General features: G+C 28.7%; 2 protein-coding genes across 3 annotated transcripts; one reads left to right on the forward strand and one right to left on the reverse strand.

Annotated features, from left to right (window-relative positions):
* Positions 1-8,091: 8,091 nt before the first annotated feature.
* LOC129988357 (chondroitin proteoglycan-2-like) lies at positions 8,092-82,597 on the forward strand. The gene is made up of 6 exons (XM_056096562.1): positions 8,092-8,406; positions 50,760-50,978; positions 56,407-56,709; positions 71,054-71,089; positions 74,187-74,352; positions 79,645-82,597. Exons 1-6 carry the CDS (start codon positions 8,343-8,345, stop codon positions 79,667-79,669), a joined length of 813 nt encoding a protein of 270 aa, XP_055952537.1. The 5' UTR covers positions 8,092-8,342; the 3' UTR covers positions 79,670-82,597.
* On the reverse strand, positions 70,846-93,500 carry LOC129988358 (uncharacterized). 2 transcript variants are annotated; one of them, XR_008785646.1, is made up of 3 exons: positions 93,298-93,500; positions 73,091-73,154; positions 70,846-71,475 (listed from the first exon to the last, which is right to left on the reverse strand). XR_008785646.1 is itself a non-coding variant. In XM_056096563.1 (2 exons), the coding sequence occupies exons 1-2, from the start codon at positions 93,416-93,418 to the stop codon at positions 71,016-71,018; spliced, it is 366 nt and encodes a 121-aa protein (XP_055952538.1). In that variant the 5' UTR covers positions 93,419-93,500; the 3' UTR covers positions 70,846-71,015. The 2 variants fall into 2 exon arrangements, 1 of the variants encoding a protein (XP_055952538.1); XM_056096563.1 differs by lacking the exon at positions 73,091-73,154 and having other exon boundaries at positions 70,846-71,260.
* Between the last annotated feature and the right edge of the window lie 29,461 nt (positions 93,501-122,961).

The raw sequence follows: 122,961 nt of genomic DNA on the forward strand, positions 1-122,961 counted from the left end.
AAAAGCAGTGAAATGATCGTATCTGTTGTTATTAATTTTAAAAGTGAAATATGTTTACTAAAACAAAATCTTCAGCAATTAATTTTTTTTACTATCATTTTGAATATAAATTTTTGTCTCGATAAAAATAAACATAGTTCATGCCAATGACGCCGAGGTGCCTTAGTCATTCAAATTTATCTGAATACTTTGGAGAGAGAGGTGGAGTAACCTTTTGTGGTCCTTGTAAAATCTCTTTTTTTAATTGAAATAATTTTGCGATAAAATGCCTAAAATTTACAAACTGATTCTTAAAATAGGCAATTGAGGTAACTCCTGTTTTCTTCTCAATATTAATAGTTTCCAAAATTAACAATATTTTGAAATAAAAATTCAAGAGAATCGCAAGTTTTTATTATATGCAGACTTGAATTTCTAATCTCCTTTTAGAAGATATGTGATACTGTAATAATGAATTGGTGTAAAGGCCGCATGCCACATTTCATCCGTCTAGCTCAAAGCATTTTTTAAGTTGTCTCTGTCACGGACGGAGAGACAGACAGACAGATATAATAAAACAGACAGGTAGACTAACAAAAATCTTTTTTCCAACTCAGGAAGGTCTAAAATATGGAAATTCATCAAAATTTCGAGTTTTCATTTTTTTTTATGATGATGATTGTAGTACTTTCTCTGTACTTCGTATACGAGAAAGTAAAAAAATGGCGCGCCATCAGATGGACCTAGTCAAGAATAAGAAATGTTTCTTTCCTAATGGAGACAATTCTCGTTGACTAGCTATACGCCAAATACAGTGCATCATCTTGGTTTAGTTTAATTTAGTTTAGTTATATTAACGTCCCATTGTAAAGCAACACTAAGGCTATTTTGGGACGGACCTCGCAATTTTGAACCGCGGTCAAATGACGAGCACGACATCTGAGCTGGCACCTTCTCCACACCACTCCACACCAGCGGGTGGACGTTTGGCATGACGGATTTAACGTGCAACAAACCCCTTTACACGACGGTTCTTCGGTGGAAACGGGTCTCGAACCTGAAACACTACGGCTTACAAGCCGAGACCTTACCACCAGGCTACCGCGGCCTAGTGCATCATCTTGATAGTCATTGTAAGACGGATTACATGTGCAGTTACGATTATTTTTAGATTGCGTCATGATACGAATTGCTACCATTTTTTTCTTAATTTTGCATGTTATTATTTCTAATTTTTTTTTTTTTTAATATTTCAAATATTATTCGTACCAAAGCATAACATAAATGAGTCTTTATGAGTAAGTTATTTTTGGTATATACTGAACATGCTGTTTAAAATGATGATAAATTAAATTTAATATGGCAGATATCATTTCATTGTTTGTCTTCTTTCATTAATTGTTTTTTCCTTAAGAATTTTTGCATTGTTATGTGAACATCGCCTCTACTTTATACTTTACTGTAATGACAAATGTAAAGAGACAATACAATAATCGCCAAAAGATTTCATTTCGAAATTTTGACGTATTTCTATATTTCAGAAATATCCGAGTCAGAAAAAAAAGCCTTTTTGGAATTGTATCAGTCTGTTAAAATGTTACTAGAAAACTCAAAAGCATTTTGAGATAGATTGGTGAAATTTGGTATGTGGTCTTCACAAAAATTTGCAAATTCCTTTCTAATTTTGAACGAAATCTCTTTTTAACTTATTTGTTTATATGTTTGCCCATGTTAAAGTAAATTTCGAAATGTAAAGATCTATAAAAATTCAGATAAAGATCTATAATTCATATAGATTTATAAAAATTCATTCATAGTTTTAATATTTGAAGTCTAAATCTGTATCAAATTTTGGATCAAATCTCTGTTAAGAGTTTGACTGTCTGTCGGTTCGTGTATAAATAGATACTATAACTCAAAAATATAACGATTTAGATAAATGAAATTTGGTATACGAACCTTTTACGAAGATAGTAGTGCTGTTTCAAATTTTGGTACATAGATCCAAAATGAATATATTTAGTTTCCCTCTTTATAGTAAGAAGCATAAAACCCTCATGCTTGGGATTCTCAAAATAAAAATCTGAACACTCGCTATCTCGACGGCCTTTACCAAGATTCTTAATTCTTATGCTGAAGGAGCGGGGGGGGGGACACACAACTCCCCCCCCTCGAAATTATGTGAAAAAAATTTTAATTCTGGAATGGGGAATGATAATGTATTTATTTTGAAGTAAGCAAGAAAGTTTTTATGCTGAAGTGGAGGGTGGAGGGAGTGGTGTGAAGGGTGATAACATATTTATTATGAAATATGCGAGACATTTTCGGGAAGAATACACTAGCAGGTTTTATTATCTTTTCAACTGTTTCTTCCTATTAATCAACAAATGTTAGATGGAATTCAAAGTAAACAATGCAGAAACTGAAAAGAATTTCGAAATATATTTCCTAAGTCATTTCGCTCTTCTATAAATGTTTACTACATAAAAAAAAACTTAACTAAAAAGATAAAAACAAACAGATAATAGAACAAAATACATATACACACTTATAAATCGGGAGATGTCATAAGTGTTAACGAAACCGAGAGCTCTTTAAGCAATATCAGATATTTTATTTTAGCCAACAATACATTGAATTTACGTCTAAAAGTCAACACAACAGTCTTATATATCTCATACACAATGTCTTACGTTACACTCGAGATTCCAACAATTCTTCTCAATGCACCGTTTCTAATTGAGATATCAGCTGCTTCTTTCATGGATCTACCCGCCCTCCAATTAGCGAAAAAAAATCATTAAATGTCATCTTCCTAAAATTTATTATGTAATCATCTCTGACCTTGAACACTATGTACCAACATAAAAATTCATGTATGTAAATACAGACCTCCATAAAAATGTTTGCTTCTTGGACCACAGAACTGCCCAAATGACCCGTGACGAATCTTAACGGCTGCCCTCCGCTCATTTCGGGGAGCGCGCGGTCATGAAACGGAGGGTCAGGTAAAGGTACTCAGGGTGAGGAGGGTCGGGGAGGACACTTTCTCCCTCCTTTGTTTTGGTAGTCTTGGGTGTTGATACGTCTTATAAAATAAAGCCAAGAAAACGATATATTATATTATTTTGATGAGAAAATTGTGGTGACAGGATGAAAATAAAAATTCGAATTAACCGGTTAACTGTTTTGGACGAATATACTCGTATTCGAATTAACCAGTTAACTGCTTTGGACGAATATACTCGTCATGGAAAATGTACATTTTGCATTATGATGAGTTTATTCAATGATAATTATTATATTTAGATAATAATTGTTTAATTATTATATTTATAATTACTTATTTATTATATTTATATAGCATTTATATGTTTTTGACAATTTAGATATGAATTTTCCGAAGAGGTCGAATCAGTTCACTGGTTAAGGTAAACCGACTCAGAAAATGATAATGTGAAACAAAAATGGGAGCAAAGACTTGCTTACAAATGTAAGAATTGAAAGGAACGAGTAAATTTAATTAGTAAATAATTTTTATTATTAAAGTGATAGTAACTATTATAATAGGAATTGAAAAAAAAATTCAATAAATAAAAAATTTTCATAAACACATCCTTTTTAAAATATATGACTTAAGTTCGGGATCACATTTTTTTTTTAAAAGTTCCAAAACAGTTATATTTTAAATTTTTTTCATTACAAAAGACTGAAAAACCAAGTCTGAAACTAAATTATACCAATTAACCCTATGCACTCGGAAAAGTAATTCGATTTAAAATTATTCACTTAATACAAGGGTTCGGTTTATTGTTCCGAAAATTAAACATATGTGATTGTTTCGAATTAAATTTTCTCGAAAAGTTAATATACATTTTTTTAACCATTTTGTAGGTACTTTTGACAATTAAAGTTGAAAATTTAAATAACTAAAACGTCAAAATAATGCGCAATCTTGAACGGTGAGTCAGAGACACCTATCGAATGCAAAGAATTAAATGATTTTATTTTTGTACGGAAAAGGGACATTCTTAGATAAAAAAAAAGATGTAAAGCAAAAAACTTTTAGTTTAGAAATTTATCAAATGATTTGCTTAAAATTGTGCAGATAGTTTCAGGAATATATTACCTAATTTTTGAACTAAAAAATAAGCTGTATTTCTTTTCCTTCTTTAAACATTGGAGTTCGACTATTGAATTTTTCTATTTTTTTCGCATTGTGAAGTAGTAAAACAACTGTAAATAAATCCTTAGTTTAGGAAATGCAGAGTGTATTGAGAAATTATTATACCAAATTTAAATAATAAATTTGCATTAGATTTTAATTTCTGAGGTTTTTTTGTAGTTCTACCAAAGTTTTGTAGGAAGTTCTACCAAAGATAAGAATTTGAGAAAACAGCTTTTAAAATTGTAAAATGGTATTAAAACTTACTTAAATGCAAATATAAAAACCACAGTAATTTCTCAAAAAAAATGGACAGAAACAGAATTCAAATGGTTTTTATAAAAGAAACTCTTCAAACATTAAGAATACTAAATACAAAGAAAATTCCTATTTTCGCAAGAACAACCGACTTTTCAACATAGTCACCTACTTTACATATGAAATCTTCTTAATATTGAAATACAGTTGTGGTGCTAATACAAGTAAATTACAAAATAAACATTTCATTTCATATTTAATATGTTTAAAGTTTCATTTAAAAAAAAAGAAGTTTTTCTTTGCTTTTATCAGTAAGATCCTGGTGTAATTTAAAGAGCCAAACAATTATTCTCTAAAAGTACAAGATACTGATTTAATAAATTACTGAAACTATTTAGAAATAACAAAAATGATATGCAGTTTTATAGATCTGGCTTCGAAATATTCAAAATAAATTTGAATAATAGAAAATATTTTAATGTTATATTTATAGGAAATTCAAGGGTCCAAGAAAAAATTCGAATTATTGACGAAATCAAATTAGAACGTCTGAATTAGTTAAGTACAATAAATTAATATAGAAAGTATTCTTATTTCTTTTATTATCGTGAAAAATCTTTATGTAAATATATTTTGATTGGGAGGAGGGAGTGATTCACTTCTAAAAGGCATTCTTTAATAACAATTAATAGAAAAAAAAAACTTTTATTATGTTGAAACACTCATAATTGCCAATACATCGTAATTAAAACATATGCATATAAAATTTACTGTAATATGCGAAACATAAAAAGTCTATAATTAAAAAAGTACTAATTTAAAATGCAGAGAATTATTTCTCGCTAATAATTTTTTTTACAGATGATTTCTTTTCATCTAAATAAATTCAAAGTTAAAATGCATTAAATTTTAACCGAGTGATAAATATTATAAAACAATAATCTAATATTATTAATAATTTAAAAATAAATATTGCCCATCTGAATGAATTAAACGTAATTTATGATAGGAAAAAAAAATGACAAACTATATGAATTAATAAAATATTTCAGAAACATTTTTTGATGACTTATTTATTTCTGAGGAAAACCTGATAGAATTAGCTGTAAAAAAACAAATCTTTATTTAATGAATTGTATTCGGATTGTTTCATGGAATACAGTATTTTCCTGCTGTTCAGTGTAGGTAGAGAATCAATAAGAATCAAAAATATAATTTTTGAAGTAAATGCAAGCATAATTAATATATAAATTAACAACAACAACAAAAAAAACCCGATTAAAATTTGGCTTATTTGTAAGGTTCCGATAATTTAAAAAAATTTAGAAAGCGAATAATGACGACAAAATTTAGCGTGAATGATTTACTCATTTCAACCAATACTAAATCCGGCAAAATTTCAGAAATATTTCAATAATGCTCTGAAGAAAAACAGCGGGAGTGATCACCCCTCTCCCCCAAATTTTCTCACATACCTTCTAATAAAGATATTATTCTTTTTCACCATCCCATCCACATGAAACTGAGAATCTTGAAGCCTTGAATGCCACAAGTACTCAGATTTTTATTTTCAAAGTCCCATACATGAAAGTGATCGATTTCGTATTATAGTAAAGAAAACAGTACTTATGTATTAGATGCATAGCATTAGAGTATAGTAGCTACGAAATATCGATTTTTGGCAAGAATCTTCTGTATTTAGCATGTGCTTTAGTGATTAATCGCTTGCATGCAATTAATAAACAAGGACCAGAAACGTGTATTTTGGATTCCATTTTTCCAACCGATTGAAATAGAAATTTGACACAGAACAACAATTGGAATCACAAGATCACATACAGAACTTAATTTATAATGTTTTTGAGTTATCAGATTCATATTCAAACGATAGATGATCAACTTTTTGACGGATTTGGTTCCTAATTTGATACGGAATTATATTTCAGATATTTAACATCCGTACCAAATTTTATATATCTGGTCATATACGTTTTAGAGTCAACATTTTCACTTTCATTTGAACAGTTTGTAAAGACAGACTTTTTATATACAGATTTCGTTCAAAATTTGAGAAAAATTTACAAATCTGATACGAAATCGACATACCAAATTTCGACCTTCTAGCTGAAAGCATTTTTGAGTTAATATGTTAGTAGACGGATCTAATTCCAAAAATATGTTTTTTGGACTCAGTCAGGTATGAAACTTGGAGATTCATTAAATTCTCGTGTTCGAATTTTTTGACGATTATAATATTTTTCTCTTTGTATACTTCTATAGAAAATAATAAGAATAATAAATTTCGAATTTTTAAAAATATGTTATCACTAAAACTACTAAATAATATTTGATTTTTGAATATACTATAGATATATATTTTGTTTATATTATTGTATATTTTATAAACACTTTGAACTTTAAATTTACGTTATTTCGAAGAACATTGTTTTTTTATTCCATCTTTTTTCATTAAAATTTAGAAAAAAGAGTATAGAATAAATAAATATTCGCATATCAATAAATACATTGTTCGATATTATTCTACAAAATAACTTATTTCAAAAGTAACTATATTATAATACGAAGTTTAGTTTCATCTTTCAAAGCAGGCAGTTACTTTGTGCAGGAATATAGCCTGAAAAAATATCATTCTATAAGTTAGACACAATTACGTAACCGAGAATTAGTCAACTATTGAAGAATTTCGAATTCACCAAAGAAAATCATAAGTAAGTTCATGCAATTTATTGCAAGGAAACGAAACCAATTTCAGTTCAACAAACAAAATGTTATTTAAATATATTTATCAATTTGTGTTCAATTTTCAGTATTTATTTTCCAAGGAAAAAATATAGTTACTACCGGGAAAATTAGCGCGAATCTTTTCTTAATACAAATTAATATATTTTACATATTTTTTAATGGATTTAATTAAACAATTACATAATTGCTGATTATAATACTTCCTTTATAATCAGAAATCATTCAGTTTCTTGATCTGACACCAATATTGACCGAAGCTCTGTATGTACTAAAATTTTAACCAATCATATAAATCCTGCATTTAGAAATAGGGCTTAGCATAAAGAACTATGATTTTCACTCCGAATGACTTTAAATACTTTCTTTTTAGATCATAATATTATAAGAATTTTGACTGTTGATTTTCCTTTTTGATTTTAAGTTTACAGTAGAAATAATATATTAAACAGCAAAAACCCTTAATTCCAATTACAGTATCGCTGCATAAACTTCGCTGTGAATAAAATAGAATAAAATTAAAATTATTAAGAAATTTAAATGCATTACAGCAAACGCAACACATAAATAAATGCGAATTAATATTTCCTGTCATTAAATCTGAATTATCACCTTCCAAACATATTCAGAGATGAAAAATCTCCAGTCGTTAAAAAATTTTATGAGCACACAATTTAACTTATGGGAAAAAACCGCGCCTTAAAAGTTAGCTGGCCAACTAACTTCCTAACCTATCAGCTGAATAACCGGGTTTATTACGAACACATTAAAAACAGCGCCAACCTTTCGCCAAACAGCGCTGCTGCAGCCAACCCTTCGTGCCTCACTTTCCCTTTCAGCCCCACAGACCTTCACAAGGTCTACCACCGACCGGCGCAAGGCTGAAGCTTGGAAGCCCCGCCTCTTGGGAGAAAGTGTTAGGATCACGTGACTAGGAGCATCAATGGACATCAGTTGACCTCCAGTGACTGAATCCCCCTCGTCTCCCCCCCCAACAAATACAAACTTTTTCTTTTTGATCGCTTTTTTCTTTGGGCAGCATTCATCTGAGCATCCCTGAGTATGTGTTGGTCACTTTGGTGAAAGGCCTATAAGAGCGAGGAGCTATAAAACCGTGCTCTGTAGAGAGTGATACCCAGTTGAAGTGATACATTACATTTCGGTGGCTTGACAAGTTAAGATGTACAGTTCGGGTCTAGTCATATTCGGTGTGGTGCTGGGGGTGTTGCTAGTTGAACATGCAGGTGAGTTGGCAATATGATTAAGTTCTGTTTCTCCCATTTAACATTCTCAATTATTATCATTCCTTGAATTCAGTAGTTTTTATTTGGTTATTCTGAATTTTAAGAAAATATTTAGAATAAATTATGCATTGCATTTCATTTTTTAAAAAATATTTTTCAGCGACACATTCGTTTATAAATTTAATTTTATGAAACTGTTCTAAATTTTTGCATACCAATTTTTGAAAATTATAAATTGGAGTTGCTTTTACCTTCTTTCAACTATTTATTTTTAATATTTTTCAGTGGCACATTCGTTTATAAAGCAAATTTTATGAAACTGTTTTAAATTTTTACATATCAATTTTTATAATTATAAATTGGAGTTGCTTCGACCTTTTTTCAGCTATTTATTTTCAATATTTTTCAGTGGCACATTCGTTTATAAAGCAAATTTTATGAAACTGTTCTAAATTTTTACATACCAATTTTTATAATTATAAATTGGAGTTGCTTCGACCTTTTTTCAGCTATTTATTTTCAATATTTTTCAGTGGCACATTCGTTTATAAAGCAAATTTTATGAAACTGTTCTAAATTTTTACATACCAATTATTTATAATTATAAATTGGAGTTGCTTCGACTTTTTTCAGCTATTTATTTTCAATATTTTTCAGTGACACATTCGTTTATAAAGCAAATTTTATGAAACTGTTCTAAATTTTTACATACCAATTATTTATAATTATAAATTGGAGTTGCTTCGACTTTTTTCAGCTATTTATTTTCAATATTTTTCAGTGGCACATTCGTTTATAAAGCAAATTTTATGAAACTGTTCTAAATTTTTACATACCAATTATTTATAATTATAAATTGGAGTTGCTTCGACTTTTTTCAGCTATTTATTTTCAATATTTTTCAGTGGCACATTCGTTTATAAAGCAAATTTTATGAAACTGTTCTAAATTTTTACATACCAATTATTTATAATTATAAATTGGAGTTGCTTCGACTTTTTTCAGCTATTTATTTTCAATATTTTTCAGTGGCACATTCGTTTATAAAGCAAATTTTATGAAACTGTTCTAAATTTTTACATACCAATTATTTATAATTATAAATTGGAGTTGCTTCGACTTTTTTCAGCTATTTATTTTCAATATTTTTCAGTGACACATTCGTTTATAAAGCAAATTTTATGAAACTGTTCTAAATTTTTACATACCAATTATTTATAATTATAAATTGGAGTTGCTTCGACTTTTTTCAGCTATTTATTTTCAATATTTTTCAGTGGCACATTCGTTTATAAAGCAAATTTTATGAAACTGTTCTAAATTTTTACATACCAATTATTTATAATTATAAATTGGAGTTGCTTCGACTTTTTTCAGCTATTTATTTTCAATATTTTTCAGTGACACATTCGTTTATAAAGCAAATTTTATGAAACTGTTCTAAATTTTTACATACCAATTATTTATAATTATAAATTGGAGTTGCTTCGACTTTTTTCAGCTATTTATTTTCAATATTTTTCAGTGGCACATTCGTTTATAAAGCAAATTTTATGAAACTGTTCTAAATTTTTACATACCAATTATTTATAATTATAAATTGGAGTTGCTTCGACTTTTTTCAGCTATTTATTTTCAATATTTTTCAGTGGCACATTCGTTTATAAAGCAAATTTTATGAAACTGTTCTAAATTTTTACATACCAATTATTTATAATTATAAATTGGAGTTGCTTCGACTTTTTTCAGCTATTTATTTTCAATATTTTTCAGTGGCACATTCGTTTATAAAGCAAATTTTATGAAACTGTTCTAAATTTTTACATACCAATTATTTATAATTATAAATTGGAGTTGCTTCGACTTTTTTCAGCTATTTATTTTCAATATTTTTCAGTGGCACATTCGTTTATAAAGCAAATTTTATGAAACTGTTCTAAATTTTTACATACCAATTATTTATAATTATAAATTGGAGTTGCTTCGACTTTTTTCAGCTATTTATTTTCAATATTTTTCAGTGGCACATTCGTTTATAAAGCAAATTTTATGAAACTGTTCTAAATTTTTACATACCAATTATTTATAATTATAAATTGGAGTTGCTTCGACTTTTTTCAGCTATTTATTTTCAATATTTTTCAGTGGCACATTCGTTTATAAAGCAAATTTTATGAAACTGTTCTAAATTTTTACATACCAATTATTTATAATTATAAATTGGAGTTGCTTCGACTTTTTTCAGCTATTTATTTTCAATATTTTTCAGTGACACATTCGTTTATAAAGCAAATTTTATGAAACTGTTCTAAATTTTTACATACCAATTATTTATAATTATAAATTGGAGTTGCTTCGACTTTTTTCAGCTATTTATTTTCAATATTTTTCAGTGGCACATTCGTTTATAAAGCAAATTTTATGAAACTGTTCTAAATTTTTACATACCAATTATTTATAATTATAAATTGGAGTTGCTTCGACTTTTTTCAGCTATTTATTTTCAATATTTTTCAGTGGCACATTCGTTTATAAAGCAAATTTTATGAAACTGTTCTAAATTTTTACATACCAATTATTTATAATTATAAATTGGAGTTGCTTCGACTTTTTTCAGCTATTTATTTTCAATATTTTTCAGTGACACATTCGTTTATAAAGCAAATTTTATGAAACTGTTCTAAATTTTTACATACCAATTATTTATAATTATAAATTGGAGTTGCTTCGACTTTTTTCAGCTATTTATTTTCAATATTTTTCAGTGGCACATTCGTTTATAAAGCAAATTTTATGAAACTGTTCTAAATTTTTACATACCAATTATTTATAATTATAAATTGGAGTTGCTTCGACTTTTTTCAGCTATTTATTTTCAATATTTTTCAGTGACACATTCGTTTATAAAGCAAATTTTATGAAACTGTTCTAAATTTTTACATACCAATTATTTATAATTATAAATTGGAGTTGCTTCGACTTTTTTCAGCTATTTATTTTCAATATTTTTCAGTGGCACATTCGTTTATAAAGCAAATTTTATGAAACTGTTCTAAATTTTTACATACCAATTATTTATAATTATAAATTGGAGTTGCTTCGACTTTTTTCAGCTATTTATTTTCAATATTTTTCAGTGGCACATTCGTTTATAAAGCAAATTTTATGAAACTGTTCTAAATTTTTACATACCAATTATTTATAATTATAAATTGGAGTTGCTTCGACTTTTTTCAGCTATTTATTTTCAATATTTTTCAGTGACACATTCGTTTATAAAGCAAATCCTATAAAAGTATTCTAAATTTTTCTTCACTCAATTTTCTTATAATTATGTTCTGGAGTTGCTTCTACCCTTTTTCATCTATTTATTTTCTGGATAGATAGACAAGAAAATAACTAAAAAAATTATTAGAATTCTTTGTGGTATTTTTAATATGTGGAACAGAATACAAGAAAAAGAAAATTTAACAATTTAATCATTTTATTAAATAACTATATTCTCTTCACTCAGTTATTTTCTTTCCTCAAAATTGAAGAGAACAAAAAAAAAAAACAAATTTCTAAAAGAAATTCGCGCTATTGTATAATTTTCAGCGACTCATTCGTTTATAACCCAAATTTTATAAAGCAGTTCTATATTTTTATGCACTAATTTTTTTATAATTATATATTGGTGTTGCTTCTACTGTTTTTCAGCTGTTTATTTTCTTGAAAGATATACAATAAAATATATATGAAATTATTAAAATTCTTTATGGTATTTTTAATATATGAAACAGAATTTTTAAAAAAGTAAATTTAACAATTTATTCATTTTATTAAATAACTATATTCTCTTCTCTCAGGTTTTTTTCCTCAAAATAAAAATGACCATTATATTTTATAAATGAAATTTGTGTTATCGTATAAGTATCCACAAACAAATAGGAAACACGTTATTAAAAATATTTATTTAATATCTATGTAGTGGGGATTTTCTATGCAAAAATGATTATTTTAATCACATATAATAGATTGCAGTTGCGGCTGTAAGATACTAGACTGATATTTTCATTTAAAAAGAAAATCGTTTAATCAAAAAAAGATGTCAGATATTTAAATACAGTATCAAATATTCTGAATGAAACTGATTTAGGATCTTTAGGAGATTTCTATTTAAATTCTAAATGAAAATAACAAAGAATGACATAAAATTAAATCTTAAGAATATAAACTAAAATATTAAGAAAATAAAAGTTATATCAAATAACATATGAATAGAAATAAATTGGAGAATTTCATAGAATTCAGAATTTGCTTCCAGCCTTTTTTCAATGAGTAATTTAAAATAAATTCATATATAGAGAAAAATAAAATTTTCCCTTTACACACACAATTTTTTTTTTTTGTGTGTGTGTGTGTGTGTGTGAAAATTCTAAATTTAAAGGATCACAATCATAAAAGCATTAAACCTAGACTCTAAATTCGTCTAATTCGCTTTCATAACATTCTTTTGCTTATTAAAAAAATTCCTTAATTTCAAGAAAGAGGGTTGTTTGGATTCCAGATTGTATTTAAATACTTATTTGATTTTAAGATTTTTTTTTTCTTTACTCATCATTAAGCACCATATAATTTTTAGATTCTGAATTTATTTGAATAAGTTTTTTGCATTTATTTTTCATTTTCAAAATATTTCAATTCACAGGAAAATTTAAGATGAAATTCTTTGTATTTAAAATTGTAATTATGTTATATATTTACAGTGATCATTAAAAGTTCAAATAATATAATATTATTCCCAGAATTTATTTAAAAAATAATTCCATGTTGCTTTAACTACTGAGAAAAAAAAGCAAAAAATTGTCATAAAGATTTGATTCTTATTCGGCATTAAAAATTTCTGAAAAAAAGATTTTTTTTTATAAAAAAATTACCTTTTATTGATATTTATTTGTAGAAAAATATTTTCTTTCTGTCTTTATAGTGCTATTTTGATTGAATTCAATTTAAATATGTCTCTACTAATAAAACTAGAACGATAAATTACTTCAGTATAAATATGCAAAGAATCGAAGCCGAAAATTAAGCATATGTTTTAAAAAAGTAACAAATTTTATTATTATTTCAAACACACTTTTTTTACAAAAATAGCTAAAAGAAATTTATATTGAAATATATTTGAATCAAAGTGAAATTTTGAAAGTAGTTCAAGCAAATATAATATTAAAAAGTGACAAAAATATTATCATTGCAGAATTATTTCTGTTAACAAATGAATTGAGAAGTTAAATTTTCAAAAAATCGCTCTTCTTTAGAGTTTCTAATTGTTCGTTTCATCAAATAAATGAATCATTTAAAATTTTCTTTTTGATATCGTTTGCTATTTTTATATTCTATTTCTTAAAATATTACTTAAATAATCAGTTGTTGAAATTCTTAGTTTTAAAATAACAATATTGTTTACTATTAAAATAGGATTTGAACTAAATAAATTAAAGCTGAGAATTGATTCATTTGATTTAATAATAGAAAATGAATGAATAGAAACTTTGTTAAATATAAGCATGTTACTTTAAAACTTATCAAAGAGCAATTTTAATTTTAATTTTTATAGATTATCAACGATTGCATAGTCAATATGAACATATATCAGAATACTTAGATTAAAGCAGTTTAAATTTCTAATTAGAAATTAATTGTAATTATTGTTCTTTTAGTTATCTGTTTGCTTTTCTTGTTATATTAAACATACATAAATGTTTTTTTTATTTCATAATCTAATAAGTTTTCAATCATGCTCTCAATATATCGGTGAGGTTTTTTTGTTTTACCCCAGTTTACTACATTAGAATATACATATAATAAAACTGTTCAAGTTGCTATCTAAAAAATTGTAATCTTATTTGGAAAAGTAACATTAATTTTATATTTCCGAAATGAATTTCCTTTCTTTTAATTGCAAAATACAAGTGAAATGGTTCAAAATAAATTTCAATAGTTAAACAATTAATTCTTTATTATATAATGAATTTGTTTCAGGCTGATATCAGAATAACATGAAAACCATGAAGGAGTATTTTATATAACATGAAACTGCATATTATCATCCGTACTCGGATATCACATACTCTTATTCTTTCAAAATTTGCATCAATATAAAGAAGGTTTCGTGTGGATTTGATTTAAATTAATTAAATAGTAAATGTTTTTTTTTATTTTTTAAAAACTATGTTTCCATATACACATAAAACTGTTTTATCTTCATTTCTATTAAATAAAAATCTGAATGATATTTTTTTTTTATCCCACAGTTGCCACTAGCAAAGTTTAATTAAATTTTATTTCATTCTCTAAAATTTTTTAATAATTTAGCTTTTAGCAGTTTCTAAAAAATCGTTTGGCACTTTCTTTTATATTCCTAGGAATTGTGCATTTTAAAAATCGTTTTGTTTGAATGATATTTTTATTTTGATTAAAAATAATGCTTTGAACAAGAAGAAGATTTTGTTTATTATATAACTAGCCAATATACCAAGAATTCTTCGAAATAAAATTAGTTATATATTTTTTATTAATGAAATATTAACTATTTAATTAATTGCCCTAAAACTTTCATTAAAACCTTTCTTTTTCTTCAATATTTGTTAGTAAAATTTCAAATATTTATGGCAGATATTTATGACAAATATTAAAGCAATCACGTATCAAATCAGATGTTGAAAGCTATGTTAGTGTATAATCCCACGATAGAAAGTAAAAAAATTTTTTACGATTAACCTCGAGGTAATCTTTATGCTTCTGTAAACAAAAGCATTTGACATAATACAAAAAATGTTTTTAATATGAAAGATTCCTTTAAATAAAACATTATAATGCGCAAAAACTGTTTATTGTTTGCAGCTTTTTTAAAAAAAATTAAAATGAGACTATCTGTTTGTCAAAAAATTTTAATAACTTACAATTTTTAGAAAAATTATAGACTGTCCGATTTTTAAAAAACTATATCAGGTTGATTTTTTTCTATAAGTTAATTTATAAATTTCGAAGAATGATATAAAATTTAAATAAGTATTATTAGTGGTAACTTAAACCTGTGTTTACAATTCACAATACGAAGACAACCATTTTAAACAATTTATTTAAAATTCTATCGATCGTTGAAAGCAAATACTCAAATTTTAAACTTATTTAGTACTAAAAAGAATCTCAGAGAAATTTTTCAAGTTAAAAAGGCATTTTTATGTTACAATAAGGTAAATAAATCTAATTTAAATCTCCATCTTTTTCGATTTTTGGTTAAATTCAGTTTTATAAGCAAATCTTTGGTTCCTCCATGTTATTTACTTGGGTAAATCTAAGCCAGCTCAATGGAAACTTAGATTTTAATGGACAAATTTTAACTATTCAATTAACTGTCAATAAATTTTCATTAAAAGCTTCCATACGCTTCATGGTATTTGTGACTAAAATTTGGAGAAAATAGTTTCGGTAATTTAGATTTCTAGAAATCCTACTAAAGAATTTGCAGAATTCTACTAAAAATGACAGTTCAGTTCTATTTATACAGATTTTAAATAAAAGTATTGTTTGCATTAAAGTATTTAGTATTCTTTAAACGAAACAATTTATGAGCGTGCTTTCCAAAAGTGCTAAAATTAAATGCATTCTAGTTTTTTTTCACTTATGACTTTTTTACTGCATAGACGAGTTGTTATGTTAACCGAGTAGTTGATTTTTTACATGATAATTGTAACCTTTATTATGTTATGTTTTTATTTATTACGTTATAGGCATCTCCAATTTTGCTAAAAATTGCTGAAACATAAGAAAGATCTAATTAAATGGATGCAATTAAATAACAAGTCAGCTTTTAATATGGTAACTAACAAATAACTGATTAATTTTTAACATGACTAAAGTAAAGACAAATGGACTAAGAAAATTTTCTTATTATTTTTTTCTAACTTGATAAATGTTTAGACAAGCATTGCAAATTGTGTGATTCAAAAATCGTGCAAAATGATCTACAGGCAGATCGTTGAATCTAGAGCTCCGAATTTGACAGGTAGTTACTTTTCGGTTCAATAAGAAAAAAATTTTCAGAATTTTAATTAGATTTTTGATTGAAAATTAATTTTTAACATTTTTTCTCAGCAATTGTAGAGCATATTAAGGTACGAAACTAGTGTCTATTTAATTAATATTCACTTTAAAATTTTAAAAAATTAGCTTTATAATGATAACCATTTCATTTCTGTACAAATTTTTTTTCGAATTTGAACAAATTTTAATTATAATGTGCAATAATTCTTTTTATTATTTTAGTAACTGCGTTTGTACAAATGATAGTTGCAACGATATTAAATACATCGTTTTGCATACACGATTCCATATCAATAGTAAGGAGTGAATTTTAAAAATAATAAAAAGATAAATGAATCAATCCTAAAGAATTATGCTGTAATGTTCCCAATTAGAGGAATTATCTTTAATTTTTAATGATGATGATGATGTCGTGTCCGCGTTACCACGGAAAGTGGGTGCAGCAGCTTCTGAGGGTAAAGACCCCTGAGCACCCGAGGGCAGAAGTCTGACTTCTAGCTCATATGAAGAGGAAACTCACACATTGGCTTGCACAACCCCTTCTTACAGGGGGGCGCATTCACACACCGCACAGATAGAACACAGAAGAACAACCATGCCCGAACCGGGATTCGAACTCGGGAAGCCCAGATCACGGGGAAGACGCGCTACCCCTAGGCCAGGACGCTGGCTTTAATTTTTAATAAAAGGCATTAAATTATTTTCAACCCAAGCAAGTCAATACTTCATTCGTTAATACTATGACTAATACGTCATTTTCTTCCACTGTTTAATGAAAAGGAAGAAAAATTCCGCTTAATATTTGTGTAGTTTAAATGAGGAATCAGAAAGAGAAGTTATAGAATCACGAATGCACGAATGTAAATGCATTAAAAATAATACGGCTGCAAGAGAGATTATATTTGATGTCGAAAATTCTTTTTTGAAAGAAATATGAACGTCAAAGCTAGGTAAAACAGGCTTGTTATAAAAACCAATATTCTCGGCGAATTAACGGGTCTCCAAAAGCGACTCGTTTTACTTAAATGTAAATATATCATATTCCTGTTCTTCATTAGCTTCAATTTTTTATACAGCACAAAAAACATTAAAATCCCTTTAAATTTGCATATTATTCTCAAAATTTCATTATAACTGTACTGAAAAGATGAATTATGACTAAATAGCATGTCAGAATCTTTTTTACCCCAATGGAGCAGGGAATCTGATATCTTAATCTAATACATAACATTAAGTTCCATACTATTCATCTTCAAAAAAATGAATACGTACAACCTGAAATTTCCGACAAATCTATCAAACTGAACATAGACACAGATTATTACTCCAACATAGCAAATGCAGCAGCTTCTTTTTCTAACCCGTCATTACCGACTTGATTTTACAAGTGACAAAAATATTTAGTACTTGGTTTGATATCTATCGGTGTCAACCTATTCATCTGATGATCTATCAAAAATATCAGTGTCTTAAAAAAACGTATGCATTTTTCATATTTATGTGTACATATTAATAGCTGTCTTTAGTGAATGGTTCTGTCAGAATGAGTTCATTGACTTTGTTTACTTTCCATTAAATCTCTTATGCATATGGAGATAATTTCCACAAGAAAGCAATTTTAGATATCAAATTATGGCAGACATCTAAAACGTGTGGATTTAATAGCCTGACATCGTTTCTGATTATTGTGTGCATGAATCTTCCTAATGGACTCAAGTTCCAAAATACTATAGTATTAATGAAAACGTAACTGTTGGTTCTATTATCCTTTAATATTTATTTGTTAAATTGTTAATGACTAAGAAAAATTTGTTGAGTTAAATTGTTTTTAAATTTTAAAAACCATTTTTTAAAAATTTTAAAATGGTGTCAAAATCAATTTTGACAATTTTTGAGAGTTATGAAAACTAAATCCTAGCTCAATTTTTAATTTACGAAAGAAATCACAGTGAGGTGCTTATTCCCACCCTCCAAACTATAAGCCAAATTTGGTTATCTGTAGCTAAAATGAGCTGTTATGTATAATACACACACACACACACACACACACACACACACACACACACACACACACACACACACACACACACACACACACACACACACACACACATTTTATATGTGTATATATTTATATCTAGTGAATGCACTTAATTGAAATCAAATCATTTTATTTTGAGGAAATACCTGTTTTATTTATTTTTTAAAATAGAATATAATTGTTTTTATAAAGAAATTTTTTTTTAGTTTGAGATGGCACGAATTTAACTTTGATTTAAATGCATTTTTGCATTTAAATTCAAGAGAAATTCTGCTTATATACGGTGAATGCGAACGAGTCGATAAAGTCGATAAATACACCAAATTATTTTCTTGTTAGATTGACTGTCGACTTTCTTTTTGTAAATGCATTAAAGGGAGCAAAAACTGTTTTATTAATTTTGATGTTTTTATGCTCCTTTCCCCACACCGAAAAAAAAGATAATGGATATTAAAATCGTGTTGGATTTGATTTCTTTGATATCTTGAAATTGCAAAGAACGAAATAAAAAAAAAAGGCTAATTTCTGGGATTGAATTGGAATATCTAAAATAACATACTAATATAATAGTTAAATATTCTTTACCTTAAAATTTAAAAAAAAAATGCATTAGTAATGTATGCATTTTTATTAAAAAACTGCGTAAATATTTTTTACTTCTCATTTGGAATTCAATAAACTTTTTTTAAATTGGCAGCAACCAGAAACGTTTAACTGCTCTTAATTAACATTAATTTAATGTAGCAAAAAATTAATATTTATTAGAGGTAACTCAATTACCGTCACCTGCATAACTGATAAAATTAAAGTGAAAAACACAATTAAGAATAAAATTTTTTAAAAAAATGAGGAATTCGTGTGTTACTAATAAATTGATCTCTAACCCCACTGTAAGAAAGAAATAAGACAAATGAATTCAAATTTAAAAAGTGAAAATAAAAAGAAGTAATTAAGAAACAATTTGTGGGCTCATTTTAAATTTAGAGTCATAACCATCTCAAAGCTTAGCGCTTGGATCTTTTAAAAGAATTTAGCATACATTAGCATATTTTGAGGTGCAGCACCTGACCTTTGGTCATGAAATAAAACAAAGTCTGGATACGACAGGAGTCAAAAGTTTGCGGGGAATATTAATGATATAACTTGTTTTTAACGACCTTTAGCTTAAAAGATGAAATCTTCAGAGACATGTGGTGCAGACTTAATACTAAAGAGTCTACACCCCCTTCCAAAAAAAAGTTTGAAATTGACAAAAGAATTTGTGTGCCTCAAGCATTTTTCTTAAAAAAAATTTATATATACTTTGTACAGTAGCACATCCAAATACACAATTGTTTTTGTAAAACTTGTTACTTTTATCAGGAAATGCTATCGAAATTTTAATGTAATAGTTATATTCTCTAAAACCATTAATATTAGTTTAATAATTCATTTTAACAGGATAGAAAGGTTAGTAGAAGGTTTTATAAAGACTTTGATTTTTAATTTCGTCCATTTCAGCATTAATTAAAGAAGACTAGAAAAAGTATATCCATGAGATTAAAAATTATATATTTTCAATAAATCATTTAAATTTTTTAAAAATCTTAGTTGAAAAAAGAGAAAATAAAAAACCGAGAGAAGGGGAAGACTTGTTAACTCTACAGTGCTCGTTTAGTCATTTGGCTAAGGGTTTTATTTCCATTTATAAGTTTCATATGACTGTTTCAAAAGGTAACAGTGAGTGTTTGGAAATCTTTTTTTAAATATTTTTTGATAAACATTTGCAGAAAAGACCCGTATATGGGAATAGCGGTACTAGAATTAGATCTAAATTGGAAACTTGGAAAAATACAAAGATGAATGAATACCAATTTGATGAATACAAAATTGTATGAATAATTCTACCATAAAAAACATTACCAAAATATTTTTTATTGAATTTTAAAAAATATATCTGAAGAAGAGACTTTTATTTTTAATACAGAATTGCTATAATATGATTTGTGTCACTGGGATATTGTTTAATTCACGATACAACCATTTGAAACATACAATTTTTTTTTTAAAAAGACGAAAAAAAGTTTAAAAAAAATATTTTTCTAAATAATAGGCAGCTATTAATATATATATATATATATATATATATATATATATATATATAGTAAAAAAAGTAAAGTCATATAATTCTAGGGTTAATAATACTCTAAATTTTTATTACTTAAAAAAGCAAACCTAAATTTTGCAAAAAAAAAAAAAAGATTTGTTTGTATATGAATACAAATAAATTGTATAATATAAATAACTTTTTAACTTTAAAGCATTAAAAAATTATTTATCACTTTAATTTAAAATATGACTTCCAAAAAAATGAAAAAAAAAAAGCCAGGAAAGAATGTATAGCAAATGATTTTTTATGTTCATTATTTTATTAATGTATAGCAAATGATTTTTATTGTTAATGTACAGAAAACGATTTTTAATGTTAATTATTTTGTTGATGTATAGCAAACGATTTTTAATGTTAAGTATTTTGTTACTAAAAGTTACTATATTAATTTACTCATATGAAATTAAAACGATGATATCGTATTTAATGATTAGACTAAAACTCGAAACAGTTGAACAAGCAGCATTTATGCAATACTATAAATCGATATTTACTAAAATTTGAAAAAAGACCTCTAGTCAAAATTAGCATCAGCATTTATATCGCAAATTTTTGAATAATTAATATTGCTCTTTTTTTTCTCTTTTTGTTAAGGCATGAAATTATTTTTTTCTTCTCAAATACATTTTCTTTACTGCGAGGGAGGATATAAAATACTAAGCAATATAGTTTTCAGGATTTCGCATATAATATTATTAATCTTAATATTTTATTAAAGTATTTTTATTTCATTGCTTTGTGTTGAAACCTAAAATTGTTGAAGAAAATGACTTCTTGTCGTTTAGTTTTATACAATATTCCACAGTTATATAAAATGCCATATTTAACTTTCTTTTTTAGTGATAGAATTTTCATTTTTTCCCTTTTTTAAATCTTTTTTATTTAATTTTTTCAAATAAATATCCTTTTTGAAAAAATTTAATTTTCTTGTATTGACTTTATCTAAAAACATATCCGTGCTTATATTAGAAATAAAATACTAACTTAAAATGATTTTTTTCATATAATTCAAACAAATACAAATGCATATTCATTAAAATTCATGTTAGAAAATGGAAGATCACATATTTCTCGCACATCATAATAATTCTTTTTTAAACCCCTTTGCACTTGGAAAAGTAAATCAATACATAATTATTCACCTAATGCAAGGACTTGCTTATTACTCCGAAAAATAAAAATACATAATTGCCTTGATTTAAATTTGCAAGAAAAATTAATCTACATCTTCTTACTTCTCTGTGGGTATTTTTAACAATCAAAATTAAAAATAAATAAATAAACAAAATGTCAAAATGATGTATCGTCTTAAATGGTGCCATCCAAGTTAAAGGATTAATAGTATAACTGAGTGGTTTTTCATTGTCACCTATTACATCTTCAATTTTCATTTATCTTAAAATATAAATAAAGTTAAATATTAACAAAGAGAGATAAATATTAATTTGCTCTGTTTGTTATAACAGAGAAAATTCAGAAATTGCCGTATTTTTTTAATTACAAAATCTTGCTAGATAATATCGGAGGTAGTTATTATCCGTTAAAAATCTTTTATCTGCCTTGTTAACGCCCCTCGTGGTCGACCCTGTCATGGAAGATCGCGTTTGACAAGATGAATTGAAATTTGCGCCACCCATTTGAGCTCAGGATTTTTGAATTTCTTTCTTTTCCCCTCTACTTTTGACAGTCGTGATGAGTAAAAAAGATCATTTTATTATTCTTCTGTCAAGAAATTTCTTTTAGTCTCTAAAGGCAATGAGCTTTAAAAAAATTATTTCTTTAGGTGAATGAAGATACTTATTCTTATTTTATAATAGATGACTTTTGCGATTTCGTTTTTTAGCATTTATTAATGCAAGCGAGAAACTTTATTGACTTATAATTTAACTCACAAGTATCAGGAAAACCAAGCATAAACGGCAGGGGTTTTTTTTGTTGTTGTTGTTGTAAAAGCGTGTTTTTTTTTCCCGGAGAATATATTTAGACAAAAAATTTATTTCCTTAGCTGAATGAAGATACTTATTCTTATTTTATAATAGATGACTTTTGCGATTTCGTTTTTTAACATTTATTAATGCAAGCGAGAAATTTTATTGACTTATAATTTAACTCACAAGTATCAGGAAAACCAAGCATAAGCGGCAGGTTTGTTGTTGTTGTTGTAAAAGCGTGTTTTTTTTGTTTTTTTTTCCGGAGAAAATATTTAGATACGAATCACATACTGATTACATATGAATATTTTTCAATCTTACCTACATATGAGCTGGTCATTTAAACAAAAAATCATTAGTTTAACATATTATTCGAAATAAATCGCTATATTACAGCATTCATTTTACAGTTTATCTATTATTACTAATATTTTTGAACTTACACTCAATTTTATCATGGTGAAATCAGATCTGAGATGGGGGTCTATATGACATTGTCAGCATGAGAACAGATAGAAAAAAGTCTCTAAAGTTAATTATACATTTTTTTGTGAGTAAATACGCATTTTTTTCACAGGAAAGGCACCTATGTAGATAAATTTAAAAAGCAAAAATATTAAATATAAACACATAAGTAAAAAAAAAAAAAAAGCAAAAAGCGCGACTCGAGCCAAAGACCCGCAACATACACGTCAGCCATGGTGTTCTGACTCCTATACCGCACTGCTTGCACTCCGAAGCTGAAGTTACATAAACTTGTTCAAATAGTTATTTATAATTTTTTTTTTGTATGTAAAATCGTGTTTTCTCAGGAAAGACATCTACTTAACTTAAAAAGCAAAACCTTATCTAAATATAAAATTTGATCCAAATCATTAGAGCCGTTTCCGAGATACACGAAATAAATTTACATACAAAAATTGCTCATTTAAAGATATAAGATTAAACTTATTTGAGAAAATAGGTTTAATCTTATATTTAAAATTTTAAACATCTAGAAAGAAATTCTTTCAAATTATTAAGCATATATATTTTAAAATGAATTTTTGTTGAGAGAAATATTATTATACAAATGTCTTATTTTTTAAACACCGTTCTAGATGCTTCAATAATAATAAATTCAAATGATATGCAAAAATTTTCCAAAAAAATTAAGTTTAATAATTTTAAAATTTTATAGAGAAAATGATGCAACAACTTGTTTTATCATTAGAATGAATTCCATTTATAAAGTGAAAAAATTATAAAAGCTGTATCTATTAAAAAATTTAATTAAAGAATCAATATCAGGAGATTTCCCTGGATTCGTATATTAATGATATATCAGAAAAAAATCAATATCTAGAGTTTTAGTAAGATGGACGGATTAGAGTTCTTAAATTCAAAGAATAAACTTATGCGTTTAGGAAATGACAGGAATTCATATTATACGGATTTTTTTTTTTAAATTTCGAATAGAATTGGAATAGTTTTCATTCATTGGAAATCCCCAAACGATGTAGTTTTTCAGAAAAATTTAAGAGGACAGTTTCATTTATTTTTTAAATACATGGATTTTTTTTTGCCAAATACTCAATATAAAATTTAAATAGATATTTAATGCCGATTTAGTTTGAGTTCTTTTTTTATAAACAATTTAAAAATAAAATAAAAAAAAATTAGCACAAATTGTAGAAATTCAGTATTTGCGTTTTCAACCTTAGATGTTTAATGAGCTTACTTGATTCCATGTAACAATAGTATAAAATGCCTTAAATTTCTGAAAATTAACGAAGAATTAAATTCTTTTACAGGTGTGTGTGTCAAATCTAATATTCAAAAAAGATGAAATTCTTCTAATTAAATTTTCTCTAAATTAACTCACAGTAAATGTTTTACTTGACTATTCACTTATTCATTATTTGTTATTGATTATTTTAAAGATGCATAAAAAATAAATTTTCAATGCAATTGTCTTATATTAAACAATGAATATTTGATAAAAAACCAATTAATTATTAAATTTTGATATCTTTTGCACAGTTTTCTAATGCTTAATACACTTTTTCATCCATTAAACGTTTTAAAATAGAAGGAAGATTGCTTAAAACTTAAATTCTAGATTATGTAAATTTTTCCCAAGGAAATTGATTAAATAAATGCGATTTTTAATCCTGAGTTCGATATTTGAATATCGAATGAATATAATAATGAAACAACCGAAATGCGGATAAAAGATTATATTTGATTAATCTAAATTCTTATTTCTGTAAAACTTCCTGGCCGATTTTATACATCCTTACGAACACTTAAAAAGTTTTTTCCAAAACAAACCAGTGGGAGTGCTGTCCCGAAATATTTTTGCATGTTTTCTAATAAACTTGTCTTACCAGAAAATGCTTTACATGGCATTAGCCTACGGTAATTACGAAATATTAGCCTTTGGCGAGAAATTAACGTTTTTACCGAATCTATCGTATCATCCTTAGCCAGTTATCTGGCTATACATGTGGCTACTTGCATTCGAAAATGGAATTTGTATTTTAAACGCGTTTCCTCTAACTGATTGAGACAAATATTTGACATAGAACTACAATTGTAGTCACAAAATAGTATACCTAATTTGATATATTCAAGTTATTGTGGTTTTGAGTTATCGCGTTTATATGTTTCTGAATGTACAGACCGACAGACAGTCAAATCCTTCTTGGGTTTGGCTCAAATTTTGATTGGTATCTACCCTAGAGAAGTTAAGTCTGTGTACCGAATTTTATCTATCTAGCTTTCTTTGTTTTGTAGTTATTGTGTTAAATTATATTTGTACAGCTAGATAGACAGACTTCCTCTGAGCAGATTTTGCTCAGAATTTGATATAAAGCTATCCATTTGGTATGAAGACCGTGTACCAAATTTCACCGGTCTAGACAAAATTGTTTTGAATTATCTTTGTCGCAGACAGAAGGACGGACATTTTCCAAAAATGTGTTTTTCAAACTCGTGGGTCCAAATTGTGGAGATTCGACAAAAATTCGAGTTCGAATTTTTTGACGATTTTTATACTTTCTCTATACTACGTATACGAGAAAGTAAAAATGTGGGAAACTAAGAAGGAAGATGCTAAAATAGATTATATTTAAATGGATATATCCCTTCAACTTTCAGAATTCCAAATTTGAATATGATATTTTGTTTCTAATCTCAAATGTATGCATGCTTTTCCTCGACGATCTATTTTTTATTCCAAAATAAAACATCGATAATCACCGTGATCAACATTTGCAACAAACTTCTGAAAAAACGAAAAGCATATACTTTGGAACGTTTACCTTTCCCCACTCCTCTCAGATATCTCCATAAAATCTAAAATGCTTATAAATTACAGCCCTCTTTCTCTAAAATCTAGGCTTAATACTCCCAGAATAAATTCCGATATCAAAAACTGATAAATGCCCCATTTGCGCATTAAAAACCTAATGACACATACTTCACGCACGATTACATCTCAGATGTTACCACATCTTTTTGATAAATAACGGATCAGAGCTGGGAAACGATGTTTTTTTACAAGATTATACTTTAAGGATAAAGAGTAACAAATTCATAACAAAAATCATATGGGATTATCATAATACTTTCATGATGGTCCTCGACGAAGTTTCTCGCCTCGTCTCGTCTCTACCTAGTTGGTATCTGTGTTGAAAGGCTCGGCGTAAAGATACCTGTAGATTGTGAGAAAATTGCATAGTCAAATAACCTGATCACGTTCTGTTCGCGATCGTTGACAGCTGTTGCTCGTGCGTTGCACTGTCACCTGCACGAGTATCTTTTTGACTCCCTGGGGTAGTTCTTCCTTTCTATTTTTTTCTCCAGCACCTCGTGTTTGTTGGGGAATATATCATATCAGTCTAGTTGTTGGGGTCTAGTCTGGTATGCATGTTTTGATAAAAGCAGGTTTTTCTGCTAAATGTGGCACCTGAAGTAATTTATCAAAAAGGGAATATGCCAAGCGCTGCTTAATCGGATTCTCTTGCGAGTTTTAAATGTCGGGTCTTCCGTAATAAGATTTTAAGTATATCTAATGAGTTTGATAAAACATCTAATAGTCTAATCTCTACATAATAAAGACGAATATGTATCCGCTTGTACTGTCGCTTTACAAGACTGACTGTTCAATCTAAAGCTATCAAATTTTGCATACTGGGTATACAAAATATACTGGATATAGGTTAAGTTGTTCGGCTAAGTTTGTAAAAGTGGTAAATTACATGTTTAACTGTTCGTTAAACTGCCGTATGGTTGCACAGAAAAAAATCAAAATGATATATAGTAACACTTGTGTTTAATCTTGATATATCTTTATTTTTTCTATATTAAAATAATAATATTAAATATTTTTTTCATATGTCATAAATATAGATTTTTAATTTTAAAAATGCATATTATTTAAATTTGATTCAAATATAAAAAAATTAAAAAATCATAATATAATTATATGATTACATATAGATACATTTATAAAAATATACATATTTTCATAAATATATATAAAAAGACTTTTCAAAAACATCCTCTTTTTCTTTTTAAAATTTATTTATATTATACAAAATATTGATAAATAAAGAAAAATAATAATTTTGAAAGAATTAATTACATAACGCAATATGTCTTACATGCAATTTTCGGTTTTCAATAAAATTTCAATTTTTTCTTTGCATTGGAAATTTCAGAGAAAAAATAAGAAGAAACGCCAGGAATTGATTTTAGCAATAGTACAAATTCTTTTCGACATTCATTGTACCTATTTTTTCGAATCTATTCAATATGAGTTCGATTTAACTTCGAAGTTTGATGTACGGAAGCATCATTTATTTGTTTTCGAATAAGTTTCGAAGGTTTTTTTTAGTCAACTCATCACAAACTTTCCGCTTTAGGGATTTTGATATTCTTTGTCTGTCCACATTTGCATTATGATTTTGAAATATATATGGATTTGAGAGACATGCAACTTACCCATGTCCGATTTCAATCTCCTCTTTCAACTTTCCAGTTTCGAAAATGGTGTGGATTAGGGGGTGCATTAACTCACGGAATGGAAGGAGGTTGAATATTGCAGAGGGGCGAGGGAAAATATTATTTATAGGGTGAGGGAAAATATACACTAATCATTATTTTCCAGTTTCAAGTGGTAAATGAAAGATCCTTGAATTCACAACTTTCCTAAGATTCCTCTGGACTCTCTTCACCCACTACGGCAAATAAAAATAATTTTGTAGCGGCATAGTAACCGTATTACAGCAGTTTGAAATGTTCTGTCATGTCATGAAAAACCGAATTTTTTCGTGGTGCATGCAGAGCATGAAACTAAGGAATCAGGACATTAACCAAAATTTTTCATGATCCATGTAAAGCATGAAAATAAGGAATCAGGAATTTTACCTTGTAAGAAATATGCAATTTCTAACTCTTGGATTAATAAACTATCATATTGATGTTCCCTAATAATCTCAAAATTCCAGATTTTTTAAAAAAAATTTCAGTTTTTCAAAACAAGAAGCACCAATTCAATAGCTGATTCAATAAAAAATCTTCTTAATTGCTTTTTATTTATCAACTTATTTTACTTTATTATTACTTTCATTTCGATTTTATCAATTTTCAGATGGTGATTTAGCTTTACTTTAAAATCCTTTGCATTCAGCATCGCCATTTTACCATTTGTAGTCACATTTAAATTTTTTGCTCATTAAAAGTTTTTAGGTTTCAGTCATTTTCTTTTTACCTACAGGCAGACAAACATCAAGACAATTTTCCCATTTTTTCCGCAAAGCAATTGGAACAGGCTGCCATAAAAGTGATTGCTTCTTTTTATACATTCAGTCATTTCATTTTCAAAATAATACAGGCTCGTTATTATTTTTCGATTAAATAAGACGATTTAAAAGAGTTTATTTTAGTAATTTTATTTTTATGATTACCATTCTTAATTTACTTATAAGATATACTTGTTTTTAACGTTCGTTTCAGTATTCTGAGGCGACCACTTTTCGACGGTTCTATCTCACTAAGGGATGATAAACGGAAGGATGTGAGCCATTTCCAGAATTTACTTTATTGTTAAATGTGAACATCTCCTCTCACCCTATTTTGCTGAATTAAACCCATTCTAACGCATGTGCAAAAACGCGAAGGGTTTTAGAATCAGTTGGCAAACACTATTTACTATATTCTATAGCTTAAAATAAATGTTAAGGCAATGAGCATATCAGCTGTCATCTGTTCAATGTATGCAGTGACACACAAAAAAACTTTACAAAAATAAATTAACTTGAAAATTGGAAGAATTTATTGATAATAATTTTTAAAAAAAACACGCATTCTAAATGTATACAGAAGCAAAAAAAAAAAACAAAAAAAAAAACATAAATAAAAACATTGGCGAGATGTATTCTTGTCTTATTTTCCCGATTGTGAATGCATCATAAAGATCATTACCAACTGCCTTTATTTGCATGTCGGAGCACATTTCCTTTTGTTACAAGCAGCACGAACCGAAGAAAATGAACTTATATTAAGTAATTTTAAGCCATGTATATAATTTGAGAGAGTGAAATGCACGCAAAGGGAGCATTTTAAGAGCAGTGCAACTGGAGTTAAGTAAGGTTATAAAGGATACATACAAAACAATTTACTGCTGAATTTTTTTAAATGATTATTTTCGAACATCACAGAAATTCCCAAGCGGTATGCGAACAGACTAAAGTTCAAGGTCGCCTCTCATCTAAAAACTCTCAAACGGACCAGAGGAGAGTAAAAAATCATTGACTCGTATACTTGAGTCCGTTTTTCCACCGTCTATTACACGATGCAGTAAAACGTAATTTCCACCTTTCCTTATTCATTTATGGTCGCACGAAGTCGACATGCATTGGCCATAATCATCATTTCTGCAGTCGAACAGTTGATATCGTGTTGTCTAGATGCTTCTCCTTCTTTTTTTATTTTATTTTATCTGAATCTTTTTGATTGTTAATGATTTGAAAGACGACGAACTTTGATCCCGAAAATCAAATAAGGCTGAGGATCCCTGACACATATTTCATCTTTCGAGACCTTTAAATTGTTCTGTAATTGGATGGGATTGGAAGATTGGTTTTGAAATGTCTAAGGAGCAAAATAATTTAATATAAATATGTTCTGTTATTGCTAAGTAAATGTGGCCTTTCATTCTGAGGTCATGAAATCTGTATCTGTCGCACAGTAATAGCTTTCTAAATTTAGAGTCGTTTATTAGGCAACTTATGCCATAAAATTATTATCTTTATTTATAATTATATAAAATATTAAAGGTAATTATTTTATAAAAAAAATGCCCAGGACATATTACTTCTAAAAATTTAAAAACATATTTTGAAAATAGAATGTTGTGCCTTTTACAATAAGGCTGCATCGTTCACATATTTTGTCCACTTTATTTTTAAAAAACGCAATATTTAGCTAAAAAAAATGTAACTGCAAATTGTAATTAAATAGTGATTCGCAATTAAGAAAAGCAGATAATGACAAATTAATGTTTGAAGATGCCTGAACTGATAATGAAGCTTTAGCTAAATCGAATTTCATTGGAAATGATCTTCTAATATTCCATATAAATTTGATCTGAAATATAAAATTCTGTAAAACGGAACAAAAAAATTGTAACAATTTATATAAGAAGACGAACATTCAAAACTAATTTATAATAATATTTGATTATTTTTAGAAATAATTTTTATTTAACTTTCAAGTTGGAGATTTTTTTTCAGTGCACTTCATTCCAAAAGGATTTTTTGTTTTAAGGAAATTATAAGAATTTTATGAAAAAAAAAATTAAAAAATAAAAACTAAAACGAAGTTACAATTAAGCTTTTTTCTGAAATGAAGAAAATTTGGCAAAAAGTTTTCTTTAGACATAGCCAAATTATGCTTAATATTTTCCAAATACGCATATAACCAAAATATGTTATAACTGATGAACAAATAAATTTTTGTTTTAAAATAAGGTTTATTTTTAATAACAGAGTTAATTTTCTATACCCTTTAATAAGGCAAAAAATTCAATTTTGTCCTTTTCTCCTGTCATTTTGTAATGGATTAATTGTACTGTGATTATTAATATGTTTTATCGAAGTAATTTTTGAAGTATGTTTACAGTCCAAAACAAAATAAAATATTGGTATTAGCACCATTTAAATCCTTTTGAAAGTAAAACCTAAAACTGAATTTTATGATGAATATGAGAAATTTTTGTAGAATAAGATACAACATAAATTATGAAAATTATTCTGTAGTGCGCATAATATTTAAATACTAAACGATTCTGTTTTCAGTATTCATATTTTAAAAAAAAACGTGGTTTCAGCAAAAAAAGTTTTTTTTATATTAATTGTAATTTAATCATTTCCACTTTAATTTAAAGTTGAAATTCTACGGGAACTGACAGAAAATTGGATAGATACATAGTACATTATGGCTTAAAGTCATTTTAATAATGTGAATGAATAATATGACTATAAAAATTGGAAGCTTAAAAATATTTGGACGGAGAAGCTATTAAAGAGAAGTTACTAAATTATTTAACTAAAAATTTTATTGGCCAAGCTGGCCGAAGGAAGAAAGGAATGGCCAACCAGCTGGTCGCCAAAGAAGACTAGTTTAAAATATACTCTGAAACAGTAAATAATTTAATTGTCTGTTGCACAGCAACATTGTGTAAAATAAGATAAACACATATATAAGCCTTTCAACTTCAATTTTTCAACACGCAGCTATCGATTACATCTGAAAGAAAAATCGATAATTAATTGGACAAAAACATGTGTAAGTTGCCTTAATTACTATTTTATATCAAGCTTTACAACTCTTTCCTCGAGAATGATCCATTTCTGAGGAATGCTTCTCGCCTAAAGCAAGAGCACTACATTTTCTGTAGGTATACTTTCCATCTGTTATTGGAACCTGTTGAATTTCGGCGTGATTATCTTTCGAATTTCAAACATTCGCCGACCAGAGCGGGAGGGCATTATCCCTATTTATTTCTCATAGCCCATTTTGCAGGGACCCATTAGCCCATAGCCTCATCTCGGATGATAATTATATCCCGGCGTGCTTATCAACCAATTATGATCGTTACTTATGATCAGGAGCGTTTAATTGAGATATTTTGAAGTAGCCGTGAGAAGGATGGGTTGAAAATATATAAAAAAAATATAGGTTATGAATCACCTTTTGACCTCTGATTGACTTTGACCATCCCACTTGGTTGTTGTTTCATATCAGCCGAGGCCATCTTAATATGGTGGAGATAACGCATGAAGCATTGATGGATGCGGTTAAAGTGTGAAATTTGATTTAAAAGAGTACCATTTTTTACTTTCTCTTATACGTAGTAAAGAGAAAGTATATTAATCGTCAAAAAATTCGAACTCGAGGTTTCGACGAATCTCCACGTTTCAAACCTCTCTCAGTTCAAAAAACACATTTCTGGAAAATGTTTTTTCTGTCTGTGACAAAAAATTGTCTGTTTGTGACAGAGATAACCCAAAAACGCTTTGATCTAGACAGTTAAAATTTGGTATATAATCTTTACGCAAAAATTGCAGATTTCTATTAAATTTTGTGTAAAATCTGTTCAGGAGGTCCATATGTCCAGCTGTCTGAATATAAGTTAACACGATAATTACAAAACAAAGAGAGCTAGATAGATAAAATTTGGTGCACAGATTTAACATCTGTAATGTAGATTCTTGTCAAATTTTGAGCCAAATCGAACCAAGGGTTGATAGTCTGTCGGTCTGTACTTTCAGAAATAAGTAAACGTGATAATTTAAATATGCAAAAACTTAAATCTATCAAATTAGGTATGGGCATTTGTGACTATAAGTGTAGTTATGCGCCAAATTTTTGTTTCAATCGATTGAGAAAAACGTTTGTAAAGCACAGATTAGAATTTTGAATAGTAATAACGCAAGTAGGGATTAATCGCCAAATAACTCGCCAAAGGATGACATGATAGATTCAGCAAAAATGCTAAGTGACGCCAAAGATTAATATTTCGTAGCTATTGAACGCCAATGCCATGTAAGGCGTTCACTGGCATGATGAGTTATTAGAGAGTATGCTGGAAAGTTTTAGGAAGACTACTTCCGCTGGTATTTATCTTGGAAACAAAATCTTTAATGCATTTTATGCTTATCTTTAATGCTTATAATGCATTTTAATTTTATATCGTGATTACTAATATAAATGATAGGGAAACACTTGTAAAAATTTCCGGCCACTTATCATTTGAGCAGTGAAAAATAATTTTTTCAAGTATATTTCTTTATGAAATGCCATGCATTAAAAAGTAAAAATTATAAAATACAGTGCTATCCAAAATGAATTTTTGAGCAAAATCGTTTTGGATTCCAAAAAAATTCCACCTGCACAGCATATTTCAATGCCCAAAAACATTTCTCTAGAAAAATATAACAATTTAATGTTTATAAAAAAATACATGATCCTAATATTTTAATTGAGTTCATTCTTAAAAATTATTAAATAATTTAAATTAAGTATCTTCTTATAGATTATAACCGTGTAACGATAGTTTGTAAAAATGTAATAATAACAATATTTATAAAAAGTACATTATCTTAATATTTTAATTGAATTCAAGCTAAAAATAATGAAATAATTTAAATTATCTGTCTTGTTATAGATTTAACCATGCTAAAAAAAAGAATATTCCTCAAAATTCTTCCGATTAAAAAAGAATCTATATTTGTATATCAAATTTTAAGAAAATTATTTCCTTTCCCATCAAATTAAATGGTTTTGACACTATGATAAACAATCTGATTCCCTGAAACTAAACACTACACCCGGAATATCTAAGTTTGGATCAAAAACGAATTGAATTTAAGCGAAGTCAACTCATCTGTATTCATCATTGTCTGACAACATTAAGCGTTCGAGCGTGTCTTTGAATGGAGAGAGAAGCCCGCGTAATTTATGCAAGCGATAATGTATCGTCTCGTGCACGTGTCACAGCTGTTTGCCGAATATCATCATTCTTTTTATGTCACTGCGATTGGCAACTCTCTTTTGATGGTCTATTGTTAAGTGTTTAATCTTTTATTTCGTGTGAGGTAATCTCTTTACAACTATGGCAATTATATTTCTTTATGGATTTTTCTAAATGGGATTTCGATGCGATTATCAAAATAATAATTTATATAAATTAATTGTGAGATATCATTCTTAATATATATAGAGTACTATATGTAATTATTTCTCATAGTGTTTAAAAAAATTTCGATTTTTAAATGTTTCAATTTTATTACTAGATTTAATTCATAATTAAATAAAAATGAGTTTTTTTTGTAAATATTAACGATTCGAAAATTTTCATTGTACATATGCGAACACTATAAAAAAAGCTTCATATAATCTTAGGTTTTTAAAGATCAACTAAGGATATTCACTATGAGGAATAATTATATATAATTCTCTACATTCTCAATATTTTTGAGGTATAAATTTTACTTTCTGGTGGAAATATTCTAACTAGAAAATATAAATATCTATAAAATAAAAATTCAGAAAAATTAAATAACTGCAATTTTTATTGGTTCACTGAAATATTGCCGATAGTTTGAAATAAATAAAACGATAAAGCAGAACATTAATAAATTCATTTTAAAGTGGTAAAGATCAAAATTCACGATACATTTATATGATATATACTAATTATTAATTTAAATAATTAGTTAATTAATCGTTATTAATTAACTAACGATTTCACGTTCTCAATTTTTTAAACAAAACTAGATTATGAAAGTGGTATAAATTCCATTTATTGGTGGAAATATTCTAACTAGAAAATATTAAAACCTGTAAAATAAAAATTCAGAAAAATTAAACTTCACTTTTTACTGGCCCACTGAAATATTGCTGATGTTTGAAATAAATAAAGCGTATTAAAGCAAAAAACATTAACGAATTATTTTTAAAGAGGTAATGATCAAAATGCAAGATACTTTTATACGATATTAATTTATTAATTTAGTTTTATTAATTAATTAGTTTATTAATTTAATTTTTAGGTTATTATAATCACAGTAATAATAAATATGCATTATTTTGTGTATATTTTGTTTAAAAAAACAAAATATATCATATTGTTTGATCCACTTGCTATGCTATGAAACATTATTTTAAATTATCAGCTAATTCAGAATAAAATATCATTCATTTAATTTAATAATTTAAAGAATAAAATTACTAATTTAGATAATAAGAAAAATAATTTAAATAACTAACTTGAATTAAGATTCGGAAATACGAATAGAAAGGAAATCGTTTTACAAATAAAAGTTTCAAAATAAATGAACAAGAACAATTTTCTTCTGCAAGAATAAAAATAAAATAGAAAGTGAAAGAAGTGCAAGAAAACATCTTTGAAATACTTAATCATCGGTGCATAACAAAAGTACCAGCATAAAAGATAATAAATGGAATTACACAGCATCTACACAACGTATGTTCTGTTGCATTCTAGAAGATTTCAAATTCGATGCGGTATCGAATTCCACGATATTTAGGAACAAATAAATTGTTTGGTTGCGCATGAGACCATCAATCTATTCTATTAATATTCCAAGCGCGGTATTTAAGACGGAAGTTTATGGTTGTGTTATGTTCTTATCGTATGGAATCATTCTGATGTGAAGTCGTTTGTCATATTTATCCACGTGTTAAAGTAGCTTGTTGTCACTTGCCAAAATTTCTACCCATGACACTTAGACAGTAATCTTGTCCAGTAGAATATTTCAGATTTCGAACTTTCTTCTTGAGGTTAATGCCTTGTCTTCTGTTCTTCTTCACATGGGAAACCGAGCTTTGATTTTGATGCTTTAATTTACTAATCCTCAAAATTCGATAACTTAAGTGTAGTAAAGCGGAAATGTTTTTTGAAGTTTGACGGATTTATTACGAAAGATTCGCTTAACGCTTCACATACTAAATTCCTCTTCATTACAAGGGATTTAAAGCTTAGAATTCCGACTTACAAGATATTTAGCGTGAAATATCTTTCTGTAACTATGAGATCTTTACCAGAATCTAGTTATTGATATCCGAAGGAAATTGTTCAATTTCTTTGATATATTCCGAACAACATTCTTTTTCGATAGTTATTCCCTAAAAGATAGAAGTTAGTAGATAGGTTACATTTTGCATTTCTTGTAATATGATATTCTCAATAATATTACAGTATCCATCATTTAATTTTACTAAAAATTTAAATAAATTATTAAAGTTTCCTATTTGAAGCTGCACAATAAATCTATTGATTGAATATATTCAATCGGATCTTGCAGAATACATTTTCTTTTAATATTTTTTTTCAAACAGCACTAATTAATGTAAAAAATAATCGAACTAAAGAGAGACAAAATATTAATATTTGTCTAAGATACAAAATTATTTATATTTTAAACCAGTCCTTTAATAATATAAACATAAGTTGTTAATAAATAAATAAATATTTTAAAAGAAAGCCGTTGCTTTTTTAATTTGAAAATTTTTAAGAAATAACCTTGTTTTGCCGTAAATCAAAAAATATTTTAATAACAAAATCTGCACCTTCTGGAATAAGGAAGATAGCTTAAATATTAATGCTTTGTGATGGTTTGTGATTTTTTTGTTACCTTTTGCACTTGAATGTATTGAAATAGAGGCATTTCATTCTAATCTTACTTGCACATTTTTTAATATGGTATAAGAATATGCATTTTCTAGTATCATATTACAAAATACATTATTTTGTAATGTGCATACCTATATAACTAATAATTAAGGAATATCTATGTTGTACTTTTTAAAATTTAAATTTGAATATTGTCTGTAGGAACTGATTTATGTTTTTTAAATTTTTGTCATTGATAAAAATAATTGAAGGAGAGCAACTGGTAAACATTCAAATTAAATATGATTTAACACCTAAACTTTAATTCCTTTTAATCATAATAAAATACTTCAGGTCAGAAAATATATTTACGATGAGAGAATTTTATACAATGAGTGAGTTTTCTAATAATTCTTTATTCGCCATGTTTATTAATAAATAATGCAAATTTATATCAAATCTCTTTATACAGCGGCGTTTAGAAATTATTTAAATTTATAAGGCAAGAAAACATAATGTGTGTAAGACCTCGACTATTTCCACTAAGCGTTTCTAAAGCAAAAACTGCATCGTGAATTTTCAAGAGCACTTATCACAGAAAATCTATTCTTTTTTTTCTGTGTCATGATTTTTCAGCATATAATTTTTTTTTTGTGAAACTTGCATTACGGGCTATGATTGTTCTATTTTATTAAATCGTACTTCTTCTCTATTTAAAGAAAAATAAATTTACGGTACTAAATTTCCACCTGTTCTTTTTTTTTCTCTCAACTTCACACTTTACAAATATAATTTACACGCTTGGTATCGGCAGGTGGTAACAATTCATTTTTGAATACAATCGAACATTAGAAGAAACATTTTTTTCCCGCCCCATTCTACATATCTGAAGCCACTTAAAGTCATTATTGAATATTATTCAACCCGAATTCTGTTTTATTCTTATCTTAAAAATCGAACAAATGACTTCGCATTCGTATCCGAATGATGATTCACTGTTCGGTATTCGCGACTATCGCTTTTAACTGTAACCATTAGTGCTTTTTTTTTCTTTCTTCTCCATTATGAAGAAGCACAGTAATTTTGCAGAAGCAGTTATGGATGGCAAACCTGTTCCTCTTGTATTCCGCGCTTTTAAATTGGATGTAATATTGATAGCAGGAAATCGTCTTTTTGCAGTTATGCTACAGCGATCAAGTATAATTCTCGGATAGTGTGGCTTGTAAGTGTGGTAGATTATATGCTATAAATTTATACTACTGTTATGTTTAGGAAAACTGTTGCCGGTATTCATAATTTCAGGGTTAGAGTAACAGTGGGGAAAAAAAAGTGTTTTCTTATCTTGTTTATCTGCTGTTTACAACAATAGAATGATTATGATCATGCCTCGTCGAAATAAAGGATACAAATTATTTTCTGCTTAAGCCATTGCCATTTTTTTAATGGAAAGTAATGTATTCTATATATATAAAAAGAAATTCCTCAAAATATTTCATGAAGGATTATCTAAAGTTTAGAAAGTTATATTAAGAAAAAGAATGCTTTTTGTTCTTTTTACTGAAACTGTTTAAAGTAGAAGTATCAAATAACATACAGCGTATTAAAAAACAATCACATTAGAATGACTTAATTCTATATTTGTAATGTAACTTTAAATTTATAGAACGCACATAAAAAAAAAGAAAATTAATCAACAAAACAAAAGTTAAAAACATATGAAGGAAGAAATTCGTAATAATCATTTAAATCATCATAATAAAATATAATATTAACACAACATATTCAAACATAATATAAAATAAACTTTATAATCATATTTAAACAAGTGAATGCTGACATTTATGACCTATTGACATTCGAAAAGAAATATTCACAAGCAAAACATATTTTAAGATTTTGTTTCTTGAAGATGGTAACTGAAAAGAAATGCCAGAAATATATATTTGTAATTAATTTCATTAAAAATAGATTTATTGAGAATTTAAAGCATAAATATTTAAGAATTTTAAATTCTTGGACTTCCTAATTTTTTAATATATTTGTGAGGATAATTTTTAACTGAAATGGCTTTTAATATAGGAATTGAAATTTTATGGCATGAGGGTGAGAAATGGTAGTATTACGAATATTTTATGTTAGATGTTTTTCAACGTTGAATTGAAAAAAAAAAATTCCCATATGATTCGATACAATTTTGAGCCTATTTCAGTAATTTCATCGCTGTTTACATTTCTGTTCTTTTTCATTTACAAAAATTTCCTATAAGTATTTCTTTTAAATATTTTCAATGGCAAATCTGACTATTGAAACGGAAAAAAAATGAGTATCGATTTGATTTTTGTTATGAGCAATTTTTCTCTGCAATATAATAGGCCTCATTTCTAATTTTAAAAAGGGCTAGAATTCTTTTTCCCCTTACTAATAAACTTGTTTATCATTAAAAAAGGCGTCGAAAGAAGGAAAGCTTTAGAAGACATTTACAAATTAAGAAAACTTTAAAATATGTGTACCTTCGGTTTTTTTTTTTTTTTTTTCTTTTAAACATAATTTTAGTTAGACCTTGTGTTTCAAAAAAGATAGCAATATAGCATTAATATTTGAAGGATGTGTAAAAACATTGTATTACATATCTAGATGAAAAGGACTCGAAAAATGATACATGTGAATTCAATAGCTGAAGCCAACCATAACCTGATAGACAGCCCAACAAAGCTGCAGTTACATTGAAATCGGCATTTCACCTCTACTGACAGCACATCCCATCTTCATACGCGCCTTTTTGTATCCATTGCCTTACACAAGGATGCACAGTTTCATCGGAAGTATCCCTTTCAAAACTGACCTCTCACTTTTGTTACCTTTTTACATAATAAGATCTCGATTTCGAATCGGAAGCAACCAACCTTGAGAGAGTGATAACTTCCGTAAGAAAACCATTATCGCACATTTCCGAAAAGCATCCATTTAAAGAAGAAAGCAACAACGCGTGAGTCGTCTGACCTTTTGACGTATTTATCGTTCTTGCTGCATGCGGTCACAGTGAAAAGAAAACATGATTACAATTTTTTTTTGTTGTTGTTGCTGCTGCTGTTACTCTATGTTTGTGTGTGTATTCGTTTATTGTTAGGTGGTAAATGTGCCAAAGTCAAATTAAAGGTCATTTCTCCACGGATGCTGTAGCATTTCATTTCTTTTCTTACATCGGATAATTCAGTTACAGTCGAAGGTGGTCGCTTAAAAATGATGGATTTCCTTCATTGTCAGTCAAAGGAGTAATTAATTTGTTGTAGAGTGTGCAAGATTTAGTGCTTTCAGAAATTCAATTTATTTTTTGATAATTGTATTATTCTTGTGTTTCTACGTTTGATAGATAAGCTATGTGGATAACGGCATGATTAAAGAAAGTCAAGAAGCCAAAAGAATATAAGTTTATTAGGGCTAACAAAAGAATAAAAAATATATGTCTTTATCTCTTATTTCTAAATAACAGTAGCAATGATAAGTATAATTGAAAAGTAGATCGGAGTTGCTTTAATCACAAATTCCAGAAATATTATAAAATTAAGATTTTAGCATTTTTAAAACTATAATGATATTTATTAAAATTGACATTCTGCACATATTTTATTGAAACATTTTTTTTTCACTTTCTAAAATTATTTCTAAATTTCATAATACCTTCTTTGAGACTAAAAATACTTATCTACCAAATTTTGAAATGTGCTAATATATAAATATTTTAAAATGATAATCTTGAAAGTAAACGCTTTATTTTTTTATAGAATAAGCTATTTTTAATTTAAAATTTTAAAATATTATAAGATTAAGATTGGAAGTAGTGAAATTAAGAGGATGGCTGGAAACGAAATAATGCTATGCAAGAATTTTGATAGAACTTCATTTTTCGAATCAGCGTATATTAGGATGAGAAACGTTTTTTGTTTTATGTTGTTATTGGAACAATCCACCTCATTTTGTTTTTTGTAACAAAATTTTTGTAAATACAGTATAATAGAAAGTGGTTTAAGCTCTGAAGCTTCAATTTATCAGATAATTTAAGTAAATGTTTTATACTTTTTCTGATAATTATGTTATTTAGTCAATTTTATGTAAAAGATTTCCTTAATTATAATAAGCATAAAATCTTCTGTTTGGGGACAAATCTTAGACTGAAATCTTTGTAAAAAAGAAAGAATATAGAAGAAAAAATACCGTATCTTGAATAAATATATATAATATGACTGGCTTTGAGTATATTTGCTGTTTCAGATAACATTGTCGATGTGTAAGTTAACTTTTATAGTTACTTTGTTTTTTTTTAAGGATTTACTTCCAATTGAATTTTTTTCTTTTATATCGATACTGATCTTCTCTAATATCAATTTTTTTTATCGAAATGTTTTTGTGTAGTGTGACAGGATGTTTTAACCATTTAATGTTCCAGAATTTGAGCTATAAATGTGATTCTGAATGTCATTAACGAATAAGAACACGAATATTTTTAAAATTTCAGAATTCTCAATTTGTCTGTAATTTCTTTCATTGAATCCAAAATATTCTTTAAAAATTAGTTTTGTATTTTATTGTTGTCGAAATCCAATTTCATTTCAGCTTTGATCGCATTACCTTCCTAATGATTTCTTTAGATTTTAATCTCAGATGAAAAATCTGAATTTTGAACAATTGATATTCAAATTCTTTTTGCTTTAATGGTATTTATCTACTTATTTTCTGGGGTAATATTTAATATCTATAGGGAACAATTCTTATTTCCTTTGAAAACATCAGTTATTTCAAATATTATTTCGAGTCTTTGATTTTGCTCTATTTTTTTCCCTATCCATCTTTAAGGAGTGGCCCCATAGATGGATAACTATTCCCTTAAAGCAATCATGATGTTGCTTTAAATAACATGATTGATTCATGAATTGCTCAGAATATATTGGAGTTTTTACGATCAAAATTCATTCGAAGTTTTCAATATTTTTATATATAGTTCAACATAATTAAGTATCAATATTTTTTTCATATATTTCAATACAATTTAATTCAAAAACACCGAAATAAACAGGGCTTCGAACCAGAAACGATTTTTAAACAAATACTTTAAGAAATAAAACAAGTGAAACAATATATTAACATTAATTTAACTTTTCACATTTCTGGTAAAAAATTCAAGCAAATTACTCGTCTTAAGGTTGAAATTAATCTAATTAAAATAGAAGCGAATGTCTCATGAAAGTTACAAAATCTTTTTTCACATTTTGACGGCGATTTTTTTTTCTACGTATAAAGCTTCCGCCGTAATACTTTGATGACTTCTTAAGAGGATATTCGTGTAAAACCGTCATTTGATACGATACGCATAGTGAATAATTCATATTCTTGAAGACCCATTATTTGAAAGGTAGAATATAGCTTTATGGATACAAGTTCAGTTATAAAGCCATTATGCTTATTTCTCATATCAACAAAAGAAGCTTCTTTGTACATCTAATGCTAAGAAAAACACTCATTTCCAATGCTAATACCTCGCTTAAATGGCGCAAATGAGTATCGTTGTTTTCGAATCATATCTGTCAATTAAGTTTAGATAATATCATCAGGCACTTGCAAATCCAGTAGGAAACGAAGACTTAAATAATCACTGGAAAAACCTCTCCACATGTGTTGAAACATTTATTACGTAGCATTTACCCATTGCATTTATTACTTTGGAAAGCTTCCAGAATTACCGTCAATAACTCATAATATTTTTATTACTTTAAATATGAAAAATGTTATTTGGAAGGAAATCCTTTAAATAACACTAAATCTGATTAAGAATGAATAAAAATAGGTATCTAATTTCATACGCACTAACATACACTTAATATTTTTTTGCTTGTGTAAGTTTTAAGGAAGCCAAAGTAACCTTTCAAGAATTTTTTTTTTGTTAGAATTTTTGAAGAAAAATATCTTTTTAAAATGAAATCGTTTTGAATTAAGTTTAGAAAGAATAATCTCTATTAATAATAGAATGAATGTGCGTGTGTTTAATAATAGATGCTTTTCAGAATTTTTTAAAAAAATTTAATTAGAATTTTATTTAATTAAAATGAATTTTAAAGTTTTCTCGTGAAAATTTTCGAAAATATCAACCCACTAAAATGATTTTGTACATTTTTTTGAATTACGATACTAAATAATTTTGGAGAAATAAAAATAATTTTATAATCATGCTATTAATTAATTGTCAAATCATGATCTTTTAAAAAACAGCGGAAAATCATAAAAGAAAGACACTAAGGAAAGATTTTCTCCAGTCCGATATTAAAAGAAGAAAATTTTTGTACATATATAATTGTGGATATAAAATTGTACATATATAAATTCGCAAATTTATCAGTTAAAAACTGGCACTGCATGCTTAAATGTTAAAGGATTACTGATATCTGAAAGCAGAAAAAGTTTCCTAAAATTCTTCCTTAAGCTTGAAAATTCTTAAATTAAATATTTACATTTCGTTTAAAAAAATATGTGAAATTATTTTGATTCTGCGGTTATATTTCTCATTTACTTATATGAATTAATGGAATTTTTCTCTTAAATTTTTCTTTATTAGTATTTAAAATGAATAGTATATTTTAATAGACTACTGTATAAATAAAGGGCAAATAGAAAACTCACCTGTATGTTTCATTTGTTATTTATCCTACCTTCGTCCATAATAGATAATCATAGAATTATTAAATTAGAATAATTCCGGATTCTCCTAAATGTAAGACCGGCTATCATAATTGAAAGTTTTATTCTAATGTTAAAATAACTTAAAATTCAATTAAAATTGTTCGATTTAAATTAAAATTTTACATTTATTCATTTTATTTGTATTTAGTAAACGCAGCCAAATTACTAGCACATCATAATGCTCCTGTTTGTTTGTTTTTATTTTTTTTGGCGAGATTAGATAGGACTTCAACATATTTGTCTAAAAATCCAGTAAATAAATGTTTCCAAAACAGAAATAAAACTCCTTATAGCTTCTACTTTCTTCTTAATCGCACTTCAATTCAATATATTTTCTGTTTTTTTGCAACCGATTTCATAACACTGGTTTTACCCTTAATGCACTTGATAATTCATCGGAAATGACGTAATTGGTTTTTTGCCTCCATTATAAGGGTTTATTTTTCATCTATAATCAGATAAAACACCAATTCAATCAATCTTTAATTCAATGCAAGCTACCGCGATTTGGGCAGCAATTTTCATTGTTCCTTTCCATAAGCGGAATGACATACGAGTTTACTATCAATACTGTGAAACCCAGACAATTCAGTTTTTTTTTTTTTTTTTTTTTTTTTTTTTTTTTGCAAAAACATTGGAAAATACAGATCTTATAATTGGCTCCTTATCATACTTAAATGAGCCAACGGAAACTCGTGAATAAAGCAAAATAAATATTTATCATCGGAAAATTTCATTTCGAAAGTTTTTTGTGGAAATTTTCAAATTCACGATATCATACACAAATTTGTATTATATGATCTTTAATAGACTCTCTTTCTCTCTTTTCACCAAATTATTCAAACACTAGAAATTACATAAATCAGTGCGTATTTCCGATTAGGCAGATTAGTCAGCTGCCTATGGCCACTAGTCTGAAAGAGGGCAGTAAGCAATCGGCTGGGCGATGATGGAAATTCATCATCGCGATATATAGTCCAAAACATATCGATATTTTTCGATATATCGTGATATCATTATTTATTTATAGCTATTTTAAGTTATAAATAGCATCTCTTAATATATTTACTGATCAGAACGATTTCAAATAAAAAGAAGTTTTAATTTATATTGAAAATATTCGTTTTCTTTTGAATAAAAATGGTTAGAAAATAATTTTCTTAAAACGCCTTTAATATAGTGTGTCAATGCCAAAGCAATATCTGCATGTTACAATTTATAACATTGTATTTAAAACAAGTATTTTTATATATGACAGTATTTATAGAAATATTAACAAAAATTCTGTACGAAGGTCAATAAGATTGAAGAGCAGCAGAAATAAACACTAACCGATAACCAAAACGAAATCGAAAACGCAAACTAATTGTGAATATGGACATATTGTATCGCGATTTATCGTGAGCTGTTATTCATGATTATGATTACGATAAAAAAATTTTAAACTGACATCGAAAAATCGATTTTTTTCGATAAATCGATAATCGTTACAGCTCTAGTAAGCAAGCCAAATAAAACTCTTTATTTTTGTATTTGTCAAACAAATAAGTTCGTAAAAAAATACAAATTCTATGATTGATAAAAATTAAGTATAATTGCTAGGCATAATGTATATGACTCATTTATAAAATTGAGCATTTACTGCAATAATATTGTATGCAGACGTGGATACCAAGCAATTTGGAATTATAATAGATGTATAAAAACAAATAAATATTCACAAAGTTTATAAATATAAATATATTAACCTAAAATAAATCAGTAACAATTTAAAAATTTGCTAAAATGTAAAATTACATAATCTGACTTTTTAAAAGAGAAGCCTCATAATGTGTACACCAAAATGTCTCAGTTCACTACTGATAAAAAAAAACATTAAATTCTCATTGATTAATTTTGATATTCCGATAGATTAATTTTGATTCAGTATATTAATGTGATAGATTCATTTTGTTATTCCGATACTTCTGGAACTGATTATCAATGCTTTCGGTTAATATTTTATTACAAAAAATAAAAATAATTCTGAAATCGAATTCAAGAAGTGTTTTATGTTTTTTAGAAAAGATCACATGTAATTATTAAATCTAGTAAGAAACACATACACAAAAGGGGATTATTTCAAAGTTTTACAAAAGATATTGGAGTGAGTATTCAAAATTTAAATAACTGACATATTCTTAATTTTTTTAAACTTGCTTATATTAAATTAACTGAAAATATTAAGTAAAATATTGACCGAAATAACCAATGCAAAGATTTCAGTTTGTTGATTTGATTAAAAACTGAGTAATAAAAAAAAACTCATTAATAATCACAATAATAATTCTTTGGGCTGCATTAGCTTCCAAGTATCAATACTTTATTTTTTAATTTTTTTTTCATTCAGCATATTTGCATTTCTAAATGATATAGAGAAAGAAAAAAAATTATGCATTTGATTTAAAAAAAACAAACTACATACAAATTAAGATATTGCCAATACTGCTTATTAAATAACTAACCTTGTGGTAATTTAATCATGAGATGTATACAGTAAACTTAATTAATGGTTACGCTACTAATGAGAAATGGATGGAATATTAATCATAATGATTTAAAATCAATTACTTCTATTTACGATTCGCTTGTTGCCATTTTATGACGAAATTAACGTGTTTCTTTTAAAAAAATTCTTCCCGTAATTAATTTACAATGCTAATATACGGAACATTTCTTAAAGTTGACTATCACAATGCAAAGCGAGCATGATTCATGGAACTTTTAAATAATTCATGCATATTTTCAAGCAAAGTAATTTAATAAATATGATTAAGGGCTGAAATTAAAATATCAAAGTTATTTTTCTTAGAAACTGCAGCTGTAAAATCCGTCGCATATTTTCTTAAAATACATTTTTTTTTTCATTTGAAGAACCTTAAACTGGTTTAAAAATAATGAGTAGTGGTTCTAGATATTTTAATTAATATAAACAAGATATATAAGAACATTTAAGTGCTGTTTTCTTGAAAAATTCTGAAACTTATTTTTCTACAGCTAACGAACAAATATTATATAGATATTACTATTTTATAAGAAAATATAAGCGCATATATACTGAAGGACACAAAATTTTATGAAATTCCATTGTTTCTGTTTTTATCTCCCGCAAAAGTATTATTTGACCCTTTCTAAGGCTATGGGAAGTATTCTGCCAAATTCATTAATATTTGTATGAAATCATAAAAATTAGCATAAATTCTGTCAAATTTATCAAAAAGATAGAAACTTGGAGGTTTCAATTCCTTATCTCACACAAAATGCTGTTTCTTCATTTGTTACTTATTGATTAAATAAATAATATAATTAATCAAATTAAATTTACATAATTAATAACTTTTCTTAAGCTGTTCCCTATTCTAAAAATATTTTAATACAGCATCACTACAAAAGAAGCCTTTTAAAGGGTTAAGCAAACTGTCCTTTAAGTTAATTGTGACTGATAGAATGTTAATATCTCTAAAAATTTTCATAAGTAAATTGGAAGTAAATTTAGCCTTTTTCTAATTTTTTTAACATTTAAAAAGTTTTAAAAAATTAAAATTTTAATATTATAATTATTTTTTAATACTCTAGACTTATTTTGTTTAAGTAAAGTAAGCAATTTTTAGCAACCTTTAAAAATATCACTTCCAGAAGTGTTCTTATTTTTTAATTAGGATTTACAATAAAAAATACAAGTCAAAAGATATACAAACATATTTTTATCTTTAAACAGTTTTTTTTCAAATAAAGACTAATCTTTTAACAATTAAGCTCTGAACTTTCTAAAACTTATTTATTACAAGAAAATTAACGAATGCTTCATGAAGAAGCTTTAATTATCCTTAAGAAGCTCATCTTTTCTTTCTTTTACCTTTTTGCCGAATTCTTTTATAAACTTATAAATTTTAACAGATATGTTCTTTAAGATTTTGAGCGATGAAGATTAATAGCGAGCAATTTCTCTTAAACTAAATAATTCCATTATTCATTCATCCATCCACAATGTTATCAAGAATAAGATCACAAAAAAACTGGATAAAGATTCCATTTTGAGCGTTTTCTTTTTGCACATAATTGCTCATCCTTTCTGTCTTCTGATTAGAAAGAAACAGTTTCTTCCTTCTTGTGAATAGTTTATTAATTCGGTAGGTAAAAGAACTAAATACAAAAAAAAAAAAAAAAAAAGCTGGATGATAAGAAATACCTTTGTAATTACACTGCGGGATTATTAATTTCGCTTTTCACTTCATCTTAGGCAAAAATGACAGCCTCGCCTGCATTCATTTGTCATCACTTTGACGTGAAAATTGCGAAAGTCTTTAACTTTTGCTTCACTGTAACTGCTTGGTAATGTTATACTCGCGACGCCTACATTTGACCACTTACCATACGAACTTTACACCGAGGTCTATAAATATGTCCCTTTCTCTATATATTTCAGTCTTTTACATAATATATATTGGGGTTATAATAATATAGATCGGTTATCTTGTCATTTTGATCGGTACCTCCCACTCCATTCCTAGCATGATGCATGACCGTGTCGCTTATCACAGGGTTGAAGCATTAAGTTGTTAAACAATTTCGTTTTAGGTTTGATTTATTTTAAAATAACAATTGCTAACGTTTTTGTTTCTGCTGAGTAATTATAGTGTAAACATATTTTGAGACCTAGTAACTAAATATATAAATTAAAAAAAACACAATAATAATAAATAGAATAGTTTAAATGTAGTTGTTGCTTATCCCCTTTGGATTGAACTCCAGTTCAAGAGATCGGAGAAAGTGGGGCGCAGTAGCTTCTGAGGGTAAAGACCCCTGAGCACCCGAAGGCAGAAGTCTGACTTCTAGCTCATATGAGGATGACACTCACACACTCGCTTGCACAGCCCCTTTCTACAGGCATATTCACACTCCTCACAGATAGAATACAGGGTAGAGAACAACCAGGACTCGAACCCGGGACACCTAGATCACGGTGAAGACGTGCTACCCCTAGGCCAGGAAGCCGGCAGTTAAAATGTTCTCACTGATTGTAAAGAATATTATAATTTGGCATATGGTTATTTCAATATATTGTAAAGACATTTATAAAGTATTTAATAAAGCCACTTATGTCAGTAAATTTCAATGTCAGCACCTTTGGTAGCTGAAAAAATGTCAAGGTGGTATGCTAATTCTCGCCAAGTATTGACCAACGTTTTGGTTGTTACTCTAGATACAGTATCTGTGATCTTAACTTTGAGCGTATCAATGTCTTCCGCCGATGTTGCAAATATTCTTTTCTTTTATGTAGTTTCAAAACTGACGTTAAACAGACTTGGTCAATCTGAATTCATGGAACCGAATAATGCACTGAACTTTTTCCTTTCTCGTTTATTTCGGTAATAATCGAATATAAGATCACTATTTCTGCATTTGCTGCGCTATCTGTTGGACTAAAAAAAATTAAGAACACGCCTATTCTATACTAAAAATTTTGCTATATTATATTCAATGGCATTTTCGTAATAATTTTTCATAATCACGGAAAGATTTTATATCATCTTGTAGTTTATATGTCCTGACAAATGTGATGAATCCAGTTTTTAAATATAGTTACCCGTGATTATGAATAATGAATATTCACTGGTAATTTTATTTAACTACCAGTTTATTACATTTACCGAAACATATATACATGATATAATCTATATGTCAGTAATTAGGGCAGTTTACTATATAAAGATTAAAAGAAAAGTGTTATAAAGCAAAAGGCTTTATTATTATTTAGCCTCTACAATGTAAGAAAATTCAAAAACGCTCTTTCAAGATTCAAAATTAAAGAAAAAAAAAAGAATCAAACAAATTTTTGGTATTGTTTTCCTTCCCAAGAGATTCAGTATTTGGCTTAAAACTTGACAGTTTCAGCCTCAAGTCACTTTCTACATTCGTTTTGTTTTTGTATTAAAAGTTCTTTAAAAAAAACTGAAAAATTCTGCTTATAGAGATAAGTATACGAAAGTCCATCAAATGTCTAGACGCAAGTTTGGCAATTTCTTGGTAAATCTTTAACCAAAACGAAACTAATGATGCTTATCTAAAAATCAATTTTAGAATCTAGTCATATTATTATTCAATGACGTGCCTTCTTACATTTGATGGTGTTTTTATTTTCTTTGAGAAATCTTTTTCAAAAAGATTTCTGATAAAAATGGTTATTGACTTCTATTTTCGGAAAGCGGTACCTAATTGTAAATATGAAAAGTCTGTTCTGTAGCCCATCACACAATAAATCGATACTCAGATGAGATTCTTCTAGAACAAATTCCAAGTTTAAGAACATTCCCTTGTATTGGGCAAATAAACATTGCTTTGTGTGCCGGCAAATTTATTCTCTTGAATTTTATTTATTCTTGTCAAAACCGTCATCGCGTCAAGAGTTTAATTAGCTTTTAAATATATTATTTCAAGGTAGATATGATATTTTTTTTAATTCTCTTCGTGGTTTAACTTTTCTGTTATATTTGTAAAATAGCAATAATTAATTTAAATTTTGATATCATTCTTGAATGAATGATTGAAAATATAATCGAATGTACTCATTATTTAAGGGTATATTTTATAATATATTTGTAATGGAATATTATAAATATAATTATATTATAATGGAATATTATATCAAATATAATATTCCAATATTATCCAATATATCATTATAAATATAATATCCATTATATTTATAATGGAATACCATTATATTTATAATGGAATATTATAAATATAATATTCCATTATATTTATGATGGAATATTATAAATATAATATTAAATTAAAAATAAAATAGAAAGATAAATTCAAAGTTGGTGCATATATATCTGCTCTGAATAAAATGCTTCGAATAAATCAATATGCCATGAGAGAACTTGAATTCTTTTAATATTTGATTCAAAACAACTATTTTTTGGGGTTTAATTTTATAAAAACAATTAATGTGGGAAAATGTTATTAAAAACATTTCTTTTGTTAAATAGGTTAGAATGATCATATTTTGAAAAATTGGATTGTGTTATACGCAATATAGCGACATTTTTACAGACCACTTTTTCATTTTTGAAATACACAAAAGGTTGCAATTTTCTCCTTATTTAAATTTATTTAAATACATTTTAAAATAACCTTCAGTTTATAAAATATACAAGCTATGAGAAAAGTAAATTTATGAATTATATATTTGATAAAAATGCTAACACAAGTCAAAGTTTTTGGAGAATAATATATCGTTTTCTGAAAACATGAAAATATTTCTGAAATTTCTTTTTATTATTATATTCCAGATCAATTGTAAGTCAACCAATCAATAATATTAAATATTATATATCAGTTTTAAAGCTAGCTTCTTGAGCATAATTATAGCCATAGACATTTTTGTCATCAAATTTTTAAGCGAAATGTTAAATGTTCATTTACGTAGAAAAATCCAATTTCATTTGGAAAAAAACAACTTACATTAATGTCTATTATGAATGACATTAATTAATCGATATAAATGAAATGTATTTCTTCTATTGGACAAAATCAAATAAAAACTGTAGTACTTAATCTCTAAATGTATAATTGTCGCGCATAAAATAAATGTTTCATCTTATGAAAACATGACTAAATTCTTTAAAAAAAATTAGGGATTAAGAATTTAGTCTAATAATTTATTCTTTTATATTTCAGATGCCCAATCTGGATCAGTACCAGAACCCCTATTCGTCAAAGGGTGCCGAGCACAGAGGGGTCAGTTCCCCCACGAGACTTACTGCCAACAGTATTACAATTGCTGGGACGGTCGAGCCACCATAGAAGAATGCCCGGGCAAACTGCTCTTCAATCCGGTCATCTCAGCATGTGATTTCCCAGAGGCAGTCAATTGCTTGGCGAGACTAAGAAATCCAGGTAAAATAAATAAATAAACAAAATAAAATAAAGAGAATAAAAAAATAATAAAACGTTCCGCCAATTAATTTTGGTAACCAAGTTTATGAACAGTTGAAATTTAGATTTTTTTTATTACTGTTGTTTTTTAGAGGAAAGAGATTATTTATTTTATTATGAGGTAGATGAAAATTTAAACCAGTTTCAGGAACAGTTATTTAACTATTTTCTAAGTTCCCCATTTCACAAGACAAGATTAACACGAAAAAACACGACTCCCACTTAGAATACAATCTAATAATACCCCCCCCCCCCAGAAGTATCGTAGAAAATATACCTTGATAATAAGGAAATGCCCTCTGTTGTATCAAAAGAGAAGGTAGTATTATGTAACCGTTACAGTTTATCAATTGTAATTCGGTATAAATATATGCTACGTAGGGAAAATGATCTTAGAAAAGAATTGCTGAAATATAATTAAAAATAATGAAATAAAAATAATTTGATAAACATTATTTTAAAAGCAATTTCTTTATATATTTACATCATTTATCCGTTTAATACATGCGTATGTTTTATTATTATACAAATTTCGACTGATATAAATATCAAAATCACATTCATAAATTTACATTTTATTGGAACTTTTTTTTTTTTTGAAAAGCGTATTCTGTCTGTTTTCTTTTTCCATAAAATTTCAAAATTCCCCTAATATTGAAAACAAAATATGAGGTAATACGTTATTAAAATACAGCATCTGTTAAATTCAAACACTTAATTTCTTTAAAAAATCGTTGAATACGAACACTTATGAAAAAGTACGCTAGTTGCTGGGATAATGCACTTTCTTAAGAATCAAAATTAAATTCTGAATTACAGAACAAAACAAAAATATGAGTGATGCATATATGACTAACTTCGCAGTGCACGAGAGGACGGACGAAATTCAATAAGGCGTTTACGTTTACACAGCATTAATTTCACAAATTGAAAATAAATTGCCCTTAATTAGATATCGTAAATTATACATATAATTTACGAGATGCTTTAACTTTTTTTCGGTTTAAAAAAATAAAAGGCAGCAAATTATATGTATGATAGGAAGGCCATCACGTTCGAAATATCGAAATCTGAATGATCACAGCTCTTTTGTCAACTATTATACCTAGAATTTAAAAATATCTTTGAATAATAAGCATGTTTTTAATATATTTTTTTAAAAATTTGATTCTTGGAGTTGTTTGAAATAAGTGATCATCGTGATATGCATGAACAATCATTATTATTACGATGTGTGAGGCCAATCTTGCAATTATTTCGTGTCTTTTGGATATCTATTCATTGCAATTTGCATAAACAAGTTTCATGCTAAAAAGATAGCGTGCTTTTCAAAAAATTTTAAATGTCATTGCCTCAGGCTAAATAATTTTGATTGTTTTTTTAAAAGTTAAAATGAAAAAAATTCTTTCAAAATTCATTATTTGAAGTTTTATGTAATCTGTTTTCTTTCACTCGTAAAAAGTCTTTTTTTTATTAGATGAAATACTGCTAAATAGAACTTTATTAAAATTAATTTATTGAATTCTTTATTCGATTAATTCATTCAAATGAAATCTTTTTATCAAAATGTTCTTTCTGGAATGAAAAAAAATCCGTAATTCTTAGAAACTTTGAATTTTATTCTTCAATTTGTTAAGTTTTTCTCTTCTTCTTAACTAAAACTTTTCGACTAATTTCTAAACTTCGACTTCTTAACTAAAATTTTTAACAGAAGAAAATTTTTAGAAGCAATTCATTTTATTTTCAAACCCGAGCTGTCTTCTAGTTTCAACTGTTAGCTAAATTACGTCGATATTGTAAGTCAAAAACGCTAACATACAATCCATCATCAGCTTCGTATTTAATTACAAGTATTGAAATATGGTATTCTATGTCTGGAAAAACAATTAAAGTACTACTACGTATTTTTTCTATAGATTTTATTTTGGAATTTCAACAGACAAGTAGAAGTAATGATCGTTTCTTAGTATCTGCCTTCTCTACTGAAGGTCATTTTTTTATTTTTATCAACTGCAAAAAAAAGTTTTTGCAAATTGTCCATTCAAAATTCTCTGACAGTGACTGCAATAATAATGTAATGGAATCTTCAAAAATTGATACAGAAACAAAAACCACGAACCTGAACAAGAGAAGCTTAGTTTTCTTTTGTTTATCTTGATGTTATCGGGCTAGGTTTTTCTCGTTTTAGTTTTCTATCATCTCTTATGTAGTTTAGAATTTTCATTAGTATGCATAAGTATTCCTTTAGGCTATAAATTAGATAATATTATGTCTCCGGTTTACCAATCCTAGCGCAAAGGACAAAATAAAGATGACTATATTATCAAATTCCGAGATTCATTCTCAGGTTCGGAGAATATCTAATTGCAAAGGCCATTTTATTTATTTTCATTTTATTGTAATAGTCTAGAAAATTAAAACTACTCTCGCAAAATGTTATCATTTTTTTTCTTAAATCTTTCTTTTATCTTATCTTTTCTTATTTTTGAAAATAGCCTAAAAAATTAAAACTACTCTCGCAAATTTTTTTCTTTCTTAAAAATCTTTCTTTGATCTTTTCTAATTTTAGAAAATAGTCTTTTATTATCATTTGGCGATTCCATTTCTTTTTCTATTCAAATAAATTTCTATTTTTTAATAGATTTTTCTCTTATTTGGCAAGTCTAATGCAGTTTAGAATTTTCATTAGAATGCAATAGCCATTCTTCAAGCTATAAATTAGATAATATTAGATCTTTTGTTTATCAATTCTTGCACAAAAGATAAAATAAAGACGAGGACTGAAGTATCAAATTCCGAGTTTCGTCCGAGATTTAAGGAATATCTAATTGCAAAAGGTCTTTCATTAATTTTCATTTTATTCTAGTAGTCTAGAAAATTCAAGATTCTTTCGTAAAATTTTTACATAGAATATCCAATTCCAAAGGACCTTTCATTAATTTTCGTTTTATTGTAATAGTCTAGAAAATTAAAGTTTCTTTCGTAAAATTTTAATATTTTTTCTTAAACTTATGTGGGTTTATATTTGAAAACAGTATTTTACTAACTTTTGGTGCTGTCACTTTTTTTCTAATCAAATCAGTTTCATCGTTTTAATGACTTTTTCTTTTATTTGCCAAATTTAATCTGTAGTTTGAAGCATTTAAAATTTTATTTAAAATCAACTGAAGTTAAGAGGCACTTCAATTTGAAAGACGTTTTCAGTTTCATCAAAATTTCTATCTACATTATGTTTTCTTACATAAGGAGGCCATTCTGAGAAATATATTTGCGAAATATAATGTTTTACATAATATTTCTTTACATATTTTATGCAAGTATAAATATCGGATGAAACGAACCTCTCCAATGCCATTCCACGAAATGCTTTTATATTAGTCATCTCTTCAGTATAAGAAGAATTGAAAAATTCTGAAAAATAAAACAGCCAATACTTAAACAGAGGCCAAAAAGCGATCTAAACATCGCCAAACTTCTCAATAAGTTAAATTTTACATATTATCTGAATTATCCTTTAATAATACCTACATATATTACAATGCATAGATTTACATATAATAACTATACATAGATGTACATAAACATTATAATTTCAAATACAGATGCTTTAAATCCGAACTGAAGAACTTCCCAACTTTTCAAACTAATCCTATCTTCAAAAATATGGTGGCGGAGTATTGCCTTTTATATTTTCTCAAACAGTCGAAGTTCATTTCATTTTCATAAATCAGGTATCGTGCAGAACAGTTTATCTTTTTTTCATCACAGCAGTTCTAAAAAAAATAATAAATTGACCTCATCAGTTAATACATACTATCATTTCATCTGATTTTCTTGCCTTGTGAAGACTAAACGTCTCTCATCATATCTAAGCTACTTACTAAACTGACCTCTAGGTTCATTTGAAAGGTCCTTCATTAGTAAGCTGCTTATATATGCAAAAAACGTTCCTAGAAATCAGCTTTGCCTTTCAAAAAATTTCGCTACGGTCGGAGAATGGAATTTTATCTTTCATAGAATATCTTTTAGTGTTAAGAATAAAAGCTTTCAAATGACTTTTGGCTATTAGAATATTATGAACAGTTGGATATGTTATCATTGCTAAAATCGCCACCTGTATTGTATTACATTTGAAGAGCCGAGCTTTAATTTTTAATATTAGAGTATTAAAGAATGACATACTATGATTTCAATGGTTTCATATATTCTGTTTGTGATTTTTGTTAGAGAAATATTATATATACATGAAATGTTATTTTTTAGAAGAGAGAACATACGTGATTAACTGAAAATCACATTTTTATTCTTTTCTGCATTCTTATGAAAAGACAAGGCATTTTCTTTATTGTTTTGAATACAGTTAAGCCATTTTCTTTATTATCATGGAAAAATTTAAGCCATTTTGTTCATTAACATGGAAAAATTTAAGCCATTTTGTTCATTATCATAGAAAAATGTAAGCCATTTTGTTCATTACCATGTCAAAACCCATTTGTTCATTATCGTGGAAAAATGTAAGCCATTTGGTTCATTATCGTGGAAAAACTTAAGGCATTTTCTTCATTATCGTGGAAAAGGCATTTTCTTCATTATCGTGGAAAATTTTAAGGTAATTCTTAATGATAATGAAAAAACTTAAGATAATTTTTAAAATTGAGTTTCAAAAGTTCTTTGTTAAAAATACGATCAAACACTGGCGTAGTCCTAATACGAAGGCAGAAAACAGAAAGAGAGTGTTAGAAAGTATTTTGAACATTCATAGTTTCGTAAGTCAATTTAGCTGAAACAGTATTTAGTGTTTGGCACGTAGTAGACTCAACGTGGGAAAATAAAGGCCTACGCAACTGTTTAGCTAAAATGAAAGTTTTGTTCGAGTAATTAGAATAAAATATTTTTTTAGATTTACTTTTTCTAACATACCGACTGCTTACAGTGACGAACTTGATGCTCTAACTTACGAACTGTTGGCAGTGGAGAAATTGATGATCTAATTTACCGACTTCTGGCAGTGGAGAATTGCTGATCTAACATAACTACTGTTGGTAGTGGTGTATTCGATGATCTAACATATCAATTTTGACAGTGACAAATTCAATTATTTAACATACCGACTACTGGCAGTGGCAATCAGTATTTTAAATATTATACCCGGAACGATGTTAACTAACGACCAGGATATAATATTTTTTCAACACAATAGTAATCAGAAGTTTAGAAGTGTAAATGACACCCAGGGTGAATAATTCTCTTTCCCTCATGATATTCTCTTTGAAAAGTGACATAAGAGTATTAATATTTCATGTCGATGTCCCCCAGGGCGGATGCCTGGGACATCCATACCCTCACCACACACAGTCACTAGCTTTTAACTCATTTTTGTCCATTTCAGAACCCGCCATAACTTCGGATGGTCGCTGCCTGAAACAGTTCGGCATCTTTCCAGATCCAACAGATTGCACGGCCTTCTATGAATGCTCCCACGGCAGGTCTTTCCGACAGGTGTGCCCATACTACACGGCATTCGATGAGAGGTACCTGGTATGCGTTCATGCTTACGACGTAGAATGCGGTGGTAGGGGTGGCATCTACGGCACTCTGGCACCGCCTATATTCAGCATTCCTGATCGAGGCATCTCGGCACAGATCGGCCTACCTCCCCCTCCTCCTCTTGGATCCAGCGGATCGGCGTCAGGTAAGGCAGAATATAGATTTATTTGCACTTTAGGGAACTAGGGTGATGGTAATCGTTTGCCGATGAGTGATTTGCATAGGATTTTCCAAAAGGTCATTTCAAAATTTTAAGATAATGTAAGGTAAAGTAAATGTACATTTGTATGAAATAATTTTTACAATGAATCGCAAAACGAAGGAACAAAACTATAAGTGATATTACTTCAGTAAATTCAATTAAAAAATAGATTAAGTACAATACAAGTTTATTGGAATACTCTTAAAATAGCAAAACACAATTATATGAATAAAAACATTATAAGCCTTAGATAGCATGATAGATACAATAGCCAGTAGGATATCGTAACCATAGGCAAAACTTTGGAGTAAAGTAAATATTCAAAGGATTTACTGTTTGAAACAATATGCGGAACTCCTGTTATGTGTGCAACTTTATCGTTCTACGCCAATGTAAACTTTATATAAAAAAAGCAATCTTCATACATAAATATAGAAAATATATTTATATTTTAAGTATCAAAAATTTTATACAAGATATAAAAAAATTATTTTTAAAAGTTATTATATATCTTTTTACTTTTCTATCGTTAGTTATTTTTTAAAGGATCATTAACAATTAATCATTTAGCGATTAACAGCAATAACGCAGCATTAGAATATTACGAGTTTTTATTATAAAAAAATCTGACAAAAAGTAAAAACTTGCACCGTACAATTCAAAAGCATAGAACTTACATCTTTGTTATAATAGATTAATGATTTTTTAAAAAATAAATTACCATACCACAAGGTTAAAAACGAAATAAATTTTCTCCCTTCATTAAACTCCAGAAACAACATTTTTGAATTTATCATAAATAATATTCAGTATTCCAAACCCTTTGCCACAAACTGATTTTTAACGTCAATTTAACTCACCTATTTACCACCACTGTTTACTAAACGCCTATTCATTAGGCAATGGCCTGGCCTTTCACCCGTCCTGTGGTTTTAAAAGTAATGAGGAGAACTTTTAGATATTACGTGTTTGTTTTAACGCTTCTTATCGCGCCATCGAAGAATTCTAAGCTTCCATCTGGTACACGAAAAGCAATTCCGAAAATTCCGTATAAGATTAATAACAGCAACTCAGTGATATTGCTTTGCCAGTGATGGCAACAAGAATCGCACTTTCCAATTACATTATCTTAATTAGGTCTATGGAGTCGGCTTCCAACAGTCAGCGATCATTAATTTCCCGCCATAATCTTGCTGATTCGTGAAATATCCTCCAGGCGTCGCTCGCCTGAAGCTGGAACCTGGCCACAAAGATGTGCGACCTTGACCGCCCCTGACGGAGAGTGGTTATTGAAAATTTCTGACTGAGCAGTAGTGAGGGCAAGACGTGAGTTTACTTGGAATGTGTGACAGCGATGAGGATTTTGATCAGGTGCGGTCATTGGGAAGGTGGTTGCCAATGCCAGGCGTTGCTGGATTTACCCCTTGGTGGCACAAATGACATAGAACTTCTCTATGGATGACCAGATAATCTGTCATCTGTCTTTCTATCATCCAATGTGTCATTTATTTAGAAGACATTCTTTGAGGCTCGTAATCGATAGATATTAATTACAGTTATCAGTTATGAAATAAAGGTAAAAGATGGATGATTATTTTTTGGGAGGATCTGAAATGTTTTTGTTGTTGTTGTTTTCTTTTTTCTAATGTTTCCGTTGATTAGAGTTTGCTTGGGAAGCTAAAATTTCGTAGCTTCAAACCTCTGCTATATGATATTTAACATTTTCGAGGAAGTGTTTTAATGTTTTACTAATAGTTAGCCATTATTTAACTGTGTCCGATATTAAAACTTACTTGTTTACAAAAACACATACTTTTATTTCCATATTTAAATACGTATACAAAAACTTAAAAAAAAAAGCTAGATCAAAAATAGAAACAAAGAACTACTTCAGAATACGTTAGCAGAATTCTGTAAGAACATACACAAATTTTTTTTTAAAAAAAAGGCTTAAAAGACATTTGATTTTTTTTAATACTTTACTTTACTTACAGAATACTTTAGCAGAATTCTGTAAGAACACACACACTCACAAACATAAAACAAAGCTTAAGCGACATTTACATTTTTTTAAATCGTTTAAAAATTAAATTAGAATTATTTTTTAAGAAATGCTAGTTATTTCCTGTTTTACAAGATAAAATTTTATATTGTCATTCCTAACTTTATTTTTAGAGCCTCAAAATAAATGACTTCGATGCAAATTAAATTGAATTGAATTTCGGTGTCATTTGAATTAGATCTTGTTAAAAACATGCGTTTTATGTAATTCAGTAATTAGTTATTTCTTTAGTTCTTTGCATTAAATGTATTTTCTAAAATGATTTGATTGAAAATAGAATCTAAACTTGTGCAAAATCTTCGATTTTAAGATATACATATATGCTTGTTAAAGCAGTTGGATATTATAGAAAATGAAACCATCTAAATTGTAAAACCCAAACACAAGCTTTATGGATTTTAAAAAATTAAAAGGATTGACATGAGGGATTTTGCCAAGTAAAGTTGACAAAGAAATTGTAGACATTTTTAAAAAACGCAAGCTCTGAACACTGAAACATGAGCATTCAGACCAATATGGTAGGACCAGTATGAAACATTCAGACCATTTCAATATGGTAAATAGACATTTGGCAGTTGCATTGTGAACACATTGGTGGTTGCTCTCCAAGTAAAAGATGAAGATGAGTGAATCTAGTATGACCAATGCGTAAGCGAGTTGAAAGGGTATCTGCGTTTCTATTTTTTAATGAAAACCAACACTGTAAAAGTGGTTTGACAGCGCGGAGTTTGTTCTCTATCTCAAGATCCCACTCGGTTTGCCATTTCGAATAAAAAAACCATTTTAACATTTTTTTTTTTTAATCGGCCGATTTGGCGGCCTCGTCCGCTTTCTCATTGCCTAAAATTACCACATGCGATGGTACCCAACAGATAAAACAGTATTATTACAGTCAATATTAAAAAATAAATAAAAAATATTAGAAAACAGGCATTTTATAGTCTTATATTGACTATTAAATGTGTAATGAATAAATAATTGTTTCATCAAGTTAATAAAGTCATAAAATGTGTTTTAACTAAAAAAATTATTTCACTGTGCTCTATTTTTTTTATTTATTATACATTTTTTTTATTTATATTGTATTTTTATTTTTAGACAATTGATTTTAACATCAATAGTAATTTATGATAAAGTTATGCAATAAGTTTGATATTTATATTTAAATATTACAGAAAAACAGTTTAAATATTTTTTTTTTAAAAACCTAATAAGTTTCTTTTAAAAAAATGTTTGAAAAAGTAATTATTTGGAACTTTGTGAACGTGATACAACAGCAACTATTGATTTTTTTTTTGTTTATAATTTGATACATGTAACTGATAACAATATTTTGGAAAAATTACTTAATTACCCTCAATTACTAACAATATCTTAACTATAAATGAGAATAAGAGAGATAATCCCTTAAAAGTCTCATTAAAATTTTCCCTCAAATTTTTTTCATCATTATTTGCAACCTTTCATTATGGAAATTGCTCCACTTTACAGTATTTCAGGTCAATAAATTACAAACCGGCAATCAGTTCATTAAATCAAGAGTACCACAGAAGACCTGCATTTATCGCACGTCGGAACTGTGCGATAAATGCAGGCTGTTTAATTGGCTGTTAGTTGAACAGGTCCTGGCGACTACTTTTTCGCTCTTTGACATTGTCATGCTCAGATAAGAAGCCCAAAGCGATGAAAATCGTCACGCGTCTCGTTTTATGCATGGCAATTCCTTTTCAATTCCATAGACAAGATTTAAATAAGCTACATACATCGAATAAGAAGTCCTTTTTAGGGAATTACGAACTAACCTATTCGAAATCCTTTGCTTGCCTAACCAACAACCATTGGCTAGACCAGTAATCAGTCCTTTGACAACCATTGGTTATTAATTGATCTTGTCTGACCAGTAATAAGTGGTTGACAAAACTGTCCTTGATTTTATCAAGATGGTAATTTTCTGCAAGAATAAAGCAAAGTGACACGATTCAGTAATGTCTGATTAATAGCGTTAGTGTGTAAAGTTGAAGGAAATAGAACTGCTATGCTTTTAATGGATCCATTCAGCTTCATTTTTGAATTTTTTGAAAAAAAGTAAACATTAAAGGAACAAGAAGACACACACACACTCATTGAAATGATCTTCCCGCTGTTGTTACTTTCTAGTATAAAAAATATGAAGAAAATTGTTGTAATCATCTAAAAATTCGAACTTGATTAATTTGTAACTTTTAAGTTCCCATTTTGATATAGCCTACAATTTTGACGACAAGGCTACATATGAGAATTTGTTTATCAAGTTTATCGACTTTTTGAGTTAGTACATTCACATATGCACGAAAAAACAGTTTGGCAGATAGACAACCATTCAGATTTAATTTATCAAGTTTCATTCATCTAGCTTGTTACAGTTTTTGAGTTATTTTACTTTCATGCAAAATAACGGACAAAATTTGGCCAAAATTTAAATACATATATATATGTAATACTATTTTGGTTGAAGCAGAAGGCAGGTTTGACAAGCAGTGAAGAGACTTTGTATTTTTAATTCTCTGTAATATCCATCTCGGGAAAGCAATTTATTTACAAGCAGACGCAGCGCGTCAGAAAAGCAGAAGTAAGAAAGAAGGGAAGAAGGGACGAAACAAATGATCACTAGTCTTATATAAAATGGGATTTCCAGCCACGTGCCAATTCAATACACGTAGTGACCTTTTCAATGGCACCGAATGTATCACTTTCCCTTGATACGTAGTACTGATGGCGCATTATTTTTTACAAATTAAACTGAAAGTGGAATTAGATCAAGAAATAAGAGAATGAAATTACTATGGGCAAAATTCAAATAAAGTTTTGGAAATTAATTTGGATTAAATTGAGAGTTTGTGGTTTAGAGTTATCAAATTAACAGAAAGACAACACTCCCCAAATGACCTTTGCGGTCTTCGAAATTCTAAACATGTAGAGATTTATTATAATACTCCTTCTGTATGTATTCGAGTACAATTTGATTCAACGGTAACCTTCATAACTATGTTTTGTTCTGAAATCCATAATTAATCCAATTTTTTTTAGATAAAAAGTAGCAAATAAAAAATATACTTGTAAGATTACTTGACATTATTAGAAATGAATAAACTAATGAAAAAAAAATTAAAAATATAATCGCTTCCTTCCCTCTCCCCATAGTTTATGGTTTAACATGGCCATAACCTTTTGGCATCGAGACATAATAACCATCATTTAGAAAAACCGTTCGACAGATATCCAACCAACATCTCTTTCCCTTTCTTCACGTTTTTTTTAATATCACGAAAAAAAGATGTTCCCACTAAGTGCATTTTGAAAGGATGAAATTTACGAAATATTTCTGCTAAATGAATGGTTCATGGTTCACTCAACACCGGCTCAGATTGCTCCCAAAGCAAAGATAGTGAATCACCGATTCCAGTCACATCGCACTTTTCTCGTAAAACTAATTAAGAGCCAAAATGGAGGTCCCCAACGCACATTTGGGATGCTGGAACCCGACGAACAAGATTCCTCTGCCGAGAATTCACGACTAAGTGTTGGGAGATCACTCGACACACACACATTTATTGAGAAGAACATGTTCGGCTATTTGTTTTAGTCCTTGACGCTTGAAAAAATTCTAAACGAATATCTGCAAAACCACGTTTTTCGTTGTCTTTATGAATTTTTTTAAAAAAATTATTAAAAATTAAAACCTGATGCCATCCATCGGCGATCCATTATCCAAGCTATATATTTCAAATAACTGGCAAAATCGGTCGATGAAATCAGCTATTATTAATGACAAGATATAATTCATAAAAAAACGAAAATAAAATAAAAGTATTATTTTAAATCATATTTCTACAATGATTATAGAGTGTTTTGGTTGGTTGACTGTATTTCAGAGTCTGTAATTGTCAAGCTGGTGGCGAAAATCAATGAAAGCGGTTCAGTTGTAAAGATTGCGGGATTTATCCAAGTTTTATTTTGCAATATCTCTCGAAATAGAGAAAGAAGTAGACATACCTTTGATGAAGTATTATAACAAATACCATAAGCATTCATATAAAACAAAAAATTTCGAGATCTGTACAATGGTTGTGATTGGAGAACTTTGTCATTGGTTTTCTTTATAGAGAAGGTACAGTGAAATAGTGTTTCTTTTTACTTCTCTCAAAAATGGAAGGCGAGAGAATTTTGATAATATATCTAGAGAAAGAATGAGACTGATTGGTGGGACGGGACGATTGGATCATTTGTTTTCCTAATTATTTTAAATATTTAAATACTCATTTGCTGTTCATTTGGTGTTCATTAGAGCTTTTGTTTAAAACTTTTTCACACCATTTCACCGTCAAGTTCAATATAAATACTTACTACGACGTAATAATAATTTTCATGCAATATTTTGAACAATTCTGACAAAACGAACCTCAAATGTCATGGCTCAGGTGACACGCTATCTATCAATCTCAAAAAGAATAAAAATCAATGTTTACATAACGTTTTTTTATATAATAGATAGATATATACAGGGTGTGTTCCTGAATTCAGTGCCCAAGCTTTAAGCGTAGGTAAAATACATATTAAGTTTTTTTTTTTTTTTGTATTGCAATATGATGTGAGAAGTGTAGGCGAAAAAAAAAAGCAAGAAATATTAAGGGTCAAGTGGCATTAAGCTGCCTACATTCTCAGAGTGTTTAAATCGCTTCATCACACAAAAATATTCTTAAATAGCAAAGAATCGATGAAAAGCTCGCGTAATGCTTTTCAAACTCAAAATTATTTTGCAGACGTTTTGCTGATGCAAAATAAATAAACCTCCATAACAATTCAATATTTTCTTCCCAAAAAAAACTCACCTTTATTTAAAATGCGCCACTAAATTTGTATATCGTCTGTTGTAAAACTATTATATAAATAAAGAGCTTTGTTTTTCATTTCGCCCCCCCCCCACATTCGTACGCAAGAAATACTTCTTTATTTGTATTTTACATATCCTTAAAAGTAGGCCCATGAGTTCAGAGATACTCTGTATAAATAAAAAAGTACATATTTCATCTTTGTTGAAATATGAAACTAAACTGACAAATTAAAAACAGGGATTTAATTATATACACTGCCGAGATCGAAAAATATCTAGATCGACCATCGCCAGTCGGAAATTATCAGTGTTAAAAACTTAAATAACACTGGAAGGAACTGTACACCGGTTATTTTCCGAGTACACCACAACATTTTTTCATGATAATATCATAGAATCTACATCATTTAGTAGGCAATCAGCGCACTGCAAGTATTCATCATTTCATTAAACAAAAATAGAACCCACAAAGTAAGCAAGTGAATAATTAATTTCATTTTTTCACATCCTGTAAACCAATGGCAGTGGACGTGCCTCAGATCTTTAGACCACCCATGCCCGGATTCCAGGATGGGCCAACCCTCGGAGTTTGTAATTAGTCCTCCCCAAACAATGGGTAATAGAGACGTGATGGTTAACATTAAATAAATTGCTGGCTCTACTCTTACACAGAGTCGCGGTAATAACGGGTCTTTAACGCAATTTAATTGCACGTTTTCAGTAACTCTAAGCTCGCTGGTAACAGAATTGTGTGCTGATTTTCTGTAGATGCAGAAATCTGATGATCTTGCTTGTGTGTGAGCTAATAACAAAATTATCATACTTAGCGATTCTATTGGTTTAAATGAAACAATAAGTACATATTTTTTCTTACTTCGCATTGGTTTTTATGACGCTTCGTTTTCTTTACTTTCTCGTATGCATAACATAAAGAAATTATAGTAATTGTCAAAAAATTCGAACTCGAGATTTTGAGGAAAGTCCATGTTTTAGACCTCCAAAAAACACATTTTTGGAAAATGTCCGTCCGTCTGTCTGTGACAAAAAGAACGGAAAACTTGTAGATTTATATTAATACTAAGCAAAATCTATTCAGAGAAAGTTTGCTTATCCGGCTGTTTGAATATAACGAAAAATGAAATAAAAAAACAAAACGAGAAAAACGAAGAGCTAGATAGATAAGATTCGGTGCACCGATTTAAGATCTATAGACAAATTTGTGAGAAATCCAACAAAGGGTTGATTGTCTGTCTCTCTGTATTTTTAGAAACATGTAAACGCGATAATCCAAAAACGAAATGGCTTGAATATATTAAATTTGGTATTGGATTTTTGGACTACAAAGTGGAGTTTTGTGTCAAATTTTTTATTTCAGTCAGTTTGAAAAAACGCGTCTAAACACACATTTGATTTCTGGGATCTATTAAAAGCCAAAAAAATCGCCAAGGAGGAGGACATGATAGATTTAATAAAAATGCTAAATTCACGTCAAAAGTTCATAATTTGTAACTATTATAAGGTAATGCTATGCATATTAATTATATATATGTAAAAAAGTATATCATTCTTTGTTTTTTTATTAAAAATAGTTATTACTATTTGTAAGTCTTTGTGATGAAAGCTTATAAGCCAGTTAACAGCTACGCTACACGAACAATTTCTTTTGTATTGTGGTCATGTTACTTGGCTGCGAACCACAAGGTTCCAGGTTCTATCCTCGCTCATACCAATCCGCAACAGCTTCTATTAAAAAATTAATGAATAAAATTATTATACTTTTGGTGTGATACAGTTGTTGAAAACAATTGAAGATATAAACTATAACTGAATTTGTTCCTGGAAAATTAAATTCAAACTTTCGTTAAATAAACATGTATAATTCTGTTGAAATTTTAGATTTTTAAAAACCATATATTTCTATGTTAAATATCATAATGTAACATTGTTCAAACTAACATTTGTTTCAAATAAATGTCATAATAATAATAACTATTATCCTAATATTAAAATATATTATCTTAATGTACTGAAGTTAGACTTCCAATGAAGGTCTTTTTATCTCATCCTTTTTTATTTTTGCGAACTTTATTAATATCACGGAGAAAGAAGTCTCTAAACAACACTGTAACAAAATTAAAAGAACTGCTTGTTCAAATTGTTTGTTCTTTTTGAATGAAAATGATAGCCTCTAATTTGTTCTTGAAACCCCAATTACCTCCGAAATTACACTTCATGAACATAAGAATATATTAATATTGTTTGCAAAAAATATACATCGGCTTGACTTTCCTTCTAGCAGAACATGAAACCCACACCTGTTCTCCTCCCCTTCAATAAATTCCTTGTATTTAATTGCAATCCAAAGAGACACTAAAAGACAGCCTTCAGGTGGCCATTATAATCCTGTGCAAACACCAGTTATTCGCCCATTTTTTTCCCGTGCGACTCGCATAATCGCGTGATTATAAGTACTTATTACAGAGGACATCACTTTTTTCAAAGTACCGTCTCCAGTCCCAGATTAAAAAATGCATTTCTGATAATAACACCATCTTAAATTCCTGCGCAAACCTTACCAGTACCATCCGTACGGTTCAACGAATAAAGATGTTTTCTCAAACAACTCTTCAAGTTGTAATTGATTTCTTTTTTAAGACCAGATCCTTGTTAGAGCCTTTTGAAATACCCCATCATTAGGAGGATCAGCTTTCGCCATTAAGGCCTAAATCTGAAGAGCTGATCTTTTAAACAATAAATCTTATCTCCCCAAATGTGTTTTTATTGACCATTATAACATTTCCACCCTTCCATCGGTCAAATTGTTTGGGCGAAGATACTAAGAACAATTTGCTGTCCACTGGCCGTTTTTCCCCACTTCTTCAGCTTCATAACTTTAATCTGATCTTTGGTCTTCCTCCTTTACTGCGTCGTAAATTTTGGTCCAACTCAACACGTACTCAAGAGTTAAGCACTCAATGAAAACTCGTAAATTGTTGTTTGATAGCTTCTGTTATTTTTTACTGGCAAGCGTCACGCCTTTGAAAAGTGATCGGTATAGCGATATCTTAACGATAGAACAACGAATTTTTTTTATTTTTTTTTATTTTTTTTTATTTTACAGTTTAATGGATTTTTGAAGAGAATTATTTTACGCTTTTCTTTTTCACTATTTTTAAACCAACAATCTTTTTGAATAAATATTTTTAAACTATAATTATGTACTTTAACTGCCAAATAGTTCTTTCAATTTGTATAGTAAGATAAGAATAATGTTCTTTCGGTTTTTCAGTAAGCTTTCATTTACTTTAGATAAAATTTACTATAAGAATTTTTTTATAAAAAAAAGCTATATATACAAAAGCTCTTCAATCCAGAACGAATTACTTGAAAATTTCTAGAAGAATATATATTAGCAGTAAAGCCAAACTTGCCTAGAATCGATACAGAACATTTCTGAGCTAAACAAATAAGCATGAAAATAAATAAGTAAATGATGCGATTTATTTTATTCTGTTAAAAGATAAATATTTAAATAATACAAAAAATTAACACCCAAATTAATGCAAAAACAAGACTAATCCTTTTTAGTCCAGCGATATTTTAAAATTGATCTTACTTTCTGAAATATTTAATTTTTTCATACACATAATTATAAAATATTATAATTATATGATCTCACAGATAATCATATATTGCAACATCAAAATTGGGCGCAAGTTATTTTAAAATTATAATGACAAATAAAATTCGATTCGTTTTACATCCAAAGAAGATTCATCATTCGGCGTCAGTTGATAATCAGTTACATAATCAGTATGGTAGAATTTTAAGCTTAATCATGTTTTTAATCGTGACTGTTTCTACGATTTAATGTTAGAATATTCCGATATACGCTTTTAGAATTCAAAAAAGGTATTAATTAAGAGACAAATTCATATAATAGAACACTTTCTTTTTAATTAAGTGATTTCTATAAGTTAAATATCTGCGTTTCTTCAAATGTGACTCACTTCTTTCTACTCTTAGTCAATATGAAATGCCATGATTTAAAAAGACCGCAATGTATTGTTATTTTTCTTCAAAATTTCGGACAATTGCTTTTTATGACAGAGAATTGAATTGCAATTGAATTAATTCAATTTGATTCATAATAAGAATAATTCAGAATAATTGATTCATAACAATTGAATCCATCGAAATGGAATTCGCTTTACAACCGTTTGATTTTTCTATTGTGATATCAAGAAGAAAAAATATTTTTTTTAGTTCGTATTTTTTAAAACAACCAAAACTTTGTTTAGCAGTTATTATATGGAAGGGGGAAAAAGTATGATGATTATTTTTTAATGCAACTCTTAAATTTTAACTCATTCAAATTATTCAAATTTTTCTCATGATTTTGGAAAAAAAATAGTATTCTAAGTTTTGAATATATTTGTAATGCACTTGTCACTGGTTTTATGCACTTGGCACTCACCTCTGCACCTGAATATACCACTACACCAAATGCACCTGAATGTACCACTGCACCAAATGCACCTGAATATACCACTGCACCAAATACACTTGGAGGAAGTACCATCGCACCAGCACCCTCACACAATTGAGACTTATGTATGCGCTACTAAGAACTTATTCCATCCTAGGCTGGGACAGAAGAGGATCAGCTTCATCAGGCTTCGGATCCCAGTCACCACCACCCATCAAAGGTACCAGCCATGGTACAGGCATACGCAGAAGCGGTGCTTCAACCAGTCCCAGTGCCGGAAGCACCATCCCCATTGGAGGTCGACCTGACACTAGTATTGCCACTGAAAGCCATGGCGCCATTGGAAGTACAAGAGGAGAAATTCATGGTTCTCGAAGCGATGGCTTTGGTGGCGATTTTCAAGGTTCAAGTGTATCAGGGGGTGATGGAAGACGAGCACCAAGTGGTACCGATAATAGAATTTCAAATGATGGCGCAATCGGATCAGGAATACGAGCTGGAGCAGGAAGCTCTAATATTCCGGGGTCCAATCAACAAGCTGGTGCAGCAAGTTCTGGTGCTAGTGGATCGGGTACACGAGGTGGTGCAGCAAGTTCCGGTTCTGGTGGGTCAGGCGTACGAGGCGGAGCAGGAGGTTCCGGTATTGGTGCTCCAGGTTCGCAAAGTGGTGCAGGAGGTTCTGGAGGATCCGGCACTCGCAGTGGTGCAGGAAGTTCTGGAGGATCCGGCACTCGCAGTGGTGCAGGAAGTTCTGGAGGATCCGGCACTCGCGGTGGTGCAGGAGGTTCAGGTGTTGGTGGATCAGGCTCTAGAGGTGGTTCTGGAGGCTCCAATGCTGGTGGATCGGGTACAAGAGGAGGTGCTGGTGGATCTGGTGTTGGTGGTCGTCCAGGTGGAGCAGGCAGAGGTGTTGGTGGAAATCGTGGGGCTGCTGGAACTGGAGGCGGTAGTCGTAGTGGAGCTAGTGGAAGTGATGGAGTTGGGTCGGGAAATCGAGGTTCTGGTGGATCTGCTGGTACCGGTACGGGAAGTCGAGGTCCTGGTACAAGCGGATCTGGAAGTAGAGGATCAGTTGGTTCTGGAGCTGGAAGTCGAGGCTCTGGAGGAAGTGGAGCTGGAACTGGAAGCAGGGCTCCTAGTGGTGGAAGAGGCGGTAATAGAGGAGGTTCGGGAGGTAGTAGTGGAATAAGTGGAAGCACAAGTAGTTCTGTCGGTGGTGGAAATCGTCCGAGCAGCAGTGGGACTGCTGGAGATGGATCATCATCCAGAATAGAGTCAATTGGCTCAGTTGGCTCTTCTGGAGGAAGTCATGCTGGTATAACCGGAATTGTAGATAAAGAAATTTCGCCAACTGGTATGTTGTGTTTGGAACTACTTTAATATTCAATTAATAATTTATTTGGCGAAATTAATTATTTTGAAAATTACAAACAATATTATAATAATTAGTTCAATAAGTCGTGCTTTTATGAAATTCATTGAATTTTTTTTATCTTACAAGCTTGATCAAAGAATGAAAGAAACTTGGTCTACACAATGAAACAATTTCAGTTATTTCATACAAAAGAGCAATATCCTTACAATTAATGAAATTTTCAACTGTCTTTTGTTAAATAATTCAAAAATTCATTAATATTCTGACATTTGTTGAATCTTTGCAAGGCTAGCTGAATTTTTTAAAACCTCATAATGAAGTACAATCAATCAAGATTTATTATCATTTTTTAATTCATTAATAAAGAAGAAATTTAAACTTAATTCATGGAGCAAACATCTGATATTATTTGGATGATTTACTTCTTTTATTTTTACTAAATAGCTGGCGAAATAAAGGGAAGAATACAAAAATGGATTTGAATAGCTTAAACGATTACTGGCTGGTCTCTTTGAAATTTTCTTAATGTTGCCAAAGTATCTTTGAAAATATTCCAATCTTCTCATGTAATTAACGATTGGCATTTACTATTCTCTCCATAAAGCTAGGTTGCCGATTTAAATTTTATTAAAAGCTTTCAGTCAGCCATTTTTAATACTCATTCAATTAAATGCTATTTTAAATACATTATGGTTAATAGTACCTTTCTGGATCTGGCTATCTGACAAAATGTATTTTGTAAATTATTTTTAATTAAGAGATAGTTGGTTTTATGATTCACACATTTTTTGTGATTAAAATTGGTGATATTACAAAAATTAAGAATTGCTTTTTTATATTATTAATGAAATGGTTAGTATCTTCAATTTTAGATTTGCGATTACCGATGTCCTAATGAAATAAATTTTACTAAAATAATATAACTGAACACTCGAAAGAAAATTTTTTTATAATAAATTATAATTTTTCTCTTTTCAAACTGACACACAAATTATATAATTTTGAATACCAGGATGCTGCATTACATGTCTCTCAACAGTAATTATTTTGAAAATAAAATTCTTTTGAAAGATCTCTGTAGTATTCTCCATTTTTTTTTCTTATAGCCTTCTGAATATATTTGAAGATTCCGGACTTTCTTCAAAGAAAATAATATATTCTGTACAAATAACGCTATTGTAGCCGATTTTTGCAATTAATATTCGAACCTAAAAAGCGTAAATAAAATTCGTTCATTTTTTAAGATAATAATTCCATTCTATTGAATTTTGGAGCAAAAAATTGCCTTTATTATTAACAAATAAAAGAAGCTTAATAATCTTTATCTTTGCTTTTCTACCATCGGCTAATTCTGAAATTATCCTACCTAATTTCCGTCATTGACAGAATCATAAAAAGAAGAAGAAAAAAAATTGGCAGGCCATGAAATCATTATGAAGCGTCTTTATTGTTATTAAAGATTCTTATTATTGTCTTCTTTTTGCTTTTCAGGGCAAGAAAGGCAGTACGAACAGCCCATATCCCCAGGTAAGTTACGACCACTCTGATTTCGTCTAATCTTCTGTTCTATAATTTTGTTTTTGATTGGCGTGGCTGTCTGTTCCACGATTCTGTTGATGTGCAAATCATTCAGTTGATGGCACCGGTTGTCACTCCATTCGTGAACCTGCAGTTTCTTGACTCTGCAATTGACATATGCTGATCAGAAGAGAGAAAAAAAATCTTGTTCTTTTAATATTTTTTTGTACATAGTTTTATGAAAAAAAAAATTATTCTATTGTTACATTTGTTTATTTTGTTACAAAGTCAGTAACCCTCTTCCATAATTATTACCATCTGCATAGATTTCGTCAGCCGATTTTATACAAAACTCCAAAATGAATTCTCGGAAATATATGTAGTAGAATTTTGAACTGGAAGAAAAGGATGGAAAATGGATAAGAACATTAACTTTTAATAACTTTTTTAATAATTAGGTAACGAAAGATGGTTATAATTTTTTTTATAAATAAATCTGAATTAATTAATTTTAGGAAAAATTATTTCACTAAACGATTTCAAATATTGCTTAGTAAAGAACAAATGGCAAAGATATTAAAAAAATATTTTCATCACAAATATTTTTTTTAAAAAAAATATTGCACCAACCTACATGGGCAAATAAATAAATGGAAAATTTTCTTTGCAAAAAAGCAATTTAATGCTTGACATAGACATATTTTATAATAAATTAAATAAAAACTCTTTAAAGCGCTTTTAAATGGGCTGTAAAAAGCAATTTGTTTATGTTAGTCATTTTTTTTTATCTTTAAAATGCAGTTCATCATTTTAAATATTATAGAACTATGCAATCAATTTTTCTCAAATTTATTAACAAATAATATCATTCATATGGAACTAAAACTAAATTAAAATCAATCAACAGAGAGTTAAGCACTGAAAATATTGAAAGAGCGTATTTTAATCAAGAATACACAACTTTGTAAAATTTCAAACTCGAGTGCGTAAAAAAATGAATGAAAATTAGTCTATATATACAAACATGGAACAAATTAAGGTCAATAAAAATTCAAAACTATGAATTTTTTTGGAATAATAAATACTTTTATATTATCTGTAAAGTAATATAGAAATGAATTATAAGTTCCAGAAAGAACATACGTTTTAAAATAGATTTATGATGTTTTAAAGAAAATTAATTAAAAATTATTCATAAAAAGAGTCACTTGTCACGTCACTAACCAAAACACTTGTTCATCAAAATAATAAATTCAGCCAGTTCATAATCATTTTTAAATCATTTTTTCAATGTTCTAGATAAAATTTAAAAAAGTATCAAAGCCCACTTTGAAAATCTCCCATCTTATAATTATGTATAAGTTTCAAATTTGCATTTTCTTATTTTTTTATTATTATTTTGGTGTTTATCTTAAAAATACATTCATCAATTTCGAACGATGCATTTTTATACATGTTTTCGCCACAAAAAATATGTTTATTAAGCAGTCAAATCAGCGGGGAAACACATTAATAGGCCAGCATGAGGGAAATATATACTGTTTTTATATTCATCAATACTGTTTTTACCATTTTATATAATTTAAACAAAAATATAATAATGTTTGGAAAGGATTAAAATTCATTTGAGAACAAGCATGGAATTATCTAGAAGTTAATAAAAACAAGTTCTCAGTAAAAAATGTCAAAAAAATCTGTAAAATGCATTAAAATGTGTGTAAAATACCTTTAAACTAGTTCTTGCTTTGTGTTTAATCGTTTAAACTCATGTCTGGCATCGCAAAAATCCATTTTTATTTATTTTATTGTATTTTTCGAGAACTTCTCCTGAGAAAAAGCTTTCTATAAGTGGCAAAATGTTTTTTCTAAGCCAGCTGGTTGATCAAGCGATAAAAAAAATCGAATTTTATATTACTGATGTGTGGTTTTTCGATACTTTTTCTCATATATATATTTTTTTTCCTTTTTATTTTTTAAGTATTCATTTTTTGATAAAGAAAATCCATTTACCCGCCATTGCCAAAATGCGTTTTCAGCACTGCCTGATTTTCGAAGCTTCGGTCTTTATTAAGTTCTAAAAAAAGAACAGAACCTGTCTGAGTGAACATTACATAGAACATTGAGTGAGCATTACATAGAATGCATCTAAATAAAATAGAAAAGTGAGCTGAATATGAAGCATTAAAAAAAAAAAAAAAATCAAAGGGCAAGTTAAGCTGAAGTACAAAATGTTAATTTTAAGAATCACTAGACGAGTTTTTCCAATTCATAAATTTCACTTTTTTTTTTCAAAAAAAAAAGTTTAGTGATATACCTAATGTGCATTATTGAATAGGAATTGAATATTTTTGAGGCAATCCATTTTTTTTTTACTTTTCTGTTACAATTAATTTGTTTGTTAATTACGCTTATTATTCAAGTATCCGTTATTTATTAAATAGATAATATCATGATTGGTGCTTTGTTTACCAAAATATTGTACAGTTAATTATTAAACGTTTTTAACCCTTTCGTAACTTATTTTCCAACTTAATTTAAAACTTATTTTCCAAAAACAAAACTAAAAACTCAAACAAGTAAATATTTACAAAGCATTTTAAACGTTTAAAAGTTTTAAAATGTAGAAAAACGCTTGAAGAGCGCTAGGGCCGCCTTGCAGAAGTTTCACTTGAACGCACTAGACGCGTTACGGACGACGAAGAGGTTAATTACTATATCACATTTTTATTCTTAAGCTTCACTTTAAAAAAACAATAAATTCAAGTTTGCAATATTAAGAAATGAAATAATATTGTTCTCTTATGAGTCTGGAAAAATTCTAGAATTGATACTATCGCTAACAAAAAATTTCTCCTGACTAAATGCAATCAAATGCAAAATAAATAAAGTGTTGAAAAATAAGTGAAAAAAAAAAAGAAAGGAATAGAGAAAGAAATAGAGACCTATATACTTAGTGACAAATTTAATGAATTGAATCAATAGAATTGTCCTCATTCGCAAATATACAATTATTATTATTATTTTCAATTTTCACTTCCAGCGCTAATTTCTTTTTTGGAGACTGATATTTTAATACTTATCGAAATTATTTTTATTTCTGTTACAGAGGCAACTTTCCGATGTCCTCAGCCTCGTGGTCTCTATCCCAACGCCCTGGACTGCACTCGGTTCTGGTTGTGCAGGGAATACAAGCCCTCTCTCCTCAAATGTCCCACGGGACAACTCTTCGACCTCAACTCCCTCAGCTGCGTCAACCCAGAAAAAGCACAATGGTACGTATTTGTTACTAGCCGACTTCGGCGACTATTTGGTTCGCCGGGATTAATAAATGCTAAAAATTACAACTAAATATTTTTAAACTTCATATTTTGATAGACATATAATTTTTACTACTATTTAAGAAACTCTGTATTTTCTGTTCGTTTTGTTCTGCTTTTTCCTGTCTACATATTTATAGAACCAATTATATATCAAGAAAGAGCAGTAGTATTTCAATAAGGGCACACTTTATAAAAATTTTTGTCGTTGTATAATATGTTGACTACCACGTGACTCACCTATGGACCATACTTATTATTTAATTCTACCGAACCATCTATCTAATTAGATGATCTCTTTCTACTATATTTAAAAGATAGCAAAGAAGGGGTCATCTAATTAGATGGATGGTCCAATATCAGATGTTAACTATGAAATTAACCCTTTAAAGGACCATTTTTTTCCAGTCATATTATGTTAAAATATTTTTAGGCTTGACATTAGAATAAGAAAAGGGATTCATTTAGCTTATTAGATAAATTTAATTTGATTCATTCATTAATTTGGTTAATTAATAATTAAGTAACAAATCAAAACACATCATTTTGTCTGAGATAAAGAACTGAAGCATCTAAATTTCTGACTTACTAAAAAAATTTGTCAGAACTGATGCCAACCTACATAATTTCATACAAAGATTGAAAAATTTGGTGGGAAGCATACTTCCCACGGCCCTAGAAAGGGTTAAATCTTAATTGTAGATACAATAAAATGTCAAAAATTTTAATAAAAACAGGCCGCATACTGTAACTAGCTCAGTATGGGAAAATAAGTCGAACCTTCTTATCTCTCTTATCTAAAATAAACAAAACCAGCGGGAGTTGTCTCACCGAAATTTTCTCGCATACTCTCTAATAAAGATATTATCTGAGTTAACACCTTGCATGGCATTGGCGTACAATAGTTACGAAATATTAATTTTGGCACGAAAATTTGGCGTTATTTTTTTTCAGAATCCATCCTGTGACTCTTGGCGAGTTATTTGGCAATGAAACCTTGGCATATGGTTGATAGTATCCGAAAATCGAATTTGAGTTTTAAGACAATTTTTCTCAAACGACTGAAATAAAAATTTGGCGCAAAACGACAATTGCAGTCATAAAATCACATACAAAATTTAGTATGGTTAAGTCAGCGTGTTTCTGATTTACCACGTTTATATGATTTTGAAACATATAAACAACAGATGGTCAAGCCCTCATTGGAATTTGTTCAATATTTGATAAGTGTTTACACCATAGATGTTAAAAATGAATTTTAACCGAATTTTATCCATTTAGCTCTCTTTGTTTTGTAGTTATCGTGTTAACTTATAATGAAACAGCAGTACAGACAGATTTCCTCTGCATAAATTCCGCTCAAAATTTGATAGAAATTCACAAATTTAATATAATGACCCCATATCAAATTTCATCCGTCTAGCTCAAAGCGTTTATGAGTTATCTTATCATAGACAGACGGACATTTCCTAAAAAGATATATATATATTTTTTTAACTCGGGGAGATCTAAAACTTGACATCAAACTAAATGATGACAAAAACTAAAACGTCAAAATCTCGAGTTTGAATTTTTGGGTGATTACTATACTTTCTCTACAACACGTATGCAAAAAATTAAAAAAAAACAAGGATAAAATATTAGTAGCAACAATGAAGACTGAGTTTTATTTCAACACGAATTATTTTTAAATGAGCTTATGTATCAATAATAATAATAATAATAATTATTATTAAAGGCAAAAATATTAATATCTTTGAAAAGATAATTTTTGAATATTAAGACGACGCAAAATTTTTGTTTAGAAATAATTTTAGAAATTATTGGGGAAAAAACGCTAAAATCTTTAATATTAATGTATAATTTTTAATTTGAAGGTATAAATTTTAATTAATTAAAATTTAAATTACAATTTAAAAAATTATCTCCAAGATGCACCCTCCCCAAATTTTATTTAGACATACAGCAAATTGAACGGTAAAAAAAGAGTTGGTGGTCGAGAGTAAACATATGACCATAAAGGGTTAAAAATTGAAATATTTCTGATTTTTTAGGCATTATTTATTACCACAGTAGTAAAATTTTCGAAATATACTGGATTTTAACTCGATGTTTATTTTATAATTTTATAAGCACCTCTTGTCCCATATATACAATATGCAAATTCAACAAATTCTACGATTTCACAACCAACTCTTTGACGCCATAAAATTTTCTCTTCGAGTTACATTTGGTATTCAAATCAAAACAAAAAAAGTAGCAAAAGAAAACGAAAGTATGCAGCTTATCAGTAGCCTCTCGTCTTTTAGCGAATCCGCGCGTGAGGCAGGGCCCTTTCGGACGTCTCGTGCCTTGTGGTTTCTTTGGGACATCCCCTGGGCGATATCTTCGCATGCGGCGTCACGTGACGCTAGGCAGATTGAACAAGGTGATGAATCCGTTTCCGATAAGCCGGCTTCCATTTCTGCTTGTGCCTGTATTGCTATTTAGCATGACCGGTTCCAGGGAAAAAGAATTCATTCAATTATAAGAACAAATCGGCGCTTTTCTTCTTCGTTCTGTGACGATCACGTTCGGACGTTAAAAAGAGAAAGAAATTTTCAGATCTTTTTTTCTTTTTTCGTTTTATTAGTGGTTGAAACCTGATATAGCATCGGCACTAGTCATGTGCAATATATTATTCGTTGATAATTACTATGCATAATGCATTGCATAATCTTGACACTTAAAGAGAAAGAGAGAGAGGGAGAAGACGAAGAAGAAAAAACTAAACGTGTAGGTAGATTACTGAAAAAGCACCTTTTTTATATATGTATTTTACCATCAAAAATGCACAGCTACGTTTAGTATTTCCAATTATTCTAGAGTACAGATAGTCTCTGCATATTGTGAATGGCGTGCATCACATCTTGAATAAAAGTACAATTTTTTTTTTCGTTTTAATAATGAAATTCCAATAGGTATATAGTAGAAGTTTTCAAGAATATTACAAAATTTAGAATTTATTAGAAGTAATAATATTAAAATTACAACAAATATAAGTTTTCTTATATTATAGGAGGGTACTAACTCCTAAAATAATTTAAAGCGGAAATTCTATTTAAAAAGCAGGAGAACTTTTCTCTTTTTCCAAAACATTAACCTCTTGTGGGAATACTCAAGCGTCATTCTTACATTAAATAACTTTTTCGACTAATAAACTAAGACGGCCACAGAGGAAACAAGTACGTAAAATCCTTAAACAATTTAAATTTTTCAAAATAGGGAATGCTATTTAATTAAACAGCAGAGGAAACTACATAGTTAAAGGGTTAAAACATAAGATCTGTGATCATTCATGATTTTCATCGAGTTGTCTATTATCTTTCTTTGAATAATGATATTTTAATGGCATGAAATAATCGGATAATGAGTGACATTAAATATTATGGAAAAATCCTAATCAGTAGCTGTATGATAAAAAGTCCAACCGGCTCAGTAAAGAATGCGATACCTTATTCAACACAAAACACGTCCAGAAAGCAACACTTGCTGAAATGAACAGCCCATAATCAGCAAACCACTATTAAACAACCCCAAAAGCATAGAGAACTCAAAGAGAAATCGCTGGAGAAATTTCACTCAACTACTCGATTGAGCTCAACTCAATTCTCTCTTTCCGTACTTGAGCATTGACTGACTCTTCAGCCCTGTCTCTCGATTTTTTATATTTTTCGTGATAGGACGCAGGAACTTCTAGAACAAATGCCGGAACTCGAGTTATAAGGGAAGTACCATAAGATTTCCGAATATTCACGGTCTTTCATTTTTATCTCAAAATTCTTCATCAAATGGTCGCCAAATTTATCGCCAAGCTCGGAGTGATTGTTGCGGCATCCATCAGAACTATCCGTAAAACTATCTTCCTTACCAGGAAACTTACTGCGCAGAGAAACAATATGTCGGATTCATAACAATATCATGTCTTTAGATAATAGATAAATTGATTCTGTGGGAGAAGTGAAATCCTTACGTCATTTAGTAACATCTGCACCATTTTTTTTTTTGTGTGTGTGTGTGTAAGGAATAAAATGATTCAGGTATATTAATTATTTGATTCATACAAATTAAAACTTGTATTGATATTTTCCATTTTTCATCAGCTAGAGTAGTTTTATTATTTGTATTAATTTCTTTGATACAAACGTTTCTGCTCTCCTAACTGAGTAAAAGCATCTAGAATTCATTTATTCAAGTGTGTACCTAGAATTTAATACTGACACTTGCACAGCTTGAAAGAAAAATGTAAGAAATTATTGACTAGATCAAAACACTCTTAAAGGAATCAATGATATGTAGAAGCTATTTCATCACCTTTGGCAGAACAACTTAAATTCTCACAAAAATAGATTTTTTGTGTGCATAACAAAAGAACCAAATAAGTAATTTGCAAAGTATGATTCTATACAATCATTCTCGGTCATTTTGTTTGAAAAGTAGTAAAATCAATTGCCCGATTTTAGTTTTTAAGTTAAATAATCACTTCAGAAAACAATAAGATATTAGCTTAAAAAAATTATCATCATCGATGTTCAAAAAAAGAATTGATTCGGTAAGATGTTCTGTATAAAAATAAACGAACAGGATCTTTAGTTCCTTAAAAAAAACTTCTGAAATCACTATAATCGCTTCCGCTTATTTCCTTCTCACTAGATATTTCATTCTTATTACAAATGCAATATTATTTTGTTAACACCTACATACCTATATTATTTGTATCGCATAACAGCATGTTAAAAATTATTTAATTTAAAGTGAAAAAGGAATTATAATCTCTTGTTCCTAATATATAATCATTTATAAATGAAACTCTTTATGAAATCAAAGATATATTCGCTATTTCTTCCTTTAGTTTTATTTTTAGAATTCTTATTGATTAGCTGACTCATTAATAAAGATTAAAAATTAAATTAATGAATTTTTTTAAAGGCATTCTTCAAAAATTCCACCTATTTTATAAAGTAAATAAAGTTGAATTTTTATTTTGAAAAAAATTACCTACTTTGAATTTTAATACCATTTTATTAAAACTCAAGAGGAAACTGATTTAAAATTCCTTTGAGAAGCCCCAAAGCTTTTTTTATTTTTAGTTCCTACGTGTTACATTTTATGTATCTAAAAAACAATTATTTTTTAACATTCTATTCTTTTATCATGGAGAAAAGTAACAAACTATAACTACAAATTCCTGATGTTTTCTTCTTTCAGTTCCTCGATCTCCCCAAGGACGTGACGTCATTGTTGTGTGTTCCGTTCCTGAATGGCCAGTTCCAAACAAACGTCACACGCGTCGCTTCTCTCCCGAGTGATTCACGTGTCCGTCTCACTCGAGCTGAGGCGAAATGAACTCATCTCAAGAGAACTGAAAGCGTGATCTCAAGCGAAGAAAGTCATGACTTTATCGTCAATTAACTGTAACACATAAGCCATGATAAAAAAAAAAAAAAAAAATACCTCGAATGAATGATACAGGATCGTTTGATGAGAGGAAAGATTTTGTTCCTCTCGTGCTTTTTTCCGAAGGGAAAAGTGTTTTTTCTTCTTTGGAAACCTTATCATTGATGATAGACAACATTGTTTCCTTTCGTCATTTTTATTATTTTCAAATTTTTTTCTTACAGTTTTTGATAGTCGTCATCTAATATGCGAAGGGGATGGATGACCTCCATAGTTTTACATCTATATTGATTATTTTTATAATTTGATAATATTTCAATCACTGCAAGTGTTGACCTTTTAATTAATTCACCCATTTGTCACCTGGATTGGATTAAGATTTGCAGATAAAACTTAATCCGATCCAGGTAACAAGCCCAGTCCAATCCGGGTGACCAGGTACGGCGGCAAATTTTGCCCTTCCTTTTTTTTTTCTAAATTTAAAAACCAGATATTTTTATTTATTTGAATTTAATCTTAATTTAAGTAGTTACTAAGTAGCGAAACTTATAAAAAACTGAAATAAAATATTACACTAAAAGAATAAAGTTCAAAAAAATTTTCAAATTATTCTCGATTCATTATTTTTCATTAAGTGCTTTTAAACAAAATGCTTAAAAAATACAAAAATATCCAATATGATATAATAATTTCTCAAATTCAAAGTTGATGAGTTAAGTTAACTATGAGTTTGTGAGTTAAGGAATCAAATATGGAAATATTTAGACTGTTTTTTTTATTTGAGTCTTTTCTAATTGTAAATCTGAATACATAAAAAATAATTCCTAAAAAAAATGTTCTGAAATTAAAAGAAACGTGAATTTAATTTGAATAAGTTCAAACACATAGGCTCTGTAAAACAAATGAAAGTATTAAGTTACCCTAGAAATACCTAAAAGTGGATAACCTACTAAACAAAGTAGATAATCGTTTTCTTAAATGTTTTATAATCCAGTGCTACTTGCTAATTAGATCAACTCATAAATATTACCAAAATAAAATTATATTACCAAATATATTTATCATACTCATATTACCAAAATAAAATGTATCATCTAAAAAGATGAAAGAAAAACTAACTACAAAATAATTTTAAAGCAAACTCTTTGCAAAAAATATAATTTTTATCGGAAACTAAAACGAAGTAAAAACTAAATTTTAATAAATTAAGTTTATTGCTACAAATAAAAACCAAAACCAAAAATTAAAATTAAAAAAATTAATCAAATAAAACTATAAAATAAATAAATTATAAAATCCATAAATAAATAAATAAATAAAATAATAACTGGAGTCATGTTCAAATGCAAAATACAAAAGCGGAATTCGATAACAAAAATTCTTAAACTTTAAAAGTGATTGAAATTTTTAAGTTTTTACATATCTAAAGATATTAATTATAATCTCTTTTGGAAGCCAAATGATGCATATGAAGGCACATATGTTTGTATTCATGGGAGAGAAAAAAAAACACCATATCCTATTATAAACCAATTAAAATAGCAGCGAGAAGTTATTCTAATTAGTAATATCACTGTCTCAAATTCTATTTTAGACAGTGATATTCCTAATCAAATTCATATTTGTTATTATCTGAATCCTTAATTTTTGTTCAAATATAAATATTTCTTAGATTATAGCTTAAACTGATTTCATTTCCTTCATATTATTTTAAGGGAGTGGTAAAAAATTCCCTTTATAAGATAAATAAAAGGAAAGAAACTCCTTTCAGGAATTTAATTTTTAATAAAAAAAATACATTAATTTTTATTGAAATTTTCATATTAAAATATATCAAAATGAAACACATAAGTTTTACAATGTTAATCATAAAAGTATTAAGTAAAAAAACTTTAAAAGAAGTTATAATCGAAAATAATATGGAACATTTTTATTAAATTTAAAACCTGAGTTTTATCAGCTACAGTTTTTTGATTTAAAATCAATTTTATTTAAATTTCACAATGAATCATTGTATTTAAAAAATGATATTGTTTCGTTCGTTGGAGTTATTTTTTAAGAATGGCTTTAAACCTTATTTCTTACTACCTCTTTACCAAACATATTATATTAACTTATCTTCGAATAGAAAAAGCAATTATACAGCATTTGTGTTTTGCTGAGTTAATGCAGTTACTGCATGTAAGTTATATGACTTGCAGTAATAGGTGTCGAAAGATTTTATTTCGAAATGATGAGTTTGTTTCATAAAAAGAAATTGTGTGAGTATAAAAAATGAAATAACAATACTTAGAGAATAGAACTTTCGCTTCAAGTTTGGTGCTGCCATCTATTGTCGAATATGTTAAGAATCAGAGTTTTCTAAGGAAAAAAGATTGAACTGTGCTTTAGAGTTTAAAAAATATATTTTTCTGATGTGAACTTCATGTGTTCAGAAATGATTGTGTAATTTCTGCTCAATATACAGAGAAAAAGAAGACTTCCCCTTGAAGATGAAGTCAAGATGTGTTAGTAAACAATGTTTAGCACATAATGCAGGACAGTATTACTATGCAATCATTCATAAGCGTGCATCACATCTTATATTTTTGCATTCTTTTCAAACTAGAATTAATTTATTTTTGCTAATAAATTGAAGAAATGTTGATATTTTGTATAAATATTCCTTCCATACTTTCAGAAGGATGCTGATGTCCTTCTGTAATTGTATTTTTCTTTATTGGATCATTTGTATAAAGATCAAAATAAAACTGAATGAAATATTTTCCTTTTTGTAATGTAACTTATTTCAAATAAGAGATTTCTCTCAGCAATTGCGAGATTCGAAAAATGGGATGCCAGAGAACGAATGGAAACTTTAGTTCAAGTTGCAATTATTGTTTGTAATTATGTGTATTCACAGCAACATGGAACAAATCTATTTAAATAAAAATTAAATTTGAAAAAAGTTTGAATGTCATAGAAATCCAAATTAACCAAATCTTGCTCATAAGTACTTCTTTTAGAGAATATTCCTTAAATATTAAGTAAATAAGGCAGAACCAATAATTATTTTGTATTAATCAAAAATTGTGTTTCCATTAAAAGAAGAAATTAATTTATGTTTGATGCTGCTAGTCCTATTGGAGAGAAAACTGTAGATATTTTAAATCATTTAACTGTCACATCATAGATATTAACAATCATTTAACTAAACTAATATAATTAAATATTATATTAGTTTAAAACCATTGATTATTTATGGAAAAATGTAACTTTCATTAACATTTAAAAATCATTTGATTCAATTTAAATTTTCGAGAACTTGCGAGATTTAAAAATCGTTTGGTGCAACTGGTATACTCATTTTAATTAAAAATGAAATTGTATAAGATTAAAGAGTTAGTATGCTATAATATTATATTTAAACTTATTAAGCAGGGTATTCAATTTAATTACCACTTAATAACTAATTTTTAAGCCATCACGGATAGGTATATAGTTTCAATTGTAAAAATGTTTAAAATAAAAAATAAAATCCTTTTTATGTTGCTTGGGTCAATAAATTATTTATGAAAAATGTACAAAATATCTGACTTTTTGTGTAGTCCTCTATTTCTGTCGGTCGCATATTTAAAAACAAATTAATACTCACATTTTAACGAAAAAAGTTCCATTATTCTGTGGCTCAAATTGGAAGATTTATGAAAATTTGAAAATCCCCTATTTAAATAGTTTTAGTCTATTTCAATAGTCGCCTAGATAACAGTTGGACCCGTTGGTCAGCTCGAGTATACTAAACGACCGTTGCTTGTTCGAGACACCTGTTGGTTGATTTAAAGAATGAAATTTAAAATTGCATAACTCGACCAGTTTCAAACGGAGAATAAAATGATATTATATCAAAAATATTTTCCAGAAAATGACTAATAGTATCGGGATTATATAAAAACTCATCGTCATTCGATCAGTAATATTATATATAATATCACTTTATCAAAAAAATTAGTAAAAAAAATTCTTTATGTCATTTAGAGCTTTTTCCAACTCGAAGTAGATGCTTAATTCTATCGGTTTAGAAATTAGCTGCTGTTACAAGGTTACAGTTGACAACCGGTTCAAATTAAAAATGTAGTCATGGAAATATTTTTCTCCCGATTAATATTCGAATGACTTCAAAAAAGGATAAAAACTTCCTGTATTCTCTGGAATGCGCAGTTTCCTTTCTTTCTTTTTTTTCACTCTCCCCCTTTTCTTTTATAGAATTACCCTATCTTCTAGAAATTATTTTCCAACGTTTTCATAACATGAATCGAAGTAACAGAACCCTAAATTTAAGACTTGTAAATAACACCTCTGTCTGTCGATTTTTGAAAGAGCTCACAAAAGAATTCATAGTGTTTTTCACCAGTCCCTAACTCTATCCGATAATTTTGTTTTCCGCTTTTTTTTTTTTTTGTTTAATTTCTCCGCTATTTTTGAGGTTGAAAAAATTACCTTTGTCAAATGCATTAGACCGAATTAAAAAATTTCTCAAATCTAGTATATTTATATAATTTATAAAACACTAGTCACCGCTGGTGACCAGATAATTTGATTGAGAACATTGGTGGCCTTTACTTTCAATTATACCTCTCATACATATCTAAAAATTCAAGAGTCCATACAATTTGAAATTTTTAAGTAATAAATTGAAGCAGACATTAAATCCGTATTCTTTTAATGGCCTTACATTTGTTATACTCATTGTGGGTATGAGACATCCTAATAAAAGGAGTATTCCGCGATTGTCTGGATAATCTGTAAACCTCACTCTCTTATTTTTTATGTAAATCACACAGATATTAAATTGAATCGTTCTTACTTAGCTTTCAGAAATGAAAAGAAAATCACGCAATAATTTAATTGCCTGATTTTAACTGAAAAAAAATTAATTTCATTTCAACAACATATTATCTATTATTGCGAATTAGCAAAAGAATGTTTTTAAAATTTGCCGAAATTTAGAAAAATATACAAGACAATTATATTGACATCTGTGAAAGGACAGTTTTTAAATTTTATTTAATATAATATTGATTTGAATTTTCTTATATAATATTTTTAAATTTTAAAGTATGGTGCAAATAGTGTAAAAATTGTACGATAGTGTTTTATGGTAAAACATTCCCGGAGTAATCGCAAAAACACCAGTATTTTGAGTAATCTTTAATAAATAAAAATTATGATTAAAATCTCAAATAAGTTCTCTCCGAGGTGTATATCTAAAGTATATCTATGCCAAATTTTAGTTATATCTAATCTTCTAAGCTATATCTATGCCAGATTTGGTATCTTTAGGTCTAGCAATCTTTTTCACACACATTTATCTTTATTATTCACAGAGATATTTGGAAATAAAAAACCTAAACATACACATGTGTAAAAAAATAGTGTCAGTAAAAACACCAAACCCAGTTTTTATCATGTTTTGCGACAGAGGTCAATGCAAGTCACTTAATGACACAACAGTAAAAATGGCCATGAAATATTTTTTGTTAAAAACCGATCCATTCTCTTCGAAAGTATTATTTGGCCCAATTGAATTTATAATGATAAATTCTTGAAAACTGTAAATGATATATTTTGAATGGCCACTGTTGTATATTGAATAATTATAACAAAAAAAAAATTTAAAGCGCGATTCTAATTAATGTATATCGCAATATTAATAAATACAAATATAAAAACTTGTCATCTATCGAAGTTTCATAACTCACATGAATTAACACAATGATTTTTTAGTGTTTACAAATAAAACTTTTTTTTACATTAAAACTGCAATTTATCAATCTGTCATGTATGCTATCAATCTGTAACTGATGGCTCAATCTGTTATGATAACTGTAGTTACTTGATTACTGATAATCTACATGTGACATCAGAACATTTAACCACTGAAAAAACAAAAAAAAATATTTTAATAGTATCTACTTTCCAATCATTAATTTATAGCTCATTACTGATATTACAGAAGCCTGGGATAACTTTTTTTTAAAAATAAATTCATTCGTTTATGGAATCAAAATGAAATTAAATTTGTCAATTGATTATTAAGTCTTGCAATTACCAAAACAGTGCATTTTAATCGAGAATATAAGAGCTCAAAATTTGAAAACCCTAGAACACCAGGAAGTAAATGAAAAATCTTTTGTCATATTGCGCCTTTAGAATATGAAACAAACAAACAATAATAAAAAAAAAGATATGTAAATTTTGAAATGAATTGAAACACATCAATACATTTTCATAAAGTAATGGCAAGCACAGTTTATTTTAAAATCAGTGAATGAAATTCTGATCCATCCAATTGATTTCAGTTTGGAAAAATGATTGTAATTTGTTACTTCAGATCTATTATCTCAAACTACAGAGTTTATTAGTAGCAAATTTAAATCCAATCTAAAAAAAAGCAATCTCCTGCCACTATTTCCAAAATATTGAACTAAAAATGATGCCGCATTTACAACGTGGGACGAATAATATAATTTAACACTTTAGCTGCTTATCTCGCGATTTCCGCGGGTTAGCAATCAGTCCATTTTCTATTGCATCCCTCGTTTTTCATAGTTTAGAGTGTTATTTTCTCTTACGATTACAGATTTTTATAAGATCATTAAAATAATATTATCGTGTAACATATAGTATCGGTTCACTTTGTTTGAAAAATATTTGAACTTATTGGCAAACAACGCATCTAAATAGTGATTTTAAAGAATTACGCAGTCGGAAGATTAAAGGCAGATTAATTTAAATAAAATAAACAATCAAATGAATTTAAATCTAAATTTTAACCTAACCTTAACCTAAATTTTACTTTAAATCGTAAAATAAATTTTCAATTCAAGAAAAATTAGAAACAAAAAATAAAAAAAGACATAATTTAAGATAAAAAAAATTGTTAACAAATTCAAGCGAACAGTAGAAATAATAAGTAGTAGAAATATATATATATATATATAACCTTTTTTAGATTATATCCTTAACACAGAATATGTCTTAGACTGTCAACTGCACATAATAAAAATTATGCAAAGAATGTAAAATTTGATGCAACGACTTATTACATATTTCTGTTCCACCAGATGGCGCTGTTGAGCGTCATCTTTTATAAATGATTTAAGCCTTGCCTTACTTGTGTAGATAGCAACAGAAGGCTCCGGATGGAAAGCGCCGGAGTAGCCTAATAATTTACTCCCAAAGCAAAATTGCATACATTATTTAATGTATCTAATTTCGTGTAACGTACGAATAAATAACAGAAAAAAAAATTTATAACTTATAATTCATTAAACCACTTATAAGTGAGAGAGAGAGACTAATCAATCCGAAAACGTTACCATGCTACGATATTTCGGAGAGCAGGTTCAAAATTTAAAGAGGTGCTTTTCTTTTTAAAAGAACTAAGATGATATTTTATGTTAATGTTTTTTGTTTATTGCAAAGTGCATTTATTCATATTTTTTTCACAAAGCATAATTATGTTGCCTGATTTATACATCATAAAATTTATTTTAATTTGAACAGATTTTTTTTCTCGATTTCTCTTTTTCTCAAATAAGTTTTTAAAGCAAAGAATACAGGGCATAACAAAATGCTGGGATGTATTAAAAGGACAGAAAATGTGAAGTAGCGCAAATTTTGGAATTAAAAGATGTTTTTCAAGATACGAAGTGTGCATTGTAGAGGTCAGGTACATGCAGATCTTTAGTCATCAGCACTTCAGCCATTTTATACTAGAAAATTTAACCCCTCCATCTACGAATTTACCAAACATTCTAATGAGATGACGCATCCTATTTGAATATTTATGATTATATGTGTCCAAATTCCTATAATAATATATGGGCATTTGAAATATTGAATCCTTTTTTAAGTGACTATTGCATTTTAAAATACTTAATACTCTTACTTAATTTCGATTTAAAATTTTAAAAAAATCAATAATTGGATGCGCGAGTCAGACTCGTTGTTGAAGGCAAAGGGGTTAATATAAACAAAGACTGAAAGATTAGCATTGGTGTGGTATTGAAGTGTGAGATGTGGAATTATTGTCTGTGTTTCTCATGTGCAGGTTAAAAAGTAAAATTCCACCCAGTACTTTCCTATAATTTCAAGACATTTTGAGCCAATAATGAACCCCCCTCTAAACTTAACTAACTAATACTTAACTAAATACTTAAGCTTTCTTAATACAGATTTTACTGTTAAAAGTTGAATCAGATTATAGTATCATACATAACATTGAAGTCATTCATGCTTTCCTTTTTATTGTAAGAATTAATACTTCCCTTCTTAGTTTTTTTTCTCCTTCTCTTTAATCCTTTACAGTTAATACATTTTCCAAAATGTGTTAACTGTAAAAACATAGGAAAAAAGCAGATAAAAGTTAAGAGTGCACCTTTTTGTGTGAAGCTTTTATTCTTCTAACATGCCTTTTTGTGCTGCCATCTATGGAGTAAATTATCAATTATTTAAGAAGTAAGTGAAGGATACTCATTGAACGTAAGGAGAATACTATGAACTTTCTAATCATTTTTTTTTCATCGAAATTTTTAGTTTTAAATAGCAGATTTAATAACATTTTTAGACACAAAAGATTTGACAACGTTTGATTTAAAAAATCTTTTTAAACACAGAAATACTTCAACATAGAAGTAAAGTTTAGAGCTATTGTAGATGGGAAATGATTGAACTTAAAAAAATGCTATTGATATAATTATTTCTAAAATAATTCTATATGAAAAACTGTCTTCTTTAATTAAAAACAAGTCTAAAAATGATATATAATAGATGTTTCTTTCATATAGCTACCCTTAATGCATGCAGGTGAGGTGTTTATCTTACGATCAAAGACAAACTTTTTAATAAAAGTTCACTTCACACGAAGATATTAATCATTTGTTAATAATAAAAAAATTAAAACTGAAAAGGTACTTGCAAAACAATAGAGAAATAATATTGTAAAATTTAATTAAAAAAAACTTGATATTAGGTAATTGACTACTCGGACAACCTAACACGAAAATGAACCACACGAAACATTCTGGTTGCCAATCTGCAATTTTAAGATAAAGAAAAAATAATGATAATGCTGACTGTTGTAATTTTTTTTTAATGCTGCTCATGACAACTAATTCCGCAGAAAAAAAACTTCCGGCAATCATTCTCTGAGTCAAAACGATATAGATAAAAATTAATACTCAACAAAATAACAAGAAATTTTTTTTCTGAGAATTTAAGATAAATTAACTTATTTAATTATTCTTTCTTTATTAGTTATTTATTTCATTCAATTTATTTCTTAACTAGCCGCCTTTGGCAACCAGCCTGTTCGCCAATCTTAATGCTCGCTAAAATTTTAATAATTAAATATTTTATGTAACTTCTATTTTAAAAGCTTCTTCATCAAAATATTTTAAAGCTTCAAATTTTGATAGTCATATGATTCATCCATATTATTATAAAGGCCTTCAGCCATAACGTAATATGTATCTATAATTTTCTGTTAGCTCCCGTAGAATTTAAACTAAAGTGGAAATGATTAATTTGCAGTTTATATAAGAACATTTTTTACTGAAACGAAGCATATTTTTAATATGAGTACTGAAAACAGAGTCGCTGAGTATTTAAACCTTATGGGCACTAAAGAATATCTTTCTTAATTTATGTAATATCTAATGAAGTTTCTTACAAATTTTCTCAGATTCATCATGAACAGATCAATTAATTAACAATGCTTAGTTTTAAATGCATCAAACTCTAAGAAAATAAACAGAATCGTTTGAAATAATCGGCCGAAAATATGTTTAGCCTATCCTCGTTAGCGTGCGGAAAAAAAACTAAAGCCTTACTCATTTGGCGGTGGGGAAATGAAGAGTTTTTGGCAGGAAAGTTAGTTTAATTAATAACTAAAATTCTAATTAAAAATTCAAAAAACGGGACCTCAGGTGCACATTCCCGATCTCCAAGGTATGCATGTGCCAAATTTCGTAGCTGTAGGTCCAACGATCTGCCCTGTAGAGAGCCAACACACACACATTGAGCTTTATATAAGTATAGATGAAATATGTATTCACAACATCCTGCATTTCTTAAGAACATCGAATTGTTTCATTTATTAGAATTTTATGGAGTATTTTAAGGATTCGAGTAAAAGCTAATTCTGACCATTCTGTATCAAAGATATGAGATGTACTTCAAGGCTTATTGTTACGATTTCAATACAAAAATAATTTTTAAATTCTTTTATTAAAATTTAACCCCTTTGGAGTTTTAATTCACACAAAATTAATATATTCCTTAGTGGAAATAAAATTATTTTTATCATGATTTTTTAAATTGAGAGGAATATAAAGTAAATGCACCAAATGCCTCACGGCTGTCCTCCTTTTTCAGACTACATTTCTGATGGGTGCTAAAAATACAAACGTTAATCTGCTATTTGTATGCATTCTGAAATATGCATAACTAACTAAAATTCTTATACATCTTTTAGGTATTTTTAATTTTGTGTCAAGTATCCTCATTATAAATAACCTTATTTAAGATACAAGAAATGACAAGTGCGTTTAATAACTAATAATAAAAGAGAAAATAGGTGTGTGTGTTGGCACTCAAAAAGATGAACCGTTTAATTTAGAGTTACCACATTTGGCACAGACATGTTTTGGATTATCTGTACAGAAATCTTAAGGAATAAAACTGAATGGTTTTCTGAAATTTTAATTACATCTTTAATTTATAATAAGCGAAATATTGGAGTTTTTCCGATATAATTGCCGAAAATGTTATTGCACAAAATTTTTTTTTCATACTTCATCAAAATTTTAAAATGTTATCTTTTTAATTATACAATTTAATAATCCTACAGATTTTCCGTAACTGTAGGATTTTTTTTAAAAAAAATTGCTATTTTTATTTAATTTTTAAAAAATTTATTACATTGTTGCCCTGAAATCCAAACCGTTTACATTATTTCATCAAATAATTAATTACAGATTTTTTTTCCTTTGTTGAAAGTTGAGGATGAAGAATTCTGTTCAATACCGTGGCGTTTACATTTGAAAGATAAGTCACAGAGTCGCGAAAGTTTGAAGATAAATGAATTGCATACTCCTATTTTTCTTATAGTACAATAATGACACCATTAAGATAGTTCATATTATATATATATATACACACACAACGAACTGAACAGGTGTAAGGCTACTAAAATAAAACGACTTGGATGATTTTCACAATCAGAAAATATCTTTCTTAAGATCATGGACATCAAGTTATACATAAGAGATTTAATTGAAAATAAACACAAACAATATTTCTGGTGTAGTATCTAGTAGTCAAAGGAAATTAGTATAATTTACTAATTTGAATAATATAAAATCTTATCCATTCAAATGCTATGGATGTATAACAAAAATATACAAGTAGATTGTGTATTAAACTTTAGTTTCCTTTAGAATAATTATTAATTTTTACCACCAATATTTTTAAGTCACATTTACACCCAATATATTTATATTTAAAAGTAAAAATAGCAGTTCTTTCCACTCGGATGTCTCCTCTCAAGCATCATTCAAGAAGGTGCATCATTTTGACATTTTAATTTTGATTGTTAAAAGTATCTACAGAGTGATAAGAAAGCGTAGACTGATTTTTCGGGGAAATTCAACTTAAATCAATTATATATATTTTTCGGATCAATAAAGAAGTCCTTGTATTAAATGAATAATTATGCGTCGAATTACTTTTCCGAGTGCAGAGGGTAAATTATCATAGCTTTCAAGTACAGTGGTGTAACTAGGGTGGTGCAGGTATGGAAGATGCCCAAAATCCCATTAGAAAGAAGCTAAAAATAAATGAATGAATTGGTTGCATATGACTGAAAAAGTTATTTACGCTCTCATTCTCCCGAGTCTTAATATCAAAATGAAAATTTTTTTGTTCATTTACTTTATTAAATCAATATATTTCGCTAATCTCGAAATCTCCAAGATTTGTTTAGTTATATTTACGCCACACTTTTTAAAGCAACACTAGGGCTATCTTGGGACGGATTTCGTAATTTTTGACAGCTGTCAAGAGACGAGGATGATACTAGAATTGGCACCCCCTCTCGAAACTACTACCCCATCCCGGCGGGAAGGCGTTTGGCCCCGAAGAATGTAAAGTGCACCAAACTTGCTTACACGGCGTTTCTAGAAAGAAGTCTCGAATCTGAAATCTTCCTGTTCTCATGCCCGGACCTTAACCAGCAGGTCACCACGGCCTCGAAATCTCTAAGATTCGGATCACTATTAGAGATCCCTACGTAAACTTTGTTTCTGAAATTGACGATCAAATCAAGAACGTTTGAATTTTTTTTATTTTTTATTATTGAGCAAAAGCAAATATATGAATACAATATAAACAAATCACGCTTATTCTATTTGATAAGCAAATTTTCCAGTTTTTGTATTTAGAAAAAAATTTTTTAGTCTTTGTATTGGGTGAAAAAAAAATGCAACTCAGCATCAGATTTGATATAACTGATTTCGATATATTTCTATTTACCAAACCGACTAGTGAATAAAATATTAATGTTTTGAAAGATTAGTTTATAGAAATTCTGTACAACCAAACTGAATTAGAAGAACTGAAAATAGAATTCGTTGAAACTAAAAGTGCCGACTTCGTCAGCAAAAGTGACAAAATATGGGATAGATAGAATAAAAAAACTATTAATCAACTTTGACTGCATCTTGAGATTAAATTAAGTTTGTTGTAATTTCGAATCGCAGAACAACGAAGAATAAAACTTGGACAATTTAAAAAAACTGGGTTTTTTTCCAAAAGCAACATTAATGAAAAAAAAATTCTTCTCTAATGTTACATGTCTTTAAGAGAAATTAATATAGCCCAAAATATAAATTTTTTTTTTCATATATCGTTCAATTTCTACACAGTAAAATGATAAACAATTGAAAAAATAAGCAGACGATATTTCATATAAAAGACAATTTAAAATTAATCTGTTGAAGTTGACGAATATTTTTACAGGTTTATGCTAAATGAAATTTCAGACTTTATAGTGATCAAAATTATTTATAATTTCATATACTATCCTGATTAAAATTGAGGTCTCAAACAATCAATAAATCATTTCGAAACAAAACAAAAAAAATTCATAAAATATGTTGCAAATGAAACCATTCTGAAGTTTCCAATAGCACTAACCTTTAATAATTGCAAGATTCAATGAACTTGTTCAGCACTTAAACCTTCACAAAGTTTTCGCGCAACCACCGTAGCTGACAAAATGGCGGTAGAGGGAGTTATCGGAAAATTTAAAAATCAGTTTACTCTACTTAAACGCAAATTTCTTTGAAATTTCAAAAAGCAACAATTTGGGACTCGCAAATATTGATTTGTAACACAATTAAACTGGTTGAAATAGTTACTTACATGTTTTAGCGAATCTTTTGCCAGATCTTCCGGAAAACACAACCGCACTCAAGTCATGCTGAATTCGCGAACTCTTGAAGACATTTCCAATTTCAGCTTGGATATTCAGATTTGAATACATTTTTTAAACATTTCATGCACTCATCTACAACAGCAAGTAATTACTCTCATCTTTGAAAACACACTGTTTGGATAATGTCACTATCAACTCATTTACCCCTCACATTTGCAATGGACTCTTCTTAGGAGTAGTGCCATCTTGAATGGTAGTGCGCACCTCATGACACATATTCTTTCTGATGTGTCCAATGAAGTGCTTGTATTTTTATGTTCTTGCCATTATGTTTTCTCTGTGTCCATGCCCAATAATAAAATGTAATGTTTCTTATGAATTGTCCCTGCATATAATATTTCTCCAGTAATAATTAATACATATAGATTAAAAAAATGCCTGTCAGGTCAGAGAAGTGAATTTTTGAATTCAGAGCATGCATCCTTTAGGATTATTTTGCTTAAGAAAAATAGCTGTTGATGATGTCGTGTCTGCATTACAACGGAAAGAGGAGGGTAGTAGTTTGAGGGTAAAGATCCCTGAGCGCCCGAGGATAGAAGTCTGCCTTTTAGCTCATATGAAGATAACACTGAAGCGGCGTTTCTACGACTTGTACACCTGCAGACGAGGCACGCTTTCCCCTGTTTCCCCTGTCTTGCGGTTTTCTGGGGTGCTTTGATGCTCGGCCAGTTTTACCAACAAGCTTCCGCTTCACACACTCGTCTTTTTACAAGGGGGGGGGGGCTCTTTCACACACCTCTCAGATAGAACACAGGGTAAGGAGCAACCATACCCAAACCAGGGCTCGAACCTGGGACACGCAGATCACGGGGAAGGCGCGCTTCCCCCTAGGCTATAACGCTGGCAAGATAAATAGTTAAGGCAATTTATTGTATTAAATTTGAGATGAGATTATAGGAATATTTTCGGATAAAACGGATCGTGAGTAAAAAGATAAGACAAAACTATTTATTTACGATAGTTGAAAAAAAAAAAGATTGTCACTTTATTAAAGCGATACATTAAGGAAACTGCCAACTATAAGAATTAAGAGTAATTTTAAAATTAATTAACAAATGAAATATTAACGTCTAAATGAAATATTAATTAATGATATTAACGTCTAAATATCAAAAGAAGTTGAGAATTTTTTTCTGTCGCCCTGATATATTAGGAAGCACATCTTGAATGTTTTGGATAGAATACAAATATTAGTAATGCTAATTTAAAGAAACAACAGCAAAAAAGTTTATGATTTAATTCCGATGGTTGAAATGACAATATTTTATACTATAAAATAATCTCTACAGTATAAAGGATGGTGTGGATAGAAAAGGAAGTTGAAAGAATTGTATGAAAGAAATGTAATGTAAAAAAGTAGAATTTATTTTTAAAAAAGAAAGAAAAATTAATTAATGCTGACATCAACGTGAAATATACAACTATGTACCCAAGAAGTACGGATAGGAAATGGGACTGATAGATGTGGGTAAAGGCAAAATTTAATTTTTATTAATTTCCCAGACTCTCCATCTACATAGGAGAATACTAAAGGGATTCATTAAATAGAATTTTATTTTTTAAAACTTATAGTAAAGAAACCAGAGGGAGTGGTCTTCCCAAAACTTTCTCGTATATTTTTTAATAAAGATGTTATCTCAAAGAACGCATTGAGTGGTATTGGCGTACAATAGTTACAAAATATTAGTATTTGGCTTGAACTTCGAATTTTAGCTGTATCTATCGTGTGACACTTGATGAGGTGTATTTTGGGATTATTTCTTGGCAGGCAATTGATACTATCAGAAAATCGAACTTAAGTTTTTTATTAAAGTTTTTTCCAATCGAATAAAACAAAAAAATTGATACAAAACTACATTTATAGTTGCAAAAACCCACATCAAATTTGATATATTTTAATCACTGATTTTTTAAATTATCGCCTTTACGTGTTTCTGTAAGTTCTATCAAGCTCTCTTCGTTTTGTAGTTATCGTGTTAACGTATATTCGAACAGATAATAGGACAGACAGACTCCTCCTGAATGAATTTTGCTCAAAACTTGATAGAAATCTGTAAATATGTTGTAAAGATCATATACCAAATTTGATCCGTCTAGCTCAAAGCGTTTTTGAGTTATTTTTGTCACAGACAGACGGGCGTTTTCCAAAAATGTATTTCTCGTACTCAGAGAGGTTTAAAACATGGAGATTTGTCAAAATATCGAATTCGAATCTTTTAACAATTACAATATTTCCTCTATACTTTGTATAAGAGAGAATAGAAATGAAGAAGTGGGAAGTAAATGCAGAAGAAAAAGGTTGTGTTCATAAAATTATCACTCATAATTAGTAGGAAGAAAGAATAAAGATGCCAAGGTAAGAAATACACAAAAAACGCAATTTAAATTCAGAAAAAACAATTTTTGAAGGGATCAAAATCATTTGATCCCTTAGCCTTTAAAAATTTTGAAATTGCAGGAAAAAATATAGATTTATTGATAAATGGCTTTAACGAAGATTTAAGCGTGATATATAAAGCAAATCAAAGAGGGGAGATGGGAAACTGTAAGCAAATTGCAAGTGAATGGATCCAAAGATCAGAAATGAAGAGAAGCGAAGTGCACACTTAAATAAAGAGACTGCAAAAGACGAAAGAAAAGGTGAAACATTTCAAAAGAATGCAAAAAGAAAAAAGCTATATATATATATATATAAAGAAGTTATTAGATGCAAAAGAAAACAGTCTTGGAGAGTTTCTAGAAAAATTTATTTAAAAAAGAATATATGGCAAGCGGAGGCAAAGAAGCGACAAGATTGAAAGGGAACTGTTCAGATAAATATTAAGAGTTGACATTATGCATTTGAAATAGCGAAAATGGTCACTCCAAAACTTTCTCGCATCTCCCAAATAAAGATATTCTTTTTTCTACAAAATAAAATTTGATATTTTAAGCAAGACTGCGAACGCCATGAGTACGTAGTTTTTATTATTATTATTATCAAGCTCGCAAATGAGCCTTTCATGCTTCGTAGTATAGTGATGGAACCAAGAATGTATTTTAAATGCCTTTTTGTCGATTGATTGGAATCAAAATTGGGCACAAAACTACAATTTTAGAAAGAAGATAACATACTGAATTTTATTTATCTGTTTTTTAGTCACCACGTTTAGATCTTACATATATCCTGACTGATTGAGGATTAACCCTTTTAACGGATTTAATACAAAATTTGATATGGATTTATATTAAATATGATTAAATATATCATATACTCAACATATTAATGTTGTCATGTCATATACTCATCATATATATTAATCAAATTAAATATGTCCCAAATTTTACGCACATATTTATTTTTTTATTTTTTATTTTATTAATATCATGTTCATTAGCATTCGAAAAAAAAAGACAGGCAACTATTCTGTGCACATTTTTTTTTCAAAATTTGACAGAAATCTATATATTTGATCTAGAGACAGCGTGTATAATTAAAAGCGTTTATAAGTTATTGCATTCATAAATTGTCATGCATATTTCCAAAAAAATGTATCTTCAGACTCGGGGAGATCAGAAATGGGGAAATTGTATCCAAGAAATACCATACATCCATTCCACTATTATCCAAGAAATACCATGCATTCATTCAACTATTATCCAAGAAATACCATACATCCATTCAACTATTATCCAAGAAATACCATATATCCATTCAACTATTATCCAAGAAATACCATACATCCATTCAACTATTATCCCATACATCCATTCAACTATTATACCATACATCCATTCAACTATTATCCCATACATCGATTCATCTATTATCCAAGAAATACCATACATCCATTCAACTATTATCCCATACATCCATTCAGCTATTATCCAAGAAATACCATACATCCATTCAACTATTATCCCATACATCCATTCATCTATTATCCCATACATCCATTCAACTATTATCCAAGAAATACCATACATTCATTCAACTATTATCCAAGAAATACCATACATCCATTCAGCTATTATCCAAGAAATACCATACATTCATTCAACTATTATCCAAGAAATACCATACATCCATTCAGCTATTATCCAAGAAATACCATACACCCATTCACTATTATCCAAGAAATACCATACATCCATTCAACTACTATCCCATACATCCATTAAACTATTATCCCATACATCCATTCAACTACTATCCCATACATCCATTAAACTATTATCCCATACATCCATTCAACTACTATCCCATACATCCATTAAACTATTACCCCATACATCCATTCAACTACTATCCCATACATCCATTAAACTATTATTCCATACATCCATTCAACTATTATCCAAGAAATACCATACATCCATTCAACTATTATTCCATACATTCATTCAACTATTATCCCATACATCCATTCAACTATTATCCCATACATCCATTCAACTATTATCCCATACATCCATTCAACTATTATCCCATACATCCATTCAACTATTATCCCATACATCCATTCAACTATTATCCCATACATCCATTCAACTATTATCCCATACATCCATTCAACTATTATCCAAGATATACCATCCATCCATCCAACTATTATCCAAGATATACCATCCATCCATCCAACTATTATCCAAGAAATACCAAATTTGTTATCCCTACTTTTTATGGTGAGCTTTAAAGAGCGTTAAATGTTATATTATGCGTGTCGCATGCCCTTGTTTTTAAATAGTGCGCCAGTTTCTAACTATCACTATGTCTTAATTAGAGATTTAGTTCCTCTATTAGTAATAGCCAGCAGGAGATGTCTCCCCGACGCTTTCTTGCATACTCACCAATAATTTTTATTTTATTTTTTTATCTTCTTATCTCCCCACCTAAAATTGAGGATCTTAGGTAAGAACGCGAATACTTTACTTGGCACTGATGAACGGTAGTAACAAAATATAGATCTTTGGCTTGAATCTAGCAAGTTTATTGAATTTATCACAGAATATTTGTCTCCGATTCCTATTTTAACAGCCGATTGATGCCGAAATCTAACACAGAACTACAGTTTTAGTCACAAGATAACATAGCGAATTTCACCGATTTAAATCATTATGTTTATATGCATGCGAAAATATTGACCGGCAGAGGGTCAATCGCCAGATGGATTTGGTTGAAAATTTGATAAGTATCTATATTTTAAATTCTGAACCTTGTACCAAATTTTATCCCCTTATCTTGATTTGCGTTTTGTAATTATCACTTGTACACTCACAACTAAAATGTCGGATTCAAGATCGACTCTGATGTTTTGCAACTCCTTAGCGAAAAAAAAAAAAAAAACTCTATTAGATATGAAGTTAATAAAATTGAAAGAACATATTACATTTTATCAGATAAACTTTCACCTGAAACGAAACTGCGGATACCTCACCAAAGAGACGGCAGTGAAAGGAATGCTTGTCTCAATGTTTAAAAAATGATGTGCACAGCTGAGAAAGGAAATTGTACGTCATTTCTATGAAGTGACGTCACCTTTAGATGGCGCTACTAATTTATCGTATGATTTATTGCTTTTAAGTAATTAAATCTCGCGCCACAAAGAATTACGAGAATATCGTTTGGTGTTTTTGAACTTTTTTTATCAGTTTTATCATCCCATTCTTGTTATAAGCAACTTATGTTTATTCTTTTAAAGAATGTTTGTATATTTTAATAGCACTGTCAAGAAATATATAAATCTATACTTATAATAAAGCTCAATGTGTGTGTGTGTGTGTGTGTGTGTTGGCGCTCTACAGGCCAGGTCATTTGACATACAGCTACCAAATTTGGTACATGTATACCTTAGAGGTCAGGAATGTGCACCTGGGGTCCCTTTTTTTGAAATTTTAATTAGAATTTTAATTATTAATTAAAAACTAACTTTCCCGCCAAAAAAATCTTCCATTTTCCCCACCGCCAACTTTTCCACCAAAATAATCTTCCATTTTCCCCAACGCCAAATGATTTAGGCTTTAGTTCTTTTTTTCTCCCAACAGTAATGAGGCTAGGGTTAAGATTTTTCGGCGGATTATTTCAAACGATTCTGTTTATTTTCTTAATGTTTAATGCATTTAAAATTAAACGTTGTTAATTAATCCATGTTTTAGATTCATTCTGAAGTACTTTTGAATTAAAATAACACAGAATAAAGGAAATTAAAAATGTATAATCTGCATAGCGTCACCCCAACTGGCGTAGAAAAATTCACGCATTTGCGTTATCGTAAAAGGCGAAGAAAATTCACGCATGCGCACTGTGTTCTGACTGTTGGCATGGCAACCATTATCAACGGACGATTTAAATTACTTTTAGGTTAGTTGTATGCTTTTGTAAGTAAATTGTATTTATGTTAGTTATATATATTTTGTATATGCTTATAGTTTTAAGTACATCGTTTTTTAAGTAGTTTTTTTAAACCTGTTTTCGACCGATTATTTTAAACGATTCATTTTATTTTCTTATTGTTTGATGCATTTAAAATGAAACATTGTTAATGAATCGATCTGTTCATGATGAATCTGAGAAAATTTTGTTGACAAATTCTTGAGATATTACATAAATTAAGAAAGATATTCTTTAGTGTCCATAAAGTTTAAACGCTCAGTGACTCTATTATCAGTAATCATATTATTAAAAAAAATGCTTTGTTTCAGTAAAAAAATATTATTATATTAATTGCAGATTCATCATTTACACTTTAATTTAAAGCATAAATTCTACGGGAGCTAACAGAAAATTTGAGAGATACATATCACGTTATGACTGAAGGCCTTTATAATATTATGAGTGAATTATATGACTATCAAAATGTGAAGTTTTAAAATATTTTGCTGAAGAATCTATTAAAGTTGGAATTGCATAAAATATTAAATTATTAAAATTTTAGCGAACATTAAGATCGGCGAACCGGCTGGTCACCAAAGGCGGCTAGTATGTAATAAATATTAAAATAGAATTCTAAAATATTAGAATTCCTGTAAATATGTTGTAAATATTAGAATATAAATATAAAAGCAAGCTGCATTATATTCATTGGACTTAACTATACATAAAATAGCTTCCAGAATATTCAAGTAATATAGAATTTGTGATCGAATTACTTGATACTATTTATTTGTTACTTTCAACTCCAAGGCATTATAAACAATAAAAGCAAAAAAGCTTATAAATCAGATAAGGGGTGAAAAACGAATTATTAAAAATGATAAATTAAAAAAAAAAAAACTAAAAGAATTTTTATTAGAATCCTGACTGTATGAAGTTCCAGAATTTTAAATTCTACCATTTAAGATTCTTCCGATAAAATTTCAAAATACAAATATAGAAAAGACATTGGGATAATAGAACCCAGGATTAAAACTGTAAACTAAATGGCAGAATACCGCAAAGAGTATTCCAAAGAGTGACTGTAAAATAGCATTGCTCATATTAAGAAAATCCCATTCAAAAATTGTAAAATGCTCTTAATTTTAGAAATGAATGCAAACACATCCTGATCAATTATTTATCAAGAATTTTGTTCTTTTTTTGTATATTTATATGTACTTATATATGTGTACTTATGAAAAATGGTATTTTCGGATGTTTGAAAAATTGAAAGAGTACTAAAATGTTTTGCTGGTTGGCGGGAATGGGGGATTTATGGAAGAAGAATGAGTCAAGATAGGCTCTTTCTGTTCTGCTCTTGATGTATTCAATCATCTTATGGAAACCTGTGGATCTTAGCATAAACCATTCAGTTGCCGGCCTCAGATACATCTGCACAGGCTGCATAACTACGCCCAATCATTTTCAATACTGGATCACCTAGGTCAAGTCGGGATTCGAATGACTTTACATAAAAGACAAATTCGAATACATTTATAAATAAGCAGCTTAAGCCTAATGAGTAATCTTATAAATATATTGTCAATAAAATTCTGCAGGGAGTTAAAGATGAGAAATCCAACAAGCTCAGATGCTTTATTCCATTAAAAAAACCCACAGTTATTAGAGCTGACGTGTTCACAAAGACAGCATTTCCAGAAATAAATAATATAAGCACAAAAAAACCGTTATTAAATAACAGCAGTAGTGCAGCTAGTTAATTCGTTCCACATTAAAAATTCCAAAGAAATAATTCACATGTGTGCACACCTCCATTTATATCACCACCATGACTGGGCATAGAAAGATCCTGAATCTATTCTTAACACAGATATCATCAAGATTCTTGTATTTTCTAGAACTTCATTTTCTTAATTAACATCGCCAGAAGGCTATCAAGTTTTTCTCCAAGATTGGGGTCATTGACTTGGTATTCCTTCATCATTCATTAAGAATATCTGCAGATGTTTCTTTCTTACTATGTGACTAACTGCAAAGAATAACAATATCACATATTTATTTCTAAATTTTCAAAACAAATTTCCTTTATTCTTCCTTTTAAAAAACATAATATCTTTTAATCCTAAGCTAATTAGGTCTTTATAATACATAATTGGCAGCATTCGTCGGTTAAATGCATTAAAAGACAGTGCAATATCTTTGATTAACAACCCAAATTAGTTGTTGCGATCTCATTTAAAGTCTTTTTACATTGTTTGAATAAAAAAATTGTAATATATGCATTTTAAGCTTAAAATATGCATGCAAGTTCATGTACCAGTAACGAACCATCAGTGGGTAAAAGGATAATTTTAAACAAAATAAGTTAGAAAAAATCAGATTGCTCAAATTAACTAATAAATAAGTTTAAAGAAAATAACATATCTAAAACAAAGCTTTAAAAGAAATTATTATTAAATTACTTTATTAGAATTTATTATTTAAAATTTATTATTTTATTATTTAAAAGAAATTACTTTATTAGAACGAAATAAATTATTTTCCCATTCAAAATCCTATTCCAAAATTCTAATGGTAAACAATGAGGGAAACGAGGAAATGATATTTTATAGAAAGAAAAAAACAAAACAATCACATTAATTCTGAAAAAACTAGTAACAAATTATAATGTTTTTTTTTTATTCTGCTTTGAGAAGGAGTTAAGTTCAAAATTACGATAAACCAACTAAAAAAAATCAAGTCTTTATTGGAAACTAAGCAATTGAAAAACCGATGCACCATATTAAATACTAAAAGAGTTGAATAACTTTCAGCTATAACATGAATAAAAAAAAAAAACTCTTTTTCAGGTAACAAATGTGCTTATAGCAAAAAGAATTTAGATTATATTTTTTAATAAAACCTAAATTTAAGTAAGTTTTCAAAGTTATTTAATTTCGTTCCAAACTCTTCAAAAACAGATTTCTTTTTATTCTTGTTCTCAAAGAATTAGAAGTTTAGCTGAAAATGAAAAACGAAATAACGTAAAAATTACAATGCAAATCAAAAGCAATATCAATTTGCCAAAATATATTAATAGGTAATTTTAACAGCATTAATAAAAGTCTTATAAGAAAATAACTGTAATAACATTATTCTATGATTTCAGCTGGGACAAAACTTTTTTCACGGCCAAATATTTTAATAGCAAAAGTCGATATTTTAAATAAGAGACAGATTCTAATACGTTTTCGAAAGCATTTAATTTCGCTTTAAACGCTTCCAAAACAGATTTCTTTCATTCTTATTCTCAAAAAACTAGAAGATCAGCACAAATGAAAAACCCAAATAGCGTAAAATTACAATGCAAATCAAAAGCAAAATCAATTTGCTAAAATATATTTGTACGCAATTTTAAGAATATTAAAAAAATACACATCAAGAAATAAAAGAAACTTTAATGGCATTTTTCTATGATTTAAGCAGGGAAAAACTTTGCAGACGATAAATATTTCAATGGCAAAAGAAAGAGCAGACGATATTTTAAATAAAAGACGGATTCTAATATGTTTTCGAAAGCATTTAATTTCGTTCTAAACTCTTCCAAAACAGATTTCTTTTATTTCATTCTTCTCTTTTGCGAAGAAGTAGTTTAATTCAAAACCGAAAATAAAATATTATGAAATAAAAAAGAAACCAGAAACAAAATCAATTCGACAAAATATTTATCGGTAATTTAAATAACTTTAAAAAAACAACAGATCAAAAAATAAGAGAAAACTTTAATAGCATTCTTCTGCAACCTTAACTGGAAGAAAACTTCCATTAGGGCAAAATAAACGACATAACAATTTCCGAAGGTGGAGGATAATACATTTTTCCTTCACTTCGCTTCGATGGGTAATCGAATCACGTGGTTTACAGAAGGGGCGCTAGGCAATAACGCAAATCTCCTCTCGAAATTACCGTTTTTCGCGGGCCCTTATCTATTACCGCCAAATAAGCATTCTGCTTTAAAAGAGAACGATGACTCCCACTAATAAATAAATAGAAAGAGGTGAGAATAAAAAGAAGAACCCTCTCACAAAATATTTAGCATAATTTAAGAGATGCGGCAGCTCCTTTTAAACGAAGAGGAGGGGGTTTTAAAGACTACCTGTTTTAGAAGTGATACATTTTTCGAAAACCCGGGAAACACGAGAAATTGACTTTGCGTGTGAAAATTCGGAACGGGCGTCTTCGGATAACGACGTTTGCAGCCCCGCGTTCGGAAGGTGGGGGGTGGAGGTGGGGTGTATGTGATGAAGGGTAGATGGAGAATCGTCTGCTGAAAAGATTTGAAGAGATAAGTGGGATCGAAGGGAGGGAATCGGGGAGAAGAGGGGTGGAGGTTGGATGGAAAATTGTCCATCGCTGCTGGAGGCAGTCCCTCGTCTCTCTCTCCATTCGGTTTTGGTCCCTCGCTCTTTGAGAAGAGCGAAAACCGCGAGATTTTCTGCACGAATGGAGATATGGGGTCGCCATTTTTGGCGAGTTTTCGCCAAAATACGCATAATCTAAATTCATTATATCTGCATAATATTCATTTTCAGTATGCACGAGAGAAAAATCGTTTGAATAGTTGGTTTAATAATGAAACTTTTTTTCACGCATATCACTGATTTGCTATCAAAACAAATTGCGGATTTTTTTTAAAGTATTTAATAAATGAAATTAAAATAAACAGAGCAAGCTGTAGTGTTCCAAATTTAGAAGTCATTCTAAAAAAATCTAAATATAACGGACACCCTCAGAACGCAGAGAATACGTTCTATGAAGTAAGAAATCGCGTTATAGGGGACATACATTATCAGGAGAATTTATACAATTTTAAATATTAAAAACTTTCCAATTTGTAACTACGTATATTGTTCGTAAAATGATTCCTTTCTACTTTCTCATTTACAAAGTATACAAAAAGAAAGTTTTGAAATCTTCAAAAAAATTCGAACTCGAGATTTTGTAAAATGTCCATATATCGAACTTCTTTGCGGTCGGAAAACACAAATTTGGAATCGTGTTTGTCTCAATAATTCAAACACACTTTAAGCTAGACGAATAAAATTTGGTATTTGGACTAAACACTATATTTTGGAATGTCTGGCAAATTTCAAATGAAAACTATAACAGGAAGTCTGGCTGGCCCGTTGTTCGAGTAAAAGCGAAAATGATAACTACAAAATACTAAGAACGGAAAGATAAAACTTTATACATCTGAAGTACAAATACTTTTCAAATTTTGAATGAAATTTACGAATTGAAAGTGTGATTCTCTGCACTTTCGTATGTATGCAAATGCGATAGTTGAAAAGCATAACTGAAGCGATTTAAATGAATGAAATGTGGTAATACTATAATGTTGTTACTATAATGTAATACGTCAAATTTTGGTTTCATTCAGTCCATAATGTATACTCGGCTTCCTTCACTATGCTAAGCTCGTTCTGCTTCTTTCCATTCTTGTATATGGTAAGTGATAAAAAAATCTGAGCACTTGTGACTTCACTACCACTTAGTGGTGGCACTTTCTTAAATAGTGGACTTTAACTTAATAGTGGACAGTGCAAGGTCCACTATCTAAGAAAGGGAGGGGCAACGTCTTTATGCTAGAAAGCATACTACTTTGGCATTACTACTTCCGCTGGTTTTTAAACAGCCAGCATCCATGCTCATATCTATACAGCAGGTAAATGTGCTTTTTTTAAAACAAAAATAATCAAGCTTTAGTTTAGTTATATTAACGTCTCTTTTGAAAAGTAACACTAGGACTATTTTTGGGACGGACCTCCTAATTTTGAACCGCGGTCAGATGACGAGGACGACACCTGAGCTGGCATCCATTTTGGAGGAAAGCGAGAAAATCTTTAATTGCTTATTAGCGAAAATATTGAAAGGCATCCTCCTTCTTTAATTTTCAACATTAGACGAAAACCATGCGCTTACGTATTTGATGAAACAATGAAAACAGTTTTAATTTTAAGGCAACAGTATAATATATTGTTAGAAATTTTAAAAAAAATTGCTAAAACTTAGAAAAAAAATTGATAAAATTGTTAAACTGGTATCATTAAACGGATAATTTTTTAAATCTTGAAACGATATAAAATTTATTTTTTTATTGTAATATTTTTGGACATTGTCGCCTGAAAACGTTAAAATTTCGCTTAACTTTTAATTAACTAAAATAAAAAAAAAAAAAAAAAAACCCTTCCTCCGTGATGCATATTTAAACCTTCCATGGTATACATGTGCCAAATTTGGTAACTATTTGACAAATGGTCTGGCCTTTAGAGAGCCAGTACACACACATTCATCGCTATTATTATTAGATATAAATCTCTGCAGATATTCATTCAGTTTGGCACGATGGAGTTGGTTTGTAATTTGGCCAAAGTTTCCTCTGACAAATTAGGCCGCGGTGGCCTGGTGGTAAGGTCTCGATTTCGGAACCGGAGAATTTCAGGTTCGGGACCCGATTCTACCGAAGAATCGTCGTGTAAGCAGGTTATATTAACGTCCTTCATCTGGTGTGGTGTGGTGTAGAGAAGGGGGGGCAGCTCTGGTGACATCCTCGTCATCTAACCACGATTTAAAATTACGAGGTCCGTCCCAAAATAGCCCTAGTGTTGCTTTAAAACGGGAGGTTAATATAATTAAACTAAGCCTTTAACAAATCGAGAGTTAATGAGTGCCTTGCGGCGGTTTGGAAAAGAGAGCCTCAGAAATTTCTGGATCACTTTATGAATTCAAAGTCAAACTGGTGTACAACCCATTGGACTATTCCAAGAAATCATGATCTGTATCAATATTCCTTTAAATTTTGTGGAAAAAAATTAAATTTTCAGTTACAAGTATTGAAATTTTTGTAATACTTACACATATTTGAAATAAAGTTTCTATTGATTAAAAATAATTTTTAAAAAAATTTCGCTTACGAAATTTTTTAGATCCATGCTTTTAAGATTGTATAGAGCACCCACCTAATTTTTGATAAAAATGATGATTAACATATGCATATTCCTTGGGAAAAAAAATAACTAATCCTTCAATCTTTTATGCAATGAAATTGAATTTTTCAATATACATACCCATATCTTTATATCAATGCTGGTATACAAAAAATTATGTTCTTTAATAGAAAGATAGCCAATGTCCGATTTAAAATTTTGTCGCATGTCATTTCAAAGCACCGAGAATTATAAATCAAAGAAATACAGATGATCTCTCTATAAGAGATGGCAGCCTGCATTGAATTCAAACCTTGTAACTTCAAGGTTTTCCCATCCAACTAAAAAAAATAATCTGAATACATTACATTCGCATTTATTTAAAGCATATGAAACGAATATTATGCTTTCTTCTACAAAAGTTCAATACGATAATTATTTTTAAAAAAATATATAAAAAATATGCAATAAAAATCTATATATATATATATATATATAAAACGATGACGTATTTAGCATAGAAATCGCTATATTACTTATTACCGAATGGCAAATATAAACAAACCAATCTATAAATTTCAGACTGCTTCATTGGACGTTTTTATAGCTGCTTTGAGCTGAGCACTGCTTCGCTTAGCTAATGGGTGGAACTGCAAAATATAATTAGAAATGTCCCGGAGAGTGTTCGCCGTGTTACCAAAAAGTTTATTCATTCAGAGGGAAGAAAACCATTAAAAAAATCAAGATGTAAGCTTTAAATCGAAAGTTTAATCAAGCTCAAAAATTGGCTTAACCATTGCCTTGAGAATAATCGCTTACGACTTATCTATGGAAACTGCTGTTTATATCTTCCAAAGAAATCATGTTACAAAAATGATCATCGTATTAAGACTTAAAATCGTATTAAGACTTAATCTTTTAATGATATCAGTTCCATTTCTGTAGCATTTCTTTCTTAATTATGGTATTTTTTTAATTTAATTTGTTTTTTAATCTAAACAATGTTTTTAAATATCATGATAGACTTCAAATTCACCCATCAAATGTTTCACCTATCTGTTTTGAACTCCATACTAGTATTTTATACATTTCATATTAATCTTTTAACAGTCTATAAAGACAATAATTTGGGCGAACAAGATGGTCGCCAAAGGTGGCTAGCCGTATATTAACCAATAGTACTGTAATTATAATAGTAATTATCCTTAATCATGTCTACCGAATTTAAAGGGGGATTAGTTAATAAACTGTGTATAATGAACTGCGTACAACATTTAGAGAAACACTCTGTTACTCTCATTCGAGCCAAGAAACCTCGCCAACTCGTCTGTCCGGCAACCCTTGGCCGGTCGCCAATCGCGGAGGCGCTCTGCTTCTTCTCGTAATCAATGCAAATGAGGCTAATGCGCGAGTACGTGATTCATCGGCGGAGAAGCGCTGATTTGAGAAAATTGGCTTTTCTCCGCGAAAACTCGCACCAAATTGCGGCTAATGAGGCTTTCGATTCTGGCGCCTACATTCCGCACCGCCGTGCCTATTGATTAAAATTTACTCTGCCCGCCAGCCAGCCATGAATATATATATCCCCGGGATAACGTGGCGCTCGAGTGGAGGAAATGGTATGCAGCCAATCAAAAACAGAAGCGATAGTTTACACATATTTTAAGCCAGGTATGCAACGCTATGTGGGGGACGGTTTTTTCCCCAGTATACTTTTTTTTTACGTGTCGCTCCGGTGGGAATACGTTTTTTTGATTGGATCAATCGAACGAAAAAAAAAATTGTTTTTTGGTTGATTGAGTTAAGTGATATTCGATTGAAGGAAGGATTGGATTATTATCATAAATAAGAATTATTCTGATTATTAAAGTTGAGATTTTTTTTGTTTTTGTTGTTGTTATATGCTCATAGTTGTAATGGAATGTAACTATGAATGGAGTGATTTTTCAAAAAGAAAATTCAAATTTCAGTTGGGGGGTTACTTACGTGAAGTAAGGGTCTGAATGAAAATAAAATCATGACAAATGTAATTTTTGAGAAAAAGTTGTATAGAATTTGGCTAAACTGAACAGAAAGTATGATTCTTTTATAACCAGTTTTTAAAACTCTCGATTGAAATGTGTATAATAAATATAAGTAAAACATTTATGAAATAACGGAAAGTGTTTCATTTAAATTTCATTAATCAAAAATTTTTTCCAAATTTATCGCCAATGAAAAAAAATCATGACAAATGTGACTGAGGAAAAGTTGTATCAAATTAGGCTAAACGGAATAGAAAGTATGATTCTTTTATAACCATTTTTTAAAACTCTCGATTGAAACGTGTCTAATAAATACAAGTAAAACATTTATGAAATAACGGAAAGTGTTTCATTTAAATTTCATTAATCAAAAAATTGTTCCAAATTTATCGCCAATGAAATAAAGTCCTGACAAATGTGACTGAGGAAAAAGTTGTATCGAATTAGGCTAAACGGAATAGAAAGTATGATTCTTTTATAACCATTTTTTAAAACTCTCGATTGAAACGTGTCTAATAAATATAAGTAAAACATTTGTGAAATAACGGAAAGTCTTTCATTTCAATTTCATTAATCAAAAAATTGTTCCAAATTTATCGCCAATGAAATAAAGTCCTGACAAATGTAACTGAGGAAAGAGTTGTATCGAATTAGGCTAAACGGAACAGAAAGTATTATTCTTTTATAACCATGTTCTAAAACTCTCAATTGAAACGTATATAATAAATATAAGTAAAACATTTATGAAATAACGGAAAGTGTTTCATTTAAATTTCATTAATCAAAAATTTTTTCCAAATTTATCGCCAATGAAAAAAAATCATGACAAATGTGACTGAGGAAAAGTTGTATCAAATTAGGCTAAACGGAATAGAAAGTATGATTCTTTTATAACCATTTTTTAAAACTCTCGATTGAAACGTGTCTAATAAATACAAGTAAAACATTTATGAAATAACGGAAAGTGTTTCATTTAAATTTCATTAATCAAAAAATTGTTCCAAATTTATCGCCAATGAAATAAAGTCCTGACAAATGTGACTGAGGAAAAAGTTGTATCGAATTAGGCTAAACGGAATAGAAAGTATGATTCTTTTATAACCATTTTTTAAAACTCTCGATTGAAACGTGTCTAATAAATATAAGTAAAACATTTGTGAAATAACGGAAAGTCTTTCATTTCAATTTCATTAATCAAAAAATTGTTCCAAATTTATCGCCAATGAAATAAAGTCCTGACAAATGTAACTGAGGAAAGAGTTGTATCGAATTAGGCTAAACGGAACAGAAAGTATTATTCTTTTATAACCATGTTCTAAAACTCTCAATTGAAACGTATATAATAAATATAAGTAAAACATTTATGAAATAACGAAAAATCTTTCATTTTAATTTCATTAATCAAAAAATTGTTCCAAATTTATCGCCAATGAAATAAAGTCCTGACAAATGTGACTGAGGAAAGAGTTGTATCGAATTAGGCTAAACGGAATAGAAAGTATGATTCTTTTATAACCATTTTTTAAAACTCTCGATTGAAACGTATATAATAAATATAAGTAAAACATTTATGAAATAACGAAAAATCTTTCATTTTAATTTCATTAATCAAAAAATTGTTCCAAATTTATCGCTAATGAAATAAAGTCCTGACAAATGTGACTGAGGAAAAAGTTATATCGAATTAGGCTAAACGGAATAGAAAGTATGATTCTTTTATAACTATTTTTTAAAACTCTCGATTGAAATGTGTATGTTGTGGTTGTTTCTGATCCCAGTTGGTATATCTGCGCTAAAATGGACAGAAAGTTTCCCTCTTTTTATGACCATTTTTTAAACTATTGATTGAATAATGTATAACAAATCCAAACAGAGCATTTATGAAATCATGGAAGGTCTTGAATTTCTAACTGAGCAATTGAAAAACTATTTCAAATTTATTACCAGAAAATTATTAAAATTTAATAAAAAATGCATAGTGATCAAGATGAATTCAAAGAAAATATAATTGCATGAATTTTAAAAAGACACTAATGGAGAAATTTTCAGAATATCGTCTGTAATCTTTTAAACTGATTCTTTTCAATTTGCAAGATGTACTACTTCTAAAGATGAGCCTATTTTGTCTTGATTTTCTCAGTTAACAAACATTATTGAAAATTTTTTCAATAACATTCAAGCATTGACTATTTATTTTAATATGTATGCAATTTGAAGCTCCTTTCTTAAAACAGAAAACATGGAAACAAATAATTTTCCTTGATTGTGTTTCGATTTATTTTGAGAAAGATCTAAAGAATACATTTCAGGTTTCTTTTTTATTCTGTTTTTCCATTAGTATCGTCACATTTTCATAAGTAATTCGAACTAATTATATCTTTCATTTATTCTGATCATCATGCTGAATAAACTGTTTTAAAGTCAGTAAATGTTCTCTTTTTTTTAACATTTCTATAATGTTTTAAACTGATCCTTCCTTTTAAAAAGGGCTATAGAGCTTGGTCTTACAATTTTGAATAGAGAATGGACAATGGGGAGGATATAAGATCTGATATTTTAATCTTTAAATTTTCATGTTAATATAAAGGCGTTTTATGTTCTATTATTTCTTTTATATTTCAGACCTAACTGTATGACCAATTTGAAAAAAGTTTTTTGCATTAATATCTTGCTATCACATATTTAATTTTCTTTTAAGGGGATATTTTTTTTCTTTCTTTTTTTAATGGTTGAAATTGTTTTTTAATTTACAAAGAAGTTAGAACTAAAGTATTCCGATGCAGATCACTGTAGAGAAAAAAAGATTAGAAGAAGAAAGAAAGTTCTAAGAAACTATAATCGAGGTTGAATGCACCTAAGAACTCAGCGAAACAATGATAGAAAAAAATAACACCTGAAATATTAATTATATTATGAATGTCCCAACATTGTTACTAAATAAATAACAAAAAAAGTCAATTGTAAAATTAGTAAGAAATATTACTTTCCATTCAGGAAAATATCTTTCTTTAAAAACTATACCAATTTTTTTGCAATACAAATAAATTTAATGTTAGGTAGATACAATTCATGTGTAGACCTGTTTAATATTAAAATATAGGACCATTATAAATGAATAACCAAACTTTGTAGAGCTCTTAAAGGAAAATAAAACAAAGTACAACTTTGTTGACAACAGTTGAAAGTTAAATTCAACACAGTAAGCCCTTCGAAAAATACGAACGATATCAAGGTCATGCGGTACCTTATTCCATACTTTTTCAGCATGTTTGATGTGACGCTTAGAAAGCATGAAGGTACGCATGTCTTAAGTTCGTCAATGTCATTTGGCAGCGGTGAAACAAACATCTGTTGTTTGATGTAGCCCGATTGAAAAAAAAATCAAATATTGCCATACAAGCATATCTGCATCCTTTCTGAGCTTCAAATCAAATAAGCAGAAAAAACAGTGGGTTGTCGTATTTCTTTAAATACCTTCGAATTTTTGAAAGGGCTCATATTAAACATACATAAATGTATTGAATTTAAATTTCCAATTGTTATTTTTGATCGCCAATGAACAAAAAAGCTCTACTTTGTTTATTTTTCTTTTCTTTTTTTAATTGAGCCTGTCCCTCCCTTCCTCCAAAGACTGTTCGAAAAAGAGAAATTGGAAGAATCCATTATGTAATGTATCGATAGAATTTGCAGTAATTTTTGGTCCAGCGAGCTACATAAATTTGTGGCAGTTATTCACCGATTCTTTTATATAATGGCGTTCAATGGTCCTTTTTATATAATGGCGTTCATTGATCCTTTTACATAACGGAATTCGTTGATTCTTTTTTTAATGGCTTTCATTTAGGTCATTTTTTAATGGCCTACATTTTTCAATGAAAATTTAATTGAATTCCTTTTGTTATGTCTAGTAGAAAAGGTTCTAACATAAATTTTCGATTATTAAGCTTGTTAGTTTTTAAAGACATCCTATGAAATAATTATTCATTTATATATGCATTAAATAATTATAACTATAGTTGTACCTGATTTTAAATTTCAATTCATATCTGAAGTAGCAAAATATGTTGTGAATTAATAGCTTAATAGTAGCTAAAAATAGTTAATAGCAGCATTGGGTATTTTTAAAGCAAGTTAACGACTACCTCCATTTGCAACAGAATGATCTAAAATCATCTAAAATAATAATTTTAAAAGTTCATAACTCGGCCAGATTTAATCAGAGAACAGTGTAACTTTTTTTTTTTGATTAAAATACTACTGTGTGGATATATTTTATTAATTATGACTGATAGTACCGGGTTGGAGGGTTTAAAAAAAATTGATTTAGTAATTATTATTGATGGCATTTGTTGACACAAACAATATAAAATACAATTCCTTATTTCATTTAAAGCCCCTTTCCGCCTGAAAACTTATACCTAACTTTAATGAATTCGAAATTAGTTATCGGTTAACAATTAGCGTAGACACCCAGTATATGTCAAATACCTTTGAAATTTAATTTCTGTTGTGCATCGAAATTAAATTTTTAGGTTAAAAGGCATGCGATCCTTTGGCTATAACAGTGACAACTCCTATGATCTCATTTGCTTGTTAAAAGTAACAGCATATGCCTTCTAAGTGTTTGTTATCTTATTTCGTGATGCTACAGTAAGACCTTTCTCCTTTAACGAGATGCGCATTGAATTTCTTCATTAATTTACAATGGAGAATTTTGTGTCATCATGATGAATCCATTTTTATATTTAGAAGAACTGAAACATGCGGGGCTACGGTGACCTGAAGGTAAGGTCTCAGCTTCAGAAGGTTTCAGGTTCGAGATTCGATTCCACCAAAGAACTGTCGTGTAATCAGGTCTGGAGCACGTTAAATCCGACGGGACCAAACGCCCTTCCGCTGTTGTGTTGTGGAAGCTTGTGAGGGATGCCAGCTCAGGTGTCGCCCTCGTCATCTAACAGTGGATCAAAATTCCCCTTCATAAGTTATTCCCAAAATAGCCTTAGTGTTGCTTTATAAAAAACGTGACGTTAATATAATTAAACCAAACCGTAAACTTGCGATGTATGCTCGAATTATTTTATAGTTAAAATAATTTTAAATAATCTGAACTCTCTTCAAATATATGGAATTAAAAATCTTAAATTAAAATTCATATGGAGATTATCTCTTTGAATGCAACTCATAACAAAAATGATGAAATAAAGTTCATATTTACTCATTATTATCTTTTAAATTTGTTTCAACCTCAATGCCTTCACTTTTTTTTTTCAAAATTATTCATTTAAAACTAATTTATTTTTAAATTATTTTGCTCAAGATACAAAATATCTTTGAATTTATCAACGCTGTATAGTAATTTTTCAAATTCGCAAATACCAAAACATGGGAAAAATTCTTATGATGCTATGAAAAAAAAAAATTATTTGAAAGAATAATTACATGGAAAAAAAAGCTTAATAGTTTAAAAATGAAGAATGTTAATTTTGGATAACACTGTTAAACTTCATTAAAGGACTTTCAAGAACTTTTTCAGCATTTTCAAATATCAAGAAGCTACACAGAAAAAAAACAATCAACAGTTAATCCACAAATAAATTATAGATAATGCAAAACAATTTTAAAATGACATTTTTTTATTATTAAATGAATGAACATCATTAATCTAAATGCATTTTTGAAATTTACTTGTCTTGCTATCATATTAAAAAGTAAGCATTAAATAAAAGTGCAAATGTAGAAAAATTCGAATTCTCCAAAGAATCAAAACAAAAGATCATTTCAAATATAATAAATTCATTTTAAATAATCATTAATCCTTGATTTCATCAGCCCTTTTCGCAAGTCGTTCTTCTAAAAATTTTGGAATACTTTTAAAAATCTTATTATAAATATTCAATTTATTCTTTATATCAAAACAATTTTCAAATGTAGTTAAAAACGGAATCCATTTGTGTTAAATTTGCAAATACTTATTTTCAATTCAATTTTGTTTAAAAAAAATCCAATTCTGTAATTCAAAATGTTCGTTTACATGTCACAAAGTGCAATTGAATCTCTGACTGCCATTCCACCAAAGAAAATGAAGGGAAAAAATGTCATTATCAATAAAAGAATCAAATTCAACCATTCGATTTGTATTTAAATATAATCGGCAACTCAAAATCTTTCCAGAACCTTTTTTTTTTTTTTTTTTTTCGAGCAGCGTTGTTGACTTTCGAATTCTTATTACAAACAACATAAAAGAAATGAATTCAGTTACGGTTACAGACAATCAATTTCTACGACAATATAAAAGAAAAACACTGGAGGCGTTATTCTTTGAAGTAGCCACTCAGGACAAAAGCGGAATTCAATCCATTCCAATGCAAAATGTTGCCGAAACAAAGAAGCAAAATGCTAGCAAAAGCGAGGGCAATTTCAAAATCCGATTGAAACGAAAACTTTCGACCTTTTCAATTTGCATAAACAAACGACACTTAATTCCCGGAGTAAAATGGGATGAAAAGCAGAAATCACATAAGCCCACTTTATCCTCAAAAGAAGTAACGACACGTAAATTCGAATTTCTACTACCTTTCGAATTTTCATTTTTATTAGCGAACGTTATTTTATTTTTACTTACTTACTTTTGCCTTTCTTCTTTTTCTCCCTATCTTCCTCTCTCTCTTCCAACAAATTGACAATTTAATCACAACCGTACCTTTGAACTCGTTCGCAATTCTGCCGTCTGAGAGCACGGGTTAAACCACGTGAATAATAGCAGACGATAAAAATTCGAACGCTAACGAATAAACGTAAATAAACAATCGTTTTATTTGAAGGGCGGGAAAAGAGGAAAATGAGGGTCGGGGGGGGGGATTTTGTCCTCAAAATTGCGTTTAGAGGACAAAGTACGACATCAAAGCGAGTAGGGAGGGTCACATAAACATATTTTTCGATACAAAAACGAGTCAGCAAGAGAGAAAAAGCTCCCCCCGAGTAAATATTCGAATGCATCAGCTACTTACACAGCCGAAGAAGCATTCTGAATAAAGCGAGGGGGTTAATAGGCTCTATGTTCCCCGTGGTTAATTGGCCATTGTACCATGAAAACCAGTAACTACGCCTTAGGGGAGATTTCTGTATAAATATATCTAGTATCGAGTGTGCGTTATGTGCGTCGATGGGTTTATCTGTGTGTGTGTGTGCGTGTGTGTGTAGGTGTACCGATTCGGGCAGAGTTTCGTTCGGATGATATCGTCCTATCGTTATTCTTGAGAGTGAGAATCGTGGTTTGGTTGACATTGGGGTTGCTGGAATCCCATTGTAATGTGAACGCTTCGGAATTGGCGATTTGTTGGAGGGCGCCAAATGGCAGAGTAGAGAGAGTTTTAAAACTCTGTTACCAAACTTTATGAATGGAATACCATATCAGGATGCTAAACAAAAAAGAAAAAAAAATGTTGTATCCATGCCTAAATTGGAAAAATGGAGAATTTTGTGGACTATATAGCTAGGAAAAAAATTATCTTGCGATTAAAGAATTATCTATCACAAAATCTAAATTTCTGAATGTTTCGTCTAGGTCATCAACTAGTGACTGTTTAGTATTTTAATTTCCTATAATTTAAATTTTTTTTTTTTTTTTTTTTTTTTTAAAGTTTTTCTCTATTCATGAAATAATGGGATTTCTAATGCCTAACATCAACCCTCCCCCCATTTTTAAATTATATATATAAAATAGAAACATATTTTTAAGCAGTTGTGTGGCCGGAGAAAAGACACTTTTGAATTTTTAAACACGTTTTACACCATCCTGGGAGGCATAAATTATGTACAAGAAAGAAGCGACGAGATACATCAGTCACGACACAAGAGAAGAGCAAAAGAGACCGAAATATATTTTTCTCAGTGATTTTACACTATTAGATTCTGGCAGGGATTTCTTTGACACTTGTCGATTTAGGTAAGGGAATTTAGGCATCTTTAAAAGAATATTGCAAAACATTAAGGAATTTTATCCCTTCACTCGAGGTATGGGAACTTGCCGATTTAAGCATCTTTACAGAGCTTCTGTAGCATTAATTAATTAAAAAAAGATGAAATTGGATCAGGAAATAAGAGACCACTTTAGAATGAAGTTAATATGAGCTAAATTAAGATAAAAATTAGGAAATTAATAAAGTTTAAATTAGATTTTAAAATAACATTACATATATATATATATATATATATATATATATGCTTATTTTGACGGATCAAATTTTTCTTATATCATTTTACGCTTTATTTTCAAAGTTTATTTTTTGGAAGGTTTCTTATTTTTTTTATAACTTCATATGTTTTGTGCGCAGGCTAAAAGTCATTGGCCAATTAAAAAAATACTGAAATTAAAAAACCAAATACTGAAATTAAACTTTCTGATCATGATCAAATGATAAAAAATTTATATTTTATCACATTTATCTATATGTGATAAAATATAAATTTTGTATCATTTGATCATGACCAAAAAGTTTAATTTCAGTATTTAGTTTCATTTTTTATTCATCTTTCTTTCTTCTTCTTCTTTTTTTTTATTTTAAGAGTTTAATAAGTGCTGATTCTAAATTAAATAAAATTAATTCATTAGAAAAAACAATACCTACAAGAAACGAAAATAATATAACAAATTAATTATGCAAGCGTCTTCAACAGACTGTTGAAAATTGAATTAGACCATTTTCTTGGAAATTTAGAGCTGAAGTATTTTAAAATTTGAAACTATCACAGGAGCTTATTTGACAATTTTCAAAATTTTATTCTTCAGAAACTGCATTGTCACTATTATTTTTATTGAATAAATTGAAGGGAAAAAAAACTGAATAAAAGTATTTTTCTTCACAAAGTGGACTATCAAAGATTTTTTACCGATTTTTGATTAAAAACATGTTTATGGTATTATAAAATTATGCTTAGAAACATATGTTTCTTAGAACACAAATATGTATATTTTAAATTTATGTTTATTCCCAGAAAGAATTTTTAAATTTAAATAGAACAATTAAAAAAATTTAATCATAAAGCATAACATCACATGATGTTAATAATAAAGAATTATAAACTAAAAGCTAATAAGTAGAAAATAATTAAAATAAAAAAGTTTTTATTAATAAAAATTTACTCCAAAATATTTATTTTATTAAATTTTTGTTTTCATTGTTAAAAAAACATTTTTCAAAGATAGTTTAGAGATAACCAAAATCAAAAATTATGTTCTGTAGTAATATATATATATATATATATATATATATATATATATATATATATATATATATATATATATATATATATATATATATATATATATATATATATATATATATATATATATATATATAATATATATATAATATATATATATATATATATATATATATATATAATATATATATATATATATATATATATAATATATATATATATATATATATATATATATATATATATTACTACAGAACTAATTTTCGATTGCATGGACTATGATTCATGCTTTTATACTGTGCTAAATTATGTGTATGCGTTTATCAAATGTAAATTAAAAAAAATAATAATCTATTTAAGATTCTAGCAATTAACTTCCGTTTTTAAATACTTCAAAATATCTGACTTAAGCACTGTAATACTATAAATGATAAAGTCAGCAACTTCATTCATTCATTCGGGAACATGCGACATACTATGATTTGTGATTTAAATTATTCACATTATTCAATATTATTTATATTTTTATTTTTTATATTTCAAAATACTTATAATAGCTTCTGAACTTTAAAATATTTTTGATTAAAAATGGATATCACTTAAAGCTTCCTGAGCGTTAGTCAGCAACAATCTTTGAAATCAAAAGTTTTTTTCTAGTTACTACCATTTTTTTAAAATTTTTTTAAAAAAATTACTAATGACAGAATTTATCATACGCCAAATGACAAACATAACGGCTAATAGAAAGTAGTATCAAATACACACCATAGAAGTACTTCAAATAAATATTCAAAAGACTTGCCAAATGAAATCATTGTTTGTCTAAAAAAAAATTTAACATATAATAATATTTAGATTAAAACAAGACAAATTATATTTAAAACCGCGCCAATCAGTTTTAAACACTCTGAATTATAAGACTGCACTTTTTGAACGGATTTTTGTCAATTCGTTTTGTACCTATATTCAAATTAACCTTGTGTACTCGATGACTCCTCTCAAGTACCATTCAAAATGATAAATTATATTTGTTTATTTTTTAAATTTTGATTGTTAAAAATATTACAGAAAGAAACGAAGATGTTGATTAATTATTCGACGAAATTCAACTTAAAACAATTATAGATATTTATTTTCCCGGGCAACAAACAAGTTCTTGTATGAAATGAATAATTATGCATCGAATTACTTTTCTGAGTGCAAAAAGTTAAAACATTTGCCGTGAGATAGCACCAGTAACTTGATTACTAAATTTAGATTTCAGGAAATCTGTGTTAGAATATTATTCGTATACCGGTATAAATTCGCAGGGAACGAAAATGGAAACTGAGCAATGTTATTTCGAGTTAACCAGTCAGTTGTTAGAAAGACAATTTTAGTTTATGTTAGTTTGATTCTTCTTTATACTTGTCAATTATGACATCTATACTTGTCAATACGTTGATATTATACCTATATTTTATAATTCATATAATTTGTACTCTTTAAAAATGTATTTATTTTCAAATTAAGTTATCAATGCTGCCTCCCCCTCCCCCGATCAGCGGACCTAGGCAGCTGGTAAACACATATAATAATATCGAGAAAAAATTAAACAATCATAGTGAAGATATTTTCATTGGTTTTTTATAACCATTGAATACAATCAATACCATGGACAGTCTTTGAATAAATGAAATGATTTAAAGATATCAGGTAATCACTGTTGAAGAAATCGGTATTTCATTCCACTTTCACTCAGAGTGCGATACGTCGCCAAATGTGTCGCCAAGGGAGCGCCGTAACAATAGCATAACAGAGGCGCGTGACTACCGCTCTGCTTTAGCAGGCTACTCGAAGAGAGGGAGAAGCGCGGTGGAACAATTCTCCCTCCCAAAAGGTCCTTCAGATCTACCAAGTGAAACGTACCTCGTCTGTAACACAGACAACTCATCTCCACTCATTCCGAGACCCCCCTTTTCCTCCTCCTCTCAAATCCCTCCCTTTCCCACTTCTACCTTCTCCAATAAGAGAAAGAACGATAGCTATTTTTCTTTTCTTTTCTTTTTTTCTTCTATTATTTCTGCCAGCGTGATATCAACGAAAAAGAATGCTATAGGATCATAAAAAAAAAACCGACGATAAAAAAAATGTACTATGCATAAAACAAATGGACCATATTGAACCCTATAGCATGCTTTTTTTTTTGTTATCAATATTTTTATTGCTTAATAAACCGCGTTGGGATTTTCCGATGGTTTCTAAGGTATTGTTTTTTAGGGTGGGAACTTTTTTTTTGGAGGACTTCATAACGAGACTCTTAAAGGCTTCATTGGTCCCTAGAATGTTGGATAAATCGCGAATTTTTTTTTTCTCTCTCTCTCTCTCTTTTTTTTTTTTTTTTTTTTCTTTTCTTTTTCGTATTTATTTGGTTGCTTAGATGGGTAGCGAATCAGGAAAAGGGGACTTTTTGTTTTCTGCAATACATTTTTTTTTCTAGTTCAAATAGAAGCGAAAAACATTACTTCGGAAGATGTGTTTTTTCTTTTTTTTTTTTTTTTTCTTTCTGTTACTGCTTTAATATCTTGAGGGAAATTGTTGATGGTTTCATTATTTACAGCTATAGTGAGCGATCGGTTTGAGTATTCAATTTTTTTTGTCGGTAAAAAACAGATAAAACCAAAAGAAATCCCAAACTCTTTCATATTTTATAATTTTTAGATATAATAGAACGTTTTTCTATTTAATTCAAGATTCTAAACTGATGTAACGGATAACAAGCGTTTTATTGTTGTTAACTGAAGCACATAGTGACATTTAGTAAAGAGATTCTTAAACTTATTGAAGTGGACGAATTTTTTACCATTACTATATTATACAATCTCCAAATATAAATCACACAGTTGTCTATTACTAACAATGAAAGTGCGTGTTTGTTGGTTTGTCTATAGGTCAAACTGTTTGATATAAAGCTACAAAATCGGCACATATATACCTTCGAGGGTGAAAATATGCACCACCGAACAACTTTTTAAAAAAATTAATAAGAATTTTAATTAATTAAAAATTAATTTTTTATTGATTAAAAATCTTCAACTTTTTTGTACCATAACGCCCGAAAATATTGCAACACAAAAATGATTTTACATCATTTAAAAATCCAAATAAATAAATAAAATAAAATAAATAAGTCATATCATTGACGCTCCGACCCGAACGAAGGCACACGGATGAATAAAACTGAATGACTGGACTGCCGCTATAGCAACACTGGCGGAAACTGTGGTTGAGTCCTAAGGGCCATCACCGGCCACGGTACAACCCTTCCCTAAGGTAGTACGTCATGTCATCGATAGGAGGAGCCAGACCCACATCTTTTCGTGTACTCTATAGAGTGGCGAGAACCAACCACCAAGTCGGAAGCTTCTCATCCTCGTTTCGAGATGCATAAATAAATAAATAATCTTTTCAATTATCCTAATTTTTTGCCGTATAATTTCTACTTTTAAAAAATACTTTAAGCGTATTTTACAATAACATATTTCAATGTTTAGATGAAGCTTACATAGTTTTCATTATTACTACTAATATTGACCTTGGCTTCATACGGCCACGTGAGTTTCCTGAGACGACGAGAAGAATGAGCTAGAAAAGAAAAAAAAGATACAAAATGATACTTTTTAAACCTGATAATTGTAGCCACCTTTCGCGATCAGATGGTTTTCCGAGATTAATAGTTAATAAAAAATTCAATTAAATATTTTGCTTAACTTTTTTAATGGTTTCCTTAGCAAAATATTTCTAAATTTCAAATCTTGGCAGACATATATCTCATAGTATTTTAGAAGTCTTATACTGTTCAATTCATTGTCTATTCATTTTTCTAATTTTCCTCCTATATCTTTTCTATATCTTTCAAACTTTAGGAATAAGCATTACTTTTTTCTGAATTTAATTCTTTTTTGTAAGTAAAATAAAGATCGTTTTCGTTATTACTACTAATATTTCTTCTTGGTTTTTTTTCCCTATAGTTAATTATCAGGATATAAATATTTGGTTAATTTTTTAATGTTGAGTAGTTTCAGTATAAAAAAATGTTTTTAACATTTTTTTAAAATTTTTGTTTTACTTATAAAAAAATATTTAACTTCAGGAATAAGCAATGTTCAGAAATTCTTATAGGACATTAATTTTAAACTTTTATAAGTAGGTATAAATAATAAAGGAAAATGCACAGCACAATGAATTGAACAATATAAAGCTTCTAAAATACTACCATGATTTGAATTTTAGAAATATTTTGCTAAGGAAACTATTAAAAAAAGTGAAACAAAATTTTTGATATTTTTTATCAATCATTAACCGCTTAACTGTTTTGCTCAAGTGCCATATGTGCATCGATTTATCGAATTTTGATAGTTGTAAGCAAAAAATAAACCATTCATAACGATTATAATTCAATATTAAAATTACATAGATAAATCAAGTATTCAATGGATTTCCATTTGAATCAAAATAAGAAAATATTCCCAAAATAGAAGATGTCATCTTATTAGATAGTAAAGAAAATAAAACAGTTAAAGTTTAATCCAGGAGAACTATCTGATTACTAAAGGTGGCAACGATTATACATTAATCAGTTCTAAAAAGTTTCTTTCTTTTTTTCTTTTCTTTTTTTGTAGAGCATGTTTCTCACCATCCCCGAAAAGTCACGTGACCGTATGAAACAGAATATCATGAGTTCACTGGAACCAATAGCAAAGTGACAAGTAAAGGTATTTTAAACAGTTTTTGCTTGGATTCTTTTCTCCCTAATGCATTGTTTGTTTTAGTATTTTAGATTTTCCCTCCATTTCACTGACAAGATTTTTGTATAATCCACTTATTATTATTATTGCAGAGTTTTATTATAATTTACAACCAGTTATTACTGATTGTATTTAAGACCGTATTATCGAATATATAAAGTATGGAAGTGTCTAATAGGTTCTCAACTTTAGGGACTACCTGAAATTTCCATTTCTTTAATAATTTTTTTTTGAATAT

Source organism: Argiope bruennichi, chromosome 10 (assembly GCF_947563725.1).
Source record: "Argiope bruennichi chromosome 10, qqArgBrue1.1, whole genome shotgun sequence".
NCBI classification, from domain to species: Eukaryota; Metazoa; Arthropoda; class Arachnida; order Araneae; family Araneidae; genus Argiope; species Argiope bruennichi.

Bases quoted from the DNA above. Each gene is read 5' to 3' on its own strand.
- LOC129988357 (XM_056096562.1), top strand. From the start codon at position 8,343: ATGTACAGTTCGGGTCTAGTCATATTCGGTGTGGTGCTGGGGGTGTTG. The intron at 71,090-74,186 runs GTAAGTTACGAC...TTTCTGTTACAG, and splicing joins CGAACAGCCCATATCCCCAG to AGGCAACTTTCCGATGTCCT. The intron at 74,353-79,644 runs GTACGTATTTGT...TTCTTCTTTCAG, and splicing joins AACCCAGAAAAAGCACAATG to TTCCTCGATCTCCCCAAGGA.
- LOC129988358 (XM_056096563.1), bottom strand. From the start codon at position 93,418: ATGTATTCAAATCTGAATATCCAAGCTGAAATTGGAAATGTCTTCAAG. The intron at 71,261-93,297 runs GTAAGTAACTAT...TCTTCTGATCAG, and splicing joins CAAAAGATTCGCTAAAACAT to CATATGTCAATTGCAGAGTC.